The following is a 144,179-nucleotide window of genomic DNA, read 5'->3' on the forward strand; positions in this document are numbered from 1 at the left end:
CGATAGTGGTGTTTATCCAGGAAAAGAAAATAAATGATTGTCCAGGATGAGGCGCCACTTATGAAAATCACAACGTGCTCTTTCAAGGCGTCTACCTTCAGTTTCTGTGTCGTGAGGAAGTGTGGCTGAGTGGTCTAAGACGCTGGATTTAGGCTCCAGCCTGTGGAGGCATGAGTTCAAACCTCACTGCTGCCAGTCAGAGTTTTGAGAACACTCCAGATTGCGCCTAGCAAGGACTTTATTGACAGTGGCCTTCAAGAGCCTTGGCGTCCTCCTTGACGCGGAAAGACCAGCAGCCGTTACGTCATGCCTGACCTCTGTCCTTCCCAGTAGAACCAAAATTTAACCTAATCTGATTGTCAAAAGCGGGTTGCTGTCTGTTTTCAGGGCAGCAAGAAAATCAGCCATAGCAAAATACTGCCCCGGTCATAGTTTTTAGCTTTTGCATCTTTTTTTCCTCTTTTGCGAAGATCTAATTGGACGAAAACTCTTTTAAACACTAAAGCCCTTCATCTATTTGAAGATGTTGCCATACTAGTGAAAGCACGACAAAGAGGTTCAGCTGTAGGTTGTGTGTTTATATGTTAAAGTTTCCATGTAACATGACATTAATATTTAAAGCCAAGATGAGCGTGAGAAATTCACTAAGAACAGACAGAAACATTTTTGGGTCTGTAATATGGCATGGCTGGGGGAGGGCCCAAAGCACACTGACTGGAAGATCAAAAGAAAATCCCAGAGACACACACAGACAACTAGTGCGAATAAACCAACATGCTCTATTTAAACACATTTACATGAAAGCACACTTAAATCACACAAGGCCTCTCAGCCTTACTTTACAGTCCCACCTTTCTTGGTTTCTCTCAGGCTCATGGTATGAGTGAGGCCATGTGTCCAGTGTCCTTTCCTCCCCCTCAATGAAGAGAATGCCAGTGCTCCTCCTCTGATTCCACGCAGTGTTCCTGAATGGGCAGCAACTCCGCCTATCCACAGTAGATATATATTTTATAACATGAAGGAGTGAAATATGGAGTTCATTTTACACCAAAAGTTTCAAATAAAATGTAAAAATCCATGAGCAAAATATTGAGTATCAAAATGTCCAAAATATGTTGCTAATACCAATCATAAGAATAAAATCAATATTATTTTTTCAAAACAATTTCTACTCATTTTTACTTATTTTGACATTGTTGTACTGGCATATCTGACTTAAGCAATGTTTGTCATATTCCTTTTAAATGATTAATGTAACACATGTTTATGGGTCCTGTGTCGACCTGTGTAAAACAATATAACTTATTTTGGTCATTAACAATCATAAACTTAGTTGTTTATGAATGAACAAAGCTGTTCCACCTTTCAAGTTTGTAGTTGCTAGCACTGTTTAGACAGACTTATAGAGTAACCAAATTCTAAGACCTTTTTTGTTCATTAACAACTGAAATGCACTGCTCTGTAATAATAAAATATACCATCCATGCTTAAAATGTGAACACATCTTTACAAACTGTAACAATATCAATTTTTTCATTGTCAGTTCTGCCTCTGCTCGTCCCTCTGGTTCAACTCTTCGCTTCGTTTCGGCACGAAGACACGTCACAGTATGCAAATCAGTCAAACAGTGTTACCGCCCCTGATGACGCCCTACTCTTGCAGCACTCATAAACATGAAAGCGTAGGACCCTGGAGCAAGGAGATATCCACACTCTGAGCTAAATACCCCCAGCACCACCTCACAAGGCTGCAATATGCTAGCTGTCTGTGCCAACTGTAAATAACTCAATTAATCTAAGCTTAGTTTGTAATAAAGATGTTGGACCGATTAAGTAAGGATTCTTGTCTCCATAAAGCTGCCAGTGTTGCATCTGATTCACATTTCCCTTCACAACTCAAAGCCTAGGGCATGCACACCTACTGAACAGACGTCAATAGCAAGCAACACTGGAACAGGTTAACATTAAATGGCCATTGTTACCAACTGTGTCAACCTTTTGTCCGTACAGCCTTTCTCAAACTTTTTTCCCGCTTTCTGTAGTTCCAGTGTTGCTTGCCATTGATTTCTGTTCAGTGAGTGCGTGCGCCCGATGGTTAGATTTATGAAGGGGAGTGTGAATTTGAGAGGGAACTGAATCTGAATAACTACTGAGTAACTTTTTCATTGATGAGCTGAGTGTTTTAAAGAGTAACTACACTGTAAGACCTTCTTTTTTTATTAACAACTAAAATGCATTGCTCTGTAATAATAAACTATGCCAGCCTTACTTAAAATTTCTTTCCAAGCTGTAAAAATAACATTTTTATCATGGCCAGTTCTGCCTCTGCGGTGCCAACTCTGGTGTACCTCTATGCTAAAACTTTACAATACTGTTTCATAGTTAAATAGGAACTAATCAGGAACTAAGCAGGAACAAATGAGTAGTGCTGCATTAACACTTAAGCAGCTATTCTTAAATACCAAGGACTACTAGTTAACTACTCAGTAGGTACTAATGAACTAATGATTAGGGTAGTTCACTATTAACTAAACAATAACAATAGAGTCTCATAGAGAATTACTTAGAAACTATGGTTTCTTAGAATAACTATTCATAAATTACTGATCCATTCAACATTAATTGCTAAATAGCTGGGTCTGTGTTTGTTTTGATCAGAAACCTTAAAAGGCTAATGCACATCTTCAAATGGGACAACTGCTAAAATACTACAGTATTCAGTAAACCAGTCTGCTTACCTCTCATCTTCAAAAAAGAAAATATCATTCTTTTCTTCAGGAGCATGTGTGCCAGTGTTTCTTTGACTGTGACTGTGTATGTGTCCTGCGTTTAAATTCACTTGGTTCTACATATTACCAAGTGATTATGTAATTACTGTCTGTTAGATAATGAATTAGGTGTTGCTGTTCTTCATTAGGACTTAACGATGATCAGGAACAATATAAAATAAAAATAAAAAACAATAGTAATTAATTATTAATGAAGTAGGAGTTAATGATGATCAGGAGCAGTATTATGAAGTGAAACACATGGTAACTCACTATTCATGAATTAGGAGTTAAACATGATCAGGAACAGTATTATAAAGTGAAACACATGGTAACTCATTATTAATGAACTAGGAGTTCATTTTGATCAGGAACAGTATTATAAAGTGAAACACAGTAACTCATTATTAATGAACAATGTCTTATTGTGTTCTTCATTAGGAGTTAATGATGATCAGGAACAGTATTATAAAGTCAAACACATGATTTTAGATTTTTACGTCCGTCTTGTGATGCTGCAAGACTACGTAGAGCTACAGGTGTGTGTACCTGGTCAATCTTAACCATTGCAAATTCCTGTTAGCATGATTTCCAACCAGTGTCACAGTGGTGGCTAATTTTCAGATTCACCCATGATGCACTGGACTAGTTGGTCCTTTTATATTGTTGAGGATGCATCTGAATGTTTCACATTGTAAGAGTATCATTAAAATTACTTAAGATAAACTGCAGGTTTCTTATGTCTGGTTACCATGTAAAATTACTATTGTGTTTTTTCTTTTCTATGATGCTGTTTAAATTTCTTCATTAAGCTGTAATCACACAGGGCTGTCCCCTCACTATTTTCTTCACAGGGGTGGAGCAAAATTTAGGTGACCTGAGGTTTTGGGAGGAAAGATTAGTTCAGTGAAGTAGAAATGTAAGCTAGTTAAGTAGATTTAAAAAAAAAAAAATCCCAAGATGTAACAAGTTTCTCTATTTAGGGTTGTTTTTTTCCAGAAAGAAGACAGCACAGCTACTCTTCTCTATTCCTATTCAAGTGAATTAATGTTTTGAGTATGCAAATATTACACCTTCGGTGTGACCGCAGCTTTAGTCCACAGGTACCTGCTGCTTTTTTGACATGTTTCTTAGCTACAGCCAGGTTTAATCAGCAGTTCCACAAAAATCTACTGATAAATACTTGCCATAATAATAAAAATAATAATAATAAGTTTAATTTTTTACATTTTATAGTGTATTACACATGTGTAAATACCAGTTTATCCCAACATAACATTTTTTGTTTGTGATAATCCATCTGTCGGTATGTGCAAGTAGGTTTGACCCAGATTTAGGTTTCAGATGTAGCGGTACTTGTTGGGTCCAGTCAGGTCTCAAAGTCATGGGTAATTGTTGGGCTTTTGGCTTTAAATTTACAATTTCTTTCACACAAGCAAACCTATTTTCCATTGACACTCTTTCACATACACATTTGATTAAAACTATTTTCTAAATATAAAGAAATAATTATTTGAACTTTCTGTCTGTGGTTTCATTCAGGAAAACATTCATTATGGTCATAATTTATGGAATATTTTGGCAGAGTTCTGCTCCAGTAGTTTATTGGAAATCACAGACACCCAACTTCTGCTGAAATGCTACATTTGGTATTATTTATATTTACACCAGTTGAATATTAAGTTTTACGAAATTAGTAACAGTAAAATGTTTTGATAACATACAAATAAGTTCTCATAATGTTGCGGCAACATTGTAGGAATGTTCATAATCTTTGGAAATGTTCTCAGGACATCCAGAAAATGTTTTGGTAACCTATACATAAGGTGCTTGTGATGTTGCAGCAATGTTATAGGAACGTTTATAAAGTTATGTAAAAACAGTATCAGAACATCCAGAAAATGTTTTGGTAGCCTACAAATAAGGTTCTTATAATGTTGCAAAAATGTTGTAGGAACGTTTATAAACATTACATGAAAATGTTCTCAGAACATCCAGAAGACTTGACAAAGTAAATGTACTAGGAACCAAAGGTTTTAACGCTGAAAGAACATTCTGATAACCAAAAATTGTTATCTGGGTCCTCATTGTCAGCTGCGACTCAATTTGTAGATGCCATTGGCTGCTCCACTAAGATTGGCAGCTGCCATTGGCTGCTCCATCCTACTACCGCTAGCGAATGATGGCTGACACTGACTGCTACTTCCTGCTGCTAGCTGCCAATTAGCAACTGGATCCCTTCTCAGAAATCACTGATGTGGTAAATGTGTCACAGAGACTGCTCCATGTTAGCTAGCACAAGTTACCTAGCTAAATATAAACAAAGTCGATCAAATGCATACTACAAATAAAAGTTTTGCTTTCATGTTAACACATAAATATTATAGAAATTTCTGTCATGTTGTACAGACACAGAGACTGCTCGATGTAACTGCAGCAGCAGTAAACGGGGGCTACACCACACATACAGCATTTTAGCTCTGTTATAGTTAAATAAGTGGTTCCATCCACTTCTTATTTCCACTATTTGTCACGACAGTGCACAAGTAACTAAAATAAGGCTGTTATATAATAAGGCTGTGTTTGAGTGCTGTGGTAAATTAAAATAACAAAAAAAAATAAATTGTTTCTGCAGTAGTTATATGGAGCAGAAATGAGTTTTACTCAGCTAACGCTTAAACTGAAAGTAAGCGCAACTCTTTGTGAAAAGGGTCCCTGATGCTCTAACTGCATGTGTAACTGCCATGCCTGCTCTACTGCATATGTCACCTTTCAACATGGCCTTTACTCCATCCTGCAGAGACCTATACTTGTGTGCACAAGCAGTTGATACTCCGTCAGACACTCCTCCTGGCTCTGATCAGTTGTTTTGATTCTGTTGCGGTGTATTCTTGCAAATAGTATTAAGCGCACTAGGTGGAGCCAGAGGAGCCTGATTTTTTCATAGATTACCAGTCTCACGTACTACTGTCAAGACATAGTGACAGTCTTAGCAAATATGACAAAAAGTTATTTTTATACATGTTACCTACTGCAGCTTGAAGTGAATGCATTGTGCATTTGGCATGGTCATTAGCTTTGGAATTCACAGCCATCAGATATCACTGCATAAAATCAAACTTTTTTCTTTAATGTTTACAGTTTAATGTTCTGAGTTGTAAAACTGAGGTAGGACAAGTATGTATTGGCTTGATTTTAGCCATAGAGAATAAAAGTAAATGCTGCTTTTACTGCCTCCATGTAAAACCCAATACTGTAGTAATTTCCCAATAATGTAGTAACACCAAAAATGTAAATAAGAAAAAATAAAAAAGTTGCACTTGGCAAAAAATGTAATAAAGTATATAAGTATATAATACTTTATTACATTATTGGAAATGTATTACATTTGGAAGTTGATCATTTTTTCTCTGTTTAAAAAAAATAGATGATGGTAATATGATGATGATTAAGAGTAGTTATCAAGGTTTCCCATACTTTTTACTGTGGTGTACACAGGAACACTTTTAAGACTTCTTGTAACACTAGTTCTCGTTACAGCTCTAACTCACCTAGTCCGGACAAAAAAAAAACAATAAATCAGTCAAATTTGACTGGAACACAACCAGAGGGCCAACAGTGGTACCTTCCATTTTTCACAATAAAGTAAAGGTATTACACATGCTCAACCAGAAAATGTAATAAATTCCCAATAATGTAGTAAGGTGTTACATTATCAGTAAAAATCTTTTTACATTTTCAGTTTAGACATAGTAGTGGGCAAGTTATAACATTATTATGTTAATTACATTTTCCAAGTGCAACATTTAATTACATTTCTGTCCATTAATACATTATTGGGAAAGTATTACACTATTGGGTTCTACATATCAGGTCATGGTCTCATGAGCCCTTTCAACACATGCACTTTGGAGTGCCTTGCCCCCACAACCCCACGTAAACAAAGTCAAACTAATTACATGCAAAAAAAGTGACGCAAAAAGTAGCCCCGCACATGGTAAAGCCAACACCACAATCACACACTCTCCAAAATACCCTGTTGGAATGGTAAAATCAGTATCCCACAAATGGATATAGAACTTGAAATGAGAGTTTAGCTCAAACCATAATCTAACACACCTTATTCAAGGAATGAAGCTGAACTTTCCAGGGTGGGGGATTTCCAGCACTAGGATTGATCACCCCAACTTTTTTTTTGTTTGTTTTCTTGAGCCTTTGCAGAAAATGCAAATTGTTGCACTGTCTTAATCAATTGTGTTGTGTTATGAGGCCAAGTGATCTTCACTGATGTGGACCCTGAGAAATTTGAAGGTGCTCACTCTATCTACCTCCGTCTGATAAATGAACAGTGGTTTGTGCTGCTCTGCCCTCCTCCAATTTGCCAGAATCATCTTCTTTGCTTTGTCAATATTTAAAGAAAGATTGCTGACCTGGCATAATGCCACTAGGTTTGCCACCTCCGTCCTATAAGCTGCTTCAGTGATCAGTCCCATGACAGCGGTATCATCAGCAAATTTGATGAAGATGGGAAGGCAACACAGTCATGAGTGAATAGAGTGTATAGAATAGCACTCAACATGAAACCCCAGGGAGGTCTCTTTGTTCATAACCCATGAGCTGGAGGTGTATTTTCCAATCCTGACAGACTGGGGTCTGCCTGTCAGACAATCCATTACGTAGTGCACAAAGAGGGTGTTGTTGTGTATTGTGTTGTAGTTCACTAAGACTCTTATTTTGAAGTAAGTATCCTTCCTCCCCCCTCTTGTTGTGGAACATCCGCTAAAAAGAAAAGTGAATCAGTAAAGAGTCAGACGAGCTGAATAACGCTACCTCCTTTGCCGGTCTCCTTTATTTGCTAGTGTTGTGTGAAGACGTTACACTCAAGCATACAAACACTACAGGTGTCAGTCCAAAGGTGTGGAACTTTTCATTCAGCTTGGATTTGATAATAGCATTGAATGATGAGCTGCTGTCAATGAACAGCATTCTCACATAGCTGTCTTTGCTCTCAAGGTGTTCTAGAGTTGTGTGGATGGCAGTGCAGATGGTGTCTTCTCTGGATCTGTTTGGTCAATACGTGCACTGGAGGCGGTCCAGAGTTTCTGGTAAAATGTTCTGTCTATGGGCCAAAATGAGTCTTTCAAAGCACTTCATCACAATTGGAGTGCAACTGGCCTGTAGTCATTAAGACCAGCCACTGTGCTTTTCTTTGGGAGTGGCACACTGGTTGCTTTAAGCAGGTGAGAATTAGTGCATGTGCTAATAGAAAGTTTGAATACATTCGCAAAGACATCAGCCTGTTCTGCAGCACATGGTCTGAGTGCGCATCCATGTATGTTTCCTGGGCCCGCTAGTTTTCGTGAGTTTACTCTGCTCAGAGTCTTCCTCACTTCTGCAGATGAAACTGTAAGAGCTGGCTTCTGCATGTCCTCGTTCTCCGGACCCCACTTCTGTGGTTCTGTGTTGAAGTGTTCAAAGAGAGCATAGAAGTTATTCAGCTTCTCTGGCAGTGCAGCATGGCAGTTGATTTCCCCTCTATGTCTGTTTTGATAATCTTTGAGCTGTTTCAGTTCCTGCCAAACGTGCCTGTTGTCAGTGGTGTTGTAGCTCCAGTTTAAGTCTGTATTGTCTCTTAGCCTATTTAATGGCTCTCCGTAGGTCATATCGGGCCTTTTTCTGTAGTCATCAGAGATATCTGAGACAAATGCAGTGGAGCAGGCATGCAGCGTGGATCAAACCTCGTTTTTGTTTTTTGATTTAGGTGAATAGTACCATCCTTTTACATAGCAGCATTTGAACACCTCCCAGCTGGTGCTGGCAAAGCAGTCTTGAAGCACAGAATCTGCTTCTTCAGTCCATGCTATAACAGTCTTACTTACTGGTGGAGCTTGCTTGAAGGTCAGTATACCGGGTAGAGAAACAAGGAGATGTGGTCTGACTGTCCAATAGTGAGGACGGAGCACAGCCTCGTAAGTACCCTGAACACCGCAGCAAACATGGAATTTTATTCTCTTTTGTGGGAAATTTCACAAACTGGTAAAATTTGGGTAGAACTGTCCATAAATTGCAGTGATTAAAAAATGTTTTTGTGAGCTGATTGTGTCATAAAGTAGTCCAAGTGCTGCTTAGCTTGTGGTGGGATATAGGTGACCAGGAAGAAAACAGATGAAAATTCCCTTCGTAAATGGAATGGTCTCCACTTCACTAACAAAATTTCAACATCAGACATTTAAATCTTCATGCACCACATGTTGTTGAAGAAAAACACAAATACTACTTCCTCTTTCCCAGATGCTGCCAGGCAGTCCACTCAAGAGATGGAGTGTGTTTGTAGCTGGACCGCTGTGTTGGGAATGTTGCCCAATAACCAAATCTCTGTAAATATAAGAGCACAACAATCTTCTTCAGATCATCAATGGTCGTGAAAGGAGCATGCAGAGACGTCTGCCATGGGGAGCACCATCTTGCCAAATTTAATAATAATTAAAAATTACTTTTAATTACTATTATAACTATTACTACTACTGCTACTACTACTACTACTTATTATTATTATTATTATTATTATTATTATTGTTATTGTTATTTAACTTTTAATTAAACTAATTTTTCTTAACTATATTACTATGTACTATTATAGTTTTATTTTAGAGCTACAATGTTACAGTCCTAGTGTCTTACACACTTTGGTTTTTTGTTGTAGTACCATTTTGACACTCACCTTTTTCACTTTCTTGGTCACACTGATTAATAAAAACCCACCAGAATCTCTGAATTGTATTTGTATTCTATTTGTAAATCTATCCACCTGCGCAGTTTAAAGAAAGTACAACAGAAGACCAAACTACAATCCAAACCAATTTTGGAGGGGAGAATGAGGTCATTTATTGGAAAATTGGAACTATGTTGATTAATAATATTACTAAATAACATAGAATATAATTTGTGGGTTTGCTATTTTAACTTTAAAGCATGTTGTTGCACTTTGTATTATTTGAGCATTAAAATAATTCTCGTGAATTTCAATGAGCCCACCTCCTACTGTTTCTCCTAAGGCCACTGCACACCACACACACAGAGTACCGCTGTGAGGATTCCACTGCTGTAGAATGCTGGCAGGGAGATCCAATAAATGCCAGGTTCAAGTTCATTTTTGCACATTACTCATATAAATGTCAACGACAAATAGGGTTTTCAAATGTGACAATTTTTAAAAATCCTATTACAAAGGACATGATGTGCATTTTATGTTTACGTATATATTAGCATTTATCTCTATGTGCATTCTATCTTAAATATAGTTAGCGTTATCAAAGCTTTCAATTGTCTATTTCACTTATATTGTGTTAATATTTTCCTGGGGTCATACCACTTGACATGGCGAACTGAATCAATCTAACCCTGACTCAAAAATGACGTTTTTTCCAAAATTTGTGAAGGGGCTACTGACTTTGGCATTGTACCATAAAGGTTACTTTATGATGCCATACCCCGGCCCCTCTTTTGTAAAAGCATGTCAAAATAAAAGTCCTTCGTTTTTGGTTGTGCCACCTGACATTTGAGAAAGTAAGTTTTTCAGTGAGTTGAGTACTTTTAAAGTTGCCTTATTTTGCAACATAGTTTTTATTTTTAAAGTTTTTGAACATAAAATCATGTCAAACTATTTTATTTAGAATTTTATATGACTAAATTACCTTTTTTAGATGGTTGGAGAGGTTGCACCACCTAACATTTTCAGTATTTTGGAGGCAAAAAATGAATTTTATTTGGATGCACTGAGGTCTGTTTCACATAAAAGAGGTATTGTTAAATAATCTGATACATGTCATGTGTTTATTAAATTATTTTTAGGGGAAAATGATGGATTTTTACACAAAAATGCACAACATTTCAACGACCTGTAATTTGAATGAAATAAAGCTTTCAGCTCACTCAATACGCTTGGCATCAATTTACTACCTCTTCAAAAACTGGCTGTTTTTGAGCTGAAAGACATGAACTGAAAAAGGCTAGAATAGTAACGTTATCTGAAGTGAAATGCTAAGTGGCACGCTAAGAAATTTGAGAAATCAGCACTCAGTAGCAGTAATGCTAGCGTTCTGCTGCCAAAAACCCGTTCGCTGTAGAAAAAAGGAAAAATACAGGTAAGTTTTCTTTGCTTTTTTAGTGAAACACGTTCTTTTATTTTCTAAAACTAAAGGAAGATCCCATACAAATAGCTAGGAACCATTTTAACTTTTCGTTTTTAGCCGTTTAGCACCATCCACCCCCATTCATTTAGTACTCGCTCGCGGGCGCCCTCTGGTGTTTATGCGGTCATGTGTTTGTTATAACGGGAGAAATAGGAAGTGGCCAGGCTCCCCTTAAACCGGCTCTGGTACGACTACACACGGCTTACCCGGCGACCTGGCATTGCATTGCATTGCATTGCATTGCATTATGGGAAGAGACAAAAGCACACAGCTCCTCCCCACGTGTCTGGCTGTAGGAAGCGCTGGAATCAGCAACATGGTAGCAGTGCGCAGAGTCCATAGAGCCTGACAAACTGAGCCAGCTCACCTGGACTGGAAAAAGGTGAACCCACTTCGACAGAGGAGAGTGAAGTTCGTCCTGTAAAGTTCAGGTTAGACAGCAAACCCTGACTGATAGTCATGTTTTTAATTAGTACAGAATCTGAGGCCTGGAAACGTGATTTTGGGGTTACGCGTGCAAAGCTATAACGTTAGCTAGCTGGCTAAACCCACATAGATGACAGCGTTGGAGGCTTATAGCACCTCTTGCATTTCACTCGTTATTAGTGTGAATCGTATTGATGTGTAATAGAGAAACGGTGGTTCTCTGTGTTGTGTATTCAACCCCTCTTTTTGCGCTTGTTGTAGTCGAGGGAACTGATCCGAATGACAGATGTAACAGTGAAAAGTACGTGACTAACGTGGAGACGAAGAGGGAACCGTCCGCCTGATAAAGCTGGAGGATAAACGCTGCGAACACGCTGCCTTATCCTGACAGAATATTATCAGGATCACAGTATATCATTTACTATGTACCAGTGTTGTACAAGTGTCCTGAAACCCAACACGATCAGTTTAACTTCTCTGTAAAAGACGAGGCTACGTGTAGCAAACCTAGCGTTAGCTCTTGTGCTAGCCTCTGTAAAGCTATATTCATCTCTACATATAACGTTAAACACTTTTCAGAGAGCAGGGACGTTTTAAGAGCAGCTGCGAGTATGATGTGGCACGGTTGTGAATATGTTAAGTAGACTAACTGCCTCCATTGGCTTATTAAATAGACGGAATCTGGTAAAGAAATAGCATCAGCTTTACCGTGTTGCTAGTTTGCTAACTGACCTGCTTTTTGGCAGTGAAGCTGGTCCCTTATTGGTAAAAATAAATAAATAAATTACCTTAAATTATACAGTTACCTTTTCTCTTGTGGCTTGTTTTAGCTTATTTTTTGTTGGAGCTTATCTTTTTCTATTTGATATTTTAAATACGAGCAGTGACATTAAGTCGCTGCTTGTCATGTGTGAATCATGGGTTCTAAGAAATCAGGTGTAAAACTGGAATGGAGATCAGTTGACTTTTTTGAAGGGTGGGGGTATTTAGGGGTGGACGATATGGCAAAAATACAGTACCACAATACTTGAAAATGTTTGTTTCATGATGCATGGTATATTTTGCAGTATTAGGTTTTTGATAACTGAAACAGATACATATAAAATGTTAAAACACACAAAAAAGCCCCAGCAGTGCCACACTTACAGAATATGATTATATTCTGTATATAATTATACAATGATTCTTATTCAGTGTTTCACACCTGTGCTGCAATTCCAATCCACCCCTAGGTGTATTCCACAAGTATGTTATTCGCTAAGTGGAAATGCTCAGCAGAGCTTGTTACTAATTGTGTATGTTGGATAGCCAGCTAGGCTGTGTATTATTATTCATTTACGTTGTGGTCCTCTTGTATAGTTGCCGTTTTGGGCTTGTGGCCTGTAAGCATATTGTCAGTGTTTTGCTTTACAAGTGCAACTTATATGTAAGCATCTATTGCTTGACCGTAAGTTTTAGGACTTTTTTTCTGAAAGAGGAATTCCACCATTTTGTTATTTATTTTTTGCATAATTCATTATTAAGATGTAAACAAAGTCACTCAGAGTCTTTGGAGCAAAAATGCTGTGTTCTAGAGAACTTGCCAAGCCAGTATTGTTCACAACAGTGGAGAGAACGAGATGTCTATATTTCATACCTTTCAAAGCTGCCTCACAGAAAGTTACATGTTATGAATACACTGCCTGATGCCTGAAACATTGTTTTAGGATAGTTTTGAGACTTTAAAGTTTTTAGGTTTTTTTTTTTATAATGCACAGACATGGCGAAGGAGTATATGCAGAACTTCGTATGGCAAAATAGCCCCCACTGCTTTATCACTTATTTTACCTTTATCACTGTGCACGTAAAGCTCAGAAGGCACATGTAGGTTTGTGTTATGGTATGTACTTTATTGGTCATCAGCAGAGCAGTGCCACCTGTGGCTGTGGGGGGTAAAGTGCCTTGCCCAGGTACGCAACCAGGTATACATGGTCAGCCACAGCATTCGTCCAGTTGTTGGCTTTGTCTACATCTTAACTGTGGTTTATGCAAAAATTGGTTTCCCTCTTTAAATAATGGAGAGGATGCTGCTTTGGAAACTCTATTAAACTCTCTACTTTCTGAAAGTGTAAGGGCAGGTGCATATACACTCACTGAGCACTTTTATTAGGAACACCTCCTTGTATCTACACTCGTCCATTTTATCGGCTCCACTTACCATAAGGAGCACTTTGCAGTTCTACAGTTACAGACTGAGTGTAGATACAAGGAGGTGCTCGGTGAGTGTACAATAGGTAGTGATTGCTAACCATGCACTCCACAGCTTAGAATGTTAGTAATATTTATGCTTTTTTAAACTAAACCAGATTACCAAAAAGATGCAAGTTTTATCAAGCCTTTTTATAGTTGAACATAACTGTCAGTCAGAAGGAAAGTAATTTGTCTTTTATTATTGCATTTTGTTTATAGCATTCGCATGGTGTGCTGTGAACACCCCAGGAGTTCTTTATTCACGGTTTGGGAGTTCATAAGCTTGAGGCAAAGTTTTCTCCTTGTCCCTTCACTATGGCCAGTGGAGAGGAGGATGACCCGATTATACAAGAGGTATGTGTGTGAAGTTTGTTTTCTGTCTTTAACTAGTGAAAGCTGTGAAAATGCTTTGCAATGCTTTTCACAAATACATTAATCTTAATGTTTTTTGCTTGTTTATTTGTTTTTTTTTTTGTTTGTTTTTTTTTTGAAGATTGATGTGTATCTTGCCAAAAGCCTTGCAGACAAGCTGTATTTGTTCCAGGTAAGGATAGCAGCTAAAGCATGTTCCTTCTAATTTGCTTAAGGGGTTGTTTGTTTGGTTTTTGTGGTGACCGCTTTAAGTAAACACTGAAATGTCTCCTCTTACAGTATCCTGTGCGCCCAGCCACCATGAACTATGATGATGTAACTCATTTATCTGCCAAAATTAAACCCAAGCAGCAAAAGGTGAGGTTTTTTACAGTCGTAAAATCTTAACGTTTTTTTTAAATAAACATTTTGAGAACCCTTAAAATACTGCTTATCATTCAGATGACACTTTGTATTCCATATTTTTTTTCTGCTCAGGTTGAACTTGAGGTGGCCATTGACACCGTTAGTCCAAACTATTGTCGCAGTAAAGGGGAGCAAATTGCTCTCAATGTGGATGGCACATCAATAGAAGAGTCCAACACTTTTTCCACGTTCGTAGCTTATTTGTCTTTGAATTTCTAAGTTTTTCCTGTTGAAGATCATTTTTTTTTTTAAATAACTTCTTTTATTATGTAATTTATATGTCTAAGCATCTGAATGAGTTTTGGATCTAAATGTGCACATGCATGTGTATTTCCTTTCTCCTACAGAAAAATGATGGATAAGCAAACATTCTCATCCATTCAGGCAACTACAAATACAACTCGCTATGCTGCTGCAGTGTTTCGTAAAGGTAATTATCTGCGTTCACTTTGAATGCTTCTGTGAGTGATGGGTGCTACAATGTCCCTCTGACTGTGACTGACTAATTTTGCTGGCAGGGGAGCTTCACCTCACGCCATTACAGGGCATTCTTCAAATGAGGCCCAGCTTTTCATATCTGGATAAGGCTGACAGTAAACACAGAGAGAGAGAGGCAGCCAATGAAGGTAAGTGAGGATTGTGTTTTGTTTTTCAATTGAGTTTGTCTATTGAGACAGCTTCAAGTTTGACATACCAGGGTTAAGTATAGAGGAAAGTTTTTAGGCTCGGGAAGTCAGTAATGGCAATCTTGTTGTTTTGTTTTTCTTTGAATACCCTCCAATTATGTAAGTCAATATAAGCTGTTTTATTGTAAATACATGTAAATCTAGCTGATTTTGGAAAAGTATGAACCTGTTGGATATGTTCTTGCATGCTTATTTATAAATGTGTCTTATAACAGCTGGAGACTCATCTCAAGATGAGGCAGAGGACGATATCAAGCAGATCACTGTAAGAGTCTACAAAAACTGTAATCTGGCACAATCACATAGGTTAAACTTTTTAAATACATGAAGCATTTAGTCATTGTTATTTTACAAATGTTTAAATATTTAGTCATCACTTATTTTTCTTCACACACATTGATTGAAGCAAACCTTTGACCTCACTTGTTATTTACAGTTTTCTGTTGCTGCTTTTATAGATTATGTTGTATTTGTCCATTGATGAACACTGGCTTTTTTTTTGTTTCGTTGTTGTGTGTTTGTTTGTTTGTTTGTTTTCTTCTTTGCTAAGGTGAGATTCGCCAGACCAGAGTCTGAGCAGGCTCGTCAGCGGCGTATCCAGTCGTATGAGTTCCTGCAGAAGAAACAGGCAGAAGAACCCTGGGTCCATTTACACTATCATAGCTTAAAGGTAAGAATGAATGAATGATGCAAGGGTTGCATGCTTCCTTTATTTTATACTGGTGCTGCTAGGCTAACATAGCTAACAAGTAATTGATGGTTACAGTAACCAGTTTAACTTTGTGCCAATCAAACCATGTGGAGTTGTTAAGCAATTTCAAATAGACTTGCTTAAGATGGTTTCTTACACTGTATGACATACTGATCTCAATAAAAATGAACAAAAGTGTGTCAGTAGTAGCCATGAAACCTGAAATGTGTCTGTGTCTGTGTCTGTGTGTGTGTGTGTGTGTGTGTGTGTGTGTGTGTGTGTGTGTGTGGTGGTGGGGTGGTGGTGGTTGTGCTGGTGGTGCTGGGCAGGAATAGTTCTGTAATCATCAAAAAGCTACTGCTTTCTCTCATGATGGTTGTCTTGCCTCTAGGATGGACGTTCTGAGCACGAGCGCCAGTATCTTTACTGCCAGGCTATGGATACCTCAGAGAACACAGAGTTGGTGAAAACCCCGAGGTAAGTAAAGGAAGATTACATTGACTTCCTGTTTAATCTAAAAATCAGAGGTCATTGTCACCTGTTTCCACTGGTAGAGTTTTTGAAAAGATTGAAGAGTTCATTTTCTTCACACAAAGTTTACACCATGCTGTACTTCTTCAAACTAAATTATCAAAATTCGAAAGCATATACGTTTTCAGAAACTTTGTTCAGTAATGGATATAAGCTTGTATAATGGCGCAAATAAAATGCTTATCCCAGTGCATCCAGAATAGTTTATTTATAGAGCAAAACCTGTGCTGTGATCACTTGATTTCTCCCTTTGGAATCTGGACAAAGCAGCAGAGGAAGCCTATTGTGTTTATGTTTATTGCCATTTTTTCTAGTTTTCATATATAGTATGTTGTTTTTACAATTTTTGATATGACACTCTTGCCAGATGGGAAAATCCTTTTGAGTTAAGGGCAGTTTGTCGTTGTCATATGTTGTTGATTGCATACTTTAATTTCACCAGTGAATACCTTGCCATGCTCATGCCGCCCCTAGCAGAAGAAAAGATGTAAGTAGAATATCTTTTTTTCTTTCCACAGTTACCTTAATGCTGTTGATATTTAAAAATGCAAACTCTATCACTATTTTATCATCTGTGTCTTTTATTGCCATTTTTAGAGTGAAGCCAGTGGGTCCCAGCAATGTGCTGTCAATGGCCCAACTACGTACTCTGCCCCTTGGGGATCAGGTCAAGACCTTAATGAAGAATGGTAAATTCTCTTATTGATATTGGTTACATACTAAGAGAACTTCCCCATGGGTCAGGATATTTACAGTTTGTTTCCCCTTCCTCGTTTTCCCAATTTATTCAGTCAAGGTTATGCCATTTGCCAACCTCATGGGACTACTTGCATCGGGCACGGACTCCACTGCAGTACTGCGCTGCATACAGCAGGTGGCGCTGCTTGTCCAGGGAAACTGGGTTGTCAAGAGGTAAGAGCGGTCTCCCTTTCTTGGTTTCTCTCTCATGTCTTTACCTAATGACCCACTATGATCAATTTCACACTTTGTAATTGCAATTAGAGGTCGCATTTTTATTGTTTTGTATTGTCATTTTCACTATTGCAAAAATATGCACACATACAACACTGGTTTGAGGTGGGTTGCTTAAAATTCCCTGCAACTGTTGTTTTTTTCCAGTGACGTTCTGTATCCCAAGTCCACCTGCAGTCCACATAGTGGGGTGCCTGCAGAGGTGCTCTGTAGGGGCCGAGACTTTGTGGTGAGTTAACACCAATCGGAATCACTTTGTTGATAGAAACAAAAACGAACTATGTTACATATTGATGTTGTCCTGTGTCATAAGATGCTTTGCTTCCTTTTGAACATACCGAACATGGAAAATAGTACAGGACAGAAGTTCCACTTTAATGCTTAAAAAGATTAGTTCAGTGATTTGCTTTTGCGTGTTGTCTTTGTGTTTTTGTAGATGTGGAGGTTCACACATGAGCGCTCACTAATGAGAAAAGAAGTGGCTGCCATCATAAAGGTTGGTATGATTGACTGACTGATCCAAAATTAGATTCATTTGAGAGTTTTGGCTGGTATGAATGACTACATTGATAAACATGGGAGCAGTACAGCAGTAATGCAGTTACCACTTCTGGTCTAAAATGTATTTTTTTGTTTATGAAAATTTTAGGCTCTTGTTTAGTTTTTCTTGGCAGACAAATTGTTAAAACATTATACTGGTGTGCATTTTCATGTTAGTACACCTCACAATAATACAAAGATATATTATAACATTACTAAATTATTGTTATCTGTATTAAGGACCTTTACCTTAATTTTACAACAATGAGTAGTTGTTCTGATTAAATTCCTTTAAATATTCCACTTTACCGTCTACTCCAACATGACTCTTGGCTCTGTGTGTCCCCAGCTGCCTCCTGAGGATGTGAAGGAGTTCTTGGAGCAGATGGCTGTTCCCAGAGCTAACAGAGGCTGGGAGTTCCTGTTGCCCACCGACCATGACTTTGTCAAGAAGCACCCTGATGTGGCTCAGAGACAGCACATGCTCTGGATGGGCATCCAGAACAAGTAAAACTAAAAATTGTATTTGTTAATTTTTGTGTCAAACTTGTGTGTTTTCATGATGGTGATGCATGTTTTTTTGTGGTCAAAAAACAGGTATTTCTGTACTCTTAATCAAATGTTGTTGCAGGTTGGAAAAAGTTTTCAACTTCTCAAAGGAGGACTTTCTGCAGAAAAAGGATACTCAAACAGGTAATTATCAGACCTCAGTGCGATATCTTCATTCTCACTTCTTTTACAGCTTAATAATAATAACATGTTGACATACTAGTTAGTTTTTTCTTGCAACTGAGTTCATATATGTGTTTTAGAGCCACAGTGTATTAGTGGTGAGCAGCGTCTCAAGGCTGCTCGAGAGAGCGCTCGGGAGCACCATGCCTCTCTGCAGAAGGACTTGGATACCCGAAGACTGAAAACATCTGCTGTGTCTTCTGCCCCCAGTGGAACTGACGCAACCGTGCGAATAAAAGAAGAGCCTGTGAGTGATTCTGAAGAGACTGTGGACACATCCAGTGCTCTCCCAAATGGTTCACTCAATGGATATCCTTCTGCAGACTCGCCTAACATGGACCCCTACAATGATCATGGGGCTGGGCAGACCTCTACCCCAGAGCTCCAAGACTTTATACGGAACACTTTTAGAAAGCACTTTGTGCTGTGTCTCAGTGAGGTCAAACGGCTGTTCAACCTACATCTCGCCAGCCTGCCTACAGGCCACTGCGTGTTTGGCCATGTCACAGACCGTATGCTCCAGGACACGATCCTCCACAGCCACTGCAAGCAGATCCTTGTGCCTGTGAGTACATGAAGGCCCTGATGTAGTAAACTGGAAACGAGTGTTTTTTAGAAGTGCAACTAGGGGTGGGCAATATGGCAAAAAATATTAAGTCAGGATAATTCAAGACATTTTCATGATACATAATATGAATCACAATATTTAGTTTTTCTGAGATGTAATAAGTTGGATGAAACAAAATATAGCCTGTAGTCCCTGTAGTAAATTATTATTATTATTATCATTATTATTATTATTATTATTATAACAACAGTATCATAAGGGACGCATCGATACCGGTCACAGGTATCGGGCTGATACCGTGCTTATTTGCTCATACTCACACTTGTAAAAATTCACTCATGTTACGCAAGCTAAGTGTAACTACCACCCCAATGAACAAACACATAGAAGGAGAGTCTGCTCACACAGCTTAGAGTTACGGACTCCATGGAGGTCTGACACAAAGCTGTCGGTTATTTTAAACATTCTGCCTTGGCAGATTCCCACCCATCCTACACTGTGAGTTTTTAGACAGTTTTAAACACAGTCACAACCACTTCCCAAATACGGGTGTAGACAGGCAGGCCAGCTAAACAGAGAGGGGAAAAAGTCGACATTTCCTACCAACGTCCATCTATGCTGACTTTACTCTATTTTACTGAATAGAATAGTTAGATATAAATTTTAATACAGAATTAAAAAAAAATTGTTACTAATTTGTAAAATAGGCTATAGAGAGACCATATTGTCCTACCATGTAGATCACCGCCTGCTTTTAGCTTCAGTGCTCAGTGTTGGTAGCACAGACTCCTTCATATGCGGCCGTGAAATGCGTCCTCCTTTTCCATGGCAACGAAAAAAAACTTGACAGGAGTGACGTTTGGTGACGCACTGGTAAGGGCGGGAACAGCGGTGCTGTTACGCAAACAGAAAATGAGCTGTAGAGCAGACCGTCTCATTTCGGTGCAGCCTTCAAAGGACACTCCTTCGTAGACCACATCCTTTGAAGGATGCAGCCCCTTAATTGGGACACAATGAGTGTGTTATTTTGAATGAAACAGCTTTGTTTAAAATTGTTCATGGACAGAGCATTTTCACACAGTGTGAGTACGTAAATTGAAGTCTTTTTCTGTACACAATGGTCTGTTCTAACATACGGTGTGAGTCACCAAAGAGCAACATTTCTAAAATCTCACAGTGTATGTCTGGATTTAGAGACCATTGAACTACAGCTCAACCACCCAAACAAAAGACTTCAGATGCGTTAGCCCTGCATGTGATTCCTGCAAAGAGTTGTTGAAAGAGGCAGATTAGGAGCATCCAAAAATGCTTTGTAAAATGTACTTTACTTACAGCTATACAGAAGCGCTTTTCTGACAAGGAACAAAATTATTATTATTGTTAGTAGTAATAGTAGTTGTATATTTATTTATTTGTGTGTTAATAAATTATTTTTATTAATAAAATTTGTTTAAACATTGATAAACCATTACTCTCATAGTAAGTAGACATGCTAAATTGACCTTAGGTGTGAAAGTGTGAGTGAATGTATATGTCTGTCTGCCCTGCGATGGACTGGCGACCTGTCCAGGGTGTGTCCTGCCTTCTGCCCAATGACCGCTGAGAGAGGCCCCAGTCCCCCCCGCGACCCAGAATGATAAGCAGTTTCAGAAAATATGTGTGTGTGTGTGTGTGTGTGTCATAGCAAGTAGCACAAAATGCTGTTCCTACGGATCATGCCTAAACTGGTGGCTCTGAGCAGGTTGCTGAGACTGAAAATTTCAGTGTTGAATGGTGCAGGGGAGTGAAGGAAAGAGCATTTTAACCACATTGTCTTAAAAACTGAAAACAGCTTTTTGTCAGTGAGCGAGGGGGCGACCATGTTTTAGATTCTACATGAACAAGCCGCTTAAAAATCGCTTTATATTTTGAGTGTATGCCAAACTCGGCTCTGAAGGGCCACCTTGCTAGCCGAAACGATTTTCTCATTTCTCAGAAAAAAATTCAGTAGGGAAAAGTCCAGAGCAGTAGGAAAAGCATTTAGACCGCAGTGGGTAATGAAAACCGACGTTATCACACAAACCGAAGACAGCTTTTTATTTTCTGTTCCACCTTAAATGGTGCAGGTGCAAGTATTGGAACTGCTGCAACATTAAAATTGGGGAAAAAATAAAAAAAATGCTGGCAAATAGGAAATCAAGTTCAGCCTTGTCATTATCGCTTCAAATTAAAGCTTTAATACTGTTAGGAACAGAGTCCCCCCAGACCTGCCTCTGACTGTAAAACTGTGACTGCTCACTTTTTTCTTTTGCGGTTTTGGTTCCAGAAGTAAAAATAGATCTGTCTAAAAATCCTTTTATGAAAGAGTTTTAAGCACCCAACCAAACCAATCAGCTGTGAGATTAGCCTGGACATTATAAACATTTATTCTGAGGGGAAAAAAAACATGCATAGGTACCAGACTGTGTACTAAACGTTTTTTAATGTCTTAAGGTACCCATGATCCCAAAAAGCACTGCAAATGATGTCAAGTAATCAATTTCTCTCCAGTCCAAATAGTTTTCAGCCAACTTTTGCAGTCATGTTTTTTTTTTCCTCATCTGTATTGTCATTATATTGTTGATATTGTAGTTGTACATCTAGTGTTTGCCTTTTGTCTTTCTGGTTTTGTGGTTTGTTTTTTACACATTGATGTCTAGCAAGGTGCTTAGCAGTCATAGTACAGTAAAACTTACTTTACTATAAAAGAATGATTGATTTTAAGATTTATTTTACTCATCATATGGATCATCCTACTCATTCAAGTGGTCCCAGTAGACAAATGTAATTACTGAAAGGGAACTTGAGGGGTCTGTAAACTTGATATGTTAATATGATTATCCCAAGAAAAGGGGATTTCTTGCTCTCTTTAGACACATTACTATTGCACACTACTATGATTGCCGTTTGCTCTGGTGTTTTTACATGTGCAAAACTACGTAAATTATGTATGGCAAATTTTTTTTGTACAACAGCATAACATCATTATTTATCCACTTTCCCAACCCTTATGTGTGAATAAAGGAATGTGGAACTTTGTAAACCTAAACAGCAGGTCAACTTGGATCTGTTAGGGCTTGGCCAAGTTCCTATTCAGCGTAATCCAGTTTTGTTTGGGTTTAAGGCGTAATCCTTTATTCTGGATTTAGGGTGTACACGGTAGGGTAGGTTGACTGGTGTTATGTAATTGCTATTAATGGAGACAAAGCCCATTACTGTTAAGCAGAGCCTAATGCCAGGGAGTGGGGCAGTGTCTTTTGAATGCAAGCTGACTGGAAGTGTGTTTGTTTCTGCGCTTTACTAAAATCCTTGAGGGATCTTCCTACTCGGGCTTTCTTCAAGTGGTCGGACAGTCGTCATTGGAATTTTTTTATTTGCTTACATACAGGTGTCCTGTTAACATACAGAACTCACTTCCATGTATAGCAATTATAGAGCTTGTTTTGTACTTTTTACTGTTAAACTGAGACACCGAACGCTACCTCAGTACAATGTTGACCTTAGTGTAATAATACGCATTGTTTGTTTAAGTGCGCTTCGGGGGGGACCAGTGTGATCTTTTCTTCCACAACTGATTCAGAGATGCAAAATATTTTTCAACACTGCAGAAAAGTAAATATCCATGGCACTTGTCTTAGAATTGAAAAAGACTGTCATAACATTACTGTGGTAAAAATATAGTCTATCAGTGACTTCTTGGTGTGAGCCTTCATGAGGAAATTCCTTGTTTGTTTGTTTTTTTTTGTTTTTTTGTTCTGTCTTAAAGGTGCTTTAATTTAGTGCCATAAGCCATGAGTGTTCACTTTTGAGCAGGTTTTTGAATAGGATTGCACTAAAATACTGAAACTGTGGGCTGATGCTGTAATCCAGTATGTTTTTTTCAATGCATCTCTGTTGAGTGCTGATACATTGGATCTCATCAGAGAGATATCATTGTACATATTCTGGACTCCATTCACATTCAAATGCAAATTTGAAAATGCTTATTGCTATTGTGTATTACAATTGCATTTCCAATGTGAGTGTGCATTGCTAAAAACCCAATTCAAATCCAGTTAAAAATGTGTACTTGCATTTGCATTTCTGTGTATAATGACTGGAAAATTTGATGTGGAAAGCAAATTATTTTGACAATTCATTTTCGTTGTCCTAACGGTCTGACAAAAAAAGTCGCCCATTGTGCTGATTGTTGCACTTCAGCTCTGTCAAAATGAAAACTCAGTTGCACTGCTGTCAACAAAATGCTGTTAGTATGACTTCAGAATTTTTAAAAAAAAATTTTAGTGCGGGCATTGGCGGTACTGGCAGGGCTCGATGCTTGTTTTGTACAATATGGGGCCAGCAACAGCAACTCCTGCTAATGACATTTTAACACTCACCAACCAGGGCAAGGATATATCTGTCCAAAGTGATTTCTGTGTGAAATTCGGATTCCTGACCAACTAGGAGAGCTTGTGGCTGCGTAAGCACCAGTGTTAGTGACATGGTGACTGGCTTTGGACAGAGGCTCGTAGAACTGTCGGAGGAACAGTGGTCATGGATTAACACGTCCCTGCATGTTTCAGTGCTTTCCCTGCTTTAATACACCCTTTACAAATAGTCACGGGTTGTTAATAAGATACTGTTTGGTGTGGAAGTGATTTTTGACCTGCTAAGAGAGCTTGTGGCTGCACAAGCACCTCTGTTGGTGACGGTGTGACCGCAGCCTTGCAGGACCATTGGAGAAGCACTACCCTGCACATTTTAGTGCTTTTCCTGCTGTAACACATCCATTACATATAGAGCTAGGCGGCCCGGTTTTCCAAAGTCGTCTTATTGTGAAGTTCCTCCAGGACTGGGGTTGGGAAACTCTGCACTGACCCACAGTGGCCCTGTACCTCCTTAATAAGAATATCCATCATTGGCCGTCCAGGTCCTTCAACAGTCCTGAAATTACTGAAAGGGAACTTCAGGTGTCTGTAAACTTGATATGTTAATGTGATTATCCCAATTACACATAGAGCTGGTCCTTCAACAGTCCTGTGAGCCTCTGTCTGAAATCCTACCTGGAGTTTTATGTAGGGAGCTAACTATAAATATGCGCTACTGTAGCTGAATTCAGCTTCTTATTCGCCAGCTTCTTGTTTGAACAGGAAAATTCGAGTAAGAAGTTTAAAGCTTTCGGCTTTGGCTGTGGTAGAACATTTTGACAAAGTTGCGCAATTCATCAGAACACCGGTCGCCATGACGCTAACAGTGGGCCTCATTCGCCAATCGTTCTTAGAAAGAAATTTCTTATTAAAACCAACTTATGCAGTTTTCACGAAGATTCTGACGTTCACCAAAGTTTTCTTATTAAGGATTTGTTCTTAGGTAAGAACAGAACCTACACACACTCAAGAGCACAAAGGTGTGAACAGTTCTGCAGTTTAAGAGCTCGTCATGAATCTGATGTAGACTTTTTCTTAGGATCTTTCTCGAGAACAAATTTAAGAAAATAAACAGGAAGTTATTGGTGAATAAAGCCCACTGATGTTTGTGCAGCCCTTTGCTCCCCTTGTCAGGTTGCTATAACTAGCTTTGTATTGTGGTAAACAAGCATCTAGCTCTAGCTCTAGCAATTTACTACAGAAAAGCACTCTCTTTAACATTGCAACTCATTCTCAGTACTATGCACAGATATAATATACTGTGTATTTATCTTTGAGTTATTGACCTACTTCCAACGTAAAAAAAAAACTCTTTTTAGGAAGTAGATCTACTTTATATTAAATTAGGAAAATATAAGAAATGTTTCCTTGACATTTCTATCCTAACGCTTCAGCTGCTGGCCTGCTGGTTGTTTGAATCCAGCTCTGCAAAGTTGCACTCCCCTTGGCTGCCTTCCTCAGCTCTTTCTCTCTGTTGGAAAGCACTGCCTTTTATATAGCTGCCTAGCTTAGATTGCTTTGTGTGATAGCATAATACTAGGCACATTGCATGACGTGATGCAAATGTGACAAGCTGCACGTTGTTCGGAAGCATATGTGGAGATTTTTATTCACGGGAATTCCCACTAGTTATATGGTTTGTTGTTATTAGTTTCTGCAACTTGAAAAGACTCACCAGGAGCCAAACAAGTAACACGATAGTGTCACATGAAGTGATAAAAGTTAGGTTGATGTAATGATTTACTTTGGTTTAACTTAAGCAATTTGTGTGTGTGTGTGTGTGTGTGTGTGTGTGTGTGTGTGTGTGTGTGTGTGTGTTTGTGTTTTTCTTTTTTTTCTTTTCTTTTTTTTTCTTTTTTCTCTCCATAACTGTATGACATACTGAGGTACATGAGGTGTGCTCTTCAGTGCTGGTATCAGTGTGATACCAGTTCAGCTATCAGTAGTGGTACATATATATTTTTTTTTCTTTCTTTTTATTTATATAAAATCACAGAAGGAAACCCTGAAACTTCTGACTTGGTGTTTGTGTGTGCATTGTTTGTTGTGAATAATGACTTTTTGTCTCGTTTGTGCAGTTTCCCCCTCAGAGCAATGCTAGCGCAGACGAACAGAAAGTCTTTGGCTTGTGGGAGAGTGGTGAAACCTTTGACAAGGTAATGTCCTGCATTATATCTGATGCTTGGGAAATGTTTCTTTTTTTCCAAAGTATTCTAGAGTTTGGATTTGTTTCTTCTGGCCATTGTTAGAACATGATTCTTTCCTTGGCTCGCATGATAGATTGTGATGTTATTGCTGATCTAACTATGCTAAAATGTTTCTTACCGATCTGAAATTTCTTCCCCTTTTAGCATCGGCAGATTCTGTTTGAAATCTTCATGAAGAACTACCGAGTAAGAAGGAATGTTATCCAGACCCGACTCACGCAGGAGCTTGGTGATGCTGTCACCAAATCTGATGTAGACAGGCTACTCAAGGTATCAGTTGCACACTAGATATGGCATTCAAAAAGTGAATTTCATACTTGCACTTTAGAGCTTTAATTGGGCCTTACAATTTGATCCAAACCCAGTTACAGCCCGATAATTTTCTCTACAAGTCTAACCCAGCACACAGCGTCACATTTTGAGTCTAAGCCTGACAAAATTCAGTTCATTCCGAACCCTACTTGAACCACATCAAGAATCCGAAACTGAACAGAGTCCCACAGAATTCTTTCAGAAACTGACCCAAACTGGCCCATCATCACTCAGTGCTGAATAAAGCATGAAAGAACAGTGTTTAGCTGCACCACTCTGTGCTTTCCTAAATTGGTTCACTGTTTATTTCTCACACATCCATTTTCTGAATTTCTCAAATGTGGGCCTTAAGGCGCTGGAGCTACTGCTTTAAGGTAATGATAGTAAAAAGGAATAACATAAGTAGAAAAAACTAACACAGTAACAGTAGGGTAAAATTTAAGTGTGAGGCAGGCTGTGAGAAGCCGAATGTGAAATTTGAACCCGAGCCCAACACCTTTGGAAAATAACATTTGAATCCGACCAAATCCAACCTGAGCAGTACGGCTCCTGTTGGGTTTCGGACAGATATTTCAGGTCCTACTGAGCATGCCTCTGAAGCCATATTAGTGTTTGTTCTTGCCTAAGAGGTGGTTTCTTTACTCTCTGTTCTAGGAGTGCTGCATCAGCTTAGGGGGAATGTGGTACCTGAAAGGCACAGTGCAGTCCTGACAGCAGGAGGAGGAGTCCTAGGCATCCTGTCAATCCAAAAAAAAAAGAAAATCTCCCTCCGAGTTTAGTGAGAGTAAACTCTGCATGGGGAGATGGAGCAGACACACAAATCAATCACTGCCCTCAGCCGGCAAAGACCAAGTTTGGAGGACAGAGGTCCACCTGCTGCTCCAGGACATTTGTTTTTGTTTACCTTTCTGGATACCGCATAGCCAAAATCAGAGCTTGTGGAAGCTTGCAGAACACCTCACAATTCATAAAAAGGGCTGGATATCCACTTGATCATATAGAAGAATTTAGTGAAATCATAGAATGAGAAAGATGTATGTGCAGAAAGATAATATAGAATTTTTGTTTTCTCATGGTTTCTATTAGGCATTACTAATAAAGATGAGCAAATTTTATCTTGTTTGTGGCCTTTGAGAGAGGTTCATGTTATTAGTTTTGGCCTTTCCTAGGACTTAAATTGACAGCGAGATGATGGGTTTGTGGGCCCCACTGCTGGTTTTATAATTAATTGACATTTGTTTTTTGTTTTTGTTTTTTTTTTTGTTTTGTTTTTTTTGGGGGGAGGCGTGTCAAATGTTGTTGTTTGACTTTAATAGTCAAATTAACACTTACTGTGCCCTGTCTTTCCTTTGTAGTGTTTACATCCATCTTCAAAGGTTGAACCAAAGCTCTGACTTGCTGTGGAATGGCCCTAGTATGTAGTGGACTGGACATGAGTTGTGGGGGATGGCGGGATAGGAGGAGGAGAAAAAGAAAGCAGTACTAACTAACTGCTATGGTGCCATTATGGAATATTGTGTTGGTTTACTGCAGAGAATGTTGATTGAAAGCATAGGCAAACAAAGAAATCTGAAAAATGCACCATTCTTACGTGGCCTTTGAGACTATAGTCCCTAAATAAATGAGAGTTAGCCACTGGTTTATCTAGTGGAATTTTAAAGTGACTTGGGATGCACATTTGATTAACTCTTTCTCAACTAAGCAAATGTCAGGACAGCTATATGCATTTCAGTTTCACACCATTACTGTATTCTGACAGTGTGGGGTAAAATCAGTTTTTGAATTGCCATGATGGACTGTACCGCTGTTTATTTTGCAAAGCGTATGTTCTGTTCTAAATGAAAGGCCCTCTGACGGTCAGTCACATTTTTAGCCCGTTTAGTTTTTGCGATTTACTAGTTTTTGCGGTCGTTGTTGTATGAGGTGGAACTGAGGCTGTCCTGGCAATCAGAGGTGCTGGAGAATAATTGCTTTGAACAGGCAAGTGTGGGATTGTTTATTGGTGAAAAAATATACTGAGTGACTGAAATGCTTTTTAGGTCAAGAGAAAGTGCCTCTAAATTATTCAGGGGAAATATTACCATTATTAAATTCGCTTTGTTATGACTGGAACAACTTTGATTTCACATTTAGCCTCTTCCTTCCTAACAGAAGACTGCTTGTTATGTTCAAGACATGTTGGCTCTTAGATCCTGTTCAGCAGTTTGAAGCATTCCATATATTCAGAAATTTACCTTGTTTGTCTACACGGACACAGTCAAAAAGGGGTTTTGACCTAAACGTGAAAGTCACCTGTTTCAGTTGGACATCATTATGCTCAATAAACACTGCAACCAAAGTACTGCTATTGGTGTCTCGTTTCTTGACTTAGTTTGTTGACACTACTATTAAAAAGAAATTTAAAATCACTCGTCTTACTGATTTTTTTTAATACTAATGTAAACAGTGGAATTTTAAAGAAAATATACCGTATGCCAAATAGCATTTAAAGCATTATATAGTATTATGAATAATTAATTGATACTCAATTCATTATTTAACTAATTATTATAATAATTATGCAGAAAGTTTCAAAAAAGTAGAATACCTCTTTTTTTGTATATCTTCAGTGCAGTACAGCTTCCTTAGTCATTTTGGAATGATCTATACTTTTTTATTTACTTGCCCCATCTGAAGTCTAGGAAGTGGCATAAAGGCTAGGTTAAGTGTTTTTTATAATAGTGTTTGAAACAAAATTCAATTTTGAAAACATTTATTTCAAGCTTTTGAGTGCTAGAATGTATCATCAAATTTACATATATATTGACTATAACACACAGAAATTAAGCACCAAATGTAAACAGGTTTACCCCTTTGAGATACATGTGCATTTTAACAGGTAACCACAGTAGCAAACATCTACAGCAGAAGACAGAGCAGTTGTTGCACTGCGTTTTAGACAAGACAGAGACCTGGACGCACTGAGTCAAGACCAAGTCTTTGTAGTAGGTGTGTCTGAGTCAAGACTGAGACCAGATTCAACATTTTTTTTTTTGAATATACAAATAAAACGATAGGGAAAAATTTAATTTATTTGTGGATCACTGTTCATTCATTATACACGATATCAACAAATAATTAGATTTCATATTTTGTAAAATATTAAATAAAATATAGCCTAAATATATTATTAATTATGTATATTATTATTGTCATTATTATATTATAGTCAAGCAAATGGTGGTGTTTATTCACTGTCCCTTCTTCTCTAAAACGTCTTCAGAATCACCACCTAAAGTCAACTGAATATAAACCAAACAACATACATCCATGCTCTCAGGGGATGTTTGAATTTTAGAACCAATAAAAATCACCAAACAAGTTAAGCCTAGTTAAACCTAGTTAAGCCATCAATTAAGCATCAATTAGATCCCCAACCGGTCACAAACAGATTTTATTTAAACATGTCGACAAAGCACTGTTTTATTTTGTTTGAATGTTTTGTTGATAGAAAAACGTTCAGTTTCCAGGTACCGCTTGCTTGGCTGATCTTGAGAACAATGTCTGTGTCTTACCCTGAGAGAGAGACAAGCCCAAGACTGGACTTAATTACTACAACACTAGTTGTTGCCACTGCCATTGTGTTGTTACTTACTGAAGTAACTGATTTACATTCTTGATCTCTATTTAGTATTATTTGTATAGTTCCCTTGTTTGGCTCCACAGATGTCATAAAGATAAAAAAAAAGGGCCAAAGGGTTTTATATTCCATCAGAAGGCTGTTACTGACTGATCAGAAGCCCACCCTGTTTGATCAAGAGCTGTTTATGATCCAAAATCCTGAACTTAGGTTAGATGTGCAGCACAAGTTGCCATGGTGACATAGCCTATTAAATAAAGTGATCCCCTGTTGTGAGATCTTATGCTTAACTGAGCTTAAAGTTAGCAAGAAATCCTGCTTTGTGAAACAGGCTGCAGGTGTCATGCTGTACCATTTGAAGATGATCTGTGTGGCATCTGGATGTTGCTTTCTACATTAGGTTTATGATGACCAGTACCTACTACTGTTATCAAGGGCCTCACCAAGAGTTAATCAACTCAGATAGCAATACACATATTTTAAACGAGTAAGCATTTTTATGTAAACTTAAGTGTGTAGCTGCTAAAGGTAAACTGTGTAGTCAAAATAAATGGTAAGCACCAAAAATCCAAAACAGATGCTTTAAGATGATCATATTGTCATGTAATGCCTTATGAAATATAACTATTTAAAATAGGCACCCCAGAGAGTTCCAGGAGGTCGAAATGTGTAATTTTGTACAATGTGGCAATGACTAGACAATAAAAGATACGAAATAAGCTACAGTGTGCTTCACACATACATGCCTTTAAGATTCCTTCTGGTTCAGCCAGTCGTGAGACTGCTTGATTGAATCTGAACCTCATACTGGGACACTTGCCAAGTCCTTGTGGAGGACAAATCTAAGAGGCTTGTAGCGTACAGGCGTCATAGTGCATTGCTGTGTTTAAACTGGACTTGGCCCTGTTCTCCCTTAGGTTCTCTTTGCTCCTTTGGATACAAGCAAAAATCTCATGGAAAAGGACTTTGTATTCAGGTAGTGGGACATCATCCTGTGTACCGACCCCCTGGGAGCAGGGGTGCTTGGCTGGCGATGGGGTCAAGTGCTGAGTGACTGTAGCTGTTTGCACAGCTTTGTGGCTCCGTGGCTGGGGCCCATCTTCGCAGCGGCGCAGAAGAGCATTGTATTTCCTCTGCAGGGCGCTGTACTCAGCATCCACTTCATTCAGCAGGGAGATGCCCTGGTGGTACTTCGCTGTCTCCGAATGCCCCCTGCAGACATTAACACGCCCCATGTCCCTCAGGCCACTGTCCTCACCGCTGACCCCCCTCAGCTGCCTCTCACTGTTGCAGCGCTTTAGCATGTGGCTCCTCTGCCACGCCTCACTCATGTCTTCCTCAGAGGGGAAGAACACTGTGTCCGGCAGCAGCAGCCGGTGGGTGTGGCCAGCACCACCCGAGGCTGAATCAGAGCGCCACAGTTGCCTGAGTTCCTCAACTTCTGCCTCCAGCTCGGCCAGCCGTGCCTTATAGCCTTCGATCAGGGTCACACGTGGCTCCAACTCGCTTATCTCTCGTGCTAGAGCATCAGTGTCCTGTTCCGCAGCCTCCCTCAGAGCACGCTCTGCTTTCAGCTGGGCCTGCAGTGTCTCAACAGAGTGCAAAAGGGCTGAGTGCTCCTCCTCCCAGTCCTCCTGCTCTATAGAGGGAGTGCTCGCCGAAACAGAATGCTCGAAGGGTGGGCACCTGAAAGAAATGTACAATGGTGAGAATCAGTGACAGATTAACATGTAAGATTTATCTAACATATCAGGAGAGATACTCTTCAGTCAGTAAAGTCTGCCTCCAGAGTAGTTTGAACACATGCATGTCCATGTTGGGTAGAAAAATGTATCAGCATGTGGAATCTGAGCTTTCTGTTCATTACTATGTTTTCTATCACTGTATAAAGGAAGCACAATGCTGCCCTTATTGTTGGATGCACTGTGGTAGTTTCACAGCGAGTGTGCACACATTCAGAACAGAATACAGAATTCAGAGCACTAAGGGCTTATTATTGATTTGTAGTTTAGCTTCACCTTAAAGTTATAAGAAGTGCTTCCCTCTGGACTGCTGCATAACACAGGGCAGCCAATCAGAACAGAGGTTATTTACATAAATCAGTCCTAAACTCTCACTGTTTAATTCTAAAGGGTAAAGAGAAGTTGTATAATGTTCTTGTAAAAAAGAATCCTGATGTTGTTGTGTGTACATAGCTGCAAAAGACGACTGAACACTTTGGTTTGTTCCACAGTCAATTGTTTCAACATAATAAGACTTTTACTTGTGGGATTGGTACTGCTCCTTCAAACAGGGAGGAGTTGGGCTACTGGCTGGCCACTGTGGCTCCAGCAAGTCTGGTGTGGTCTGCTCAGAAGGAACAGTCTTCAGCTCCTTCACCTCCCTCTGCAGGTCCTCCACCTGACACTGCAGCCCGTTTATGGTCTCTGTGAGCCTGCACAGGAGACAGCACCTTCATCTCAAATCAAATTGATTCTCACATTTCACATCAGTTGTTATATATAGTATATCATCGCTGCCATAACCAAACCTTGTGTTTCCAAAATAGAAAGAGAAAAAAGCATTCGTAACTTATAGAAGATCATTCACTGTGAAATTTTTTATATGAGAGCAATCACATATTTATATATGTCTACAATTTATATAGCTATGTTTAGAGGGGAATCATAAAAATTGCAGTGCTGTCTTAATGATGTCTAAATCCTGAGACCTGTTTTACCCCTCAATCTTAAGCTGGGCTGAGCGGTTGTCCAGGACCAATCTTTGATTGCTCTGCTCCAGGTCTCGTGCAGTGGTGTCCAGCTGCTCATAGACCTTAGCATGCTGATCATTCACTGACCTGAGCAAGTCCACCTGCTTAGACAGATACTGAAGAAGAAAAAAAGGGATTAGAAACCTACCTACCTTAAAGCGAGCTCATGAAGGGATACAGTATCTTTAAAAAGTGCAACAGTACCAAACACCAGTGCTGCAGTGCTTTAGGTCCAGTCTCACAGATGTTTTTGTATTGTCTTGAACCGTTAACATCTGTACTCAGACTCCTCTTGGTCTTACTAAATTTATTCTTGTCTCAAGACCAGCTGAAGTTTTCTTTTATTTAACTGTCACCAACTTGTACTGGCCTAAACTATAGCAACTCAAAACCAGATCATTGCATCTGTTTGTTTTAGCCACATTTGTGTTTGTTGGTAGAAGGGGACATGTTAATTGAATTTGATGAAATTTTATTGTGTGTCCATCCTTTGTGTTTGTGCCATGCTTGTGACTTCAAAAACAAACAGAATAGAGTTAAAAGTGCTTGAATCGGTCAATAAAGAATCTAAATTGAACCCAACTGTAATACATTTCATTGCTAGGTAATTGTGTAATTATATCATTTCATTAAACAATATAGCAAAATGAAAGTAATGTTATGGAATTGTAAGCATTAATTCTGTTGTTCCAAGTGAATCTGAGGGGTACATCTCATTTTTAAATGGCAATAATAATCAACAGTTTGAAAACACCAAGATATTTGGCCCGGAAATTTGGCCAGTTAAAGTATAGTTAAGGCTTGAAGAAGACTCGAGTCTCAGTCTTGACTCTTGACTCTCATTTGGACTTGGACGTGACTTGGTCTTGGCCCCTTTTAGACTTGGTATTGACTCGATCTGGTCATAGTCTTGGACTATGGTGGTCTTGACTACAGCCTCACTGAATGCAGAAAGTGATGTCATCCGCATACATGTTTACAAATGAAATGTGACCTTTGGCCCTAAATAAAAGATCAAGCTGCTCTTGTTGGTACTGTGGTAAAACTAGCTGTAGTCTAAAGCATACACAGTGTCTTAAAGCTACACATTTTCTATCTCACTTCATCTTAGTTCATCTACCTCAGTCTCCATATCTTGGAAACAAAGGTCACTCTTATTAAGCACTTCCCTACACCAGGTTGTTCTTTTTTTTTTATCATGAAGAAGCTCACCGGAATAGATAAACACTGATATGGCACCATACATTTTATTATTAGGTTAATTATTAATCAATATTGAATCATCTTTGGTTCTCAGCCCTGGTTCTGGAGTACCCCTGCATTGCATATTCTGGTGTTTTCCCTGCTTCAACACATCTGATCCAACTAATCAGGGTTGGGTTTATTGAAAGCATCTTAGCACAAAGATGATTCTTAAACAGTAGAGCGAGCATCACACTCTCTCTACCGGTTAAGATGGTCTTAACACTAAGAGGCTTCTGGAAAACTGCGCCCCTCATTAACCACCAGAGTGACAGGTTAAAAATAAAACTGTAAAACATGATAAGGAAATTCCACTTGTACAGCTGTAGGTGTGTCAGGGCAGGGCGAGCTGTTAAAAGGTCCCCAAAATGGCATGTTGTCAAACTTTTTAGTCCTCAGCTTTGATAGTTGTAGTGTGCACGAATCACAAGACTGAAAGCCACGTTGAGCAAGAAATTATTAGTGTCATTTTAGTCCATTCTTAAGAAAATGTGCTGTGATTAATGTTTCTAATGCAGTCAAACAAAGTATTTTCACATGTACTTTACATTCTGTGGTAGCTTTTAATGGTTGTGATTATGTTTGTATTAGGTATAGATTCAAGCAGCATTCATAATACTAGAAAAAAAAGCTTTTTTCACTGCAAAACGTTACACTTGGGAAGTGAAAACATCTCAGATCCTGTCAATATCTCCAACATTTGTCATTTTGAGACTTTATAACAATATTATAGGAACCTTCAGCTTGTTTCTAGATGTTTTGACTTGTTTCAAGTAATTTTGTCCAGTAATATTGTTTTTAAGTGACATTTCATGAATGTTTGAAATAAGCAAAATTATCTGCCAATATAATTTTGTAATCACTGAAAACAAAAAAAAAGAAATAAGTTGAACTCTCATAATACCCTCATAACAATCTAACAGTAAGACATATTACATATATTGACTAGATTTAAGATGTTTTCATTTGCCATATATTTTTTACAGTGTTCATGCCTTTGCGGAGCCAATACTTTACTATAATACAAGTAATGTATACATAAAATATCAACACAAACACACTGAAATACAGGAGTTCCACAGATAATATAGATAGAAAAAGCATAGCTGGGTGGCAGGAATAGTTTATGCCAAGGACTGTGAGACAATCTGTTAATCCAAGCACCTCCTCACATTAGACATCAGACTCTTGCCCTGTGATGTGATCAAACTACATGGTAGAACATTAAAATTATTATGATGCAATGCTGCACTCAAAGGTCCTGAAAAGACCTATTGCTCCACCTCTACATAAGTACCTCTATTTCCTGTTGCTGCTCTTGGTTGGCGACATACATCTGCTGGAGAGCTTGCTCCAGTTCATGGTTTCTCTCTAGGAGGGTTTTGCCCAACTCAGCAGCCAAATGAAGATCTGTGCACAGATAAGGAGCGCCCACATAAACAATATGAAAGCTTACACAAACTGCTCGTACATCATGCTGTTGTAACAAACCTGGCATTCCTGAAATAGTAACTTTATAGGAGAAGAAAAAATCTTTAATGTATGATAGCATAACAGGACTGTATAATTGTTATATTATCATACATTATAATGTATGATCATATTTGACCTCTTCTATTAGTCCATTCATCATATAATGTTCACACAGAGTTAAAAGGGAATTCCACTGATTTTTCAAATTCATTAAGAGTGTTTTTTTGGAAAATGCTCTATTCTAAGAAACATTTAAAGTCTGCTTATGATAGAGGGCTACTTGCAGGTGAACAATAGCACTCAAAGAAATGTATTTCCCAGATTTATCACTGTTTCATCACTATCAACATTCCATATAAAATTCAGAGGGCTTGCATAGATTCACATGTAATTTTGGACGGTAAATAAAATGGCTATATTTGTATTGTAGACACTGTGACTCCTGGTTCCTATCACCACCAGTGTAAAGAAAGTGTAGACTGTTTCTCTACAATGAACCATTCCATGTCAAACCACTCTGAAGGACTTTGTTTACATCTGAACAATTGCATTTTGTCGAAGTTTTGAAAACGAGTTGGAATTCCCCTTTAAGGGGCGTTAAGGGGTGCAAAAAATTGGCATGAAAAAAAAATAGATAGAGTTACAGTTGTTTTCATTCACAGCGACAATAAGTGAATAATTTGTCTGTGGGGTTAATAACATTAGGACCTTAATAAACACTTCTTCAGATATTCATTAATACAACAAAACAGCATCTTTTAGCAGCTAAAAGGGGGTGCGTTAACTTCATAGTAAGCACAGTGTGTAGGGCAACAAGCCTTGGTCAGTGCTTATATATGAGTGCATGTTCAGCATGTTCATTTTAAAGCAAAACTGAGGTCACCTGTAGATTTAGTTTATCCTAAAGTCACTTTATCATTGTGAAGATTCAATCTCCACTTATCCCAGCAGCTGACATCAGTACACCTTTGTCTCCTTCAGTTCTCTTGAGGTGTGAAAGTGCTGACTTGTCACAGGATGTGGTGCAACATCAACTGTCATCTGAGTGAACAATCATGTCAAGAAAGCCACAGATTTTCTCAATCTTTTACACATGGAGTTCTTACAAAGTAATGTGTATTAATGGTAATCGCAGCTGAAGAATGGAGACCAAACATAAACATCACCTTCTCACTGGTTTAGTCATATTATTGAACTTCTGTACACAAACAGATGTGGTGTGCTGTATTTAAGGTTGTCCTCATTCTGAATGCCACAGCTTTCAATCTGTGTCACTGAAAACACTGCAGTGACTGTAAAAATGTAAGCTATCTTACCGTGTTCCAGATCCTGGGGGTCGTACCACGGTTCTTCCTCTTTAATCTCGAACTCTTCCTCAGCTATCATGTCTGTAAGCATCTTCAGTGAGAAACAGAAAAGCTCAGTATGCGCTGCACAGCAGGGCAGATTCATGAAGCTACTTCATTCAGGTTACAATGACAGATACAATAAACGAATCCTTACGAACGATCTCCGGTTGCTGTTGAGGCGGTCGAACCAGAGGACGCTGGACTGCAGGTGCACCGGTCTCTCAGGAGGAAGACAACGTGGCGCGCGCTCTCTGTACTCCAGATAACGGAGTGACGCACACTCCGGCTTAAAGCGCGCCGCTTTTATCACAGCTCGCCTCGAGCCACACAGGACAACTGCAAAAGTGTAAAAACGTGAGCAAAAAAGAGTCCGAAAAAGAGTCTAATGAAGTAAACATTCTATTGCACACTGTTGCCTCAAGGCAACAAATCTCACTTTTCTCGCTTTAAAGTCGAAACGTTTCATTTCTGAATGCTGTGTATCCATTTTATAGTTACTGAAAAGAAAAACAGCTGACGTGCAACGGAAAACGCTTTTGTGTTTGTGTAATAAAGGTGATATTAATCATGATTGCGCTGGTTCTTGTGCAAAGTTCACGCCAAACGTCTATCGTGAAAAAATCTTGAAATCTATAATGCGCCTAATTACATGATACATTTTTGATGAGAATAAAAGGGTTAATAATGAAGGGAGGGGTTTCTCTAAATAGCCTTTTGAGAGAACACTGAATATAAATTTTAGGTTTTTTTTTTATTATTTAGAATTAATTGTGTTTATGTTTACGTAAAAAATCTAACTTTAACTGTAGTATTTGTCAGTGTCTGCTGTCAGCATGGCTGTTGTCCAAATAATAGATTGTCTGTTGTCCAAAACATTATTTCACAATGTTACATCATGGTAACATAGATTTTATTAATATAAAATGAAATATATTTGTTTTTGTTTTTTGTTTTGTTTTGTTTTGTTTTGTTTTTTTTGTTTTGTTTTTTTTATTTTTTTTTGGCATTCTTCGTATTTAAAGATCAACAAGTTGCATGGTTACTTCATTTTGTTCCAAATATTTGGATTAAAAATCTTGTTTTTCATGTGTCACTCTGTATCATTTATTTATGCTGTCACATGTTGTTGCCTCAAGGCAACATACCCAAAAAGGACCCCAAATACATTATTTTGAAAAAGTATTTTTGATGTTAATAATCATATCAATTTTATGCAAAAAAGATAAATAATTTCTTTTAAACATTGCTTTCATAATGTGTACAGTAGAGGATTAAAAAGTCCGAAAACGTAGTGCATTCAGTGTCTTTCCGCAGTTTAAAGAGTAAACTAAGATGAGAATTAAAGCAAAATTCCTTCATCACAAAACAATGCCTCAGGGATCATGTGATGTATTTGTAAACATATTGTGTAAATATGATGTGAATGCTTTTAAAGGCATTAAAATATCCACCACTGTAAAGTCTGACTCAGTAAGCTTCTATAGAAATGCACATTTCACATCAAACCACTCTGAATGGCTCTGTTTACATCTCAATGATTGAATTATGCAGAAATTTTGAAAAAATACAACCCAGCATGCAGGCTCTTAAGATATATTGATGCTACATCAACTCACTTTAACCCAAACTAAAATATAATATGCTTTTTTCATTAGTGTATTGATCTATCTATTTGTCCTCCACCACATGCAAGTCTGTGGAAAGTACACAGACCCTACTCTACACACCTCACCCAGACCCCTTGATGTCCAGTGAAAACATTGTAAACACGCTCTGATTCAAGTTTTTCTACAGAACAAAGTCAAAGAAGTACAATTAAAAATGATGTATGGATCATTCTACCGAATCAAAGTTCAAACCGTGCTCCTATAATAAAAATCAATCAACCAAACTCAACCAAAACACAAGTGCCATGTCTGAAATGGTTCGCTAATCAATTGACCCTACCCATGAAAATCTGGATCACTATATAGAACACTATCATAGAGAACAGAAGCTGTGATGTAGTAAATGATTTCAGACACTGTCATGTGGGTTTGCTTATTACAGCAGGTTCTGATGCATAAACATTATAAATGACGTGCCCCTAGTCCACTAAAACCACTGAGTTTGGCTGCACACATAAAAAGAGCTTACTTACATCTGTATCAGGTCTGAAGAGAGGTCAGTGGAAATGCTGACATTATGGGCTTAGTGATCCCCCACAGAGAAGTTGCACATGAATCTTTAAACCAAACAACACACTGTATTATGGCTATCCTCCATCCACTATAGGGTATACCGGTTGTACACTACTTACTGCAGTGCATTGTGGAATTGTGTGCACTGGATCTTCTGCACTTCTGCATCTTCTGTTTTTGGACATCACTACAAAATGCCAAAACTCTAAAAACGTGCACTATAAAGTAAATAGGGCCACACCCCTGCATTTCAGCACAGGAAGTGAGGCTGCATCCCTGTCCCTCATGGCCACACAGTGAGCAGTTGTCCTGAAGTCTGAGAATCACTGTGTAATATTAAGAACTGTTACTACTGAAAGACATATTTTTATATTTTAAAGAAAAATATTATGATTTTATGTGTGTGAAGCTGTTTGAAGCTGTGGTTGTGAGTCACATACTGGCTAGAGTTTTTGAGTTCTGCTTAAAATTGGCTAAAACTGTCACTAAACAAACAGTCACTACCAAAATATTTGGTAAAGGTTCAGTAGTGTTATCATTGTTTTGGTAGTGACAAAATTGAATGTTCAATCATTTGTTTTAATAAAATAAACAGAATTAAAGTAATTAAGCTAACAGATTCTAAAGTCAAAGTCAGGTAAAAGTCCAAAATGTGCTTTCAGCTCTGACTTTGCACCAGTTCATAAGACTGATCCTTATAGGTTTTACCCCTCTAATGTATTACTGAATAAATTTATCATTGCTGTCCAATGAAAACAAGAATCTCCAAAATAGTAATTTTACAGGAGAAGGCAAAAACCCTCTTACCTTTCAATGTAAGTCAATGTAAAAAGATTTTGTTCCAAGTGATTTTAAAGCATTTCTATTCGTCCATGCAACTGGTGTGTTGAAATGACGTAGAAAACATGGAGATACATTTTTTTTTGCACAGCGAAGTTATAAATGTTCTCTTTAATTGCTCTTTCTGTTGAGATCAATGACAATATTTGACAAAATGACAAAATTTTATTGTTATAATGATAAATTGTGTCTCATTCCACTTTCCTGAGCACATGATGGATACTGTCAGTAGTCAAAGAACACAGACTAAACATATGTTTCATTACAAAGATGGTTGGAAATAACTGCTTGGTGGCGTGGCAAAGATGGCCGCCAAGTGAATAGACTTTCCTATAAAGACTTTGATTTAGTGCAGTTTGTGAGACATTGAATAAAAATCATTGTGGTTGTAGGTTTCTTCTTCTCGTTCTTCTTTTTCTTCTTCTTCTTCTTCTTCTTCTTCTTCTTCTTCTTATTCCCTGCTAAAAAAAACAGCATAGACCAGCATAACTGGTCACTAGCGAAACCAGCATATGTTGTGTTTTGGATGCTGGTATGCTGATCAACCAGCATGACCATGCTGGGGTGAGCAGTTAAACCGGAACCAGAGCAGCACAAGACCAGCGTAAAATAAACCAGCAGTGACCAGCATAGCCCATCTTAGACCAGCATGAAATGCTTGCTGGTGTGTGCTGTTTTATTTTTAGCAGGATTATTATTATTATTATTATTATTATTATTATTATTGTTATTATTTTTATTAAATGTAGCACTACATGTTCTATTTTGTCTGTTCCAACTCAAATCTCAGAAATTCCATGACGCATATTGTGTTTCTCTTGGTTTCTGATGGTTTTGTAATGTGTTTTGGCTTTTTTAATGGATATCCCAATGTAAAGGATCCTAAATGTTTAACAGGTGACCAATGGCTGAGTCTAAACGCATTTGATGGTTTCCTAATGGGATCTATAGGTGTTTCACAGGAAACACAATGGTATCTGTTGGAAATTATTAAGCCAATTTCAATTAGGAAGCAAAACCATTAAGTATTAATACTAATAGTTTCTAATGGTCCTTTTTCAGCAGGGGTGAAAAGTCTTGAAGTATCGTGATCTAATATTTTTGCCCTGCTCTGGACTACAAGTCCCACACTGAGGTGTCAAAGCCATGAGGAGATGTAGAGCTCCATCTGGTGGTGGCCGAGCGGATCACACGATGGCTGTGATGACCGTGCTCTCAGCTAACCCAGGAAGCAGTTCGTCTTCACCAGCATTTCTCCGGTAGACGAATGAGGAACTTCAGCTAACGCTACGCTTACACAGTCTTTATCATTGCAGTATTTATTTTACGGATTACTCAGGCATGATGTGGCCGTCTAAGCTCCACCACACCTGCAGGTTTGTTTGCTCTGTTTGGGGGTCCGAGGGTATTTCTGCCAGCACCTGGAGAGTCTCCCGTGGATGAGTCCGGGTGTTTTGGGAGAACAGAATAGTGGCGTTTTACCGTACGTGCCGTTGACTTATTCTTCTTGCTATGTGTTACCTACAGATGAGGACGCTGCTTTTTGGTGCTTGGGTGGTCTTCTATGTATCGGCTCTGCTAGCAGCGCGAAGGATGTGGTCTGGAAAGTATGTCCGCAGTCCGCTGGCTCGGGCTGCTTTGATGGTGACCAACACTGAGTTCACAGGACATGAAGTTCAAGAGGTAAACCTCTTTTAATTTGTAACTTCATACAACCTAAACCCTTGATTTTTCTTCTGGGTGTTTGTGGCAACACCGGAGTGTATTATATGTCCTGTTCTAGGCAACATTCTGTGCACTGAAAATGTGTGTGTGTATATATGTATGTGTGTGTGTATATATATATATATATATATATATATATATATATACACACACACACACACATACATACATATATACAGTTGTTTTTGTCCATTCTAACTTATGAAAGACTTGGGTAGCTTTACAGTGGTTGTGATGGAAATGACTGTTTGGTGTTCATTTAACCATTTAATTTTGATGAAATTTTGAAACATTGGTGGAATTCCCCTTTAAGTACTGACAATATGGTGTTGCATGGTAACATAATTGATCACAATAACGACGATTGCCCACCCTTAAGATGAGATGTGAATGGTGGATCTTCTATGTTTCAGTGGTACCGTTGCTGTCCTGACATGCTTGGAGAGACAGTTCGGCCGCTGTTCGTGCAGAGTCAGTTAGACACAGATACGCAAGCTTTTCTTCAGAGGAGTGTGGAGAAATCTGGCTGGCTTTTCACCCAGCTGTACCACTCACTGTTCTCTACCATCTTCAGCCCCATCGTCTCAAGAACATCTATCAATGGGTACTTCTTCGCAACATTTTCCTTATTTTCAGATGTTTCTTATTGCGCATTGTAGTTTTTTCACACAGTGATGCCAATCATTTAATCACAGATATGCTGGAGACTCACCGCTGCTACAGCAGTGAAAAAAAGTAATTCTTATCTCTCTGTGTATCTTTGGTCAATAGGTTTCTGGGCCGTGGTTCCATGTTCGTCTTCTCAAGGGATCAATTTCAGCTCCTCCTCCAAATTGATCCTGACTGGAAAGGAGAAAGACTTCTGGACCTCGGCGCTGGGGATGGAGGTGTCACAGATGTCATGGGCTCTCATTTCAGAGAGGTTTATGCCACTGAAGTGTCTCCTCCAATGAAGTGGCAGCTCCAGAGAAAGAACTACAGGTGCAGTTAGTTTATTCCCTGATATCGTAGGTTTGCCAATGTAAATATGACATGATCAAGGCGTGAGGACAATTAAAACACAATTTGATGGGTCATCTGTAACAAACACCATACTTCATCGTGAACCATGTTAAAGGGCCCAGATTGTACAAAATTTTTCTTACTTTTATTTTGCCTGATGTCCACCTATGACGTTTATTTTTTTTGTATCAAAAACATTCATAATTCAATTTGACATGATAATTTTCCTACCTCTCCTTGTCCCTCAGAATTAAACTGTTTGTTTTTTCAGTGTGCCTTTAAGATAGACGTATGTAAATAATGTTTGTTCCAATTAGCTACCCTGTATTGTGCTGCGTTCAAAAGCGGTTCTGTCTAAAACATTCCTTATGACAGCTTTATTGTGAATAGGTGAGGCTAAACTGCTGTAGGCTGAACAGCCAGATTTATGTAGATGCCTTGGTTTTTGTTACGTCACAGAAGCAATTAATTCAAAATTCATTTCTGTAGCTTAGTTTCCATGGGCTGCAGAACACTTTAACCCTTAGTTTGAGAAAATGAGGAGAATATATTTTTTCATGACCGTGGCAGTTTAAAGAAGCATACCATGCTGACTGTCCTATAACTGTCCTATTGTTCAGTTTTAAAGCTCAATGCATAACACAGGTACTATTAGGAGTAGACAGCACATATCTGACCTGTTTGATCTTTTCGATTGGAATCTGGTTGTAATCTAGTAGTGCATGCGACTCAAAATGACTCAAATCTGAATAGATCTTGTTAGTAATCAAACCAAATACGTCACCCAAATGCATGTGTCAGCTTAAACAGTGATATGAACAGTAACAGTTGACTTTGCTCTCTGTTTCTCATAGTAACCAGTGAGCATGTATTTTTATCTGAGTTTGGTGTGTTCAGTTCAGTGTGGTTCCCAATTTTCCCCAGTCACTAAAAATAATTACAGCAGTCAGTAGAAAAGTGTAAGATACCCAGTCTTCTAAACTCCCAACAGATTATTAAAAGTTGTGCAGTGTATTTAAAGCTTAAAGGAACTCTCTGGCCAAAAGGAATAATGTAAACATCACTACATCTGTTGGACACATGGCCATATCGCTGCTGTCGGGACAAAACCTTGTGTCTTTGTTTTTGTCATTTTTCATTTTTTGTCCTAGTTTGAAAAAGGTGGTTGCAATTTATGTTGTATCAAGATTTCATGATGAACAGACCAACAGAAATTGTCCAAATTACTTGGAAAAATATATTTCTCCTTTTTCTTCTATTAAAAGTTAAGAGCGTTTTTCTTTGTCCCATTACGTTACCTTTTTGGAGATAAGAGGTTTTGTTCTGACAGCAGCAATATGCACCGTACATCTGTGCCTCAGTAGTCTGAGATTTTTCGGTGTAAAGTCTTTTTATAAGTCTTATAACTATAGCTGTTCTAACTGTCTTCAAGTCATTATTACAATGAAAAGAGTAGATCAGTCGAACAAGAGAAATTACACTGATGCTATCCTGGCTATTATTTATTAGCCCAATATCTCAGTGGCTAGGCTAGCAGTCAGGATTGGTGGACTCCAGGGGTTCTCATTAGATGTATTTACGTACTGCATGCTGGGTATTGTAGTTAAAGGACATTGATGAAGGAAAACGTGAAAACAATATAAAATCTTGAATTCTGTCAAACCAGTGAGGCTAAGGGAGATAATCCTGCTCTAGACTAAAGTGCATAACACTACATATAACATATTAAATGCTAGTTTGAGATCAAAATGCCCCTTTTAAGAAGAAAAAACAAAATGATTGCTGCCTGACGGCCTCTGTAGGCCTTCTTCTGAGAAAATGCAAATGACACCACTTTGCATGAGATCTTGGATGCTGCATGAATGGCTCTTGTTATTAAGTTTTAACTGTGAACTGTTTTCTTTTTGTCAGGTTGTTGGAGATTGATGAGTGGCAAAGGACAGGGTTCCAGTATGACCTTATTAGCTGTCTGAACCTGTTGGACAGGTGTGATGAACCGCTGAAACTACTTCAGGACATTAAGGAAGCTTTGGTACCAGGCTCAGGGAGGCTCATCCTAGCAGTTGTACTACCTTTCCAGCCTTATGTGGAAACAGGTATGATGTTACATGCAGTAACAACCAGGCCTTATATTTCTTACATCACGCTGTGTGCACCTTTTTTCTCTGTTTTTATTTAAATATATGCCAGTAACCTGTAAAGCTAGTTCATAATAGCAGTTTTGCTCCTAGGTGGTAAATGGGTGCAGCCAAAAGAGCAGCTCCAAGTGAAAGGCAAGACTTGGGAGGAGCAAGTTACAAACCTGTCTGATGACGTTTTCCAGAAGATCGGATTTGAGGTGGAGGCTGTCACACGTTTGCCATACTTGTGTGAGGGTGATATGAACCAAGATTACTATGTGTTAGATGATGCAGTATTCGTACTCAGGCCTCAGGAATGAGAATGTATTTGTCTTTCTGTTATGAACAACTTGAATTTGCATGCACGTGCAGTAATATGTTAGTTTCTGGGAATTGCATTATTTTTGGGAGGGGGCGTGGGTTAAGGGTTTAACGTGAAATATCTTAAAGGGCTCAATTTAAAACCGATGTTAGTGACTGTATTATGTACTACATCTCAGGACAATTATAGTAGTGATTACATTTCTGATTACATTACTATCACATTTTGCTCCAATATACTGGATTTAAATAAATATATTTCTTTATTGCGGTGGGATATTAAAGATAGGCCTAAAAAATGTAAACTTTTTCCTATAGCAGTTTCTTGGCTAGCACATGCCTCCTCTAATGAATGTGAAGGCTGTGAACACATCTGTACAAACTACATTTTATTTGGTGCTGCTAGAGGACAAATCCTGTAGGCTAAGACGGGGGGACAAAGCCCCTGTTAAGAAAAAATGTGTACTGTAAAGTACTGTAAAGCATATGGTAATGATGCACAGGCAGTTAGTGGAAATAAACTGCAACAGCAGCAAATTTTGTTTTTGTAGCACAAAAATAAAAATCTAATAAAGGGGCATCCTAACCTGAGAAAGAAGCCCCCCAATGGAAATCTTGCATCAGTTGTCATCTTTTTTTACAGAATGTATCATTTATATGTCGAATAACTTCTAATCTTTGCATTTTTTAAAAATTAAACATATTATTTATATCCTAAAATACAACACACTAAATATACTATTTTAAATTACAATGACTGGCTTTGATCAATTTAGGTCTTAATGAATCCCTATCATTATAATAAGCTATAACAAAATATAGATCACAGTAAAATGCAAACATCTACTTTGTAAAATACAAAAAATGTCAATTTTTATTATTGGTTGAACCATTCTTAATTATATGTAAGTTGATTTAACAACAAATTATTATTATTATTATTATTATTATTATTATTATTAGAGCAACTGTATTAATGATAAGCAAAGCAATAACATTCAATTATATGATAAGAGCAACTAATTTAATGGTGCAGAAGATTAATGTACCAAATACAACTGATTAGGTGTGGATGTAACTGTGTGTAGCTGCGAAGCTTACATACAGACTCCTTTAAGATGACTCAGAAAATCTAGCCAAACTCGCTCTGGCTAGCACTAACCACTAATGCTAGCTTGCTCGTGAAACTCCAGGGAACAGCTTTAACAACTTTAAAATCTAAAGTCATATTTTGGGGAAGTATGCTAAAGTGGGGCTTATCTTTACATTTTTCTTTTCAAAAGAACAAATATCTTGCACCAAAGGCTTTTTCCTTCATATTACTCTACTGTACTGTACTCACCAGCTGTACTTACTTCCTGAGTGAGATATTTGAGAGTTATTGCTATTATGTGGTCTGTTTGACATGGAGTTAGTTTATTGTGGATGTTGAGAATAAACTGTTTATGCATCTAGACATAAAATGTAATCCAGTTGTTCAGTATAGATAACTGGTTTTTATTCATCATCATATAAAAACAGTATATTGCTTGGGAGAAGGCCTGCATTCCGACAGAAAGCTCATTTCACCCGCTGTGCCTACTGTGCATCCACTTGCCTAATTTTCTGAGAAACATTGTAAGCAATGTCCAAGCCTCATTTGAATAAATGCTGCACATTTTTTAGTACTGCCAACATAGCCTTTGATTTTGGCCATAGCCATATTTAGCATTAAAAGCTGATCCATTCAGAACTCCCTGTTTGAACATTGTTCACTACGGTGAAGCAACTTCTAACTCCAGTAACTTGACAAACCATGTGGTCGTTGGAGACCTGCATTTAAGTCCTGTGGGGGTCTTTTATTTTGTTCGGTTTCTGAACGACAGAAATATTACACTTTCATTTTTTATAGCAAACGGAAGTAGGGCCAAATATTTTTGCTGCTTTAATTTTGACATTTGTGAGTTCTGATTTTTGTCAATTATACAGGGTTTGTATTTTTATACTGACAGTCATTTGCAAATGTGATTAGAATAATGATGATATGTATGTCTCTGTAATATGCATGTCTGCAATATTTGTGTGAAAGTTTATCATGAGTTATGAGACTTGGGGCTAGTTTCATGGATAAGGATTAAACCTAGTCTTGGACTAACCTGCGGCGTCCATGCTGTTTCACTGTTGAAAGACCTGTTTGGTCTAGGTTTAGGCTTAATCTGTGTCTGGGAAATGAACCCATAAGATTTACTTCTGTAGCTTATCTAGTCAATGCCTGACTACAGTGAATTTCAGCAAGATGGATAATTGTGTTTTTGTGCAAAAATCACAAATTCACACACATAATTCACCAAAATAGCACATCTGGAGTCCCTGATGTCAAACCCTAATAATGGGATTACTTCTTTTGTTTTCTGTTGCTTCTTGTCTGTGTGTATATTTGTCTCCTATCAATTACACTGTATAACATTATAATATAATATCTCACATCACTCTTTAGCTGAACTTTGTCTCCTCTTTCCTTATATTACCATCCTGAATTAAGTAAACAAATACAAGCATATGCAAAAGTTTGAACTCTTGGTCAAATAACATGTTTTGCTGATTTTTGGAAAAAAGATAACACGTCTTCTACAGAGAACACACTTCAATATGCTGTTTTTTTTTCTTTTTTTTGGCTAATTTCTGTTTATTTGCTTAGTTTAACACATTGAAAAAATAAAACACATATAAAATGTGCTATAATTTATATACATTTAAATAAAAGCTAAATTTACCAGCTTTTAAATGTTAAATGATAATATTTAATATGGAACATTAATGACTGTCTGACATTTATTTGAGGTCCTAGATTACGCAGATATAACGAGATCCACCTGTGTGGTAACTTTTTCTTGTGTTTTACTATTTATAACCATTTCCTTTCGTGAACGAATCGCTCTTTTGAACGACTCTTTTAAATGATCCAGGCGAATGATCCCCGCGCAACTCAGAAGGATAAGCGGCTTAGATAATGTATATGTGTGTGTGTGTGTGTGTGTGTGTTTTCGTGCAGAGTGGGTTACGGTAGGTCTAAACGCCCACTCTTGTGTGCTGAATCAAACTCACATAGTTCGATTCATTTAAACGGCTAGTTGAGGGGAATCGACTCCCTAAATCGAGTCGTAATGCTCGTCACTAATTTCCTTAACAAATGTTAAAACAGGAGTCGGAGCTCGCGGCATGTCCCGCCCTTTCCGGGGGTGGTTGCGCTCCCCGGGCTCTAGCCCGCCTCGCCCCGCTTCATTGGCCGCTCAACACGCTGGACACGTCCCCGGGCCACGTCGCTCTCCTCGCCATCTTTCAGTTGGGAGTGGGGCAGACGCCGTAGATTCGGTGTCCTTATCTCACTTTTGGGGACCCACTCGCTGCTGAAGTTCGGTCCGACCTGTCCGCCATTTAACTGTTTCTCATTCTAACGTTACTCTACCGCTGAAGGCGTCTCTCTCTCCTTCTCTCTCTCTTTCCGCGCCGACAGAAACATGAACATATTCAGGCTCACCGGGGATCTCTCTCATTTAGCGGCTATCATCATCCTGCTGCTCAAAATATGGAAAAGCAGGTCTTGTGCCGGTAAGGTTACGCTTTTTAAAGTTACCTGTACCCGACTGCAAAGACAAATAGCTCTGCACAGACTGTTTCTGGGGTGTGTTTCATATTTGAGTGTCATTTCTTTGCATTTGTGAGGTTTTCAGCTAGCTGGCTAACCTAGCTAACCTACAGAGCTAAACCCACTTAGCTAGGTTAGCTGGCTCAGAGTTTGTCGCAGCACTCGGCCAGGCCGCGACTCCGCACAGCTAACTCCGCTAACTGACCCCCAGTTCAGCTAGCTCCGATATTTAGACTTTGGTCGTGTTTTCTTATCAGTTGAGACTGCCTTGAGCAGTTTTACTGCGAGCAACAGACATTTCATCACCTCCTTTAGACCCTTTAAGATGAGCTAAGTTAACCTGAATCATGACCCAGCCGAGATCCGTAGTATCACTTTTCCTCACGTTATTAGTATAACTTAGATAAGAGCACCAGCCAGTGGCCACTTTATCAACGCAAATGTTCTATTATTCTATTTTCTATTATGCTCTGGTTTCTTTGTGAGTTAACGTCAAATGCTGAATATATAGAACACATCTTGCAGGGAAACTTCCAGCCACATTGGTTACCATAAGCCCGTGGTTGGAGATCATGTTATTGTTTACTAGCATGTTTTTTCAGATCCTCGTATTAATCCGTTTTGTATTACGTACTGTATGCAGTAATGTTAATGCAGAGCTCAACTTCATTCATTCTCTGCATTTCTCTCTCCGGAGGTTGGACGTGACCTCTGACGTGGCAGGATGTACTACTGAGTACTGTAGTCATCATTAAAAGAAGCCAGAGTTAGTTTTAAACTTTTACTCAAGGTTGTTTATTAATGTAAAAGACGTGTTTTGTTCCTCAAATCCCATCGTTGCAACTGAGCAGACTAGAACTCTGATGTAACTGATGTTTGATAAATATGAGAATCTGTGTTCTGCCTCCTTTGGACTCTACGAGTCAAAACAAATATGTATGAAGCTTTTATGTGGTTTTAATTAATATCTTTCAGAAACTGAAAAGAAGATATACTTACACAGCCTGTCACTTATTTTATGATTTAATGTTCTAATTCGGTTTGTATTTTAGGGAGTGGTTGATCGTGCTTGATGAGTAAATGCTATACTATTGACATTGTTACTGTTGACATATATGTAGTAGGTATTAGAAAAGGTTGCCGTGTTTGAGTCTGTTTGTACAAACGAGACAAGGGGTTTAATTCATTGCATCATGCAGTATTCACAGAGTCGTGAACATTCAACTTACCGATCGTCTTTTTCTGCCTTTTAGGTATATCTGGCAAAAGCCAGATTCTCTTCGCCCTGGTTTTCACTACTCGCTACTTGGACCTCCTCACCTCCTTTATCTCTCTGTACAACACCATTATGAAGGTGAGTTGGCGTGGACTGCTGAACTTTTTCGCACTGAAGTGTACACATATTTTGATCTCTTCTTCCAGTATGTCATAGCAGCATTACAAGCAAAATACTTGGAGAAATAATACTACTACTAAAAATACTGCTACTACTACTAATAATAATAATAATAACAGAAAAGTGTCAATGTAATTGCTAAACCTGATTTAAATTGCTTGTCTCATGTTATATTGTCTGTATGATTCTGTGTTGCTTTATTTTGTACAGGTTATCTACATTGGATGTGCATATGCCACAGTGTACCTGATCTATGTTAAGTTCAAAGCCACCTATGATGGCAACCATGACACTTTCAGAGTGGAGTTCCTAGTCGTCCCGGTGGGTGGCCTTGCTTTCCTCGTCAACCACGACTTCTCTCCTCTTGAGGTAAGATGTGCCTGGACAGAGCCCACGTTTGTGGTTTTCTCTACATATTTGTGCATTCACGTGTGTCCAGTAAGTGTCCAAGTGTGTCCCTATTTTTGAAAGTGCAAAAGCACAGCGTTTAAGAAAACACTAAATGCACCCTTTCCCGAGTACTGCACTGAAGTGGTATGAGACTAAGCAAATATCCCACAGTTTAACACATTGGTCAATTTCTGACTTGTTTTGGAAATATAAGAGAAGAACAGTAAAATGACATGAACTTCTGTGATTAGCTGTCCAAAGGTACACAACTGCACCCTTATGGCCTTAACGTGTACTTCTGCTCTAAGCCGGAATTTGTCACAGAAGTGTGACAAGTGTGAATTTTAGGACATACCGCAGTTTCACTGTTTTTAACTTTAGTGCATTCTGAAGTTTCTTTAGAGTTTAGCGGAGAGCTTCTTTACTGATGTTTTTGTCTCGTTTGTTGGTGTAGATATTCTGGACCTTCTCTATCTACTTGGAGTCAGTGGCCATTCTTCCCCAGCTTTTTATGATCAGTAAAACTGGTGAAGCTGAGACTATAACCACCCACTATCTGTTCTTCTTGGGGCTCTATCGTGCCCTGTATCTCATCAACTGGATCTGGCGCTACTACTTTGAAGGATTCTTCGATATGATTGCCATCGTGGCAGGCATTGTTCAGACAATCCTGTATTGTGATTTCTTCTATCTTTATGTAACAAAAGGTAAGTACAGTAAGTTACCTATTATTATTAAACGTTTTACATTCTGTGCTGCACTAAATCCAATTAAACAGGACTAATTATGCCCTCTTTGTATTGAAACAGGCAGTTGGTCAGTGTTCTTTAAACCCTGATGCTATGCTCAGAAAAGCATATTGTGAGAGAAAGTGACATAATTTATCGGAGTGGAACAATACCCTCAGCTCACGATTCATATTTTCAACAAGATTTGAATGAAGGAAAATTATGATTATCCATGTTGTTGACAAATTCACAAATGAGACTAGAGCTGTGTCGCAGTCCCTAGCATCGTTACACCTCCAGTAACTTATCATGATCACGATAAAGATTGCCATATTGCCCACACCTAATGTCACATAATTAGTTAAATGTGGTGGTTGTTTGCAGCGTTTGCTTAGGAGAAAGTAAAGGATTTTGTTCTTCTAAATTTTGACATGAACTACATGACATAAATGGAGAGGTTGCATATTTACTTTTGTGTAATGTTTCTCAAACAGTGATTATCAATAGTGAAAGAACAGTAAATGTGATCATCAGAATATCAGAAGCAATGGTCAAGTACACTGTATGCATCTAGATAGACAATAGACACTTAGATACATAGATAGAGGACGTAAAACCACTTGTGATTTTCTGGATCCTTAATGTGTCTGTTTCTGTTTATAGTGTTGAAAGGAAAGAAGCTGAGTTTGCCAGCTTAAGTGCCAAAGCCAGAGCCTTGGCAGTTGTGCGTGGGGGCACAGGACACCGCTGACACCAAGTTTGAGTAAGATGCCTGAGATGGAATACAAAAGGGATCCACTTCTCTTTTTCCTGAAACCTTGACCAGCTCTGGGACAGTTTTGGATTCAAACTGTGGCAAACCCTCGGCTTCCCCATTATTTGGATTCCTGATTTTTGTTTTTTGTTGGTTGCCTTACTATTTTTTCATTATTAGGCACTAAGGAAAAAAGTAAGAAGTGTTTTCTACATGAAATGTGTATTCCCTTCAGTTTGGCTCCTGGCATCATAAAAGAGCTGAAATTGCCTAAAATTTGGCGGTGTGTAATGGTCAAGGGGACTTATTCTTGCTGAATATTGACTATATTTGTAAGAGTATTTGCAATCTTAATAAATGTACATTGTTTACTGAAACTCTAGATGAGTGTTGGTTGGACAAATTACTCTCTGTGACAGATTTGTTTGAGGAATGGTTGTTTTTACATTATCACCCTATGTAGATTCCTTTGCAAAGGAAGGCTAATCTCAAAACAGCGGTTTTGCCCCATGCTCTGGTCAGCTCTCATATTTTGTTTTTTATTAGAATGAAAGAGCACCTTTTCAGTGTTTTCCTAAGTTTGTGAGATGGAAAATTTCAAAATAATCAAGTCTGTAGCAATGTGGAAGCTGATGTGTTTTCTTTCTTTTTTTTCCCTCTTTTTTTTGCACCAGAGTCATGTTTGCATCAGTTTGCACACTGCTTTATTTTCACTGCTAATTGGGTATTTCATTTACCCAAATGATGCATTTTGCTTCAAAAATGTTTTTTTCCACTCTTGACATACACATATTGCGTATATATATATTTACCAGATTTTAATCATGTTGGCCAATGTGCTTTTTTAACATTTTATCTGACGTTTCTAAAATTGAAAAAAACGTGAAATTCGTTGAGGTAGCATATAACTTAATAATTGAGGGACTGACGTTCCAGACATTTATCTTACATATTGAACGTTTGACTTTGATTTTTTTTTTTGTCAGAACCATTGCCAGCAGCATTGCCCATATAGTTGTAAAGCATGATTTGTATATTGAGCTATACTTTACTGTTATATTTTGTTTCTAATCACTGATGGATGGGCATTGTTGCAAATTGGAATTGATATTTTTTTTTTTTTATTATGATTATTTCTGGATTATAATTTTCCTTTTTTTTTGCTCAGCAAAAAGCAGTTTTTTTAGTTATTCAGGTTTGCATGATGTCCACCTCAAATAAAGATTTTATGGGAAACACTATTTGTTTTGCTGTGTCTTGTTCTATAATTACATTATTATTAAATTATTCTGGGCAGGAATTAAACTTAATCATGGACTGTATTTTCTTTTCAATGAATCTTGAATCAAAATTTCTGCCTAATTAAATTAGAAGATGTAAACAAAATCATATAGATGGGTTTGATGTGAAATGCTCTGTTCTACAGAAAAATGCAGAGTCAGAATTGTTCACAGTGGTGGTGATAGGAACCAGACTGAAGATATCTGAAGAGTTCAGTCCTAAAAGCTCTCTCAGAGGAAATGATTACATGAAAATGTCATGAATACGCTGCCTGATGACTTTTACATTGTTCAATGAAAGTTTTGAGATAATGTTTTGGCATAGGGCGTTAATGGTGGAGAGGTACATGCAGATTGTTGCAAGGTGACTTAAAAGATGTGTGTAGGTTCACTGGTGATTTTGGATACTAAATAAAATGGTCATATTTGTGTGGCAGACATTGTGCCCCCTGATACCTAGCAGCACCACTGTAAAGAAATCGGAGTTGGTAAGTTTCTCCAGAACAGAGCATTTTACATTAAACCAGTCTTGACAGTTCACATCTCAGCAGATGCAGAAATTTTGGAAAAGTAGTGAATTTTTTCCTTTTAAAAAGGGGAAATTATCAGAGTATTGTATAAAAAACACTATGTATAGTGTAAGTATGTAAGTGTTCTGAATGTCATTTTTTTAAAACAATGTTGTTGGTTGTATATTTTGGGGCTTTGTTTCTTTGAAAAAACGTCCCTAATGACTCCCTGCATAATTGGACAGCAGTCTTAATTAACTGCTGGAATCCTGTATTGTGGCAGCCTTAATGGGCATCATGTCCTTGGTTTCCTCTAGATTTTTGTCGGGCTGTGTGGTGACAGCGTAGTGGGACATGATGAAGCCAGTGCTGCTCCGCTTGTGTAAGAAATCTCAGATGAAACAGCAGTTTGTTTGACTGAAGTGTAGTGATGGTAACTTTCTAAAATATCGGCACATGTCTAGTATGTACACTACTGTTCAAAAGTTGGGAATCACTTACCATATTAATAACGGCTGTTAGTTTATTCAGTAATAACGCATACAGTGTAGACTGGCATCCTATAGAAAGGCATACCCTGCTGAAAAAAGCAGCACAGACCAGCATGTGTTCCATAAGCAGGTTTATGCTGGTCATGCTGGTTGACCAACACACCAGCATCCAAACACAACACATGCTGCTTTAATTGGTGACAAGCTGTGCTGCTCTATGTTATTTTTTAGCAGAGTTTTTAATAAAGATATTAAATATATTTAATATTTCAAGTTTGTGATTCAAGTTGTAGAGTAGTAGCATTTCAATAGAATGATTTGATACATTTTGTGCACCATTTTTTGTTTAATTTTATTGAAAACAGTGATCTCAAACGGTTAAACTGTGATTACTTTTAACCGCTCGTATATTCAAGCTTTGGACTAAGTAATAACAGACGTACAACTGACCCTTGTTAACGATTCTATCTCTTCGTGTATCAATATTTGCATTTATATGTATTGTATGTACAGATTCACACATTGGATTAAATGATAAGTGTAGTATGATTGCTGCGGTATAAATTACTAATATAACTATGTCGCAAAAATATTTTCTTCTTCAAGGGAAAACGTCACGGAACGGAACGGATCTCGCAGAGTGCAGAAAGCCGGCGGAGGATTTAAGTGTTACACCTCAGAAACAGAAAATAACAGAGTGCTCGCTAAATGTCGCGCACAGCTAACGAGCTGTGTAAATAATCGTTTATAACAAATATGAATCTTCGCTTTCTTTCCTTAGGGTGTTAAGTATATTTAAACAAGGGGCCGGGTGATTTCAGCCGCGGATAATTTGACTGTATTCTTTCTGCAGTGAAGTTTGATAGCTGACTGTTTAGGGTAGCTAATAATATTTCGGCTTCGGTCTCTTCCAGCTGGAGAGGCTCCGTCATGTTGTTTTTGTCGTGCCACTACTGCTAATCCGGACTGAAAATGTTAAGGAGAGGTTATCGTTTGCGAGTCAGCTAGCGCAAAGAGTGTGAGTTAAGCCTGGGAAGACCGCGCTGACTGCGTAAGTTCCCTTCCCTTGGGCGTTGGCGAGGTTTTACAAAACGGCGTTTCGGTTTCCTGAGCCCAGGCTGGATCAGCTGTCACTCCGCTCCCTCTGAGCTGTCACCATGCCTGGCATGGTCGTGTTTGGTCGGCGGTGGGGAATCGCCAGTGATGATCTTGTACTGCCGGGCGCCTTTGAGCTGTTCATTCGAGTCCTGTGGTAAGAGGCCGGGTAGCTTTTTTGGCCAATGTGTGTCTTACAGCTGAATCTCAGTCTTAAACGGCTCTCTGTACCCTATGTAGTGCATGCATCGTGTAACGTTCATGACGTAAAGTCGTGAAATAACGGCTTGTACACCCAAATCGTACGTTAAATGTTGAATGTAAAGCCATTTATGTTCTTTTAAAAACTGAACGAACCCCTTTAGTGCCCTGTGTGAGTGGAGGAACCACAGTTTCATGAGTAACATGTATAGGAAGGAGGGAGCCTTGTGAGTGAAATTCAGTCTTGGTTCGTATCGCAGTTTTAGTTAAAGTGTGTAACGATTTGGATTTGATTTGATTTTCAGTATTTTGTGTATTTTGTCAAATTACTGTGTCTTAACTCTACAGAGCTTATTTTTTTACAAAAATAAATGCTTCACGATTGTTTTCCTGAGAAAAATACAAATTTTTTTTAAAGAACAGATTTTTAGAGATCTTGTGAAGCAATACAAAAATAGGTTGAACCCCATGGACACTAGTTTGAATCACTGACAGTGTTTTCTACAAAAGGCAGAAACTGAGAGACCCTCAGAAAAAAGAGAGGTGCATTAGCGATACATTTTTAAATTTCAGAACACTGTTTTAAATATTTATTTTTCTGATTTTTGATACAACCTGTCCAGGGTGCATCCTGCCTTTCACCCAATGACTGCTGGGTTAGGCTCCAGCCCCCCCACCCCCGCAACCCCCCGCAACCCAAAAGGATAAGCAGTGTCAGGGAATGTGTGCGTGTGTGTGTGATTTTTGATACTTGATTGACATAATTACACCTGTAGTTTTCACATATTAGGATTTCAGATATTGCACAGTGTGTTCCCCCCGAGCTTTGATTGCATCATAATTTGGCAAATCTGACAATTTGGGCAACTCTGGATTGTTATGAAAATCATTATACAGTTGTATGCAATATCCCCAGTCAGTTCGTGTTTTGTAGGCTTTCTAAGTGAAAATAAGGATCAACACATCCTCCATGGGGAACAAAGGACATTTTCTACAAATTTTAGCGCACAGTTTCTATTTATTTTCAGAGTTTAACATATTGGGGAAAAAAACAAAATGTGACAAATTTGGCACAGGCCACATTTTTGCAGAAGTGTGTTCTCTGTAAAGGATGCCTTAACATATTTTCACAAAATCAACAAAACATAATTTAACCAAGAGTGCCCAAACGTTTGCATATGAATGTATATGCTCAGAGATATAAAGTCTTTGTAGCTACCACAAGTATGAACCATTATGCCAGAGACAGTGCTTGTAGTCAAGTGTAGGAGAAAATATTACCTGCCAGACACACTGTGAACTGTCCTCACATTTAAAGCTCTTTGTTTTCTCTCAGGTGGATTGCTACTGTAGTCCTCTATGCCACACACAAAGGAAAGTTTGATTGTCGTGGTGGAGTTGTTTTGCATAGCTACCTTGTTGTCCTCCTCGTCCTGCTTGCTGTCATTATCTTAACCTTATGTGCAGTTGTTTACGTCAGTGCTCAAGGTAAGCCTTATCCATTGGAGAACAGTCGTCTGAGACCAATCTGTGTACTTAATGAACATTTCATATGTTCATTAGAAACTAAAATGTACTTCTCTCATGTCTTTATCTAAGGAACCATAATGAATCCAGGTCCACGACGCTCAATGCCAGTCCTGGTATATCTTCGTGCAGTCCTTTACATCCCTGAGTTTGTTTGGGCCTGTCTTGGAGCCGTCTGGGTATCTGATAACAGTGGAGAATGTGAACCAGCTGAGATTGGTCTTGTAATTGGCGCTGTGGTTGCTAGGTGGGTGAAACAATAATTTCGGACTAGCAGACAAGCAGCATTTGAGCAGCTGTAGCAAAGTCAGATAGCTGACATACAGTTAGAATTTAATTTTATTGATTTATTGAATGGGTGATAAACAACACAAGATTGTAGATTAGGAGTTGATAGCTAGAGCCCAACCTGTACATTCCTGCTAAGTGAGCTAATCAGCTTGGTGTATTTAGACCTAATACTATTAAGGGAACCACAGAAAAGCACTCTTATTAATTCCAGCATTCAAAAATGTAGTTATCTGTATGTTTTGGCCATGCAGTCAATGCAGTAAAACTGGCTTAGGGTTGACATGCTGTCTTGTCCTCCTCCCTAGCTGGATCATCTTGTTCGCCATGGTTTTGGGCGTGTTGATAGTCTTCGACCCGTTGGGCAGCCTACGACGGCCAACCCTGATCGGCGAGTCCTCGGGCCTGAGAGATCTGCAGAGTAGCGAGTCCTCGCAGCTCTTTTACACTGCACGATCACTAGCTGTGCGTGTATGGGAGAGCCGGCTGCGCCTGCTGTGCTGCTGCCTGCCTCAGGATGATAACCACAGAGCGGCCTTCTCCAGCATCGCCCAGCTTGTCAGCGGCTTCTTCTCGGTGAGCTGTGAAACCATAGCTAGATGATGGTCACTGGTCACAACTCTGTTGTGCTTATTTTACTGTATGGTCATTTTTCCACTGGGTGGTGCATGAACACAAACCCAGAACTGTCCATACCCTGGTCGAATACCTGTGTTGTTTCCTGTCACATAACAGAACTGTGAAAGTAGGCAGAGTTCTCTTAAGCTTGTGTGATTTCTCAAACAAATCAAGTTTCAACAGTAAACACTAACAAGAATAAGTATTAATGAGAGCTTCAAGATCTAATTTTTTTTTCAATTTATGTAAGAGTCACAAAGAATGATTCTGACTTGGTAGCACGATGATTCTATGATGATCAAAGAAAGCTGTTACACAAAATGGTTATACACTGCCTGAGACATTGTTTATTGATATATTTAATTTTATTGCTTTCTTTCTATTTATGGCTGTTTATTTATGGCCAGTTCCACAAGCTAAGTCTCCTAATGCCAGCATGTGCCTCCTCCGAGATGTGAAGCGCCACCGCATATTTTCAAACTGCTGCAATTGCGACATCATAGGACAGTTTAACATACTTGGAGGAGATCACTAACTGTCAATTCTGTCATGTCAGCTAAAAAACACCTGCACTGACTAGAAGAGCTATTGATAGGGCAAGAACGAGGCCTATTATGTTTTCTCGTACTTCTGGCCACGGTTGACAGTCTCCTGGCGATAAGGTGAATCGTTAGATGGTAGCGCCACTTGAGATCCTGAGACATAGTTTTGCAACAGTTTTGTGATAGTTTTGTGCCTACAACATTTTTAAAATACCTTCAGAGTTAAGAGTTACATAGAATCCAAAAGAAAACTGATTTTTGCTGTTAATTACATTCTACTAAGGCTTAATCTTATTTGGGAAACCTTGTGTTAACCTTTTTTCTTTCCTCTACCTTTTTTTTTATTTCTACATTTTCACAGAAGTAAACATAGTGATAGTGTGAGTTGAACTTAATGCTTGTCAAATAAAATAATATAAAAACAGTGCAGTTCAGTAAAAGCTGTAGTTAAAACTGTAATTAATCTAGTTATAAGGAAAAGGAATGTGCAAATGTCATCCAAACTTTTGTCTGAGGCCACCGTCTCTGTGGCAGCTAAGCTCGATACCTTTTTGTCTGAGATCATTGCATCTGATGTACAATTGTGCTAGAGCTAAGACATGACAGTGCTTTGCCCGAGACCTGAAGCTGTGTCTGAAACCTGATGCTGTGGCCTTAGGATGTCCTAAAACGTGCACAGTGTAATAGAACGCGTTTTGTACAGCCCCACCCCCCGACTGTGTTCAACCCATGCAGCACAAAAGCCAAGTTTTTAGAATAGTCTCGTCTGTTAGGTAGAATAAATATGGTATAATTGTTTAGGTCCGTATTCATTTCATTTTGAATGGTAAACAAAACGGCTATATTTGTGTTGTAGATATGGCAACCCCTGGGTTCTATTACCATCACTGTAAAGAAATCTGAGGCGGTAAATTTCTCCACAATGAATCGTTTCACATCAAACAGCTCTGAATGACTTTGTTTACATCTCAACCATTGAATTGAAAAACTGGAGGAATTCCACTTAATGATGTATGACTTCCAACCCAAAGCCTCAGTGGTTGAGTTAAACATTCACACAATTTTGGTTGTAGAACTTAATGTTGGGATTACATAGATTGCTGCTTAAATAAGTAAATAGCAATACATCTTTTTTGGTTCAGCCAGCTGATTGCCTAACAGAGACATAAGCTTGATATATGTGTGCAGTGAATTCACAGTATTTATCTGTGTAGGACACAGACCTGGTGCCCAGTGACATCGCTGCAGGCCTGGCCCTTCTGCATCAAGAGCAGGATAAAATGGAGCACTGCAGAGACCCTGATGATGTCATACCCCACAGCCCATCATCCCCCATAGTGAGTCTATTTCTCTGTCATTGGACTAAGAGACTAAATTGAACACTTACAACAGTTTGTGAGAGTATTAAGATTTTACCTTTGTTGTCTACTTTTGTGAAATTGCCAGTGAGGCATACAGAAATATGAACACATTGGCAATCTGAAACTTTCCAAGGCTAAAATAAGATATAATAACGACAGCAGAACTGATTTTTGTAGTGTCATCATGAGTCATGGGTCACTGGTGTCATGGCAACTCTGAATATTTTTGCAGATCACTGTGTATGCTGTGGGATCTGAGATGTTTCTAGATTTTTTTAAATATACAGAAATGTTTTCTGTGTACAGAGAGAAGATTTGGAGATAGAGCTTGAGAAAGCTGCACATTTTATGCAGTTTGCTGTTGCTGCATATGGGTGGCCCTTGTATGTGTACTCAAACCCTTTTACTGGATTGTGCAAACTCAGTGGTGACTGGTGAGTTTTCCATTAGCAAAGATTATATTATTGTTTCATTATTATTATTATAAAGACCATATTATTGCTGCTTTAATCCACATAATCGTTTACATGTTGAAGTGCAGTTGAAAGGAACAGCAATTGATCTTTTTGCAGCTGTCGTAACCGTAATGCAGAGTCCGACCTGGTTGGAGGAGACAACTTCGGCTGTAATTTTAGCTCTATCTTGCACGTCACTGGACTACAGTACCGAGACTTTATTCACATTAGCTTCCATAATCAGGTAACATATCGAGTAACTCCATATGACTTGTGTAGCTTGACTTTGATAGTTATGATTGAATAAGTTATGATTGAATGAAGGGTTTCCTGAGCACTGTTAGTTGCTCTGCAGATATACGAGATTCCGTTCTTTGTTGCACTGGATCACAAAAGGGAGGCTGTGCTGGTTGCTGTGAGGGGAACACTGTCACTAAAGGTATGTGGTGACTGTATAATCGTTTCGATGTTCAGGAGAACATAGCGGCACACCAGTCGTAAAAAAAACATTGAAACATCGAAATGGACACTAAATACTTTAAAGCAATACTTCATTATTTCATCTTACTTAGTATTCTTTTCTTTGTGAGTAGAAATGCTTTACAGCCATTTATGGTATCTGCCCTTTTGGTTTATTGTATTGTATATGTATGTACAGGACGCGTTGACGGACCTCTCTGCAGAATGTGAAAATCTGCCAGTTGAAGGCGTGTCAGGAGCCTCTTATGCACACAAGGTGAGGTTTAGTGTTGCTTTTATGTCAGTGCAGTTTTCTGTCAGAGCAGTGCAGGGCTGTAGGTCTTTTGGAGTCTTCCCATTCCAACAAAATTATTACATTTGTACTTTATTGATTGCTTATTTTATGATCTACTGCAGTAAGGTAAATGCTTTAACATTACGCACACATTTTTGATTTACATTATATAATTATTTGTATTTAATAACATAATGATCTACTTTATCACATTGATTATTAAAATACAAAACAGGCAGACAGCTGTGTGGATTTTCTCTCAGATAATTTCTTAAAAAAAAAATACAGTTAATACCAGTTTAAGTACTCTTTTTGATTGACTCCACTTTAGTTCTAAAGGTAGTTCCTCTTCCATTGCAATGTGTCTCAAACTACTGGGAAATAATTTATTAAAGCCCCAGGAAATGTAAATCATATGCTTATGTTGGCACACAATATATATGCACAAAGTATGTGCTGTGACAAATTTTCCAATGTCTGATGTATTTTGCCAACGTTCTTCTCTCTTGATGTAAACTGGGTGATCCTAATCTTGGGTAATTCATGCATAAGCCTCTAAATATATATGTGGATCAAGGTTTCATCAGACATAAACAAAGTCATTGAGAGCGTTTTGAAGTAAAATGGTGCATTGTAGAGAAAGCAGATTTCGAATGTCTGTAATGGTGGTGACAGGAACCAGGGGTCTTGATGTCTGCAACACAGATATATCCATGTTATTTACTATCCAAAATGACTTCTGAACCTACACGTGTCTTCCGAGTTTTTATAGGTAATGTTGGAAATAATAGAATAGTACTAACTGGATTTTTTACATTTAAAAAAAAAAAAATATACATTTTAGGCCAAAACCTTATTTCAAAACTATTGTAAAATAATGCCTCAGGCGTCAAGCAGCATACTCATAACCATTTTATGTAATAACTTTCTGTGATGCAACTTTTGGAGGCATTAAACACTTCAGCTTGGGTCCTATCACAACCACTGTGAACAATTCTGGACAAACTCTTTTCAAACATTTCATTTCAAACCAGATTTTCAAATTCAAATTGAAATAATAAATCTTTGAAATCTCCTCTCTTACTTATGAACACAAATGTGGTATTGATTGAAAGTTCAGAATCTGTGCTTTTGTTCGAATATTTCTGCTTGTTCCAGTGAGCTACGTGCAAGAAATAATGAAACAAAATTCAAAGTTCAACATGTATAAGAATGGAAAGTATGTTCTGCTTGCTCTGCATTTGATTTGTACAGAAAATATAACGTATTTCTGTTTTACAGGGCATATCTCAAGCAGCCAATTACATCTATAAGAAGCTTGTCAATGATGGCATCTTGAGCCAGGCTTTCAGCGTTGCACCTGTAAGTCTCATCTACAGGAGTGCTAAGCACTCTTAAGTAAAAAGTTCAGCACTGCCATTAAATACAGTCATTGTCCTGTGTCATTTTCATATGAGTACTCTTCTCTTGGAACGAATCTACATGTCATGTAAATGTATGTTTGTGCAGGAGTACAGGCTGGTCATCACAGGTCACAGTCTTGGTGCAGGCACAGCGTCCCTCCTGGCAGCACTGCTGCATAGTACTTACCCCACTTTGAAGTGCTACGCTTTTTCACCACCAGGGGGCCTCATGAGGTACGCATCCAGCATGTCAAGGCTCTATGAAAAGTTTTGTTGCCAGTCAAGTCTAAAATTTCATAACACATTCGTTATCATAGTTATCTAGCCATAAATTTGATTGGTAACACACTGGGATGTATGATAGGACAGTATTGAACATATTAGTGCTTGAAATCTTATAAGATGCATTTTAATTTCCTCCTAATGTCTCCCCTTAGTAAAGCGCTTGCTGAGTACTCCAAGCAGTTTGTGATCTCTGTGGTTCTGGGAAAAGATCTGGTCCCCAGGTGAGGATTATATGCAAATGATATAGACTTACACCACACAGCTCAGAGGTGTAAATGAAAGTTTGCTCATTAGCATATATTCATAGAGCACTTTAGAGTATTGTTCCAAAGTTTTGAATTGCTGTTCAAAGGTTTGCAACCAATGCTTTCAATAATACAAAACTAATTTGGTTGCAGACAAGTGTAAAAAATGATTCAAATGTGCTGGTGTTAGCTTTTAAATAACTAGTAGGACAGAAGGAAACTATAAATAAAAAGTAAGAAATTTTAGATGTGTCCAGAATGATGATTAAGAAGGTTGTACTTTTTATTTTTTTTATTTTAAAATTTTAAAATTTCTAATTTTCACATATTTTTAATTGTAAAGAGTAGCTTTACTGAGTCAGGAGGGGAAAAAAAGCATGCAAAAACATGGTGTGCATGCGCTGCTGTGAATCAGCCTGTAAAGCCTGAAATAGCAACTTAAATATGAGAGGTGCTCAGTCGGATTTCATGGGTTTTTTCAGACTTTTCATATTAATGTCACAAGTACAGGTCTGGTTCAATATTTAGGTCTCAAATACAAAATCAGCATTATGCTAATATGATGACAATAATAGATAATTCACTTGCAACCTCGGAAAACATGTCCTTCACCAGGTTTCGACTGAGTTCTCTTTGAATACTCTTTCAACCCCATTCGCAATCAAGGGGGTGGGAAGGGGTCTGAAGCACAGCTGACATTACAAAATTACAATTATGCATGATTCCAAATCTTACAAAGTTTAACTTTAAGTTCTAAATACATTACAAAATAAAATGTATATCCAGTCATCATATTTCAGAAGTGGATGTCAAATCTCCAGGCAGTTAACTTGACAAAAAATAAGTCAATAAATAATTACAGTATAGTATTTACCATGTAATAATTTCTTGTTCACAGAAGACTTTAAATACTAAATAAAATACCTTTTGATGAATAGTTTATTTTCACTATGAGTTATTATTGTATATAAATTAACAAATATTTTATATACCAGTTGATTCCAAATGTTTGAACAGTTGTTTACATTGACATTTCAGTGTGTTTCTGGTGATACTTTCAAATGTTAATGTCTTTGGCTTTGTTTGTGGGACTACTTTTGCTTCACTTCCCTAAAATAATGCAGTCAACCAAGGTTTCCCTTTCATTTTTTTTTATTTTTTTTGTAGATTGAGTATCCCAAACATGGAAGACTTGAAGAAGAGAATACTGAAGATGGTGTCTAATTGTAATAAACCCAAGGTAAGATTATTTGTTTATTTATATGATAGAAATGATTATGTGAGTCATTTCATTTGTCTTGTTCTCTTCTACGTACCTTATAACTTCTCTCTTGTTCCGTCTGCTCACCAGTACAAGATTCTCTTGCATGGCTGCTGGTATGAGGTGTTTGGGGGAACCCCAGATGACTTCCCCACAGAAATGGAGAACCGGAGGGAGGAGGCATTAAGCCGACCGTTACTTGGAGAGGAGAGCTTATTGGTGCCGGGCTCCACTTCCTATCATAGCATTTCTTCAGATGACTCCCCCACCCTCCCCACCCACCTGCCTCTCTTTCTGCCTGGACGCATCATATACATCACAGAAGATGGGCCCTCACGCAGGTCAGAGCCCAGCTAACTTTCAGCCATTGAACACAGATAAAGTCACCCTGTGTTTCACACGTAAACACTGAGAGCCATAAGATGTTTACAGTGGTGTACAGCCACATATAAAGCCCTTCCTTTTTTAATTAATGAGGTCATAAAAGTACAGTTCACACACACCTACTCATAACTCTGATGAATTCAATGCATTCATGCTCCATTGCATCATGGTAATCCCCTGTGCAATGCCCGCTTTTTAAAACCGCCCTCCTAAACTTTCTAAAACTCATCTAGCGTGTGATAAAAATGCAGAGCTGATAGAAATATACCTTCAAAGTGTGTCTGTCACCTAAAGGTATCTCTTTGTCTTTCTTTCTCTCTGGGCCCTCTCTTAAACCCGAAACCCAGACACTGCTTCTCCCAGGTGCGGTACCGTGCAGAGTGGTCCAACGAGACCGCGTTCTGCAGCGTGCTAATCAGTCCACGGATGGTCGCTGACCATATGCCTGACGTGGTCCACCGGGCCCTGCGCAGCCTCATCAGCGACCGGCCGTTCTCCCTCTGCCCCTCCTCCCACAGCAACAGTCACCTGAATGTCATCTGAGCTCCAACTGCCTGGAGCTTGGATCCTGAAGTGACTGTGGCACTGAACACACAAGGAGGTTACAGGAAGCTTCTCCGTTAAAGACTCCTCTCCCCCAGCCCTGACATTCTCGAGCAGTTCAGCTCGTTCTGATTTTATTTATTTTTTTAATTTGCTGTGTTTGCAGCGCTGTACGCTTCGAATGATACTGTAACATATACTGCATTCTCCCATCAATCGAAGCCTAGTGTGTGTTGTTTAACAGCGTTATGCTGTGATAATTGTGAGAATTCTCCTTAATGTATTTCTGAAGGTTGGACTTTTAATCCATGTAAGGGAAAGAAACATCAGTAACTGTGTAGCAGTGGTGTCTTGTTTGTGCTGTATGTTTTGAAAATCAGGGTGAGTAGTGCCTATGCATAGCTGGATGTGCTCCTGGAAGTGTGAAGCCTAGCTACAGATTAGAGCAACATACAACTCCAGTGCACCTGGAACAGATGCACTTTTGATGCATGGCACTAATACGTTCGATTTGCATGGAAACAATTGACTAAGTCAGCTCATTTACTCAGCCTTTTTGCCATCAAACATTCTCATCACAACATATTCATTTTTCATAATGTCTCAATAAAAATACGTTCATGAGAAACATGTCACTTTGGTTTCTGTCATAATTAAGTAATGAGATCATAATGACACCAAATTATGGAAAACGTTAAAAGTAACATTAAGAGGGACAAAAGACACTGGAATTTACCACGTGCGTTTCTCTGTCAATACAAGACGCTACACAGGGTGCAGAAACATGGCATAAAGTTATTATTTTTATTATTATTATTATTATTATTGTATGTATTCGTATTATGTATATGTATTCGTATTACACTGCATTTATTGTTACTGAAACCTGTTGACAGGTCTTGATGTCAAACTTTAACTTGTTGACCGGATCAGGTAAATCCACAAAAGCTGACTTACCCGTCTGACCTCGGGTGTCTTATTTACTCTCGTAGAAGAAGAAGGTCACTAAACTGCCCAAGAACACAAGAAATGTGGGTTTGTATCCCCGCTGAACTGAAGTGAATGAGGGATTTTTCTGTTCTCCTCTTCGTTCCCGCCCATCCCGCTTTTAGAACGTGACGTCACGTCGTGACGGTCTAGTCAACAACTCTTATGTTGGGACTCTACTTGGATCAACTAGGGAGGGAATATTTGTGTCAAACAAAAGTCTCCGGCGGTCAAAACCGCCTGCCAACTCATTTAGCTCAGTCACTTTTACTTTCTGGACGTGCCCGCGGACGTGACTGAGTCTCCGGAGTCCGTTTTTGGCCGCGAAGTGAAGTCCAAAGCTGGAGAGTTGCCCGGCTAGCTGCGCTAGCTGGCTATCTTAAGTAGTTACGCTAGCAGGCTGCGTTTTCGTAGCCAGGCGGCCAAAGTAAGGAGAAGGAAAAAATGGAGCTGGAGGACGGAGTCCTTTATCAGGAAGACCCGGGCAGTTCGGCGATGATGTCCGAACGGGTGTCCGGCTTGGCGAGCTCTATCTACCGAGAATTCGAGCGGATGATTGGGAAGTACGACGAGGACGTGGTGAAGGAACTTATGCCGCTGGTGGTGGCCGTGCTGGAGAACTTGGACTCCGTGTTCGCGGAGAACCAGGAGCACGAAGTGGAGCTGGAGCTGCTGAAGGAGGACAACGAGCAACTTATCACGCAGTACGAGAGAGAGAAAGCGCTGAGGAAAGGCGCAGAGGAGGTGGGTTTTACACAACTTTGTTTCTCGGAGCACTTTTAGGGTGAACTAGGCCAGCTTCGCCGGTGGCTTAAACATTAGTCCTGAAACTACTTCAGAAACAACACAAACTTTAAAGACAGAATTGGTCCCTTTTAGATATTTGTCCATTTAACTAATGAACTAACGCGGCGACTAACTTACTGTACAACCGCTAGTCTACAGTGAACACTCAGAGGTGTTGACTGAGATTGAAATGCGGTTTACAGACTGTTGCTGAACTTCCTATCACCCATTCATGTTGACTGTAGGATCATATATTAGCATATTTACTTTGATAGCTAATTATTCATTTGCTTTGTTTTCAAGATGATCAAAAAGTCTTGTAATCTGTTAGAGGACATTTTAGTGAAGTCATGTAAAGCCCCTTGTCATTTCCCTCAGGATGTGTCAAGTCAGCTTTTGAACAAAAAGGGAACTATATCTGCTCAGCTTGCAGGTGCCTGCATGATTCGTCTAACTGTCATGCGCGTATAGCATACACACAACTAAAATAGAACTAAAGTCACACCCAAGATAATATGGCAAGATAATGTGCAAGCCCTGTCATGTCTAATCTGTTGTTTCAGCATTACAGTTGAATATGAGCATGGTGTGTCTAAAAGAGTGCTTCTGGGGTGCACTGCCTTTTTGTTGCACTTTAGAGTACAGAATCATGCTACTTAAACATGATGGAAAAAGACATACTAGTTTGAATTGGTTAAGGTGTTTTGAACACCCCTCTTACGGGTCTTGCCCAATGACGGTAAGTTAATTTAAACCCTTCACTTACACTGTTTTTATTCATAGTTTGTTAAAGTTTACGAAAGTCTGTAAGTCGTATAAGCAGCATTTCTTCTCAGTTTACATCATTATTCTGTCCAAGGGCTATGTGTCAAGTCCTACATCATGGCCCACACTGGTAAAATGAATGAAATGAAGTATAGTATCATTCAGTTCATCCTCTTTTGGTTCTGCAAATAAAGCAGTAATACAGACACAAGAGCCAGACTTTCAGCTGTGTAATTATGCACACTTTTTCTGTAACTAAATGACTATTAGAGCAAGTTCTTGATGTCTGCTCGACTTGTCCTATGCCTAAAGGATGTCTTTGGTGTCAGCGTCAAGGAAGTCGTAGTTTTACATGCTGTTATGTGTAGTATCAAAGAATAAAACCGCTTTCAGTAGGTTTTAGTGTTGAAACAGTCATTAAAGTCATTATGACGTGGTATCAGTCTGTGTTTATGAATAATTAATGAATGAAACTGCATTCCGTTCCACAGGGTCCCTAAGCAGTACCGTTATATTCCTTACACACTTGAGTACGAGATGTCGGTGAAGGGATCTGCAGTTTCATTCGCAATGTCCTGCAGCATCGTAATCAAACAAGTTTCTTCAAGAGACCTGCAATTACTCATGGGTAAACTTTCCTGCAGCTTCCTGTGAAGTGATATACTGTTGTTCACTATTCCCTGTGCCGTCAACAGTTCCCTTACAACCAAACCTTTTTCGCTTCCTATGGTTTGGAATCACTCTTAAAATGTCTGAACGTCTTGTGCAGTACACTTTGCAGGGAGCTGCAAGGGCAATTGGGAGGCACTTTGAGGCTTTTGCATTTAAATGAAAATGGCAGCAACTACTGTGCAAGTTACACTGTCATTTTTTCATTGAAAAGCTGTCAAAGTCAAAAATAATAATCGTCTAGCAATTATCTAGCATGTTTTATTTAAATTACAGAATCTCAAAGTGCTTTAAACAGGAAAGTAAGCAAAATATTGGAGAGATGAAACATCGTAACTTAACAGTAACATCACAATTATAAACTATAGAACAACAAGAGACTCAATACACTAGCCGAATGCTGCCCTAAACAAATATGTCTTTAATCTAGAACTGTGCTTAATCCGTGTAAAGAAATGTTTTATATTGTCTCTCCAGATAATTTTTTGCTGGATTGTAAAACGGAGCTGTGAGAATCACACAGTCATTCAGGTCAGTCTCCACTGAGCTCAGCCTCCACACTGAACTGACTGCCAGTCGCTCCTGCTCAACAGTCACCCGCTTGTTCCGAAATCCACAGAGACACCATGATCCACAGAGGCACACCATCGATACACTGCCTTCCTTCTGTATCTCACTCCCTGGCCGATCCTCCTTTATATGCCTGGCCCTCTGTGCGATGGCAACCGCCAAGTGAAAGTGCTCTCCTTTTTTCAGAAGCTGGGGTAACTTTCACGTCACGTGATCCTTTGTTTGGATCAACTGAAGTGAAAAGATGGCATGCGACCCAGTCTTTTGGTTTACCTCTAGGCTTTGTTTTGCTTGTCTTTGCCGGCTGGTGCGCAGCGCTTCCCATGTGTCATGTAGGTTGTTGCCAGTAATAATGGTACGCGGCATTTCTTGTCTAATGTGTTTAACAGCTTCCGTTATTTTCAGGAGACTTACTTTTAGTTGGTAAATCTGCAGGGATATTTTTCCACACCTCCAAAGTGTAGTCTTAGAAGTTGGTTGCGTTTTCTGCTTCCTTTTAGACTCATAATGTTGAGTTGTCTTCTTACAGTAAAAGGATGGACAGAAACATCTGTGGATGTTTCATGTCTGAATCAAGAGTGGAGTTTAATTTTCTCCTCTCTCTCAAAGATGAAAACTTTAAGTACTGTTTATCTGATGGTGGCAGTTTTGGTGGTCTGTCAATGCCTTGTTGTTGGGAGCACGTTGAAAGAGTATTCAAAGAAAACTCAGTCAAAGCTTGGTGAAGGAGGATGAAAGTGGATTATCTACTGTTGTCATCGGGTCTTCCATAAGACCTAAACGTCGAGTCGGACCTTCTTTTTGAGCCTGTGCGTGTAATGTTAAAACGTAAGTTTGTATGAAATCTGACCCAGCACCTTTGACTTTCATTCATCATTTAGCTTGTTTTTTTTTCCTGACTCAATAAAACTATTTAAATTTTAACTAAAAAATTGCATAGTATTGCTTAAATCATTTTTCTGAAACCTAATTTCCACTTATTCTCCTTTGATTTACCATTCCTCATGCAAGTGGATTATTTTATATCTAATCTCAGAAATATCTCCTGAAAGTTTGAATAACTTGTACTTCATGGCTGTTTTGACTGGTAATTAAGTCTTCATATTTTTGCACAGTACTGTATGTTGACTATAATCCCACTTGACATGTAGTAAAAGGTGTTAATGTGACACCGTGGTTACAACTCAGTGAGTTTGCACTTAACTGTAGGACAAGCACACTTTTGTGTGAAATCCTAAAGGGTGCCCCATGACCCCAGGGTGTCATTATACATTTAACCCATTATGTTCTGTGCGCTTCCTGGAGTAGGATAACATAGAAGCTGTAATTCTAATATGTGTCTATGCATCTATGTATTTAGTATACGGTTCATAGTTTGGCTATTACATTTTTTACGAATGTTCCCAGTGTCAATCTGATGCACTGTCTGTGTAAAATTTGTTGATCAGAAAGAACTAGATAACAATTAAAAGTTTGTCATGTCATTCTAAAAGGGCCTGTACCCTGACTCTGATACCCCTTGGCAAGATGTTAAATATTTGATCACTTAGTGCTTAAAAGATTAGTGTTGTAATCCTGGCTCTTGTGTGCATAATTTCATGCCATTCTTTGGTGTTCTAGGTAATTTATAATACCATACATCTATGCCAACTGTTAAAAGTCTTCACTTGACTCTTTAGACACTGAGAGGAAATGTCAGGGAAGGGCCTGGAATGCACCGGGAAAAAGAACTTCCTGAGCCCCTTTTTTTCAGTCAGGATATTTCTTAGACTGCTTTTTTTTCTTCTGTCTTCCTGAAGCTACGTTACAAGATCTCTGGGGGTCATTCTTTGGAATGATCGATGGGATCCTCAGCATGTTTTGCTGAACTCAAGAATTCATGCCTTTCATATGTTTGTTACACAATCCGGTAACACTGTGTCAGTGTTATATTACACTTTTGTTTGTGTGGTGGCAGTTTTTCTGATGTCAGTATAGTTTGATGTTGATGCTAACAGGAAGCTTTTAGCTTCCAGTGTGAGCTCTTAATCTATTGATCCTCTTTTTGAATATCTAGGCCTAGCTCCAACAGTTAAAATTCATTTCTAACCCTGATGTAACCTTTTATGTCACTGTGCAAGAAATACAGGGGTTATTGCTTTACTGTATTGTTACTAGGCCTGGACGATATCCGAAAATAATTAACATGATATTTTCTGGTTAAAAAAATTATAATTATCAATTATATGCCCACCCATTCTCTCTCACCTCTTGTCCCAAAACGTTGATTATCGCTTTTACACATTGCCATTGAGTTACTTGTCCATCAATGATCAATGATATCCAGTTACATCACTCAATCACCCATATATTGCTCCAGTCAAATTGTTGCGAGGTCAGAGATTTGCACTCCTACTAGGAAGTTGCAAACCGTACATTTGTTGAACAGGAGAAGTATCATTAACGTACTGGGGAAACACAGCTGTAGACACTAATCTGCAACAGGAAATTATTGCCTAGTTGACAATCAGAGCAAAACACCAAAAATCCAGTAGACAGAATGACTAATTTTCACTGTAACAATGATGACAATTACTTGATTTTCCAAAGGTTAGATACAGAGTGGCAAAAGTGTAATATCATGATATTTAAAGAGGTTTTCACAATACACAGTATTTGATGTCTGATGAGTTGGAACAGACTGCCACATTTAAACAATACAACCAAAAACCATGAAAATAATTTGTATTTAACTTTTCACATAGTGTTCTACACTAAACCCAGTTAAACAGGACTAATGATGCTCTCTTTGTAATCAAGCGTGCAGTTTGCAAGTGTTTTTAAGTACTGACTTTATCCACGATATGCTCAGAAAACATATCGTCACATGATGTGATAAACTAGATCATGTAAACACCACATATTGTCCAGCACTAGTTTGATAAGTGCACCACAATAAAATATATTGATAAACAGTATCAACCACTTTAACTTGACAGACAAATCATGTGTCTTGGATTGCCCATCACCAGTCTTAACTTGAAAGAAAAGTCAGTTTTATTCTCTGATATTAAATGCTAATATTGATTGCTGTTGCTGATATTGGGATATCTATGGATCTCCAAATGGTGTTAAAGACTTTAAATTTATTGAATAAAATTAATGCCTTACGTGTTATTTTCTTTTCCATGATTTTAAATATGTAACTGTAATGACACTGGATGTCAAGTATGAGCCCTTTTCCATGCAGAAAGGCTGAAACAGTCCAGTTTGTCATTTTTCATCTTCACTAAAATGACTCAAAAACATTGAGTTGATTTCACATAGACATCCAGCTATGTGATTAGATTTCTAAAGAAGCAAGCTGTAGTTTGAATTTGAGTCTACTTGTATCCTTCTGCTATGGTGGTTATGAGCTGTGGCTCTGAGCCCCTAAACCAAGCCAAGTGAAGATGCAGTTCACTTGAAGTGAGCTCTATCAATGGAGTAGCGGTACAGTGCAGCCTCTGTATGTGTGGGGGCACAATGAGGGCATTATGTTTGAGAGGGAGCCAGAAGCCAGCCGCTCTTCCTCTGCAGCGCTGTCATATGAGCGCTGTCCTCCAGATCATATGATGAGCAGCAGAGAGATAATGAAGAAGAAGCACACACACATTCACAAGAGACTCACAGACACTGACAGAGGTGAAAAATCCAGTGAGAGGCTGAGGAAGATTCATTGTCACAGTTGCCTAATTATAGCAGAAGCTGTTAATCATGTAGCCTTTACTCAGAAGATGGTTTGTGGTTTGAGATGACACCATGATTTTTAGACTTTCTGCACTGTGATTGCAGTGCTCAGGTCTGCAAACTGTTTTAAGTAAACAAGCAGTTGAAATAGTATGTGTATTATGTCCGATATCCAGTCATCCAGTCATTTCTATAACCTGTAGGCCAGTTAGTACTATTTTAGTGCTATAACAACAGCAAAGATTTTAATCAATACCATTTGTAACTTGCAGGCCACTTTTATTTTACTGTAGCAACAGCAAGGCTTTTGATTAATACCATTTCAAGAGTAAACGTAGCCTACTGTTCGGCACTCATGGCCACAACATTTCATATTTTGGCCACTAAAAATGCAGAGCCAGTGGCCCGACTGACCATTTTCCTTGTGCTTTGCTTCCCCTTAATGAACATTTTTGGCTGGGGACAGAACTAATTGCATCAAATTAAATTTTGTCTCAATTTTCTTTTTAATTGTAACCACTGCGATAGCTAATGTAATGGTATGGTGACCATGATGGTCCCCCCTGCTGAGCTCGTCCGCCTGGCATCACAGATGCTGATCCGTTGGATAAATACGATGGCAACTCTATGAAAAATGGTCTTAGATAAAATAAAGTATAAAATAAGCTGATGTTAACCTGAATGGCAGCCTAGATTGGAGAACGTCAGGGTGTGTCAGCTCAGTATGGGGGACCACCACGGGCACCACAGCAGTTTTATTAATGTAAAATTTTTAATGAATAGTTATATTTTCTAATTAACACCTGACTTGTTTTTTGTACTGAAGCATGCCTGTTCATTTTAAATACAATATACATATGTTATAAACTATGTTTAACTATGTATAAACTATGTATATGTTTTTACTATTCTGGCTACAAATTCTTAATATCTTAAGATTCACTGGCTTGGTGGCCAATGTAGATTTGTCTACCCGTGTCATTTGTAACTTGCAGGCCAATTTTTTTATGCTAGAACAGTGGCAAGGCTTTTCATTAATACCATTTATAACTTGTAGGCCAGTTTTTAACAGAAAAAGCTTTTGATTAATAGCATTGGCTCTACTAAAAAGTACAGTACTTTTACGATGTGGTCCGTCTGTAAACTCTGTGACCTTGTGTGACCTAATCCTTTGGTAACTGAGGCACTGTTTTAGCTGTACTGATTGGTACTTAAATCTCGGCACATGTCTTTAAGAATAAGACCCCCACCACATGGCCTCACACAGTGGTAATGCTCTTATTAGATTTTTGTACGGTCAGTTGCTACAGTACTAAGTCAGTGCCTTTCATGACCAGTCTTGCTCATTACACGCCTTAATCTTCTACACTGAGGAAAAAAATTCAGACACACTGTGCTGCTGCGCCATGACACACGTGAAAATACACAGCACTGGAAGCTGAAGGCTCTAATTTCAGCATATGATCTGTGGTTTAAAACTTATGAAATCAGTTTCTACCCACTCACTTATGACACATGGAGGTCACTCAGAGAATTTGGCAGCTGCTGTGCAGTGAAATACTCCAAGGGTTGCTCACGTGCCAGTTCTGCCATGACTGATTCTGTTTTTGAATTGATTTGTGAAAGGTTTTAGTGGTTTTGATCGCTTTTTTGTGTGATTTCTTTTCCCCTGCTGTGAACTCCATATGGCACAGGATCAGCACTGTGCCCTAGTAGCCAAAGGCATAAGAGCCACAGAGCCTGTGCTTGTGGATATGAGTGACTGTGAGTTTCATGATCATAAGACGCCTCACACAAACGCTTAATGTGCGTCACACTGCTTTGAAGTTACATTGCTTATGGCAAGAAAAGCCTTCTACCATTAACTAAACCGAATAAACTGAAGAATGCGCTTATTATTACTCTGTTGATATTGTCATGGCCCTGATTTTCAGGTGATAACAATGCCTGAATCAGCTGCCCTACTGCGATGGTATCAGGATGTACCTTGTTTAAAAGTACAGTTGTTCAAGTGCTTTCAGATTGCTTATTATGCATATAATTTGTCTTGGGAATAGGTAATGAGTATTTTGCAAGAACGTAAGTGCACAGATTCACTAATGCAAATATATTTTAGTAGTTCACTTAATTATAGAGAAATATCTGAGGAATCTGCGTTCTGTATTTGTGCACCAGTCATTAATTTCTAAGTCTAATTCTGATTTTTTAAAGCCAAATTGGCCAGTAACCACTGTTTTGCCAATTTTTATTTGCCAAAAGCTAATTTTTTATTTTTTAAAGCAATAGACAACAAGTCAGCAACATTATACTTGCACTTTGTGGGCTGAATGAATACATGGAGGTGCACACACAGCATTCGTATGTTTGGTCCTGTGTGCACAGATTCTGGTTTGAATCATCTTTGTGCACAGCCTGCAATAAATACTAGGGGTGTAACAGTGCTTTGTGACATTATGATGCAAAATAGTGACAGTGTGCATTGTGGAAATGTGTAGATGTGACAGCACGGTGCATCATGGATAACAGTCATTCTGTTAATTCTGGCATTTAATGCAGCTGCATTGTTTGAGCACCAAAGCTCGCAAATAACCAGCAACAGTCAACAACTCACACCAGCACTTTCATTAGTCGTGAGTGCAAGAGCATGGACACAGTCATCAATTTTGTTCATTCGAATATTGTTCAAAATATTGCGGGAATATTGATCTCATGAACCCAGTATCCAGAATCGAATCATGGGCCAAATATGTGTTACACCCCTAATAAAAACTAGGGCACCTGCAGGGATTTATGTAAAATAGTTGTGAGAACGTGAGAAGGGCAGGTAAGTGTTGTCAATTTTAGCGTTTTAATGCAGGGTTTGGTTAGACTGACATCAGTGTACAGTTGTTTTAGGCAGCATTTCATGTAAGGGTTATTTGATGATTCATGATTGCCACTTACTCAGATCAGAGCGTCTGTCCTTTTTAAAGTAAGTTTTTGCCAGCTCTGGTAAAACATACAGCATTCTCCTCAAACCGTTGTGATTTACAGAGTTTAATTAGCCCATTTGTAGTCAGAACCATCTGCTAATGGTTATTATTTATCAGTGCTTAGTTGCTCTTAGTAAAATTGTTCCTTCATTGCTTACAAATGTGTCTAGGTTTGCACAAGATTGAGTATGAAGTAGCTGCCGACGTTGGCACACTGTACCTGCAAAGCAGGTGGGTTTGGCTGATATCTAACAATAGAGGTGAGGACATGGTGTATTAGCCGTTGGCTACAAGCGAAAATCTTGACTACAGCTTCTCTCTGTGGCTTCTGCTTTACCTTTGACTGCTCACGCCCAAGTGTTTGGTTTGGTCAGAAAGCTTCAGCAGGCCTGAATATGTTAGGCTAACGCCTGCGCTGACTCACTCTGAAACCTGACGCGGCCGTGGTGAAGTCCACAGGCAGCTGTTAGCATTCAGCTAAACCCACGCCACCAAAGATGTCATTCTGACTGAGAGAGACTGTTACTTCATGATTAGTCACCATCTATGTGCTATGTTGTTTTCTTTCCTCATTCACACATTTTGTGTGGTCCTAAACAAGAGGCATTTTTAGTTGTTTTAACAAATCTTCTCAGCAGTTCTACTGTTTAGAGGTGTTGGACCAAAACTGGATTACAAGGTCTCAAAATTATTGGTTGGTAGCCAATTCCCCTAGTTTGAGAATGGAATACAAGCTGCAAACCCCTATTGTTTTCACTGCAAATAAGTGCTTCACTGAGAGTACATAACATCAGAGTCACCAACAGAGTCACCAACAGAGTCACCAACTAACCACACCAACAAAATCAGTGATATGGGCCTGAGAACACATAGCATTTCTTGCTTTATTTTATTTATTTAGTCCTTTAACCTTTTCATCTCCTTGAGACCACCCGTGGTTCCAAAACGCACTTCATCATATTCTTCATAACTTTCGTATTTCATAAGCTACATTCAAAAGGTGGGTGTCATGTGAGAGCTGTAACTGTCTTCTTTCCAGTCAAATCAATGGGTAATGTAATTTTAAACCCTTATAATAAAAGAAGCTGAACTCATAATTTTTTTGGTCTACTGAAATTTGACCCATTTTTCCACAAATCTGGGCTATAAACTATAAACAGATGCTGTCTCTTCAGTGAACTACTCTGTAAAAATGATTTTTTATAAAATAATACAAAGAGCATCTACGATTTTTGGCTTTGAGCAGTGAATTGTAAGCATATAGTAGTATGTGTATGATCATAAAACACATGTTCTGTTAATTTGAGGGGAATAAATAAATAAAATAAAAATGTACATTTATTTCATGAAGTTACTGAATAATTTGCCTTTCAATTTGGTCATGTAAATTGAGATGGGAAAAACCAAAATATACCCTGGTGAATAAGAGGTTAAACATATTGAATAGCTATTTGTTCATCTGATTAAGCAGGTCATACCTTCAAAACACCTTCAGCATTAATAAGCAGGTATGACACATAAATAAATAAAGGGCAGTAGTGAGCTGTATATTGAACATGAATATCTTATGAAGCTGGCAGGTATACCTAATGCTGTCTGAAGGAGAAGACAAAGTAAGATAAGTAACCAGCAAAATCTGAGGTTCAACAGTGTAGATGAATGTGGGCTCAGTATTTGGCAAGCAACAGGTCACTGTTGCCCTTTTTCTTTATATGTTATAACTGCTTATTAATGATTTTTAAGGTGTTTATAACCCAATTATTAATTATTAATAAACTAATTTTAAACCGTTCATAAACACTTTTTCAAGGTAGTTTTAAGTGATACCCAATAATATCCTCTGTTCTTGGGCTATTTTTAAACATTAAAATGCAGTTATTGTCTATATTCTGCTTAATGGTTCTTCTAGTGACTTTGTGTGTTCACTGTATTTTTAATCATAGTCCTGAATCATACGAAACTAATCAAATCAAGTTGGTGTGAAAAATATTTCCTGAATATTTGTTATCTATTTGGATCTTTGTGAGGTTGTTCAGATGCATTTTGCATGCCTAGTATTGAGTGTTGAAACTGAGATGCGCTTTGTTGTTTTGTTTGTATAGAGATATATTGAATATGAAGACTCACAGGAGCAGGAGAGGAAAGAGCTGCAAAGCAGGGTGGTTCTGCTGGAGGCCCAGACCAGACAGCTGGAGCTCAAGACCAAGAACTATGCAGACCAGAGTGAGTATTTCACTTCACAGCCAGGTTTCCCCGGTCACCTAAGACACTGACTTTGAACCTTTGACCTGTAGACACTCATCTTGAATACTGAATGCTGAAGGTAACATTAAGATATCTGTTTGATGTCTGATGCGCTCTTTATTGTTCTTTTTTTATGTTGCCCTTGGTTTTATTTATTCCCTTGGTTTGACACTTTAGTTAATTCACATTGCTGAACGATCTCTGTCCGGTGTTGTGTGCTGACTGAGTGCTGCTGAACTGGATAATACCTGCAGGACTGCTGAACTCCCCCACATGATGGGCGGGTGACTGTGTTTACTGCTAAGCTGCACTCTAGGTGGGCGGCGCATTACGTAACTGCTCTGAGCAAATGACACATCTATCCATTTAGTCAATTCTTTAAATGTTCTCTACAGATGAAAACATTTCTCATGAGTGAAATGAATATGTTTAATGTGTTTGATAAAGAACAGCTGTTTTGCTGTTCCAGTGACCCAGTGCAAACCTCTTGTAGTTCTTTGTCTCAAAGCCTTTTAGTCACCTTTGTGTCTCATTACTAGACCATTTTTGGAAGACTGTTTAATTTTACTGTTTCTGTGTACTGTGCAACCTGTTGATGTAACAGCCGCTCTAATCATGATACTCAGAGTATAGATGAGGGCATTACAGTAATTGTTGATCATTATGGCAGTATTGGTCTTATACTGATATTGCAGAAGACTGCAGTATCTAAGCAGGCATCCTTAACTAATCACCGAATGTTGTGTGTTGTGAGCACACCGTTCACGGATGCTTGGATGAATCACATAACCCAACAAATGTAAATCATGTAATGCAGACCGACCAGTCTTTAACCACAACACATTAGCAGTTCTCCAAAGTATACTGGAATCATAAAATGTAGCATGGGCTCTTCTGTCTCAGTTTTCTCTTTTGACATCTACTCTCATGACTTCTAATAGATTCCAGCTACGGATACAAATTGTGGTAAATTCTTTTGACCGATAATCAGTCATCATTAGTCGATGATTATTTGTTAACTGGCAAGCCTAAAAGTACGCGACCCATCAAAATATCAACTGGGAAACCGATTCTTTTATCAGATTGGATGAGGCACATTTTAAAATATTTGGTATTCATACACTGCGCACACATTAAAAATCTCCATTAATGCACTGAGATGCAGTCGTAATATGTATATGAAGTAAACAGCCATGCATCACACTTTCACTTGGAGAACATGGAAGAAACAGTTGTCTGTCTTATTGCAGATTCAATATGGTACATCATTGTAGGTGTTCTATGATCTTCCCAAGAACACCACTGTTTTTAGCTGTGTAATACATTTTTAGTAAGTCTGTCTTTTGGAGCTAACTGCCTACAGCCCCCTTTTGTGTACAGTTCAAAAATATTCCTCAGCTTGAAAGACCTACCTGTTCAAATAGTAACTGTGTCGCTAAATTATGTCACAGTACAGTATGCTTTTCTAAAAATATTGTGCATATGGTCAATACTTGTAGAACACTGACCGACTGTGATTTGTTATAGAGAGAGCAAAATTAGCCCTGTTTAATTGGATTTAGTGCAACACAGTATGCTAAATATTGAATAAAAATCAGTGTTCACATTTTCTTATTTTTTATTGTATTTTTTATTTTTGTGTTTTATTGTTATTGTAGCACTGTTGTTTATTTTTTTTCTCTGTTCCACCTAAACAGATGTCTGAAAAAAGAAATATCATGACACTTTGTACGTAGTGAAAATTCCTTGAATTTATGTATATGAATATTATATTTTTGCCATATTGCCCACCTCTAACTCCCGTCTCCCCTTTCCCTTTGTTTTAAAAGTTTAACATAAACTGAGAGAAGTGTGATCAAATGTAACAACACAATTAAAGACTCTACTGTTGTTTCTTTACCTCTCTTTCTCCTAGTCCCCTGTTTTGCTCCTCTTGTCAGATGTAATTAAAAGCAGTTCACTGGATTTCTTTGGACTGATTTGATACTGAACGGTTCTCAGTGTGAAATGCTCATTATTTGACCTCAGTGTGCTTGAAGTGAGAGAGAATAGTTGAGAAATGCTCCCATATAAGCCTTGTCTGCTATGTTTTTAAGGAGAAAACATGAGTGGACTGCAAACTGAACTCTTGTCAGTTGTTTCCTTTAATAAGATTCCAAAAATGCTTGGAGTTTTCTGTGTGTGTGGACATAGTGTCTGGTGTACGCAGCAACAGTCTATTGACATAACGTGTCCTCATATATTGCTAGGATTGCAAATGCCCTGTTATTAGCTCCCACAATGTAGGCTTGTGTATACAATCTGTACACGAAGCATATAACAGTGTAGTGTCCAGTATCAGTTTGTGGGCAGTGCAATGGTAGAACTGTCCTAAGCTTATTTTGAATCTGCCAGTTCATGAATGGGTTAATAATGGGATAATATCCCTCTCCTGTCTTATTACCCATTTCGAGGCATTCTTAGTAGTTAGAGAGTTAATTGACTGTTGATAAAGGACTGCACTGTGATTTGCGTTGCTGCAGAGACCCCTAGTGGACTGTTAACGTAATTGTAGTTGACAGCATATGTCTTGGTCTTTTGATCACCAATAAATCCCTTTGAAAGGAGTCACATCTCTAAAATAAATAAAATCTAAAAGAAAAAAAAAGAAAGAAAAAGGTCTGTGTTGGCCTGTATAAGCAGCATTTGGGATTATCAGAATGTGTTTACTGGTAGACAAGTAATGAGAAATTGTTTCTGTTTATTATTCAGTTGGAAGATTAGAGGAGCGAGAAGCAGAATTGAAGAAAGAGTACAACGCCCTCCATCAAAGACATACTGAGGTGAAGTGTGTGTGTGTGTGTGTGTGAGTGTGTGTGTGCGCATGCATCTGTGTGGGGGTGGGGGTGTTTATGAAGGAAAAACGGGTATAATAATAATTCTGTAATGACTTAATTTTAATTTCATTTGCATTATTTTAAAATAAACAGTGTGTTTTTGTTGTAGTTAATTGCTATTACCATTACATCTCAGTACATTGTCTTTATAGGTTGCTCAGCAGCAACAATGAGCAATAATGAATAATGAGAACGGTCAGTGAGAATATCTGATAGTAAGATTTAGAGCATGCATGCTGAAAATTCATTGAATGAAATGCATTAACTGAAGCCTTTCATTTAATGCATTGTGAAAAAAGGAAAATTGCAGTTCTAGTTTTTAAAGGAATTCTGCTGATTGTTGAACATTTCTACATTTTTCCATCTTTGAGAAGTAAGTCAGAGTGTATTGTTGTGAAATGGTGCAAACTTACCAACTTTGATTTTCTTTACAATAGTAGTGTAGGAACCAGGGGACCCAGGTGATGTCTACAGCACAAATATTGACATTTTATTTGATTTCCAGAACAATCTGTGAACCTGCACATGCGTTCTGAGTTTTTAGAAGTAGCGTTAATGTAATAAAGTTAAAATAGCAGAAAATATAAAGACATGTTTTCTTTGGGGACTATTTTGCCTACAATGCCTTGCATATACTTCTCCTCCTTGAATAGCTTTTTAAAAAGCATTTTAGCCCAAAATCTTGTCATAAAGCATAAATGTGTGTAATGTGTGGTAGCTTTTGGAGGTGTTAAAGGTCTTAAATGCCTCTAAGGTATTAAATATTTAGTTCCTATCACAACTGCTGTGGACAGTTTAGGGAGTTTTAATAGAATGGCACAGTTCTTATCAAACCTCTCTGATTGACTTTGTTTACATCTTGAACATAATTGAATTTCACATTGATCTCCCCTTAAACCGTTTAATTAGTTACAATGTTTTGTCTTCTGATGCTCTATCTAAATAAGGACGGCTCAGGATGGACACACCACGGCTTATCTGACTGTTCACTGACAAAAATTTTGACTTTCACAGATGATTCACAGTTACATGGAACATTTGGAGCGTGCCAAAACGCAGCAACATGCAGGCGGGGAAGCCACAGACACTGGCACTTTGAGCAAACAAAGGTGAGTCTCACCTCAAAAAGGCTTGTTTACAGTCAGATATATACTGCTGCATGAGTATATTGCAGCTGATTAGTTATTTGCCAATAAATACAAAAAACTTTTGCATATTGTCAATCCAATATTGGGTTTACAGGTGATCATTTCAACCATGATGCCACTTTTTTGTTTGCATGCGCTCTGACGCACGTCCAGTTATTTTCTGAAATTTCACAATCATGACATTTTAGCTGGCAAATAATTGTCATATAAATAATTGCAATTATCAATTTCATCTTTTTATCCTTTACAAGCAGCTATCAGAGGATAAGCCTGAAGTGGGCAAATTAGCTGTCTTGCTTCCTAGGTGATGACAAACGCAGCTCAAGCTCAGGTTATGTGTCATTAATAACCTTCAAGTAAACAAGCATTTCTCACCTCTACATTCTAAACATGTTTATAGCACCATTGCTTTGTTTTTGCAAGACCTTTGATGTGTTGCATTTGAAGTGTTTTCTGCTTTCTTTCATTCATATGAATTTGTTTTAACCCAACTGGTGAAAATACACACCAATCCTCTTTCTGTTTATTGTGACGTAAACATAGGCTTATGAAAGATAACGACTGTGGAAAAAAATTGTGATCAGCTTAAAGAGGAATTCAACCAATTTTTTTTTAATTTCTGCATTATTAAATCAGGAAAATGTAAACAAATTCATTCAGAGTGGTTTGGTGTGAAATACTCCATTCTGGAGAAACATATCAAGTCAGAATTGTTTACAGTGGTGGTGATTGGAATCAGACGTCTGAAGAGTTTAATACCTCTAAAAGCTCCCTTACAAAAAGTTACCACGTGAAATGGTTATGAATACGCTGCCTGACACATTGTATTACAGTAGTTTTAAGATGAGATTCTGGCTAAAATGTACTATTTAAAAGCGATTAGGTACACAAGGTGTACATGCAGGGTGCTGTAAGGCAAAATAGCCCCCCCCAACAAAAAAATATCTGTCAGATTTATCACTGTTTGACCACCATGCACATTACATATAAAAACTCAGAAAGCGTGTGTAGGTTCACTGGTGGTTTGGGATGGTGAATAAAATGGCTATATTTGTGTTGTAGAAATGGCAACTCCTTGTTCCTATCACCACCACTGTAAAATCTCGAAGTTTCTCTAGAACGAAGCATTTCACATCAAACTAATCTGATTTTTTTTTACATCGCAATAATGGAATTATATAAACATTTTGAAAAATTGATGGAGTTCCCCTTTATATAATCACGATCAGCTCGAATATATGTATTTAGGCGATTATGCAATAGTTGTGACAGGCCTAGATATTGTACACTGAAAATGTAAAGCATGTTTCAGCAGAGAAAGACAGAACAGCAGCTTGCAACAAAGTTCAGCTGAGATACAGCAAAGGAGCGACACATTAAAACTTTACATTTAATTTAATTAAGTTGAAAATTCTATACTATAGTTACTATAGTGCTCTGTAGAGCCCAAAGATATGAGGCAGCAGCCAGCTTGTTTACAGTTTTGGCCTGCTTTACTTCAGCTGTACAATTCCTTATTGGTGCTTCCCCACTGAAAAAGTCTCTCTCCTCTGTCACCTGCGGCTCTCTTAAAGAAACCAGACTCCTCTTTTTTTCAGTAGCTTATTTGTGGGGCAGACAGTGTACTAAAATAGCCTCCAATAGGCTTAAATCAAACTGTGACAAACATGTTTTGGCTGAATATTTGTACTTTCTCATGCTTATAGTGTCATGCTCTGTATAAAACGTACTGTAATTTCATCACAGTTTAATTGCATCAGTGAGCTGTAACTTAGTACATTGATGTGAAGTGCTCTTCAGGCTTGGTCTGTGCCGAAATGACTCATAGAGCACACACATAGGCAAAGACACCCACTGCTGCTGCGCACTTCCCCAAATGTAGGTCAGCAGCATCTCTCCCCAGTCAAGTGTGTGCTAGCTGGAGAGAGAGCGAGAGTGAGAGCAGAGGCAGTGGCAGATTTAGAAAATCCGCTGGATGATGGTAACGAAGTGAAGGGCAGTGGAGCAGCTCACATAGCAGCTCTATAATAGAGTGGCAGTGCTAAACCAGGAGACAACTGACACAGCAGTGAAATCATCACAACAGAGCCATGTTTGTCTTTCATTCCAGTGTAATTTGTGGGAGCTGTTCTTTTTGGTGTTTGTACTTGCTGGGCTCATGCATGTTGTATTTGCAGGTGTATATCGTCACTGTCTGAAAAAAAAACAAGTATCTCCAAAATGGCAACTTTACAGGAGAAAGCAAAATGTTCTTTATTTTAATGTAAGATATTCCAAGTGATTCTGGAGCATTTCTGTTGGTCTGTTCATCATGAATTTTTCACACAACATACAGGGCAGCTGTGAAAAGAAAAATACCTTTTATTTTACTCTTCCTGCTAACACAATTTCTAAATCTTATCTTTGTGCCTATTTTTAGCTGGAAAGCTGGGAAATTGTAGATTTTTGTCATTAACTATCATGTTGAGCATGCAAATGAAAGCATGAGAATACACAGTTATATGCAAAAGTTGAGGCACCAACGGTCAAATTACCTATGAAAAGAAGAATGCGTCCTCTTCAGAGAACACACCTCTGTACAATGTAGTGCACAATTACTGTTTAATTGGTGCTTTTAACATATTGTGGGGGAACAAGTCTAATGTGGTCTGTTCAAAAGTAATGGCACATTTTTATATTTTAAGTTTTTTGTAACAAAAAATGTAAATTTGCACTAAATTTTGCAGAAAAATGTCATATTTAGATTTGTTTCCTTTAGATGTTATTGAACAAACATAAGCTGACAACCCTTAAAAGACAGTGCAAAAAGTGTCTAGTTCTGCTGTTTTATCTGTTCTTATCTGTTGTTAACATGATGTCCCAAAGTTATTGTTGCATTTATTTGATATGTAAAGAACATGATGAAGAACAAAGCCAAAAATTTGTGGATTCTTATTTTGTTTGTATCACAAATGACCTTTTTGCATAGTGCTTGTTTTATACACTGATAGAAAACAGGATGACACACAGAACTCTCCTATGACACAGATTGATCCATTTTACTGCCCAGTGTGTTTGTGTACAGGCCATAACTGTAGATTTTAATAAGCTATAGAGAACAAAGGCAAAGTTTGAAATTTGATTTGAATTCCTGTCTGAACGTATATCCACGCTTGTTTGTAAACTGCCATGGTGTGTCTACTACCAGCAACAGAGGTTGAGACAATATTGTGGGTCTGCAACTGTGACTGCCTGTATTATCTCTGTTTCTCTTTGATACATTTGTTTAACCAGTGTGAGGCCCTTTGCATCGTGACTGCTAGAGCATGTGATTTTTAAGTTAAGGGCTACTTCTTAAAGTGTAGACGCCAATGTCTACACCACTAGGGGGCCTGTGTGGTGAGGCTATGGTTGTAAATCCCTTTTTGGTATTTGGGGAGAGACGCGACCGTTGGGAGGGTCCATCTGTTAAATGAGAGGATTAAGGGATTATTTTCACTGAAAATGTTTAATGAAAGGGCTTCAAATTACACTTTTAAGTTTTATGAAAAGAGTTTGTGCCCTTTCTCAATTTCAGCTTTTTTACAAAACAGATGCTGAGATATTTTTGCTGTATTCAGTGCTTACTGTACATTGTTAGTACGCTGTGCTTTTTTGTGAGTCAAGGTACAAACAAGGTTAATTTTCCCCTCAAAAGTACAACAGTGGTTTCAAGATCCACTTTGTCCTCTAGGTTATTTTAGATAAAGGTACATATTTGTTTTTTTAGTGTTTTAAAACAGAACAGTAAAATAAAAACAGAGATAAGACAGGGTACGTGGAATCAATACAATTTAAAAATATAATTGAAATGGATTATGGCACCTTTAACGTACTGAAGATGTGCCCTTTAGGGTACCACCCCAGTGACAGTTTAGTATCTTTTTTTTCTAAAAGTGTAAGGAGTTAATTCCAGTGTGGAATTACACAGCTTTTTTTAAGACCACACATTATTCACAAGAATTAAGCATCTGTTCTGAGTTTTGTTTTGTCTGTGCTCAAACTGAAGTATGCGTTTAAATATATATTTAAATATATATATATATATATATATATATATATATATATATATATATATATATAAATATAAATAAATGATCGGGCATGTCTCTGTGATCATTTTTGTAATAGTAGTTACTCCTTTGAGTTCGCTGAGCACTAGAGCACTGCAGACTTGCATTCAGTTCCCACAGCCCCCCCCCCTTCTTCTCTTGTGCCACAGCCAATAGGTTTTGAGGGAGCTGTGGGTAGAGCAGAGATGAAGCATATGGAATAAGCTGTCAGCCTGATGCTACTGCAGAGAGAGAGAGAGAATAGCTGAACGGTGAAAGGCAGTGCTCGAAAGAAAAAGGGAGGGGGTAAAGTGAAAACAGCGAGCTGTGGGAGACAGCTGCTGCAAAGCCGGTTTGCTGCGCGTGTTTGTGTATGTGTGTCAGAGCGGATGATGTCACAGTGCTGAGAGGCTGCAGAGCCACACACACATACACGGCAGCGCGCACGCGGATGTGTATTCTAAGGGCTGCCGATGCTGATGGGATTGTTTTGGCGTTTTGGGGGGCGCTGGGCAGCCCGTAACCCACGGTAACAACGACCATGAGTCCGGGCTGCATGCTGCTGTTTGTGTTTGGCTTCGTTGGGGGAGCAGTGGTCATCAACTCGGCCGTGCTGGTCTCTCTGTCCGTTCTGCTGCTGGTGCATTACTCTGTTTCCAACGGCCTGCCCGCCATCACACACTCGCTGCCCAGGATCAGCAGGTACGCAGAGAGGGAGAGAGAGTGTGTCAGAGGAGCCATGTTTCTATCTGGGGATTTTCTTGTTTAGGCTGATTTTTAGCAATTTATTATTTGATGTTTCTGTTTCTTTAAGGCCTTTTCTCATTAAAGTATCATCAGCCATTCTAGTATTTTCCATGCTTAATTGATGTTTTCTTTTTTGGCTTTCAATGTCAGTTTTGTTGGCAAACATTAAATTAATGATTAATGAGTTTTAAAAAAGGCAGAATGTAAAAATGGATTTAACTGAACAATAACAAACCATGCATAGTCTTTTAAAACTCCACAGTATTTTACTGGGGGAAGATAAAGTAGGAAGCAAGCTAGTAATGCATGTAAGTACATGTGTCCATCAGATGTGTCCATCACGAAGAGAGAACAGTAGGACAGTTTAAAATATGCATTATCATGATGCAGATTTCCAACCAGTAATTGCGGTTCATAGAGAAAATTTAAAAAATTTATTGGTTGATTTTGTTGTTGAAGTAACCATCCCAGTCCTAGTTTTTATCTTCCCTTTCTCCTTTTCATCAGATGGCCTGTTTATCCTCTCTCTTTCCCTCAACTTCACTGTAATTTCTCTTTATCTGCTTGTTTTTTTCTCTGCATTTCCCCCATTTCTTTGATCACCTGTGTTATATTTTGGTTTCTGATTTCTAATGCCTTTCTGTCTGTGGTAAACAGCAACATTGCTTTTAATGGGGCTGAGTGTGTTTGACCAGAGTGTTGTTTTCTGTAAGTTCTGTAAATAAACCTCAACAAACTCAGCCACTTTTCACTCCATACGTTCCAGCGCAGGGCTAGAGGTGTTTTTTTGTGACCCTGCAGTGCCCTGACTCTCCGCTCGCTGTTTTTGTAGGGTTATTGTTCCCTGCCGGCAGCTTTTGAATTTGCCCATTCTTTTCCAAACAGACTGCTTTGTTGTGCACTTAGGCCTATATCTCTTTGCGTGCCTGTATCTCTTTGATACTGTACCTGCATACTGATTGGTTGTGCTAAGCTGGCCATGGTGTGATCATGCAGTTGGTTGAGGAAAACAAGACTGATGCTGAGGTTTTTGCAAAAGACCTCACTAATTACTCCAAGCACCTATGAAGGAAACAAATACTGAGTTCAGTATTTCAGCCGTTATTAGTTTAAATAATTGAGTCTTGAAAGCTTTAGGAAGCCAACAACTTTTGAAACTGTTGAAACTATGTAAATGTGTGCATATTCGTACAAGAAAAGTTAACCGTATAACAGTTGAACTATTCCTGAAAGTTTAACTTTAGTGAACAGTAGTTTACATGGGAATTATCCTTCAGCATTGTTTATATAAGCCACGCCATGTGTCATCAAGAAAGACATGCTCACCGCATCACACTTTGTAATCATACTTTTATTTCTGTCTATTCACTGGTGTTCTTTATTATAAGTAGTCTTTAGTATGAGTTTGTGATTTATGGTTTATTGTTTTTTCTGCTCTTATTTGTACGCAGAGCTCTGGGCTTGTATAGAGCTTAGTCAACTAAAGAAGCTTAGAGTGGCTGAGAGTCGTCATTTTAATCTTTCATCTGCCTCACATTTCAGTCGTACTGCATCAGTCTTTTTTATTGTGAGCTTAGGCTGATGGGGCTCATGTGGGTTGACCTGGCTAGGATGTAGCCTAGCCCTGCAGAATGTGCAGTCAGCATGTTGGGGTCCAGGCAGCAATGAATAGAGCTACCACTTCACCACGGCAACCAGTATTGAGCACAGAATAAAAGCAGCAGTGGAAATACAGTTTGGAAGATACAAGTTGAGTGCAAAAGCCAGCTCTGCGCAACAATATTAAGTTGAAAGTGAAGAAACCTTTAAATTAAGCTTAAAGTTTAAGAGACAGATCAGTTGATGACTTTGGTCACTGATGATGTCAAAGTTCTTTACTTTAAAGTAATAAAATAAAAATACTAATATAAATAAAAAGAAAAATTAGTATAGTAAATAAAAAGGATACAGTTACATAACTAAAATAAAAAGATAAATACAAAAGAAAAGGTAGTAATTTAATGAAAAGCAATATTAAAAAAGATGGGGAAAATATTTATAATAAAAAAATGAATATATACATTTATTTTCTTCTGTTGTGCCAGGAAAGAGCGGCCTGTGTCTCTGGGAATCTTCCAGCTGCCGGGTGGTGATGTTATGACCCCTGACCTGCAGAGGGAGCGTGTGGAGACTCCAGGGACAGACACATGGAGATACAATGACCTGAGCCACCCTCGCTCTAACACCAGCCTCAAGGTGGGCAAAACACGTTCTCTCTTCTGTTTCTGTGTAGTTATTTATCTCTGTGTATATCTCAGCAGTGACCACTTGTCAACTGCACCATGAGCCAAGATTATACTGAGACAACTTGTCTGAAAAGTGTGTTCTTAAAAGCTTCATAGCTTTCCAGGTGGTATTTCTTTCACTTAATGTAGGCTAATTAATGGTGTTCTATTAGTGATGGACCACACTAAGCATGCTGTCCTCCACTTTTGGGAAATTAGAAGGGCTCCCAGGAAAGAAAGCAATGACGACATGGCTCATTTGTATTGACAGAGCTTCCTTTTCTGAAAGGATCCGGGCAGAACGTGTGTTAAAGTACTGGGAAACAGCAGTGTGCCAGCAGGGAGGAAACTTATTCTGAGGCAGAGGCTCCACTTGTTCTGTCCTGCATGCTTAAACAGAGAGCGAATGAGGCGGAGAGTAACTGAGAGGCTGTATAAGAATGTTGCTTTTTCACTCCTCCCTCTCTAGAATTTTCTGCCTCTCACAAAGACTGTGCCGTGAGCCCCTCATGAATATTCACTTCAATTAAGTATTTATATATTGTCATCATCTTCTTGCACAAGCAAACCCCTTTCTCTCAAGAGAGGAAATAAGCCAGAGAACCACCAAGCCAACACTCTTATTCCATGATTACATGCTTGAGCTTCTGGCTCCCTGTAATTCAGGGGCTGATCTCAACCATAGAGATAATCCATATATATGTTCAGTAACTGTTGAAGAGGTGTATACCATTCATACAGTGTGGCCTGCTTTACTGCTGTAAGTATAACAACCTGATTTCTACACTGTGATTAAAGAGTACAACCCTGTTTCCAAAAAAAAAAAGTGAAAATAGTACAAAGGCAACTTATCAAATGTTAAAACTGAGAAATGTATTTGTTTTTAGAAACACATATGTTGATTTTTGAATTTGATGCCAGCAACACATTTCAAAAAAGTTGAGACGGGGCAACAAAAGTCTTTCAGAAGTAAAGATGGGGAGGGGTTCTGTGAAAGACTGCATGAGCAAATAGTTCAAAAATTCAAGAATAACATTTTTCAACTTAAAATATCAAAGAACTTGGGGTTTTCATCACTTACAGTACATAGTATAATTAAGAGATTCAGAGAATCCACAGAAATCTCTGTATGCAAGGGACAAAAAAACAGTATTGGCTGGCTGTGATCTTCGTGCTTTCAGGTGGCACTACATTAAAAACAAACACGATCCAGTAGTTGAAATCACTGCATGGGCTCAGGAACACTTCTGAAAACCATTGTCTGTGAGCACAGTTCATCGCTGCATCCACAAATGCAAGTTAAAGCTTTACCATGCAAAGAAGAAACCATATATAAACAGGATCCTGAAACACCCCTACCTTCTCTGGGCCCAAGCTCATTTAAGATAGACTAAGGTGAAGTGGAAAGTCTCCTGTGGTCCAACTACTCAACATTTGAAATTCTTTTTGGAAATCATGGACACTGCATCCTCTGGGATAAAGACCACCCAGGTTGTTATCAGCGCACAGTTCAAAAGCCAGCATCCTTGATGGTATGAGGGTGCATAATTGCACATGGCATGGGTGACTTGGACATCTATGAAGACACCATTAATGCTAAACGGAATAAACAGGTTTTGGCAACATATCCTGCTATGACATCTTTTTCAGGGAAGGCCTTGTTTATTTCAGCAAGACAATAACAAACCACATTCTGCTGTATTACAGCAACATGGCTCTGTACTGTAAGAGTCCAGGTCCTAAACTGGCCTGCCTGCAGTCCAGACTCTGCACCTATTTAAAAATGTTGGGTGCATTATGAAACAAAAAACACAACAAAGGAGACCCTGAACTGTTGAGCAGCTGAAATCCTATATCAAGCAAGAATGGGAAAAATTTCACTTTTAAAGCTACAGCAAACGGTCCCCTCAGTTTCTGAACACTTACAGAGTATTGTTTAAAGAAGAGGTGATGCAACACAGTAGTGAATGATAAACATTCCCCTGTCCAAACTTCTTTGGAATATGTTGCTGGCATCAGATTCAGAATGGGTTTATATATTTTTTTAAATATTGTTGTCTTTGTACTATATTTGATTAAATATAGGGTTGAAATGATTTGCACATCATTGCATTTTGTTTTTATTTTCATTTTGCACAGTGTCCTGACGTTTTGGAAATGGAGTTGTAGTAGGGTGTCCTCATTCAAAAAGCAAATGTTTTCAGAAACTGTGAGGCTGAGGTATCAGACAGTTGTAATATTTAACTATAGGCCTCTGATAGGTGCAAAAAAATGCCAAAACATATGTGGCAGTAGAGCTCAGTATTTGAGAGCATTTCAAAAGTGTATCGTATTTGAGAAAGATAATCTAGTAGTTTAGGAAAGTAGTTTCTTTAGCTAGAAATGTTCAACTTTTATCTTTGACGGGCTATATATGCTTTGTTTTTGTTTACTTAACCCTTTACTGCATGAATTATGAAAAACACATGGAAAAATATAATTTTGGGGGAGACTGTGATTTGTTGCCGTATGGCAACAGCATGTGCCTCTGGAACTGCAATCTGCAATGCATACAATTGGAGTAAATTAATACATGCTGTAGAACATGGCCACTTTCATCATCCAGGATTGAATAAAAGATGTGCATAACAGCCAGAAGTGCACATGCTCATTTAAAAGTATACTATGTTAAAAGTATACTATGTTTCCCAAAGAAAAAATGTTCTTTCATATTGTATTGTAGAAAAAAAAATTGTTGCCATATTTTATATTGCCTTATTTTATATTGCCATATTTTAATCTTGTAGTAAAATATTAAGTTCATTGTTTTCATTGTTTGGCTTAAAAACTCTTCTTTGCACAATTCATTGTCAACATTATTGTTAGATTACTTGATTATTAATACAAGCAATAGTGACCGCTATTAATGTAAGCAATATTGACAGCCCTACTGTAGATTTTTATTTTACTATTTTTGGTTCTCTTCAAGTGCCTGGATTCCCATAACATTGAATAGGAGAGGTCCAGATTGATTTAGAGGCATTATCAATAGCTTAGAGCCTTGAATAGCCTGACCTTGAGGACCCTAAGGATTCACTCATGAGAGAAGCTGATGTAGAGAAGAGATCATTTTTCAGCTCCTAGAAGCAAAACTATAACAATAATGCTTACAGTAGCAGACTGAGGGCTGCTGGGTATTGATGGCTAAGGTGACAAAGGAGGAGGCTTAAATGGTATGATGCACCTCTATCTGAAAGTTCTTACACATTTGCTGCTATATAATCTAAACTGGATTACTGTTACACAAGGTTCTTTTAGCTAACAGTGCTTTGTTCTCAAATCATTACTTTGAGCTTGGAAGATATTTGTCCTTTTGTGTTTGAAAACATACTTGTTTTTTTCTTTGCTTTAATTTGACTTGAGTGTTTTTTTTAGGTGTGGCTATTTATGTCTCTTTTGAAAGATTATGTCATTCTATTAAGATTGTGTATTTCTATGTGATGGCAATACCTGCACTTATACACTGTGGTATTCCAATCTATTGACAATGAATGCCTTGACTATACAAAGCACTTATTTGTCTTAGAGTTTGAAAATACTTTTTTGGCAAATGTCCGTGCAGTGGGCAGGCATGGCTCGTCTGACGGAGGGGTGCCATGGTCTTTCCCAGCCAGCAGCTAAGTCAAGTTGCATAGCATGAGGTTGTCAGAGATTCTGGGCTCTGATGTTCCTTGACAATAAGGCATTATCAGTCACTCCCTAAAAACCATCCAGCTCATATAGTTTATCTGATGCTTTTTATTAGTCATGAGGTTTCATCTGTAATTCGTAGTGTAATTTGAATTAGCAAAGTGCATCCATAATTTATAGTCTGTTTAAATTACTGTCGTTTTCAATGATGGTTTGAGTTTGGTTGCTTTAATCCATGTAGTGAAGCATCCCAGATTTACTAACACAAAGAAGTGTTCATGTTGCTCAGGCCTCCGGCAGACTCCCACTGAGGAGACACAGGGTGTGCTTTGTGCCCCCTGTGACTCGACATTTCTCGCAGATTTACTGTCTCCAATACCGTCTGTTTATCTCTCCCTGGAACGCTGGCTATGAAATTGAGAAAAGTAGGCCACGTTGTAATAATGTCAGTTTTCCTCAGGTTGGTTGACAAAAAAAAAAATGCCAGGCTGAGAGTGGTGGGTAGGCGCTGCCATGGCAACAAGAAAGGGATTGATAGCATGTTGCAAACAAGCGACGGCCTCCCATCAGACATCTCTCTGGTGAAAACTGGGTTAGTGTGCTTGAGACTTGGAGAAAGAGAAAGGAAGGTGGTGGAAGACACTCAAACGGAGATACAGAAACTGTACCATATGGCACATTCTAGAGCGGCATAATATATATTGTTCATTAAATGTTATAACAACGTCACCTTTGCATAATATACTCAAAATAAGGCAGTCTTTTGCAGGTCACATCAAGGATTCACTAATGTATCAGTATTATGGAAATCAAAATATGTAGCAATGTAAGGGCTGCAGCTATGCAACAGGGCTGCAATTTACTATTATATTATCTTATTGTTTGAATCTTCTCTAAAAATAAGAAAAACATGAGAAATGTTTGTATTTTTATTATTATTACTATTATTATTATTACTATTATTATTACTATTATTATTATTACTTTTGAACAAATTCTGTTTTTTAATTTAGATTTTTCTTATGAAACATCACTGATAAATGATTACTTTCATAGCAAGTTGCATTAAGATGCTAACCAGGGATGCTTACTGAGTCTGATGTATAAATGTAGTAAGCGTGTCTGTTAATGAAATGACTTTACTGTTTTCAAGTATTTTAATGATCAAATGTATGACGTTTGTTGCAGCCCTTAACAATATAATTGCAAAATAGTTTTTATTACAGCCATAACTAGAATATTGATGTCTCAATTGTCCCTCAAAACACTCTACTAGAGTGATAATAAGCTTTATTTGGGGATTGTTCATGTGGGTATCACAATATTCATGAAATATTGCAATGTGAATTTCCCTATTGTTCAGCCCTAATACGTACAGGCAGCTGTGTAGTACAGTCCTCCTTCCACTTTGTTTAGTGCAAGGTGACTCCATAATCCCTTTCGGGATTAACTGTTGTTCCATAACAAATTGATTTTAATGAGAGCTCATGGTCTTTTTATAGAGGCACCTGTGGAATATTGTTTGAAAAGCGATATTAATAAAACATCTCTTCTTTGGCTGACTGAAGGACAAAATGCTCTTCTGCTACACCTTATAAAACACTTTCCAATAATTTATGAACCAAAGCTAAAAATATAGTGCAATCTACTTGGCATTGGAAGCCCAGTATAGCCCAGGGCTTTTAATCTTTCACATGCACAGGTTACACTTAGCCCAAGTGGAGGCTGTTACTTACTTCATTGGTTCTACACACACAAGCTGACTTTGGCATGATAATCCAGAAAAGCTAGATGCTGATAAGCTATTTTGAAATGATGGGTTGTTGATATGGGTGACTGAAAGCATAGAACCAAACCTTGACAGATGCAGTTTTGTAAATCTTATTTTACTTATTTTTATTTATTTATTTATTAGGGACAGGGACAATAAACAGCATAAAACAGTATGTAAATGAGCCGGCAATACACTCTAATAAAACATACAATATAACATAGAACACAATAGCACAAATGCACATCCAGTACATAAGCAAACATACTCAAAATAAAATATCATAACCGTTACAATCAAGGTTTAAAGAAATGCCTATATAGGAGGGTTTGCTGTGTTCATAATGCTTGCGAATCTGTTAGATACTTGTAGAAAGGATACAGCGTGACATTGAGTTTTTAGTCTGTTGCTGCAGACTAAGTAGTGCGGTTAGATGTTCAGTGCTGCTCATTGTTTCTCTCCATCCGGGCAGCTAGAAGCAGATGATTCCATCAGGAGAGGGGAGGGTAAGAGTGCCCAGGACACTTTGGATTTCCTCTGGACTGATATCAGTGAGGTAGCCCAGCCCATCAGTCCCACCATGATCGTCATGGTAGCAGCAGTAAAGTGTAGTGTGCTGTATGGCCTGTCACTACTGACTGACTGTGGTCTTAAAACGTACATAGATTGCTGCATGCAACCATCATTTTGTGAAATACGATATATAACCTTATGTGGCTTCAAGATGGAAATTAGGGAATGAAATGTAAATGAAGCAGGACTAATTTTAGCAATTATCTTGTTCATCTTTCCCATAGTTTGGCCTTACATAATATGGAAAGTGCCAACTTTAGCATTTTGGTTGCATTCAACATCTATGTTCTTGATGACTTTGCATGTTACTGTATTGTAAAGTTGATTCATTTCTGACTACAGCACGAAATCAAGATCATCACAACCTGAATTTGTAATGTAAAGACAGAGTGAGAATCACCATCAATTTTTTTTTAAATTAAGAAATGTGACATTTTTTATTATTCTCTCTGAGTGTTGGGGATTTTGTGCTGTTTTTCTTATATACCCAGTGACAGCAGTGTACTTATTTCTAACTATCTTTGTCTGCTCATGTGTTCTGTGCAGTAGATTTGCTCTGTGTGAGACTGATATTAGATTCTTATTTTTGTTTGTGCTGTTTGCTCACAGGTAGGCTAATGGTTAGAGCATAGCGAGCTTTTATATAGAGGACCTGCGCAAATGTACAAAGAGCCAGACATTAACAGCATGGCTGCATCAACTATGGGTGAAGGTTTTCTGGATTTAATCCATGTTGGCTTTTTAGTAATAAATACCGTAGGACGTGTTTGGTGCCTAGACTCAATTAGCACTTGTGTGCTTGTGGAAAACGCTCTGTTAGGACACTTATGTCAGTGTAAATAACTGTCTCTCAGACTATGTGGGCTCCTGTTTCAGGATGAACTCTCTGACGTTAACCGGGGAGGCTCCAAATCAGCTACGCCCATGTCCACGGCAACCTCAGATGTTGCTATGGCATCAGTAGACACGCCCCAAACTGAAGAGGCAGAGGGACTTAACAGGAACCTGAATTCCAGTAGCAAGAAGCCAGACAGCAGCAAAAACATTAAAGTACAGGACGGCATAGCAACAGAGACAGCCTCTAAAGGTGAGTCTTACAGTTCTGGCCAGCATTTTGGCACCCTGAATTTTAAGTACATAATGTGCAATATCTCCTAAAATAAAAATGTTTTGTGAAACATCTTTGGTCAGTATACACTCATGTTCAATACACAACAGCTTAGAGTAAAAAATAGTGAGGGGTGGGGGGGGGGCATAAAAACAGAAATATGGATGTGACACAAATGGCACACTTTTGATAAATCCCATTCAGATTAGACTAGATTAGACTTACCTGTGATAAATGAGGGCTCACATAACTTGAATGAACCAACGAATTATGGCTTTTATGCTACAAAAGGCCACTTTCCCTGATCATTTTCCACAAAGTTGAAGACAAGTGAGCTGTCTGAGAGCATCAGAAGTGCTATTATCTCCAAATACAATAATGGTAAAGGGTACAAGGCCATCTCTTAAGAACCTCCTAAAACGCGGGTCAAAGAGGAAACTCGGTGAGAAAAGTCTTGGACGGTTGGTATGAACTGTGGAAAAAACACTATGAGTTACATCCAAAGAGCTAAAAAGGTAGACCTGAAGCAATCTGGAGTTATGCTTTCACCTGCACCATATGGCACACACTAAACAAAAAAGGGTTTCAGGGGTGAAGGCCAAGGAGGACTCTATTGCTGGAAACAGAAGAAGGCATGATGTATTTTTGCCAAAATATGCCTGGACAAACCACAATCCTTTTGGGCAAATGTTTTCGGGGACATACGAAACAAAAATGGAGCTCTTCTCAAAGCAGACCAGCAGTTTGTTTATAGGAGACAAAATATAGCTTATATGCAAAAGAACATCCTACCTACAGTCAAACATAGTGGTGGATCCATAATTTTGTGGGGCTGCTTTGCTGCCCCAGGTACTGCAGGCCTCAACTGAATTGAAGGAATAATGAGAGCGAAAGATTACCGAGGCATTTCTTTAAAATCACTTCCTACAAGTTGAAAAGACATATCTTTGTTTAATAACTTTAGACATCCATTAAAATAATCTAATGATAAAGTATGTGTATTTCCATTTAATTATGAATATATTGTAAATTTTATATAAAAAGAAAAGGGTGCCAGTACATAACCTTTAGTGACATTATCATGGAAAAGAGATTTAGTGCTGCACTGGCTGAGTACTGAGAACAGATCAAAGTTATGGTGACATAACTTTTTATAAGTTTTATTTATTTATATTTTATTGTATCTTGTTTCTGCTAGCACTACACTTGCTAGTTAATAGTAGATCGCCTTCTGAAAGAGCAAGCACTTTCTACCTATACATATGGAAATGATGGGTAGCTAGCACAGCTAATTCATAATTAAGATCAGACACACACACACACACACACACACACACACACAGCCAGAAGCAGCATTGAAAAAGTACATTGTAAACCCACCTAAGATGTATTTTGTATGTCCGAACAGATGTAACTGAGAACACTGAGAAGTCAGAGGTGCAGGCGATTATTGAGTCAACCCCTGAACTTGACATGGACCTGAGTGGCTGCAAAGGCTCCAGGTACGCCCTCACTGATCCAATCATTTAACACACAGTGCTGTTATGGTCCATTCACCCTCTTATCAGCACCATGATGTCATTACTCAACTATAGATGAGGAGCCAGAACCTTTCACCAAACCCACATAGTGTGTGTGTACTGATAAGTCTTCTGCCAGAAGGTTTTTTTTTCTGAGCACTGTCCTCTCTACCCCTCAGTCTCTGTGTGTCTTGCCTTTTCTTCTTCAGCACTCCCACTAAGGGAATTGAGAACATGGCTTTTGACCGCAACACTGATTCCCTGTTTGAGGAGCTTTCCTCAGCAGGCACTGACCTAATAGGAGATGTGGATGAGGGGGCTGACCTACTGGGTAAGTAATAGTTTGTGTTATGTACTTGTCAGTGTACTGTTTTAGGAGAACTGGTCTTAAGAAAAAATGTTCCTCAGTGGTTCCTGGCTAGGATGTACTGTTCCGAGGAAATCTTAATTCATAAATAACCCTTACATCAATTGGGAATTCTTTAAACTTTAAATAGATTGTTCAAACTCATACTTGAATGTATCATTTACTAAAATATATATTTTTTGAGAAAACATACATTTAGTTATTAAGGAAATCAAAAGTGGTTCATTCTCTCCAAAGAACCTTTTTTTGACCTGTTTATTTTTAAGATTGAGAAAATCTGAGCTTCAGGTTAGGAGAAATGTTTCTACTTTCAAACTATCCACTTTTTAGTGTCACAGCTCTTCAACTGTGGAGCACTGTATTCCTAGTACGCTCACCTGCCTTCCCACTCCTGGTATAATTTATTTCATCCTTTCATGTATTGACTAGTCCTCCTGTTTCTGTTGTGATTGTGTATACTAGATTTGGTCACTGTGTTCCTGTACATTTACATATTGTACATTTTATTACCATGTTGGGTCCTTTTGCTGATTTATGTCTTTGGCCGCTGTGGGTGTGTTCTGTAATCTAGCCACGTGTTTCTAAACATGCTAAAACATGCTGAAAACAAAAATACATAATTAGGGAATGGTTTTCATGTCTCAGAGTAGGTTTTGTCTTGGAATGAATTACTCTACAGGCCTGTTTACTTCTTGCATCAACATGCGTTGTCCACAGCAAGCTTATTGACTTATAAGGGGGGAAAAAAGTAAACAAAAGGAAGATGGAAACAACGCATGTATTGATGTGCTTTTTTCGCGGCAAACGTACTGTACTGTCCCTTTAGGGACGCATTTTTAGTGAAAAGTGTAAATTCGGCCATACCCAGATAAGATCTGGACATGAAACACGTGTTAACACTAGGTGTAAACAGGCTCTATGAGTGCTTATCTAAGCTAAATCTGTAACTAGAAAACCAACCCTATATTGGTGTCTAAATAGAGTACTGTTTACCCCTCAGTCCTTTATACATCTATCACTAACATTGATTAACCAGTGCATCTAACCATTTTCTCTCTATATATGTTCTCCTCATTTTTTGGCCTTTTCTGTTCCCCAGATGAGTATTCTGGTGTGTATGTTTTACTGACTACTTTTGCCCCCCTAATAATTTCCCATGCCTTCATGCTTTTAAAAGTCTGCCTCTGAAGAACTATTTTTAAACTCTCTTTTTATTTGCTCTTTTTGTCTGCTTACATTGCTTTGCTTGCCAATTTTAGACCTTAATTTTTTTGGTAAGGCCAATTTCATGGTTATTCATTATTATTATTATTATTATTATTATTTTTTGTTTTTTTTTACAGTTTGCCTCATAATACGTATTCATGAGGAACAGTCTTATCAGTTTCCTGTCTACTCTTACTCCTCTTTTTTCTAATGCCATCTCTTAAATATTCTGTATGTATATGCTACTTAATGTCATCTATTGAATACTGAATATGTAGATTTGGGTAAACACTTTATTTAAAGGATGCCAACATAGAGACATCATAAAACACGCATATTTCATAATGTATTTACAAAGTAGTACTTAAGTGTTTATGAACAGGTTATGCCAGTAATCACAATGTGACCTAAGATATTTTATGAAATAAATTACATTGTATTGGCAAGGCTTAGACTAAAGCTACAGACATTTGTTCCATCTACAGTACTCTTTATTAGCATCATTCACAAGTAATGGAAACTAAAAGACAGAAGCCTACTTAAGAGCAGCATGTATCAGTTTTGCATATTTCTGCTTGAGTTAGGAGCTGCTGTGGTACAAAAACATAGTAAAGGAGTCTTCTTTGGCTGCAGACATTAACAACTAAATGCAAAATAGAAAGTGTTCATCAAAACACTATAACATTTCTGTAATAACTCTTGGTATGTTTACTTTTGATTTTTAAATACATTTAAAGCAAGTACTTTTATGCTTTTGAAATATAGGCAGGGGTATTTATGCTTTCATTCAAGTACAGGATGTAGGGGGTAGGTATATTCATATCGGAAAATAAAGTGAAAATCTTATCACTTTTGTGTATCGAAAATCCTCCATCAAAACTGGCCTTTGGAGCTATTCGCTAGGCTGCCATTACATAGGAACCAGATTTCGTTACATAAAATTAATGCTTTCTAACAGTGTTTCATGCTTCATTTAAAAAAAATCAACAAATATCAGTCACTTTTTATGTCAATTACTTCATAAAATATATTATGTCAAAAGTATTGCTTTATGAATACATTATTCAGTGCTTATGCATGTGATATGAAATCCCTATGTACATAGTCTTCAAATAAAGTGTTTGCAAATTTTGTTTGGTTATAAGTTTTTAGAAGCACAGGTATGTTTTGTGGAAAGGAACAATGATAAAAGGTATGTTGCTTTAACGCAGGTATGGGTCGTGAGGTGGAACACCTCATCCAGGAGAACACCCAGCTCCTAGAAACAAAGTAAGATATACAGTAGCCTCCGTTAGAAGCTGATTATCTGCTCTGTGATTATAAAAGCCAGTCTCTGCTTTGGTGTTTAGTTATGAGCTAAACACCTTCAGCCTCTTATTGTGTACTGCCCTCTGCTGTGTATTTGTGGAATTACAGCAATTTTACACAGAAGGAAAGGAAGCAATGGCTAAAACCTCATGTTGGGGTGTTGTGTGTGTGTGTGTGTGTGTGTGTGTGTGTGTGTGTGTGTGTGTGTGTGTGCACTGCAGGAATGCTCTAAATGTAGTGAAGAATGACCTCATTGGTCGTGTGGATGAGCTGACCTGTGAGAAGGAGGTTCTACAGGGTGAGATGGAAGTCCTCAGACAGGCCAAAGACAAACTGCAGGAGAGGAATAAGGAGCTAGAAGAAGAGATTAAGAGGTCAGAACGTGTTCTAAAGGAACATGCTTATCACAAACTTTCATTTGTACTGGCTGTTTTTGGTATTCCCCTCAAAAGCACTGGTGTCCATTCCAAAGGGATAGGCCATGGCTATGCAACTATTTCCTTTTGGCCAGTGACCAACTCTGTGATTGTTGTGTTGTTTGCTGATTTTGACTAGCAGATACGGGACATTTGAGTGAATACACGAGTGAATACTCTGCACAACTCCATTATTAAGTCTTTTTATTTGTAAGAGTTACAAAACTGTGAACATTATCAGCCAGTTTCCTAGACCCAGATTAAGCTTAAGCCTAGATTCAAAAGAATTTCCAATGGTGATTTATCATTGGACCTGCAATTTAGTCCTTAGTCTCCAAGATGTATGCTCATTGTTTAGGATTTGTAGCATAGCACTAATGCTGTTTCTATTTTAACAGGATTCGGGCTGAGTTAGAGGTGGCCAGACAAAAGGCAAAAGAGGAAGATGATGTGAGTGAATCATTTTCCATGAACCATCATAAACATAGAGTCATATGGTTAACATGTTGATGATATAAATTATGACCTGATGAAGACCAAGTTTAAGTTCTGCGCAGTGAAACATTGCTGTCTGCCTGCAGAGTGATGTGCCCACAGCCCAGCGGAAGCGATTCACGCGAGTAGAGATGGCCCGGGTCCTGATGGAGAGAAACCAGTACAAGGAGAGACTGATGGAGCTGCAGGAGGCAGTTAGGTGGACCGAAATGATCCGGTGAGTGGTGAGCCACAGCCTGTGTATCACTCCAGTTTAGCATATGGGTGTTATAATGGCTCCTCCTGCTCCTTGTTAGTTTTTGATAGCTTTATTTTAAGGGTGACCCTACTGTTTTATTGGTGTGTTTTCTCCACTGCAACTTGTTAACCTCAAAAACTAAACATTGTGATAAATGTTGTATATTGTGAAAATATCTACCAGTATCATGATGTTATATTTTTGTCATATCGCCACGTTTACTGAACATTATAGCAATCACCTATTGAACCAAACAGTGTGGTTCTGTGCACTATTTACCAGTCCATAATTTTACATTTCTTCCCTACACAGAGCCTCAAGGGAGAACCCAGCCCTGACAGAGAAGAAAAAATCCAGTATCTGGCAGTTGTAAGCTCTCTCTCTCTTTCTTGCGTCGCACAATAGTAATTGAAGTATGTTATTATTACCTTGTGTGGTTTGGCGTTCATTCGGTGTTTCTCGCTCTCCTTTTCATGTCCTTTTATTTGTTTTTTGCTTTTTTTCCATCCAGGATGTAGGTAAATCTTTGAAATGCTAGTTAATCTTGCACTTGGTCTGGCCCTTAAATCCAAAACATGCTCTTGGATTTGGGAATGGTTTTGCTTTAAACTCTTTACAACAAGAATTTACAGCCAAACTAATGCATTACATAAAAGTTAATTAGAACAAAATTTGAAGTCTAGTGCAGTGCTCGCACCTTCATTACTCAAGACTGTTTTTCCCTTTACCCCCTTCATTTTTAAACCCAGCCAGGATAGCGCAATGCTTAGCCATTCCCAGGTCTTGGGATTTATGTGAATTTTCTGCCTCTGGTGTTATTGGATTGGGATGAATATTTGGCATTTTGCATACTTAAAATTCCTTTACTCTCCTGTTGTGTGCCCCTTTCATGTGTTCTTTATCCTGCCTCCTGTTGTCCTCTGTGTTTGCAGAAGGTGTGTGGGTGGGAAGAGAGGCTGCGTTGAGTGTAGACTTAAGCAGATGTTTTACGCTTTAATGACAAAAGACTTACTTTGTTTGGTTTGGAACATTTGTTGAGTGCTTTGCATGTACAGTGTGTAACGTAGGGGCTGAAGCAGGTTGCAAATGCAAAGTGGTTTTACTAGGGGCTGTCCAATACTCTGCCTCCATATAACAGGCAGAGGTCAACACACGAGCAGGCAAAAGCAAAGGCAGATCCATGTTAGAAAAACAAACAGATAGACAAAGCAAGGTTGGAAAATGGGGAAACAATACAAAGGAAAAAGGCTCAGTAACTTCGCAACCACTAAAACCAACAAAAGGGTATATATGTGTCCTAGAAATGAGCTGCGTGTGTTTGAGAGGAGGAGAGTTGGCAGAGCCACGGAGAGTCCGAGTCAGGTCTCCCCAGGGGGGACACATGACACAATATCTGGGTGGAGAATCCTTTTAATGTTTACCATAACATCATCAGCACAGTACATGAATGTAATTTATTTACTAGACTGCACAGCGTATGTGCTAAGTAAGCAGTAATTATTAATTGATTATTTGAACAGATGGAGATCAAATCCACTGTGCAGAAAAACTGTATGCATCTCTAAATGTGGAATTACACTGATATATCAAAATTTCATTCAGTCCTTGCGATGTAAACAAAGTAATTCAGAGTGGTTTGATGTGAAATGGTTCATTGTAGAGAAACCAGCTCAGTTCTTTACAGTGGCGGTGATAAGAACTCAGGGGTTGCAATGTCTACAATGCAAATATAGCCATTTTATTTAGTATCCAACATGACCAGCAAACCTTCATGTGCTGCCTAACCATTAATGTTGGTAAACATTGATAGTTCTAAAAAAAATAAATAAATAAAATTAGGTTTTCTTAATGCATTATTTTGCCTTACAATATCCTGTATGTACCTCTTCTTCATAAATATATTCAAAAGTAGATATATTTTAGACCAAAACCTTACCACAGAACTATTGTCAAACAATGTCTCAGGCATCACGCAGCATATCATAACCTTGTTTTATTTGATGTAGCTTGTAGAGGAATTCAACACTTTGAATATCTGGTCCTATCACCACCATTGTGAGTAACAATGACTCTGTGTGTTTCTCTACAATGGTCCATTTCACACCAAACTACTCTGAATGACTGTTACATCTTGATGATTTAATTACACAAAAAAATGACCAAGCTCCAGGTTCCATGCATAGGCTGAGTTATAAAACAGCTAAGTATATTAAGAGTACTGGCTTGTTCCACAGGTTCTCTGCAATGTTAATTTGGTGGTGTGCATGGGCAGCATTTTTGTTATTTTGACCTACTGAGAATCAGGTTGATGGGGAATTGTTGCTAAGCAGGGTGGGGGCATGGCCTTTGTTTGGGAAGTGACCCACTGACCCCTAACTGTTGACCTAAGACCTCTAACACTGCTCCTGCTACTGCCTGTGTCTGCATATCAGTCTTTCTGTGTCGTCTCTTTCTTTCCCCCACCTCCCCCTACCCCTCTTCTCTCTATCTCTCCCCCCCACTTTCTTTCTCCCTTGCCCAGTTTCAGTAGGCTGTTCAGCTCGTCCTCCAGCGGCACAGGCAAAAAGCCAGAGGCTCCCGTTAACGTTAAGTACAACGCCCCCACCTCAAACGTCGTGCCCTCAGTTAAGAAGAGGAGCAGCACTCTCGCCCAGTTGCCCAGCGACAAGTCCAAGGCTTTTGACTTCCTCAATGAGGAGTAAGTAACCCCTATATGACTAGGATGATTAGACTCAATATTTCCTGGGGCGGTTTTCTGTTTCAGCTTCGTTTGAGGTGTCCCAACTTTTTGTTCTTTAAGATTGTTTATCTGTCCTGTATTAATGGCAATAAAATAATGCTCTTTTTTCATTACTGGGACATTGTGCAGAATATATGTGCAGAATATCAAGAAAGTGTAAAACCTAAAAGGTCAAAAGCACGTCAAATGGTGAATTGCCGTTCTTTAAAAAGAGAAGGGTTAGAATTTTCAAATAGTCATGAAAGTCTAAAAAATTCTAAATCATAAATTAAGATTTTTGATCAGCAAATCAGCTTCCCTCTAGCGTTATACATTCTAATATTTAAGAACCTTGAGATGTCTGAACTCTAGACTCCACCTGAGGGTAATGAAAAGCCTGCATTTGGTCTTACGTTTTGGTCGGAGTTTCTTATCTGCTTAGTCCAATAAAGGGAACACAGGAAGACTGCTTAAGCCATCTAAATGTTACTGCATACTGTACAAGAAGTGCCATACTATGCAGCAGATAGCACAGTGCTTAACACTGATAAACATCAAGCTCAAGCTCTGTCCAAAGTATATGAGGTGAAATAACGCCTTGTATGTTTTTGGCAGTTACAAGAGGTGACAGTGTGACTAAGCTAAGGGAACAGATGAGTATTGTTTGTCTGTTTATCTAAAATACTTTAGATTTACTGCCTTTCTTAGTGTAAATTTCAAGCCACATGCTTTGATTTAATGCAGTAATAGACAGATGTTGAACTCAGAGACAGTGAGCAGTGTTGGAAGTTGCTATCTGGTGGTGCACAACGACACTGAATGTTGCCAGCGGTGTGTGCACCTCCAAGTACAAACAGTGCTTAAGCATTTTTGGCTCCTGCATGTATTTAGCCTACATTAGCCTTAAGAGTCCCTTGTAGGACTTCTTCTAAAAGATGCATGAGAGTAAGGAACGTTACATGCTAAGCAATGAATGCTAATTAAAACAAAGTAGGAGGGAGTTGCCCATGTCTATAAGGTATTTTGTTTCATTTAATGATGACTTTAAAAGATTCAAAGAGTTCACGTTTTTAGCTTTCTGTTTCTATTGATCTGTCTGAGCAGCAGCTGGCTGCCACAATAGTCTATAGCCTATGTGGCCATGTTTAAAAGAAATGGGGGCATAATAAACTGTCTTCCCTATTTAAAATAAAGGTGTCAGATGAAAAAATATGTAGTCTCATAAGTGTAGTTATGGTTGTCTGATCCCTACCATCCTCTTGAAATGCCTCTCCTATATTGATCACCCTATCTTACTTTTGTCCCTAACAAGCCGTTAGGATATACTTTTATGTGTTTTTGCATGTATTTCTGCAGGCCAGAGGTGGACAACATTGTGTCACGTAGAGAACAGAAGAGAGCTCAGTACAGGCAGGTGAAGGCTCACGTCCAGAAGGAAGATGGCAGAGTACAGGCTTATGGGTGGAGTCTGCCTCAGAAATACAAGGTATGGCTCTTACACCCTGTTTGTTGATGATAATGTGCAAGGATGTTAGTAAAGCATCACAGACATTTTTTGTGAATTGTTATTATCTCTCTTAAAAGGCTTCAAATGGTGGGCAGGCAGACAGTAAGGTGAAGAACTTACCAGTGCCTGTTTACCTCAGACCTTTAGATGAGAAAGATGCTTCTATGAAGGTGAGAAGAAATTCTATTTGCTGCATTAGATCTAATAGCTTTATGTAGAATGATTGACTTCAGATGTTCTTGTGTGTGTGTGTTTGTAGCTGTGGTGTGCAGCAGGGGTGAATCTCTCAGGAGGGAAGACTCGTGACGGAGGTTCTATTGTAGGAGCGAGCGTGTTTTATAGAGATGTCTCAGGAGTGGAGAGCAGCATCCTCAGCCCACGACAGACAAAAGGCTCTCAGAGCAGCCTGGACAGACTGGAGCAGGAGCTGAAGGTGCGAACACATTTGAACACAAGAATAACAGAACATAATATACGGTGCAGTACTTTCGGGTTTGTAACACAGAATTGTCCTGATACCTAAATTTTGACTTCAGTAACGATACCAAGTGTAGTATCACAATGCTTTGTAAACATGAATGTAGGTAATAAATCCAGGAGGATAAGGCTTTTAGTCAGAGGTAGAAGCAACTCGTTTTAAGTAGCTCTAAATACAAACATAACAGACTGAACCAAGATATGGTCAATAAACAGTGAAATGTTGTGTTTGAGGATGTAATGTCCGTATGCCTTTAAGAAGTGTAAAGGTGCCCCATTTTTTTATCTGCATTACCATAGCAGGTAAAATAGTGTGTTATAGTATTGTATGGTATAATACTATAGTTTTTAAAATGCACTGTACATTCTATACATCATTCAGCCCTACAGAAAAATGCTGCATGAGTTCCATGCTGAGTCATTTATGTAATATTGTGCAAACAGGAGCAGGAGAAAGAGCTGAGACAGCAGGATGAGCTCTCCAGTCTGGTGTGGATCTGCACCAGCACTCACGCCACCTCCAAGGTCATAGTGATCGATGCCAACCAGCCTGGAAACATCTTGGAAAACTTCTTCGTCTGCAACTCTCATGTGCTCTGCATCGCCAGTGTGCCAGGTCAGAGGAGAGAGAGCGGGCTTTTGTAGAAAGTCATGAGACTATGAGATACTGACTGCTTTCTTAATGTGGTGTTGGTTATGATTTTGCTCCAGGGGCACGGGAGACTGACTACCCAGCTGGTGAAGAGGTGCCTGCAAACAGTGAGCTTGGTGGTGCTGAGGGGGCATCACAGGCTGGTAGTGCAGCAAACAGCAACTTGACTGGCTCTGAGGGTGTACTAGATGGAATCACTGTGGTAGGCTGCTCTGTGGAAGGAACTGTCGCTATCCCCCAAACTGCCAGTGCAAACTCTGTAGAGGAATCTGAAGACTCTGGTACTTAACCGTCCCTTTGTAACTGACTAATTTGTAGACAGCAATAGAACATATTGGTGAAATGTCCCCTGCTGCAAATACATTATGTGCGTTTCACAAACCAAATCATTAGGAAATATAGCTTCAACAAAGTCCCCTGACTTTGTCTAGTTTTTCTGTTGAGTTCTGTGTCTCATCACCTCTCCCACTCCTTTCTCCTGCGATTCAGGCAGTGTGCTGGGGCAGCGTAGGCACGACAGAGTGGCTGCGGCTGAGGAGGCCCTGGAGGCCACAGAGAGCAGCAGCACCACTCCTGCAGAGGAAGGCCACCAAGGGATCTACACAGAGCACGTGTTCACAGATCCTCTAGGAGTCCAGAACACTGGAGATACACCGTCCACTTATACTCAGAGGTGGGGACATTCACTCACAATGCTTTTGGTGGTTTTTTGTTTATGATGAAAGACTCTGAGAAGCATTTTCACTACAGAACTTAGACTTGCTTTGATCAGCATGAGCAGTATTTCAGTCTCTGCACTTCAGAACATTTTACATTAGCTTTTCATATAGTCCCATCATTGTGAGCGAATTCTCATGTTTCCCTACCATATAATGCTTTAGAGAATCTGACCTGGTGAAAGACGGGGTGAGCTTGGTGCCTGAAGAGCAAGACCTGATGAGGGAAGAGGCCAACAAGATGAGCAGCGTCCTGCCCACTATGTGGCTTGGGGCACAGAATGGCTGGTGGGCATCTTTCTTGTCTGTCAGTCATTTACTCGACAGATGTCTGTTTATTGCTATGGGTTGCACATTTTTTGCCTTAATGATTGTCATGTGTGCTCTTTTGCAGTGTGTATGTACACTCCTCTGTCGCACAGTGGAGGAAGTGCCTTCACTCAATAAAGTTGAAGGATTCAATTTTGGGGATTGTGTAAGTGCAGCATTTTTATGTATTTTTAATGTAATATATAATTTCATTTATCTCCCACTACACAAATACCACTACGCAATGGTGGAAGGTCCTTGTTTTCATGATCTTCTCTCTGTTTCTCTCACTGTGTTCTCTGAAGGCATGTGAAAGGCAGAGTTTTAGTGGCCTTGGCTGATGGTACTTTGGCAATCTTCCACAGAGGAATAGGTAGGGATTTCACAGACTCTTATATCGTCTTACATTTTCTACAGATCAGTTCTTTGATACAATAATAATAATCACACTGTTTTATCTAAGTAAGATTTCTGAAATTCTTAAAATGTTCTTATAAAACACAGACTAGTTGTTTATGGATCATCTCCTGAACAGCTCTGAATGTGAGTGTCTTTGTTCTTGTGTGCAGATGGTCAGTGGGATCTGACCAACTACCACCTGCTGGATCTGGGCCGGCCGCACCACTCAATCCGCTGCATGACAGTGGTGCATGATAAAGTGTGGTGTGGCTACAGGAACAAGATCTATGTCATCCAACCTAAAGCCATGAAGATAGAGGTGAGACACACTTGTGCCATTATTGATATGGTAAACTCTTTCTGGCCTTTCATGGTCTAGCATTGTTGATAGTTTTTGATGTTAAACGTGAACGTTTAGGCTGATGGTTCTTATTTCTGTCATTCTCTTCCTAATAATGCAGAAGTCCTTTGATGCCCACCCTCGTAAGGAGAGCCAAGTGAGGCAACTTGCTTGGGATGGTGATGGCATCTGGGTGTCCATCCGTCTAGATTCCACACTCAGACTCTTCCATGCCCACACCTACCAGCATTTGCAGGATGTTGATATAGAGCCCTATGTCAGCAAAATGCTCGGTGAGCAAGTTTTCCATTCATTTGACTTGAAAACTCTTTCAGTGATGGCTGGCATTTTTTCCCCCATTGCATTGAATGTGCTGAATTTCTTGGTTAAAAAAAAGACTCAGAAATGTCTTGGATGATTTGACTCATAAATGTCTTGTGATTTGACTAATATGCATGAATATGTATTTTTTTCTCAGGAACTGGTAAGCTAGGCTTCTCCTTTGTCAGGATCACAGCACTGATGGTGTCGTGTAACCGCCTGTGGATTGGAACTGGGAACGGCGTTATCATCTCCATACCACTAACAGAGAGTATGCACTTTAAAAATCTCTTCACTTTATTTAACATCTATACAACCTGGCTACGATACTTACATGCCAGTGGATGCATCTGTGTGCATCTGCTCTCAGTAGATCTGTTTTGATGAAATTCTAATTGAAGTCAAGACTCATCCTCAAAATATGTAGGAGAAAATTTTGGACTTGACTGATCAAAAGAAATTTGTCCGACAAAGCAAAGAAAGTCACCCAGGGAACGTCCAACCGGCCAGGCAGCGTGATCCGTGTCTATGGTGATGAGAACAGTGATAAAGTAACCGCAGGCACGTTTGTGCCTTTTTGCTCCATGGCCCATGCTCAGCTCTGTTTCCACGGTCACCGGGATGCAGTCAAGTTCTTCGCAGCTGTTCCAGGTTTGACCCTTTAATAAATTAGAAGTACATTTTGCAGTTTGCCAGGCCACCGTTGTAAATTATAATGTTTGTAAACTTGCCTGATTTAAAGTTATTAAGTTTGTGGCGCCCCCAAAAATGCACTTCTGTATAGAGGGTCCTTTGAGGCTCCTGGATATCTGAAATTTTAGCACATCTTTCAGCACATTTTCATTTTCTTAGCTCTTTAGACAATAAAATAGGAACTGCATGACAGTGATTCTGCTCATGTACATGGATTTCTCACTGTTGCACAGCTGTTTGTTTAAAAAAAAATTTATCTTTGCCTTGTGCTTTCTGTTTCCCCATGACAGGCCAAGTCATCCCGTCCACAGGCCCAGGAGGCGAGGCAGGCACTGACAAGCCAGCAGCAGACTCGCCTGCACCTACAGAGTTCTCCAAGTCAGTCCTAGTCATGAGCGGTGGAGAGGGCTATATTGACTTCAGAATGGGTTAGTTTATGCACACATTATCCACATCTGCCTCAGTCTTGTTAGACAGATAGACAGACACACTGAGAGACAGACAGAAACTAATGATCTTGAGAGAAACTGCAGAGTTACCAGCAACAACAAGTACTGTGTAAACATGTTAATTAGGAAAACTATAGCAAATTACAGAATTTACGAGATACAGAAGACTTAAAGCTGCAATATAGAAGACTAAAGAAGAACTGCTGTTAAATGCAGATTACTATTAACCAATACAGCAAAGAAAGATTATTGTATGTTTCAGACCCATTGTGGTATTTTTGATTTACAAATGACAAATATCTTACCCGTCCAGGCGATGAGGGAGGGGAAGGAGAGGACCTTGAAGAAGCCACTCTGAAGCTGCAGCCCTTCCTGGCCAAAGCCGAGCGCAGCCACCTTATTGTATGGCAGGTCATGGTCAATGAAGACTGACCTCTTTTCTGACACTTTTCCACTCACACAGCCTTTGCCAGGCGAGGACATTTCAAGGAGTTCTTGCGCATAACTGCGTGTTTGTGTTCAGCCTTGTGTTAAGTATTTCATTTTGGTTTTAATGTTTGTTCTTGCTCTTTGTTGAAGGGTCACTATTGTTGCGTCCAGCTATCAGGAAGTTACATTCGGTGAAAGTCTTTGCACATTCACTTCAGTGGCAGTACAAGTCTGTTCTGACCAATAAATGGACCTTTCACAACAACACATCCGCAGCAGCAATACTGATAAAATCGGCTGTGATGAATCAGGACAATCTAGTGTTCTTTTTTTTTTTTAATTATTACTTCCAGATTTCCTTTCTTTCATGGCTTTTTTTTTCAAAAGAAAATAGCACTGTGCATCACAGTAAAGTCAGATATCGGTGAATGGTTAAAATGCTAAATTCTGTTCTGTGCAAATGAAGTTGCTGGAGGGCGAAATGTTTGCAGAAACAAAGCACCTTCTTAAGTAATAGCTGCTCTTAGGCTGCATCATGGCTTGCAAAAAACTTGCATGCCCAGTGCCTGCTGTTTTCTGTAGGCTGCTGTGCTGTACAGTCAGTTTTGTCACGTTTCCGGTCTTCCCAGCTAAGCCTGGAGACACAAAGCATCAAAGCGTTTTCAAGTCCTTGTAGTTTCAGAAGTAAACAGTTCTCCTCTTAAATAAGAAAAGGTTTAATGGATGGCAGAATACCCGTTTCTATATGAATGTTAAATTTACCAAAGGAATTGTAGTATCTTTATATAATGACCTTGTATATGATCAGCTCTTATGAAAAGACAACAGCCTGATTAGATCAATCATGGCAGAAGAAAACAATGTTATGCAATACTGTTAGGATCATTTTCTTTCTCTCCACTGCTTTTTTTTCCCAAAAGAAAGCCTCTCCTCTGTGTAGATTCATGCGTTCAGAGACTAAATGCCTATTTTTATGACACTTTTGTACATTTGTCTTTTAGACTCTAACCGCAGGCCTCTGTAATGCGACGAGCGAGTGGGCTAAAGTTTTGCTGATGTTATGCTGCTGTTGTGCTAGCGTTTGGACATAATAGAGGGGGCAGTGCTTTGTCTGCAGTTGTTCTTTCTCTCCAGGAGAGGAGAAACAGCTTTACATTGCAAATTTAGCCATCTCAGTATTTATTTCTATCAATGAGCCTTTGCAGTACAGAATGTAACTTTGTATAGTGAATATAAATATATATGAAATATAAATATGTACATGAAACATAGATGGCTTGGATTTGATGTTTTGACAATGGTTGTTACAATTCGGATGACTTATTTTCATCAATATTACATGAGTGGATCACTAAATGATTGACCACTGAAATGTACCTTTATTGAGCTATGCACTATTTTATAAAGGAGACCCGGAGTGTGGAGGTGTGTGTGTGTTTGTCTTTGGGTGTGTCTATATGTGTGTGAGTGTGTTTGCTGTCAGTTTGTGGGGAGTTAGAGCAGGGTGTGTTGTATGCTGTCCCTAATACTCCATGTTTGGGCACTTTTTTTCAGCTGGGAGTGGTTAAGTGTTCCATCCAAAACCCCACTGTCAGGTTGCCATGAAAGCATCTGTCCCTCAGACATGTACAATGTCATATTTCCATCACAGCATCCTAGCCTTACACTTTTTTAACATCTATTAAACTGACATTTTGGGAACCGTGTGTCCTTGTATTTTTCACATTGTAGCAGTCAAAAAACCGCCTCCCCGTAACCAAGATAAAAACCAAAAGTTGTTGAGTGGTTCTTTTTATAGACACTATTTTAAAAAGGAGTAATGTAAACAAACGTGCTAATGTGACTAAGGCTACATTCACACAGCAGGTAAAAGTGGCCCAAATCTGATTTTCTCACCAAATCCTATTTTTTTGTTTGATCACATTATCTTTTAAATGTGACCTGTATGCAACATTAGTCTGAACAGATCAGCTCCTAAACTGACCCGTACGTGCAAAAGAACAATGCTTCACGTTAGTTCACCTGGCTCGTCCAGAAGTAAACAATCCTGACTGTGTACGAACGTCAGTCGCTCCCAAAGGTTTCAGTTTCATCTTTGCCAGCTTCACAGGAGCGATTATGAAGTTCTGATGGCTGACACCTGGGCTCATCACCCGGAATGTGTTCGAGCTCGCAGTAAAAAAGCCATGTTATTCTAATTTTTTAGTACAGAAACAACTAAATCTGGCTGTTCAGACTGAGTCGCATTGCTGCAGATTGGATACGTATCGGGTTTCAGTACCACATATGAAACGTCTCAAATCAGAATTGAAAATGTCGGATTTGGGCCACTTTAACCCGCTGTGTAAACGTGGCCTAACAGTGATTGGAAGCTACTAGCTACCACCAACTGGCTTTTATAAGACTTTTATTGTCATATGCACAGTAAAACAGGTGGTTACACTGTACAGTGTAATTCTTACTTTGCTAATCCTCCACTCACAAAAAAGAGGTAGACATAAATAAGTAAACTTAGAAGTTAAAATTACTAGTGCAGTATTGTGCAAAGTTGGTAATTGGTTGTATTCATTGTCAGCAACACTAGGTTTTTCTAACTGAACCGTTTCTTTAAATTTGTTCCATTGCGAAATTGGGGCTCGTTTTGAAAACTGGAAAAATAATACTGAAAGAGTAAAATAGGTGTGGACAATAAGCCAGAAATTTTATTGTGATAAATTACTGTGTAAAAGTCAGAGAGCAGTCAGAACAGCTGTTAAGTACAAGTTATTCATTTTTCAGGAGATATTCCTAAGGAGATTAGATGCGAGATAATCTGCTTGCATTATGACAGGGAAAGTACATGGACAAATAATTGCAAAAACTAAAGTTTCCAAAACTGGAGTTCAAATCATTATTATAAGTTAGAGAAAACTGCACTCCTAACAACACTCCTAAGACATGGCGGATCACCAAAACTGTCACCATCAGCTTTTATTTTTGAGAGAGAGGAGAAAATCAAGCTCCACTCTTGCTTCAGATCTGACAAAATCCACAGGTGTTTCTGTGAGAATGCTATGGAACACTATGGGTCTGATGTGTAGGATATGTAGCTGTCAGTAAGCTGTTACTGAGCAAAGGAAATAGACAAAAATGTGTGTTTGTAATTACTTGGATTGTGAGATGCAAAAAATTCAACCCACTTATAAAACTGAACTGTGGAGATTTTGCAGATTTCTTTGAAAAAACAGACCGCAGGTCTCCTGAATAGAATGGAAACTCTAATTTAGTGGACATATTGAAATATTTGATTTTATATTTAACTGTTTGGCTTTTTGGTAGTTTTCTTTTGAAAGTGTGTCTTGTGAAAGCTTTTTTTCTGTTGTAAAAAATGAAGAGCTTGTACTTAGTGGCCAATTTGACTGGAAATTAAAAAAGGGAGGGGTCTCTGATATTTGGACAGTGCTGTACATTAGTAAATGCTTTTCTGAGTGAATTGTCTATAGCATTTGTACTTTAGGCACACTTAAGCACAATTTCATTACAAAGAGAGCATAATTAGTCCTGGTTTATTGGATTTAGTGCAGTATGTGAAGTATTGAATTAAAATCTATGCTCTCAATTTTTGTTTGCAGTTTTATTAAGGTTATGCTTCTGGTGCAGAATAAAGTCACTTCAGAACATTCGGTCTCCTCACTTTGACAGGTACAAAGACATATAGAACGTTTAAACATCTAAAAAAAAACATCTTTAGTTCTGCAAAAAGCCAGGCCTCTTAATTGTTAAGCCTACCAACCAGCCTGATGTTGATCTTAATGGAGCGCTACATGCCTCCTCCTACAGGGGGCAGCATTGTATCACAGCCTTATTCCACCTTTGAAATGACATTCATAGAAAGAACAGGACTTTGATTGGCTCAGCAGTGGGAACACACTGTACATGTTCTACTGTCTCAGGCCAGTACACTTCCCTATCAGCACTAAAGCGTTTAGGAAAAAAACGGAGCTTCTGAGTTTTGTTTAAATGGAAAAAGCCATTTTTCTGCAGTTGACTTTCCACTGAGGAATGATAAAAGAACGTGAAATTGCCATAATGTTTTATCCTCAATTATCTTTCCAGTCTTTTCAAAGTCCCTTCAAACTCTTTGCTGGCCCGTCTCCCTCTGGTAGAAACCATTCTATCAGTCACAACACGGGAGATTTACTGCTTTACAAGGGAAACGAACACCTGTGAGGATTAGAAGGTGAAATGTGAGGAGTGTTCTTAATAAATTTAAAAGCAGTCCATGCTCAGCCACCTTTCTCCTTCATCCTCCTCTTCACCCCCCCCCCTTCCCCCTCCTCTGAACAGACTTAGGGGTTATGTAAGCCAGTCAGCTGGTGGAGCCAGGGAGGGATTCCAGGCTGAGGGACTGAGAGTGACTGTCCTGGTCCAGACACAGCCAGAGGGTCAGCAGGAGCTCCACAACAAGACATCATGTGAAGGGTTTATGTTTGGATGTATAAGAGGAACGAGCTGTTTCTCCTTTATGTTTCTTCATGTTTCTATCATATGGATCATCATTTTTGTTATTTATTAGTTCTGGGCAATTCTGATAAGATTTAATAATATTTTCTGAAAATATTGTGGTATCATGGTATCATGTGATATATATCTGTTGAGGTTTGTATATATAAAGTTAATGAATCCATGTTTTCTCAGTGCAGATATTGTAGTAAAAATGCCTTACAAGCCTCATACAGCTTGTTTTGTTCTGCTTCTCTTAAAATTACACCAAAGTGCTGTAAAGATTAACCAGACTGAAACCACACTTCCAGACAGGAAATGTACTGTTTATTTACTTTGTATGTATTTTGAACTGTTCAAAAGTCTGAAGCACCCAGAATATGACATTTATTGTTTTAGTTAGTAGCTGTTTATGTGAACTCTGCTGCATAACACTGACATAACCATGCCATAAACATGTCATAGTGGATGTCATGTGCTTTCATTGCTATGGCTGATTTTGTTCAGTAGTATAATAGTGTCATGTTACTGTTACCATCATGACACATGCAATAATGTTTAATGCTATGATAAGCTTATGTCACATGCCAATATTGGCTGAAGGAAAACATATTGATGTCAAACTTTATGGTATATGTCATGAAAGCAGATGATATCCGCATGACATGTTTATAGCATGTTTATGTCACTGTTATGTACCCTAGTTATCTATTAACAACCACTAAAACTAAAAAAACACGAGTTGGTGTATGTCACCAGTACTGGTAGACTGTAAAGACAGCTCCAAACCAATAGAAAAGTAGAACCAAACCAGTAGAAAAGGCTGGCTTAGATATCGGAGAAAATAAAAAGATCCAATCCTGTAACAAATCTAGCTTGACATAGCTTGATGTCATGTTGTTGTTATATCAAACAATGTGATGTCAAACTAGTCTTAAAGTAGTTTTCAAAGGAAAAATATCAAATCAATATCGGCCAGTGTTAGTATACTGGCTAATAATCTATAGATGATAGATTATCCAGCACTGTTATTCAGTAAATTTTTCTGCTCCTCCATTTGAATCCAAATTTCAACAAATATTTATCATACCTGCGAAGGCTTTTGTGGATCACTGTTTATCTATTAATACCTCAATGGATGCAGTGATCTCAGAAGAAAATAGGCATACTACCGCCCCATTACCTTTCACCGAGTTCTGTGCACATGACTCATTCATTCAGTCATCGCAATTATCCCTTCATCTGCTGGACTGTTTAACAGTAGTGTTTTCTTAAATATCCTCATCTGCTATCTTGCACTGAACCTGAATATATTCCAGCTGTCCTCACATGATGCATTTGGTTTTTATCTTAAGGCCTCTTCACTGCTAAAGTAATCAGCTGAGATGTGGCTGATGCCTCACCTCTCACTCAGATACACAAACATTGCATCCTCATACATCTTTGATAAAGATACAGTTAGAAATGCCACTTTTTAGTCATATTTGAATTTCTTACAGTTGAATTCAAATTGCTTTCAGTATGGATAATTAGGGACATGATGTATTTCACTTTTTATGTACTGCTTATGCTTTTTGGAGGTTATCATAATATTGTAGAATTACTCATTCTATTGTTGACTGACCAGTAACTGATTTGGTCTGAGATGCTGTCTTTTTCTGTGTGTTAGGGATGGACAGTATGATATGCTGTTATCATTATAGTGAAGAGTTACACTGCAATATGCTTTTCTGAGTATATCATAGGTATTGTCAGTTACATCAAGAACATCGAACAACTGCATGCATCACACAAAAGATGGGGTGACAGGTCTGGACTGCAGGCAAGCCAGTTTAGCACCCGGACTCTTTTAACATGAAGCAATGCTGTTGTGATACATGCAGAATGTGGTTTGGCATTGTCTTGCTGAAATAAGCAAGGCCTTCCCTGAAAAAGATGTCGTCTGGATGGCAGCATATGTTGCCAAAACAGGTATATATATTATTCAGCATTAATGGTGCCTTCACAGATGTGCACATCACCCATGCCATGTGCACTAATGCATCCCTATACAATTATGAATACTGGCTTTTGAACTGTGCACTGATAACGAGCTGAGTCGTCTATAGCCCGGAGGACACAGTGTCCATGATTTCCAAAAAGAATTTCAAATGTTGATTTGTCAGACCACAGGACACTTTTCTACTTCACCTCAGTCCATTTTAAATGAGCTTGGGCCCAGAGAAGGTGGCAGTGTTTCTGCATCCTGTTTATATATGGTTTCTTCTTTGTCTTTTAGAGTTTTAACTTGCATTTGTGGATCCATTCATAGAGAGTCTGTAAAGAACAAGCACCTGTGTACAGTAACTGCATAAAATACACAGTAACAAGTAGCTGATAGGAAGGCAGCCCATTATGATGTCAGCTTTTTAGTTTTTTTTTTTTCCTCCTGCATTGGGTTGCACCAGTTTTGTTTAGGTTTATACTTAAGTTTGTGCATAATGTCTTTACTGAGTCCTTAGTTAATACTTGTTAGCTTCAAACTGTCCTTTTACTAAAATTAGTTGTACCACCAAGTAATGCCTTAACTGGTAACAGCTAACTAATGTATACTTTGCTTTAACATGATGAAAGCATTTTCTGTAGTTATGCACAGTGTCCATGCAATTTGTTCACAAACCTCAGAAAAACAAAATATCATTAATGGTACATATTGTGAAAATGCCTTTAAGTATCATGATGTTATAATTTTTGCTATATCGCCCACCCCAACTGGACATGATCAGGCTAACCAAAGCAGCGACTGTTCAGTTCCTGCTCGGTCAGTGTGGCGAATGAGAGTCGCCAATCATTCTGAGTTTGCTGTGCCTACACTTTGATGTGTCACAATTCACTGTGACTTTTACTTGAGCTGCATATGAGGCACTCTGATGGCCTTTATGCAACATGCCAGTCCGCTTCTCTCTGCTTCTAATGAGATGTGAGCTCTGTGCTGTGCTGCGCTCTGATGTGTGGTGGCTAGCTCCACTGCTGATTTTTTTTTTCTACCGAGGCAAGCTCATCTGCCATGCTGGATAAAAGAGAGAAGCCGGTGAGGCCGTCTTAAGTTGCTCAAAAGTGCAAAGTGCAGGATGCTATAGCTGCAGGCTTGGACTGAGCAGAGCACTTTTTTCTTTCCCCTCACACTCTCCTGCCCCAGACAGTGTTTATTCACTTCATTCATATTTAGGGACAGCTGAAATTAGCCTGGCTCCAGCAAGAGAATATCAGAGATGCATGATATCACATGATGCATTCTCAAAACAGATATATTAAAACAACACAGTGTGCTATTTATTGGACATGTGCATGTCCAGTAAAGGACAACACATTTTGTGTTACTGTATTCAGACTTTTAATCCAATGGTGTCTTCTAATCATACAATCTCTAAGAAAATGTGAAAGAAAATGGCTCTTCAAACAAGTTCCAAAAACAGAATCAGTAAATCCAAGAAGTCAAGTCATTAACATATTGATAATACAAAATGTGTGTTTATTTAAGCCACAGCTGCCATTAGTAATATTAATCCTCGTGTGAGAAAGTGAATGTACACCACCGTTTGCTTAGTTTTAACATAGCATTGCAAATCCCACACCACATTAACACCATCATAACAGCAAAGATTGGATAAATAAAGGCTACTTACAAAGTAAAAGTTTAGGTTTGGGTTGTGGACCACAAGGAAAATATCATCTGGAGTGCTATGTAAGAGTGGTTTTGATGTAATCTTGTTAGTAATCATCCTATTTTTATAATGTATCTGCAATCTGATCACTAATTTTTATATAAGAAGCACCTCATGGATCAGGCATGTAACTCACTTACTGAAAATCTTCCACAAGTAGGAGCTCAAATAGCTTTTATTGCATCATAAAAGTGGTTCTTTGCGTCAGTGACACGGTGTATCCTTGTTTCTGTTGCTTCTGTAACTTCAGTGGAACATAGTTACATTTATTTGCATACTGATTACCAGACAGGAGCCCTTAGGGCCTTCTAGGTCATCAAAGAAGGCCTAATAATTTCCAGGAACTAAAAAATACATGTCTGTAGTTTTTAGTTCACTTTGATTCAACTGAAGCATGTTTGTATTTAACCCTAAGAACCCTAAGTTCTGGATAAGAACAAAAAGTTAAATTCTTCAAATGCCAAGTGGAAAAATCAGGAATTGTTTTTCTCTGTGGTATCTCAGTAGATATAGCTAAGCGAGCTTGCCTATTGGATAGGTCTTCAAGAGCAGAAGAGAAAGCCAACTGCATTAGATTAACCATCAGAATAATTACAAAATGACAGTGGAATCATGTTTTGATGTACCAATTTTGTGAAAAAATGTCAGTCTAGGCCTTCTGGACGTCCCAGATATGTCACTTAACTGTGAATGCCAGCGGCAGCTTAATCAGTGGGTTGTTAGAAATTGGAAACAAATGCAGCTCTATACCAGACCTCACTACTGAAAGAGTCACTGTAAACCTGCTAAAAGGTAAAGCATGCTAATGTCTGTCACAAGCTTCAAGTGAAACATGGAATGTCTTTTAGAAGCTTTAAATATGTGTTTAATCTAAAATGGTCAAAAGATCTTCATTAGCTTAGTGCTAACAATCGATTAGAATCTTGTAGAGACACTAGCAGAAATGAGCATCATACAGATGGGTTTTCCCCAAGGTTTGACCTAGTTTTGGTGTATATGGCTCAAATTGAGGCCTAACTCTAATAGTCATAGTTCTTCACTGCTGATTACATAACGCCATCACATATATTTGGTTACTACCCAAGTCTCATTACTACATTCTTAACACACTTTTTGAATGTGCTTCTGAGTATGTTTTTGAGACTGATCTCCTCTGATTGATATGTAGTTTAGAACATGCAGAATTCTGCAATATTAGGTTACTTTACAACACAAAAGTGAAGTATCACATCCCTAATTAAGAGCAGTGAACACATTTTGAATTCAGCCCAGATAAGTTAGTATAGTATAAAGTACTGACAGATACTGCATGTATCCAGCAGAGCTCTCATTTCCCATTTCCCATTTCTGGTTGTTTATGACAAAAGTTCAAAGAAAATAACCCAAATTTGTTCTGATGTCTCAAGCTGAAGTGTTTATTTTCCCTAGCAGGGTGCTGTTCCTTTTATTTTGCTCCCAACAAGTCCTGAGTTGGAAAAGGATTCATAGCTGTAACTCATAAGACAGGAGTTCTTCGCACCTTTAGTCTAAACGACATAACACAAGCTCTACCTCTGCTCTACCTCTCAGATTCTCCAAAAAAACTGTGTTGCCTGAAGTGCTGTCAAAAGGCATAACACTCACAAACATATTTCTCCCCTCTTTCTCCTCCTCTTTACTTTAGTCTAACAGATCTTGTCATCCCCTCTGAGGTGTTAATAGACAGAATGGATATGGATGAGAAATTTGCGGCATTTTTATAGGCAGCCGATGGTCAGTGCCACCTGTCCTGTGGAGCAAGCAAGTTTGTGGAAGTCACCACCTTGGTTCTGTGCCATTGACATCACTCCTGCATAGAGGCATGTCAGGGGGCCTGGTGAGGTAGGGTTATATTTGGAAAGTGGATATAACGCACTTGGTCATGCCTATACCCCTCCATCCCCCTGTGGCTGTCCGTCATTCTCTGACCAATGGACAAGACCGCTCAGCTATGCCTCCCTCTTTACTGGAAGTGTTTGAAATGGTGCGTCACATGCGAGGAACCGTCTCACGTTCACCTCATCGGCCAGAAATATCAATGGCTGTCCCAACCTGAGCGTCTGAGGATCCATCCATCTGTCTAAAGCCAAGTGACAGCTCAAATTTTTTCCATGATCCCCTGCATCCACTTTCTGATGGAATAAAATGTGCTCCGCACTGCCCTTTCATAAAACAGCAGCTGGAACTGGAGATGGATTCTGGGTCAGATGAATGTGTCTCCAGGGCCCTGCTCGATTTTAGGTCTCTATAGACCTGAATATTTGCTTGCTCTTTGTGACCACTCTCTCAGGTAAACAGAGAATCATCTCTGTAACAGATAGTGTTGCATGATACAGACAAATTAGTAATACTGTGATTATATTGCTGCATATTGCATTTGCGATATGCCTTGCAATGTATTAAAATGGACTGGTGAAGCACTAATGGGGCATGGTTTAAGACTGACCTGCATTATTTTGACCAAAATAAATTACTTCCTTTGGACTGCATGAATACCTTGATTCAAATATAGCAACTTACCTGGAACTGTGATTAAACATAGCATCCAGTAAAAACACTGTGACTGGTTAGATGCCTCATTTGCAAATGAGGTCTAAGATAACTGTAAACAGATTAGGTAACACTTTACTATAGGCCATGTTCATAGGGCTACATGACAACCTGCATAAACCTACATAAACATTTATAAAGGCTTATCCAACAGGTGTTGGCAGTTTTTTTCAGCTTTGAGGTCAAGTTGATATAACACTTGTCAGGTTACATCTATTTTTGTCATTTGGGTGAAAGGACTTAGCATGCTAGAACGACTGAGTTTCAAGCTTAGTATAAATTACAGTAACATAATGCTTAAGATGAAAGTCACTTTATCTAAGACAGAGGGGTGGCTGAGGGTGGCCAGTGCCACCCTAGCAAGAAGCATGGCTTCTTCTAGACACCCCAATTATGGGAAGTGAGACAGTCAACCATCATCAGTCAGTCATTATCATTAACGCATCAAGTATGCTTTATGGTGAAAATCTGCCGGGACCATGGTTACCAAACAGTTATAAGAGTCTGATGACAATCAAAATGACTGTCTGTGGTAATCAACTATATGCTACATATGTGCAGTTTTTAGTTTAATAACTGGATAATAAGTTTAAGGTTTAACAACTTAACAGAAAATGGCCAGAGAAAAGCTCTGTTAAATGGGAATTCCATCAATTTTTCAAAATTCAGAGTGGTATACTGTCTGCGACAATATCTGAGAACTTGTCTTACAAAACCTTTAAGATAAGATTGTGGTGAAAAGGTATATGCAGGGGTGTTTTAAGGCAAAATTGTACCCTATATAAACTTTTACCATTTTCAACAAAGCAGTTTAAACTCAGAAGATGTGTAGGTTCATTGGTTGTTTTGAATAGTAAATAAGATGGATATACTGTGTTGTAGATATTGTGAGTCCTGGTTCCTTTCACCACCACTGGAAAATTCTGTGTGTGTTTATCTACAGTGAATTTTACATCAAACCACTCTGAATTATTTTGTTAATTTAATTTAATTGTGCAGAAATTAAAAAAAATCAGTGGAATTTTCCTTTAAGTGAGAGGTAGATTTAGATAGTTGGTGCTGTCGGGGCCTCTGGTGCATGATGACTTCAGTGAGGCTGACTGAGTGGACAGAGCCTGCAGGCAACCTCACTGCAGTCAAAACACATACTCACTCTCTTATTCACAAACATGCACCCACACATACACATTTGGGTGAATTTCTAGCACAGAGTACAAATCCATGGATGTACACTGTATGGCCAAAAGTATGTGGACACCCCTCCTAATTAGTTCAGGTGTTTCAGCCACACCCATTACTACCGGGTGGGTATATAATCAAGCACATAGCCATGCAATTTCCATAGACAAACAGTACAATAGTAGTAGAATGGGTCATGCTGAGAAGCTCATGGTGGCACTCTCACTGTCAGTTTGTGAAATTTCTGCCCTGCTAGGTCTGCCCTGATGAACTGTAAGTGCTATTATCATGAAGCGGAGCACCAAACTGCCTCTGAAAGCAACATCAGCACAAGAACTGTGCATTAGGAGCTTCATGAAATGGGTTTCCATGCTGAAGCAGCTGCATATATTCCTAAGATTACTATGCACAATGGCAAGCATTGGTTGGAGTGTGGAAAACACTGAACACTATTGACCTTTAGGATGAACTGGAACAATTGCAAGCCAGGCCTTCTCATCCATCTCAGTGTCTGACCTCACAAATGCTCTCTTAACTGAATGGGCACAAATTCAAGACACACTCCACACGAGCTCATATAGATGTGATGGTCAAGTGTCCACATACTTTTGTTTATACTGTACACCTGCATTATTCAAAATAAAGGTGCCAAATGGATCCAAAAATGATTCTTTGGAGAGATGCCATAGAAAAATGACTTTTGACCTTTCAAAAGATGGTTGTTTAAAGAAACGTTTTTCTAAATAAGCAATGTGCAAATGTAAAGAATCTTCGTAAAGAAAGAAATTCCATATGATGTAAAGGTTTTTCCTTCAATTGAATGCTCTTGCTATTTAGTCACATTTATTTTTAAGAGTTAACACAATAGCCGTGCCAATGAGGACATAAAATCACACAAGAATAACCTTGGAGAGTTTACTATAACCCCACACAATCTGACATCTGTGTTAGAGAAATGTTTAAAGACAGGGATGCCATAGGCCTTAGAGCAGATGCAACATTAAAGGGTGGACAGTTGCTCTCTTCTTGGCAATGTTTGATCTGAAACAGGCTCCTATCTCATTAAACAGACTGGAGCAGTCCACAGACCCAGGGTTTGGATTTCTAGTGCACAGATCATGGTGAAAAGGTTTTATGCAACAGTACTCCTTTGGTGGCCGTTTAAAATGATTTAGGTAGATTAAGTTGAAGGAAACATGTCCCGATATTAGTTTATGACCATAGTAGTCCTGCCCTTCTGGCCATACCCAGAGCTATCATGCACTGCGGCTGCTTTAGCCATTACCTTGCCATGTGTCCCCACTGATAGGTTTATGACCTCCCCTGCTTTTATTAATGGTGACATCACAGCAGAGGAAATTCCATCAGCCCCTAGCCAGCCATCTGCTACAGTATTCAGAGATGGCCTGATGGCCTGAGTGCTCTGGCTGGATGTCAGTTTAATAGATTTGACTCTACAGTCAAAAAGCATCTAAGGACTTCAAAACATAAAGTAGCTGATGCTTTCCATGGCTACAGTCATGGCTAAAGCAAAAAGCCACTCGAGGTCATGCGTAACAGTGATTAAACCAGGGTAAGGGGTCTTAGGCACAGCCTGGAATATGGGACAAGTACAATATATTAAAATACACTAATGTTCAAGAAATAATTTAACATACTATTAGTAACTACCACAATAAACAATACTTCCACCAACCAATCTAGTTGAGTAGGCTATGGTTGCTAAGCAACATAAGACTGAAGGAGCATGATGGTTTTTCATACTTTAATTAGAGTTTAATTGATGTGTACAGTCACACAGTGGGGTCCAAACAGCTACACAGTGAGGAAACCACATTGAAAATCTGAGATTCCTTTTTTTTCATTTAAGCTAATAAAATGTAGAAGATATTTTTAAGATTCTGCACTATTTCCAGGTCACCATTCAAATTCAAGCAAACTACTAAATTGACCATGTACAGAAAGGTCAGATTTTTTTCAATCTCATTCTTTCCAGTGAAGCACGAGTTCAGATGACTCTCAGGTGGATTTGAGCTACTCATCAGCTAAAGAGCACATTGTCATAAAGGCAAAAGGGCGACGTGCTAAATTAATGTAAATATTTCATTGATTCTGCTTCTTATTCAGCATTTTTTGCTAGCAATAAAATTTATAACAAAACACTTTGGATTATATTAGAAAATAGTGCAAAACTGAAACATTTTTATTAGTGATCTCAGACATTTGGACCCCGCTGCACAATCGTACCATTACATATTACATTTTTGTTAATTTTCTAAGTAGAAATAAGCACAAACTCTTGCCATTTTTAATTTTATTTTTCTATTGGAAAAAATATGCCATAGCTTTCACACAGACGACGTTTCATGTTTTAGTTTTTTCACAATATGTTATATTCAGAAAATAAACATTAAAATGTGCAGAAGTGTGTTCTCAGTAGAGGATGTGTAATTTATTTTTTACTGAGAAAATCAACAACAACATAATGTAAGCAGGGGTGTCCAAATTACTGTATATGTGCAGTGCATACAGCAGTTTAGAGCGTGGCTAAGCCAATCAGGTTTTAGAACCGGAACTATCCTTCTAAATGTCAACAACTTTGTGTGCTTAAACAAACCATTCCCTAAAAAATGCCCTGCATGACTTTGGCCTACAGTCAACATGGAAATAACAGGGTAGTCGTTAGTCATAAATAATAGTCTGTATTTTACCCAGCATGCCCTCTTTCATACAGGTAGTCTAATGATAGTGGACACTTCTTTCTCAGGGCTTCTTAGAGATGGAGAGTCATTCTGTTAGTAAGCCATGATGAGCAGGCATGTTTTGAATGTTGCCTGTAGGGAGCACTGATGTGTTATGAGAGTAAACACACACACATACACGCACACACGATGCCATGTTGGGCCTGCAGCTCCTGCTCAATTAACGCCTTGATGGTAAGGCTGGACACACTTCTTTTCTCCTACAGTGTGACCAGCTGGGGGACGGAGGCATGGCATGTGTGAAGGAAAACTGAGAGCCGTTGAGACATACTGTTCAGCAGGATATTTTACTCTTTCACATTCACTGAACTGTAATGTGTGTGTTTGTGTTGCCAGGCACTAACTGTCAGAAAAGACTGAAAATCGATGCATGACTTGATTCAAGTCGTGCAGTTGCTCAAACTGCCATGGTGCTTGTACTGCCAAGTAATTCTATCTAAACAACTAGGGATGCATCAATATCTGATCAAGTATCTGTTGATATGGGGAATCGATAATGATACTAACTCTAACCTACCTATAAATCTTGATTTTTTACTATTCCACTTTATTTTGGTAAAAACAGTATTTTGTGTCACAAATAAAACTGGCTAAGTCTGAATAAATGGCATTTATTGGTTTGAATAACTTCACATTTGAATGGTTTCAGAGCTATTATCTTTAGCCTCTTTCTGTAGGCCCCCTAGTGGTTATTCCGATGGCGAATTGGAAATCAACTCAAACGTTAGAAATCGGATGTTAGCAGATTATCTAGGATACTGCTGGATCTCTGTGTATGAAATGTTATGACGATGTTGAGCTGCTAGTGAGCAATGAGGGGTTAAAAGGCAGGTGAGAACCCCCCTGCTGTGAAAACAATTCACACTTTGGCACAAAGTGGAATAGAAAGCTGTAGCTTTCTTGAAATCAAAAAATCATGTACTGCCACAATAAATAAATAGTATTTAAGTAGCCTTACTAAATCAGGTGAAAGAAAACACTAAAATATGGTGTGCATACACTGCTGTAATTCCCCCCGTCAAGCCTGAAATAATCATTTAAAAGTCAGAGGTGAGTTTTATGGACAAAAGAAGGTCCGGCTCAGAGCAAGTCTCAAATGCAAAGTCAAAGTTATACCCAAGAAGATGACATTAGCAGTAATTCACTCACATCCTCAGAAGACACATCCATCGCCAGGTTTTGACTGAAGTCTTTTTGAATACTCTTTCAATCTGCTTTCCATCAGTTTCATCCACCTGAGGAAGGGACCTGAAGCTCAGCCCATGTTACAAAACGTGTGGTGTGCAATTGCACATTTCCACCAGAGAGGTCTCCAAATCCCCAACACTTACATAGTACAGCTTTAATTGTTTAATCTGTGAGTCTTATAAATATAATGTGAATTATATGAATGCTTCCTGAACTTTTTCTACTTCTTATTAGTAACGATGCACTGTCCCAAAATCACCAGCTGTGTACTTTTCACAATATCCATAAGCACAGAAAGCCACTCATTAAAACACACTAACTTAAAAGCTGACAATCTGGAAAATGTAATGAGCTTACTCAACTGTTTAATGGCTTGTGTGTGGGGGAAAGAGAGATACAGAGAGAGAGGGAGAGAGAGAGAGAGAGAGAGAAAAAGACAATGAATGAGTGCAGTCAGTGCACCATCACTGACCTTTACTGCTGTCAGGATCTTCTCCATTTCACTGAAAATAGACGCTGTACAATTTGGTTTTTAGTTTGCCAGCAATTTGCTCATGCTTGGTGGGTGAAAAATAATAGCACCGCGATAAACACGGATATTTGTGACAACGGACTCCTTTCACTCAAAGTGGTGCATGTGCACAGGCTAAATTTGAGCTTTTACTAACAGCTAACATCAATATCTGATTCCTTTGGCAGAACCCCCACCATTTCATGGTCTTTAATTGTTTATGAGGCTACACAATACTCACAACTAAATGAGCATTCGAGATCAGGTGCAATAACAGATGCACTGGACATAGCTTTTCATATTAATGTGTACAAGAAGGTTCGACAGAACACAAACACTGAATATCAAAGTTAGACGGACTGTTGTCAGAAACCACAGTCACTGACTCTTCATTCCATCTTCCATCTGTGTTCTTAATGATGGAAAGAAACGTCTGCTATAGTTATTCAGATAGTTATGTCTTTGGTATATTTCATTTAGCTGAGCAAAGGTAAATTAAAGTAAAGCATTATTTGGCATTTGGCCACATATCCTATGCAAGCTCCAATAACAGGCTTGTCCCTAAAGTCCATCCAGCTGAATATCTTAGCAGTAATCAATGACCAGGGTTATTGAACAGTTTCTTCAGAGCTAATGTTCTTTGGTATGGTGTGGTAGTGAGGTAGTAGTCACAACAACATATGATGATAAGCACTGTGTTACAATGCATTTATGAACTACAGCACTGGTCAGCAGAGAAAGACAAAAAAGACCAGAGCACTATTTAAAAGTCTGACAGCACATTCTTTGCCAGAATTTGACAGCTGAATTACAGAGGCTACATAGCAAAATGCAGACCACTCATCAGCCTGAAAAATATGTCAAAAGTTAAAAAAGAGTTCTTATGCTTTAAGAACGGATAAGCAATAAAATCATTAAACAATGGACAAAGCGAACAAAGAAATTACCACATCTGTGAGACTTGGTGGCGGTAGTTCCGTAGGAAGAAGAAGCGTTCTTTGGAGCAATGCCATAGAAGAACCACTTCTGGTTTCTTAAAGAACCTTTTAGTAGATTGGAGTGTGAAGAACCTTTTTAAAAAATTAAAGAACATAATGCAAAGGTTCTACACCAATTAAAAATTCTCCTTAGAACAGTATATCCAAGCCAAGAATCATTTAGAGACCTTTGTTTGTAAGAGTGTAGAGCATGATGGCTCCTTGGACTGGTCCAGTTTATTGATGCTATTTTGATGACATAATGATTTATGAATCGCAGCTGTGTAGAGAAAATGCCTACGTCCTCAATAGGTAGCAATGATGTTCCAAAACAAAGTCCCAAAACTCACTGAAAGAATATAAATGATCCAGCTGCAGTTTGAAAAACATGTCAAAGGGAATTGGTGACCTAAAGCCAGCATTTTATACTTTTGCTTTATTTTTGGTCATTCTTTGCAATGGTATTGTATTTCCTGTTACATATTCATACATTCTTTTCCCTTTAAAAAGTCAGTCAACACTAACCACTAAATGTTCTGAGGTGTAAACATATTCATATGCTTGCTGGCATATGTTGTGAATACAAGTACATTTTTCAACAATAGGCATCTTATGTCCAGAAAACAGAGTTTCGCTGGTGAATCTGTGGCTTCCCTCAAGAAAATTTTGTTTTGCTGTATCTGCAGCCCCATTTCAATCCATGATAACAGGGCATTTAGTCCTCTATTCCATAAGACCAGGGCCATTTCAGAAATTTTGAGGCTTCTATGCAACATTGAAACTGGGGGCCCCAATCTTCCTATCCCATCACGTGATTTTGTATTATATATGCAAAACTAATACTTAATTAATAAAAATGTAACATAATGAAAACAATAACAATAAAAAGTGAAATAGAATTATGGGAAATGGAAAATATAAGGGAAATATAATTGTCTGAATTAAACTATATAAACAAATTAAATAAAATGAAATAAATAAATATATTGTTCTGCCAATATTGTGATTTACACAAATTCTAAACAACAATAATAAAACAGCATACTTGTGGAGTTCCTTGTGGTTAGGGGTCCCTAAGCAAGCGCTTACAATGCTAATAGCAAGGAGCAGCCCCGCATATAAGTAGGAAGTGACCCCAGTGTTGATTTCTCCAACTGTGGCAGCAGATGCTCTCTGTGTCAAGTATAAAAACTCTTTGGAGTGAGGTTTACATTGTTTAAGGGTTCATTTGAGGGCTATGTTGTTTTACTAATTTTGTGGGGCTAATTTGCAGACATTGCTAAATATGTGCACCTATTCTCTACAATCACCCAGTCCACCCTGCCTTTGCACACATTCTTGCACTAATGTGCATTTTTCAGATACATTGAGAGAACGGAGACCAGCAGAACCCAAAGGTTGATGTACCTTTGACTCCTCATGTACTCATCGTTAAACTCGTCTCAATGGGCAAAGTGCCTTCCAAAAAAGTCTGTTCGTCTTCCCTGGAGAAGCTCGCTAACTATGTGACTTCCAGTGACATCAGATTGACGGACACAGAACCTGTGCTGTTTGTGTTGTCCAACTATGCTTGACGTTTGGTTCTGCTAAGAGCAATGGTGATGACCAGGGTGTTGTAGTTAGCCATGTGGTAACCAGATCTTTCCTCCTAGAGTTCACGTTGACCCAGTTCTGTCCACTCCAGAGGAAAATTTCCCTCATCTGGCCTTAGTGTCACTTTTTTAGACTGTTAATAGCTGATTAATAAAAGTTCTAATCTCGCTTGAAGTTGTGAAATTATCAGTTGTTAGTTTCTGCACTTTAGATGCACATCTGTCCAGTCCCATTGTTTTCTTGTAGCTTTCAAATGAAAGGTTCTGGTTGCCAGGTGAGCAGCAGCAGAAATGTGAAGCTGTTAGAAAACGATAGCCTCCTTTGAAATATGATGAAACAGTCACATGTGCCAAGACGAGTTAAACAGATGGCATCTGCTTATTGTGCTGCACCAGGTTGGTTCATTAAGTGCTTTTATTCATTTTTTTTGATGTGTTGGCTATTGTTATGCCTTGCACGCATGCCCCGGAGATGACCTCTCACTTAACCCTTATAACCTCGACTCCTGCCATCTTGGTCATTTGAATGACAATAGTCAACTGATTGACGAGATTGAGATGAAATCTTCTTGAGGACGCTGTCGAGCATATGGTGGGATAAATGGACAGGTGGAGGTTTTGTTGTAAGTTGCTCTGCATAATGAGCTCTCCTCTGTTCATTAATGTGATGATGCAATCTGGCACAATGCAGTAGATTGACGATACCTTTTGCTTTGATTCTCCTGCACTCAAATTTAGACTAATCTCCCTGAACTGAAGGGCAATAAAATGAATCAATAAAGTGTTTGTGATTGGGGATTGGGGTCATGTCTATTTCAAGACATAAATACAGTTCCCGTGGTGAATTAAACTAATTGCTTGGAAAATCTGCTTAAAACTTCTTGAGGGCATGTTAACTGTGTAGTGAATTTTTGTTCATTGACTGGATTTGCAAACTGAATTGAATACAGAGAAAAGGAGTTGACCTCAAGCCTGGCGGACAATTTTTTGGAATCTTCAAGTCATATTAAAATTGCAAAGACTGCATTGGCAGCACGTCTGAGACTTGCTCATGTGTGTAAGAGAAAAACAAGGCAGGAAGGGGTCATCGGAGGCTGCTCTTCAATGGCTCTGGCCTCACACCGTGCAACAATGGCCACCCTGTGGACACGACACCCTTCCAAGGACACGTGCCACCTCAGGCATGCAGAGTGCAGCTGGCAGCCTGATTAAAGTTTCATAAGAGTGAGGAACAATGCGAAATCTAGCCTCTGATTAATGAATGACTGAAATGATACACACTCACACACTGGTTCTGCACCAGTGAGCTTCACAGGAAGGTTCAGAGAAGAAACTGGTGTGAAACAGTGCTGCTGTGAATGTGACTGAAGAGTCATATGCTGTAAACTAACCTCTAATCACGTATTCTAACTGTTTTTAGAGATAATATGTAGTATATTTACAAGTGCCAAAGTTCAGTTTACTCAAAAAATTGGAAATGCATATTTAGAATCAGTTGATGTTTGTGTACAGTGTAAATGGACACTGTTGTCCCACAAGGCAATGTGATGGCTGGAAAAATGATACAAACAGCAGATGCTGGTATGAAAAAATAAACAGTAACAATTCAGTATAGGACATTATAATGCCTTTGTATTGCCATCATTAAGCCTTATCAAAGCAGTAATTGGTAATTGACTGGCTGCTTATTATTACATTACAGTAGCAACTAGTCTGAATTTTACAGAGCACCTTTATTTGTGTACATCGTTTGCACAACATTATGTGTGGGTGGGAGTGGGGATGGGCATGAACCGGTGCAATAAAGACTCATAGTATAAAACCGAAATTTTGTGTGTGTGCCTGTTGTTGCAGTGCGTGCCAGCATTAATATTGGATTAATATAGTGCTGTCTCTGATTTAAAATATGCTTCACTTTACATAGTTGGGCTCTTATGGACAATAAACTAGCACAACAGCACTATATATTGTTGGATTGATAAAATGGTTATCAGCGAAGGACATGATAATGAATATTTAAAATATTATGCAAAAAATGATGTTGTATAATGCAGAAATAAAAGTGCTGTGGAAATGCTAAATTCACTGTAGTCACTGCTTAATAAATAATTACCAACTGGCTGAAAAGGCTTAATATGGGCTTTACAAGGGCATTATAATGCTCCTTTTTACTCCAATGTTAACCAATAAAGTCTATGCATTTATTTATTTATTTTCAGTGGAATGTTGGCATAGCAACTTCATCACTCCTTGTTAAGACAAAACTGTGCAGTATGTTAACATTTTGCATAATAATCTGTCAAAGTCTTACACAGTTAAGATCAATTCAATATATTATACTATAGATCTAGTGTGAGTGTACAATTGACCTATTTACGATCCATCCACAAATATGTTCTTTCATAATTACTGTTGGACAAGCATTATAAATAAAAACAGAAATACAGAAATGTACAATGTGCTATTAATTACAAATGGCCAAATTAATTCAGAACACATTTTCAAATTTTAACTGACTTGAACTTTAGACTAAAATCCTTTTGCTTTGTGTCTGTGCCTTAATGTTGTTTATTTTATTAAAATACATGACTCAACATTCCATTTCATCCATAAGAAAACATAACACTACTTAAACTTAATCAAATGTTTCAGTAGTGAAAATTTTAGCTAATTTTGAGCAGAACCCAAAAACATTAGTCAGTACATGTCTAGCAAACAGTTTTGAACAGTTATACACACATAAAAGCATATTTTCTAACACAAAAAAGTTTACATATTATATTAGAAATATAACAATTCTTAAGGTTACACACTGATTTTCAGACTTTTTTTCTTCAAAACAATAACAACTGCTCCCCATGTGGCCATGAGGGACAGGGATGCAGCCTCACTTTCTACTTTAAAATGCAGGGGTGTGTTTCGGTAGTGACATGAAAATTTGTGACCGCATTTTTCATTTAAAAAATAAACATATGATAATTCTATATATTTCAACTTAAAAAATGTTCAAGTATTATTTTCGCAAGTTAAAATGTAGGGGTTATCATTTAAGATAGACACTTCCCAATACAAAGCATCCAATGAATGATAATTTTGTATATATTTAGCCTATTACTATCTCAGTTGATGCCTTGTGTTTAAATACATAGATCAAACAATAATCCTTGTAAATATCTGAGATCTGAATACTGAATTTTTTTTAAATAGTTTATATATTCCATATAGAGTCCAAACAAAGGTCCCTAGTTGGGACTTTTGCTAACGTTCTGTGAATCTTCTCCAACCTCACAACAGTTTCCATGAAAGGACACAAGGAGAGCATGGATTGATAAATTAGGACGCAGCCTTTGTTACTCATTGTGAGACTTGTCAGTGTGTATGCAAATCATGTAAATGTACAACTCAGCCACAAATTCATAAAACAGACGAAGAAGAGAGAAAAGAGAGAAATGCCACTATTGGCTTTAAACAATGTACAAAAGTCAATGTGAGACTGGTCATGTTATAAAATCTTCAGTACTATGATATTTTATAAATGATCAGGCCCTGACATTGAGTTTAATAACAGGTAAATATCGCTAGTAGAAGATGTGTTATGTTTGCAGTGAGGTGGGTCCCAAGAGAAGAAGTGCTGCAGTTTGTCTGTGTGTGCTAATGCTAAGAATAGATCGCCCCTTGCATGGGGATTGAGGCCAGATGTACATGACGCCCATAGCAAGGGACATCTTAGAAAGTTACATGATTAGCACTGGGCTAAGATTGGCCTACATCTCTCATTGATCCTCAGCACACCTACTGGGTTCCAGGAAAGAAAACTCAGTTCTAATAGATGCTTTTAAACAAAATTTAATGAGATAAAATTGTCTCTGAAGTTCAAAAGATCTCTAAACACAAGCCATCCATGAACAGCAACAGACGTGTTCTGTCATTTGTATGTGAACCAGCTATAAACAAACTGTTAGTAAATAAGTAAGTAAACTTTATTTATACAGTGATTTCCTAAATCAAAGTTTACAAAGTTAAAAAATCTAATTAAAATATCAAACTAAATAATACTACACACTGAAACTACCTAAAACTATAAAATACAGCTAAGACACACATTTAAACACATTAAAACATATCAGAACTCATAAAAGCTAAATGGTAAACACAGTTTTTATGTCTTAAAAGCAGCTATTGAGCCAGAGTACAAATGCACAGTCCCCACTTTCCTTCTGTTTTGTCCTCGGAACAGCCAAAAGCCCCTCATTAGAGGAACTCGAAGACCTGACACTTATAGTCAAATAGTTTCTATCTATGAAATTATAGGCAAGTTTCATAGACATGGATTAAGCCTAGCATTGAACAAAACTGCAACGCTAATGGTGTTTTACTATAAAAAATCCAATTTAATGTAGACTCAATTTATAATTAATGATTTGTTACATTGAGACAGACAAAGCTTGTGGGTCACTGAATGTACTTTGATAATGGAACCTCAAATGTAGCTGATACTTAGTGTAAAAAGTGCAAGAAGGCTCTAGCAGCATGCTCCTTCAACTGCCTGAGTGGAGTTTAAAAATCTGCTTGTAGCATTGATACATAGTCAATAGTAAAAAGTCTAAGTCTTCCATCTCCAAAGCTCCAGGAACTAGAACTTTGAAGCACACATATTGCATCCAAAATAGCTGAGTTTACAGCCCCCCTGCAGTTATACTATCCTTGGTCAACATCTTTATCCAGATGGAGCTCATCAAGGTGTTATTGAGGCCTGTCAGTTGAGCCCCATAGTGAAGCTTCACTGTGCTATAGGCTATTGATGTTCAATACCCCCCATCTGTTGTGAAACGTGGTAAGTCTAAGTCTGGCAATGCCCCCTGATCTCAGACCAGTGGGATAGCTTTATGCACAGCATGGTATTGAGACTCACGCTGGACTCTATCTGTCTCAAATGATTAAATGCATCAACAAGTTTTTGCTCATAAGAAGTTTATATAAGCTTCAATATCAATGATCTCAAACACTGGTGCTGGAGAGCTACCTTCAGAGTTTAGTTCCAACCTGTATCCAATAAGCCACCCAGCCCCTTTTTTAACTCTGATACATCTGATTCAGCCAATCAGGGACTTGGGAAGAGGTTGATTAGCTGGAGCAGGTATGATAAATTTGCACTGGAAGGCTTTGATAGGAAGGTAAGGTAGCTCTCCAAGACTAGGGTTGGAGACCACTGCTCTATGTTAGAATTACACTGATCTCTCTACGTTTCTGCAAAATTAGAAGGTTAAGATATAAACAAAGTCATTCAGAGTGGTTTGATGTGAAATGCACATTGGTGGTGCTAAAAACAGACTTCTGAACAGTGTAATGGCTCTAAAAGCTATAAAGCTATTACATAAAATGGCTCTGAACAAGTTGCTACACTTAGTATGCAAAATACGCCCTGGTATTCGGGGGTCCCATGTCAGCTGGCTTCTACGGCATTGGTGGGGTACTAACTTACTCACCATACTAGCACTGATTGGTTTAAGAATTCTTCTTCTGAAAATGCTCTTTTCGAGTTTGGTAATGTGGTCTTTCACACATTAATTGAGATCATAAACATCTCTTTTGACTTCAGTTTGAGGGAAAGTGGGCAAGTTTTCAAATTTACAAATATGCTACAGCAGGTTGTAAAGTTTTTCTTTATCCTGTCGTATCCTGGGGTATCCTGTGCATAGTTACAGTTGCTAGGCTGTGAACTACCAACTTGGTGAACCAATCTGCTAGAGCGCCACCGTGAGGCAGACTAATGCCGCACCTCTAGTTAGTGAACAATACCATATATATGTATATGTATATTTATTTGTCAGCTCCACTTACCACATAGGTGCACTTGCTGAGAATGATCCACCACAAAATAATACCTGCTCTGTGGTGGTCTTTTTGGGGATCCTGACAATAGAAGAAAAAGATGAAAGAGGGCTAACAAAGTATGCAGAGAAACAGATGGACTACAGTCTGTAAGTGTAGAACTACAAAGTGCACCTATATGGTAAGTGGAGCTGATAAAATGCATGATAAGTGTAGATACAAGGAGGTGTTCCTAATAAAGTGCTCAGTGGGTGTATACGGAAGCTCATTTTTGGTATTTGTGGAATGTGCATATTAGCTGTCCTTAGTAACGAGTAACAGCTTTTAAGATGAGAATATTTTTCAAGAGGCGACTGGCATCTTTTGCAATTGTGGATTTGTGTGATGCATGCAGATTGCATTGTTGTTATTTTGCTGTTCAGCAGTTGCAATGTGTAAGTGCTGATTCAGTGTCTATTATAACACACTGGAATCAAGTCAGTTGATCAGGCTCCAAAACAAGACTGGAGAAAAGTCAGTTAAAAACTCTTTATTTATGAACGGCGTCACTCAGCAACTTTTACTCCAGACCGCCAGAAAAAGGCGAGCGCCTGCACCGGTTGTGTGCTGCACAAGCATAACAAGTCAGTCCTTTGGCATTCACTCAATGCCTTAACATCACCATAATTTTCATTTAAACGCTGCACACTTAGCCAAATGGTGCAGAAATATTTTGAAGAGTGCTTCACTCTGGTGCTAAGGTGCACTGCGCTTATCACACTGGACCTGCTGCTTACACTGGACTGGACTAATAATCCAGATCTAATGTGTTGAGCGCCCAGTTCCTAATGACACTCCCTTATGTATCTGGGTTATAAGCCGGACAACTGCCCTAGATTCAAAAGACTCATCGAGAAAAGTTTTGCCACCACGAATCCATGTCCCAGTCTGTAACACGAGCGCATTTTCTTCATGCAGCTGTTTCCCTGATATGCTATCAGACACAGAAATGGAAAATTATATTTTTATCCTTGTGACGCATGGTGTTACTTCTCAGGTTACTATGATATAACCCTCTTTATGTCCACACCTTATTATACAACAAACAAATTAGCTCACATTGCTTGAACTGTTCCTTATCAACGCAGCTTTTCTTTAGCATTTCTCAGAACTGGCAACCAAAGATATCAGCTTGAAACCATTGAAACAATTAAAGGATTACACTGTGTTCTCTATTAGGTTGCATAAGAAACCATATGTCACTTTTTCTCTCTTAGTCTGGAACATGATGCTGAAATGGAAAAGATTAGTGCTCATAACAAGTCACTGTGTTGCTGCAAAGAATAGACATAGCGGTGGAAGTGCGGCCTATTTACAGTCAATATACTGAGAGCAGGTGAGTGTATTCTATATCATCACTGTCAGAACAAAACCTTTAACTTTCTTTACTTTAAACCTGGAAACTTTCAAAGAAAGAAGGAGAAAGAATGTTATTAACTTGTATTTAATGTACATTAATGTAATTAATGTCCATTTCAATGGTCCATTCATCATGAAATGATCACAATGTGAAGGGCATCTGAGAAAATTATATGTAAAGCTATTTAGCTGGTCAGTAAGCATTTGTTTGTTCAAAAACATTAACATTAGACCAAACACCAATGAACAAATAAACAATACATTGTGATTTTATGTTTGTTGGTATGTTAGCCTGACCCCTTAATGGCCAGGAAACTTTGGAAGGCCCAATGTTTTATTACACACTTCTATAATCTAAACATAGCTCAACCAGGTTGCACTGAAGTCCCTGTAGTTGCTGAATAATAAGCTATAGTGTGTAATAAGTCTGGGATTTTAAGTGGATAACAATGTTAACAAAGCTCTCCTTGAGAAAGCCCTGTAAGTACAGTTACCAGCCATTACCCATTTCAAGTGATCTAGCTGCAGCCCAGCAGTGGAGGAAGCCCCAGCTTGGGCAACTGTTAGCCAATTAGCTCGCAAGCTACCTAAATTAGTGTTGTATTTTTATGTATTGGAAATATATTTCAAATATAACACAATCCATGCCAACATACAATCCAAACACTAAAATTTATTACAGAATATGTCGCCATAAAATATAAGGGGTTTTAAAATATAAGGGGAAAATTACACATAAATGTACCATACAAAAATAAATCGCTGCTGTTGGAAGAAAACCTTGTATCTCCAGTATTGTCATTTTTCAGTTTTTGGCATAATTTGATGCCTGTTGTCCTTTACATTGTGTGTAAATTTCATGAAGAACGGACCAAACGAAACGGCCCAAAATACAAATGAATGCTCTGCCCTGTGATGGACTGGTGACCTGTCCAGGGTGTTTCCTGCCTTCCACCCGAAGACCACTGGGATAGGCTCCAGCACCCAGGAGGATAAGCGCCTTAGATAATGTGTGTGTGTGTGTGTGTGTGTGTGTGTGTGTGTGTGTGTGTGTCTATGTGTGTGTGTATACAAATGAATGCATTTTAGAAATATATTTAACAAATACATTTTTGGCTATTGCAACAATATATTTGATAAAGACATTTGGAATCTATTTTTTCCATATGGTTTGGTGAGGTAACTCACATTGCCTTTAGGTAAAAGTTTGTTAGCACAAATAAATTGTTTCAGAGAAGGCATGCTGTACTTACATAATTACATTAATTTGGAAAACTAAATGTGTGTTAGCTAGCTAACTAGCTAACAGGGTTTGGGGTGTAGCTAACCTTATCTCAAAGCCTTTCATTTTGAAGGAATCATTTACAGTAGCTAACATGGTTAGGGAAGACTTCAAAGACCTGACCCTTATACTCTCTCTATGAGGTCACAGTTATGTTTTGTAGATGTGGATTAAGCCTTGTCTTGGACTAAGCTGCAGTGTTAATGGTGTTTAACCATTGAAAATCCAGTTTAGTCTAAGGAGTTTGGTTATATTATGTAACTAACCATAACCATAAAGAGATACCTCACCAACACTTTAGGTAGATAGCTAGTCTGCTAACAATCGCCCAAGCTGGCTCCTTCCACCCAAGATGAGGCTTTGCCCAGCCCTTCTGCAGTCTGACACTTATTTGACTGACTTCCATAGTTGGTCACTGACTTATCAATGTGCTAATATTCCAGATAGATTTGGACTATATCTGTTGGTCCATTCATCATGAGATGTTTACACAGTGTAAACAGTGGCTGACATTATCAAAAGGTATAAAAAATACAAACTGAAAAAAAATGTTGGTTTTGATATGAAATTATCAATATATTATCAAAAAGTTTGGAAGGCTACATCAAGTTCCATACTGTAAGCATTCTTTGCCTGTTTGTGATTACCTGTTGTACGTGATGGAACATTTGTAAGAGCTGGTTATATTTTAACTGGTGTTTCATATGCCCATGTTGACATTCACACTAGGCAGTGCAGTTCGGATGGAGGCAGGGGGGCCCTGTTGACTTCGGAGCTGCCCTTGTTTATTACACACAGCTGCCACCGTGAACAGTTGGGGCTTTCTTTCCACAACGCCGTCACCTCTGACCTTCTGAGAGTGCCCACCTGACTCGGTCAGCCTTGCCAATCTGGGATACTTTAGGAAACCCTGTCTGCATTCCCTCTGCACCCCCCCTCTCCTGACCCCAAGCTCATGCGTGCCTCCAGCGCCTCCTGTGACGACACCCAATCTGTCAGGCCGGCACTTGTGTAAGAGGCTCAGAGTGCCAGCCATAGAGCGGTGGGGGGGGGGTTCTTTTAGAGGCAATATAACTCACAGAGACAGAGTGGAACTCCTGATTGAGTGCAATGGCTGTTCTTTGTAGTTCTGCTGAGGTGTTAGAGTGCGGGGCGGGGGGGTTGGTGGTGCGGGTGCTGAAGGGGCACCACGTGCAAGATCCTGATTGGCTGGGTACCTCAAGGTTGCCAGCAATGGAAACTCACTGCAGAGAAGCAGTGCAGAGTGAGAAATGAGGGTCTTGTAAACAGGACAAACCAATGAATTGTATTGAATTGCCAAAAGTAATACACATAGCTCAATAAAATTATTTATTACAGTGTTCAAGTCATGAGTTATTACTTTCATTTTGCAATTCAAATATAATAATTCTGTGGTTTAGTACAAAGTTGTGCAACAAACTACATTTTGCATTCAATTTACATTGAGCGCTGACAGTTTGTTTCATTGTCAATTACAAAAACATGGCAAATATGTAAAGGATGTTTTTTTCTTTTTCAGCAAAACAAGACAGTAAACAACAATAGCTTTTCATCTAATTCAAACCATAATAATAATCTGGCACCTTAGAGACAAATGGGAAGCCAACTTCAGCTTTGTCTGAGATGCGCTGTCAATTGTAATAGTAACAGTAACAGTAGCCAGTTAAATGTGAGGTAAGAAATTGTATGTCGTGTTCAACATTCGACAAATTTCCCTCTGATTATGGTAATGTGTAGGTAATTTTCTAAGGGCTTTGCTACAATGAAGTTGGCTAGTTGGTGGTTGTCATCCTCAGCATAGTGATGTCTCAGGGACATTATACCTGCTAGCTGCCCCATCTAAAAAGAAATTCTGGCTACGCTACTGGTCAACTGCATTTCATATATGGATTATAATGTCAACTTTGCCAGACAAAGACGTTAATTATCAATTCAGTATCATAACATTATCAATTATTGTTATCAGAATAAAAAATCCATACCAGAGCGTATACACAGCTAACCAACTTGTATTATCGATTAAATCTCCACACATAGACACAGCACCTACTGCAACTCAGGCCTACTGTCTCTGCTATCTTTAGATATGCTTTTTTACATTAGAAATGCACCTAATAAATAGGGTTAAATAATGATGAACAGTGCAACTGCTTTGGGTAATGGACCATTTTGCTTTGCTGTTATGAATAAAAACACTGATAAACATTTCTGTATTTTTACAATAATGCACACTATTCAAGCCAGTATAATAATTTAAATGTCTCACAGTTTATATAGCACCCTTTGTTGAATTATGGGTGAGCATATATTCATTCATATATGCTGAATTATGGGTAATGGGTAAACTGTTTAGAACTGTAATGCACAGGCATCATAAGAATACTGTAATATTAATGGACCATATTTTCACTGCAATCTAATTTTGTTTATCAGTTTTCCATTTTTTAAATATTGAAGAGCGAGCTGAGCTGCATTCATATCTGTGAACCAGGGTAAATGCAACATGTTTATACTTAACCAATGCTAAAGTTAGTGACCATTAACTTAGCTAGCTATCTGATAGCATGCTAGCTTGCTTAGTACAACCTGTACCAACATACTATAAAGCACAAGATATTCAAGTTAGTTCAACGACATTTTTTTTGCCATGCATGCCGTTGCATAGAAGATGTTAATGTAGAACTTTTCACTTTTCTCTGTAAGTAACTGACTACCACTGCTATGATTATGCTAATTTCGGCTGCTGTGTTATGTTAGTGCCAAGATAACGGTGGTGTAATTTTGCTTTCCCTGACTATTAGAGCTTGTAAATCATGCATGTGACATATTTTTACTTATTGCAGTGTTTAAGTACTCAGTTAATAATTAAAAAATTACTACAGGAGGCTGTTAGCATTTAAGCTTTAAAAGAATAGCTGCTTGTATTTTTTAAAAAAGCAAATGAATCAACTGATATTTGTTAAAATTTTAACTCTTTAAAATGCACTTTAACTGCTGTTAAAAGTGCTGTTTTAACTATTTAATTTCTTAATATGAGTCTTCATATATAAGGTTTAGAAAAGAGAATATTGTTGATTATGATAATATACTGCTGCCAATATGCAGTCTAGTAAACAGACAATTTTGTACTGTATTTACATTTGCAAATACAGTATATGTCTTAACTATAAACAGACATTGCAGTATGAGTGCTGTAAATATTCATCACAGTAACTACCTGGCAACTCTGTCACTGTAAAATTTACAGAGTATTTTTTTACAGTGTATGTGTATTTGTGAGATTCTGTTCATGCAGGGTTCCTTCCTTTCTTTTCCTTTCACTAAAGCTCCCCTTGTGGAGAAACTTCAGCCTGCTAAACATGAGTACGTCACAAAGACAGGTCTTGCAACAATAGTGGCATCATTGTGGCAGAAGCACAGAAATAAGCAGGAATGTGCAGCTGTGGAAAACCATGAAGTACTACACTTTCACAGTTTTACTTTTCAATTCAATTAATGCTGCATGGTAAATGCTTCAGATTTTTCTCAGACAGTGTTTGTTATCTATGAAATGCGCAGCAGAGATAGCACAAAATTTGGATTGTGGGGGTCAATGCAGGGGGTTAGAAGTAAAATTTCACTTAGGGTGCCAAATAGTTTTAGTCACTGAACATTGGTCATTATAATTGCAAGCATATTGCATTATGCAGTCTTTAAAAATGACCCCTTAAAAATGTTTTTCCTCAATTCAGTTTTTAAACATGTATATACACAAAGAGCAGTTCAAAAGCAAGTAGTAGTTAAGAGCAGATGTCCGACTGTTAATGGATCAGTTTAAAGACAAGTCCCTTCAGACACTTTGGATCTGGCTGACCTTTCTGTGCCAGTTTGTTTAATTTGAGCCATGTGCAGGTGTTGTCGATTAGAGAGCCGGAGTATTTGTTTCTTATGTAATACATAGTTTGAATATTTGAACAATAACTGGTGGAGTCGGTATTCTCAAGAAATTGTGCTTGGTTACAATCTTGAGCCTACATCGTATTATGCAATGATTTTGTTGGGTAAATAATGACAGCAGAATATTTAACACCCACTTGCAGTGAACAAACCATGCTAGGTCATTAACCTACTTCACAAGAAACTGTGGACAGAAACTGCAGAAGTCTAAAATTACAGTTTAAAACAGCAGCCTATTTCTGATAGATTAGAATATGCATGGTGTTATAAAGTTAACTGTGAGTCAGCTAGAGAGCTACTGGACATGGATCTAAACCCACCAATAGTCTAAACATTTGTTGTTTTTCACTCGTGGTCACCATTATATAAGTAGCTTAGAGACAGTCCTGTGGTTCACTTCACCAAGTGGCTTGAGAAAATGCTACCAATGATGCCTTTGTGAAAGTGTATGGCAGCAGGCCAGTCCCCCAGCCTATATCATCTCCTGAGAGAGAGGCAGATGTCTAGAGCTCACACATGTTCAGTTTCTCATCCGGACAGGTTTGTGTGTGTGTGTTTGTGTTTTGTTGTTGAATTGACTTGGTGTCCATAAACAGGCTCCCAGCAATCTGTTATTCAGCAAATTAACTGGGGGATTGAAAATGTGTGATTTGGCTCAGCACTGAGAGATGCCTGGAGGAACAAATTAGATTGGGGCTGCTCACTTAGTGCTCTGTTTAAAGATGTCTTTGGAGGAAATATTGTGAAAATAATCAAGATCTATGATGTAAAATGATGTTAGATGATCCATCTAACTGGAAATGTACTAACTCTTTGTAAAATTTAATATGTTTTCAAAATATGTGTTGAAGGAGCTACGTAAATAATCACCATTAATTTTAGAAAATCACCATAATTCACGCAGGGGTGCAGCCATGCGTGATCCAGGGCGGGCCTGGGCCTGCCCAGATTAATCGCAGGCCTACACACTCAAATGGGGAAAAAATATTTATTAAGCTGATTCTTTTAAGATAATGAAATTTGTTTTCTGTGAGTACTGTGATTGTATTATGGCCAGGCAAATCATTACACTCTCTGCCAAGCTCCGCCTCATTTTCTCAGCCCTCTAATCACTAATTAGCAACTGTTGCTATCTGACATTACCTCAAGCTTATAGTTCATTATCAGTGCACCAGTGTTTGAATTTGAAAATCCAGTTATGGGTAACTGGAGGATTAGTTGGGGCTGATTAAAAGTGAAATTCCATCCCACAGAGTGTGCTAGAGTGTGTTTTCTACCCATCCCAAAAACAAATGTCCATTGTCTGCTAATTTGGTACTTACAACACTCTTTTACTACAATGTCAATGCAAGTGTTTAACATTACCTCAGTGCATCAAGTCATTAAAAGCAAGACATAAATGGATCATAAACATTTTTCATGTCTGCTGTTGCTATACTTTCACATACGATGATTCAGATTTAGGTTGTTAAGTTTGTTGTGTTCTTTTTTCTCATATTTGCACATGCCAGCTGTCTAATTTGATCTCATTATGTTGTCTTCTTTGGGTTTGCCTGCTGTACCAGTATGCTTTAGCCTAGGGTAAGTAGGTTTTGGCTTTTACATTTACTGTGTTTTTTCTTCCTTGTCTTTGTACATCTCAGCTGTCTGATTTTAGCTTAGTTCTGCTGTTTTCATTGGGCAAACGTGCATGTGGGGAGCGGATGCATGCAGATCCATAGCAAAGGATGTTGCAGCGTCCAGCCTTCTGGTTGCTATTGTTTTGTATCACCATAGAGTGGAAGTGTTGGAATAAGTAGGGTAATGACTGCATGACAGTCTGGTATAGGCAACAGCCTGATGTGATGACATTGTATTATATTAGCATATTTTGAAATTGTATCTACCAAGTTGGCCCACCCACTTTTTCACAGGCCTACCCAATAATTTATTTCTGCCTATGCCGCTGCAATTATCCACTTGTGGGCAGTAACTGATCTATCCATGCTCTGGTTGCAAATGTGTTTAACAGAATGTTGGGGAAAAAAACAACAAACTTTGCAAAATTATGGGTTTTACACTGCTACATAATGTTGAATTTCCAGTTTACAATGCTATGCTTCTGAGCTTCTGGAACTAGCTAATCTAAACTACATCATAAAATCTTCCTGTAAAATTACAATAATTAACTGGCAGCAGCTGATTATTTACTATACTGATACTTCAATTTACAATCATAGAACATTGCTGTAATCCAAATATACAGGTTATTAATGTATTTTTAAAAATATATACAGAGGTGAACTGAACTGTTTTTACAATAAGGTATTGACATACAGCACCACTGCACTATGCTGTAATTCAGAGTTTTCAGAGTAATACTATAATTACATTATACTGTAGTCTACTATAAACACCTTATTGTTGACAAAAGTTTGGGGAAATATAACACTCTTTTGAATTTC

The 144,179-nt window shown here is 38.5% G+C and overlaps 6 protein-coding genes across 18 annotated transcripts; 5 read left to right on the top strand and 1 right to left on the bottom strand.

The window, feature by feature from the left end:
- The first annotated feature begins 11,224 nt into the window (after nt 1–11,224).
- Nucleotides 11,225–27,132, top strand: polr3e (polymerase (RNA) III (DNA directed) polypeptide E). 2 transcript variants are annotated; one of them, XM_036572885.1, is made up of 21 exons: nt 11,225–11,390; nt 13,834–13,968; nt 14,108–14,158; nt 14,266–14,343; nt 14,464–14,579; nt 14,739–14,821; nt 14,910–15,017; nt 15,293–15,342; nt 15,628–15,747; nt 16,160–16,245; nt 16,742–16,786; nt 16,897–16,988; nt 17,091–17,211; nt 17,419–17,500; nt 17,708–17,767; nt 18,161–18,318; nt 18,443–18,504; nt 18,624–19,108; nt 25,617–25,694; nt 25,890–26,015; nt 26,712–27,132. In XM_036572885.1, exons 2-21 carry the CDS (start codon nt 13,930–13,932, stop codon nt 26,766–26,768), a joined length of 2,097 nt encoding a protein of 698 aa, XP_036428778.1. In that variant the 5' UTR covers nt 11,225–11,390; nt 13,834–13,929; the 3' UTR covers nt 26,769–27,132. The 2 variants fall into 2 exon arrangements, with proteins under 2 accessions (XP_036428778.1, XP_036428779.1); XM_036572886.1 differs by having other exon boundaries at nt 11,226–11,341.
- A 2,573-nt stretch (nt 27,133–29,705) lies between these two features.
- Nucleotides 29,706–36,994, bottom strand: si:ch1073-272o11.3 (cerebellar degeneration-related protein 2). 2 transcript variants are annotated; one of them, XM_036572888.1, is made up of 7 exons: nt 36,929–36,994; nt 36,647–36,828; nt 36,460–36,541; nt 34,968–35,080; nt 32,396–32,544; nt 31,940–32,110; nt 29,706–31,362 (listed from the first exon to the last, which is right to left on the bottom strand). In XM_036572888.1, the coding sequence occupies exons 3-7, from the start codon at nt 36,539–36,541 to the stop codon at nt 30,519–30,521; spliced, it is 1,359 nt and encodes a 452-aa protein (XP_036428781.1). In that variant the 5' UTR covers nt 36,647–36,828; nt 36,929–36,994; the 3' UTR covers nt 29,706–30,518. The 2 variants fall into 2 exon arrangements, with proteins under 2 accessions (XP_036428781.1, XP_036428780.1); XM_036572887.1 differs by having other exon boundaries at nt 36,647–36,988.
- A 3,730-nt stretch (nt 36,995–40,724) lies between these two features.
- On the top strand, nt 40,725–46,815 carry mettl9 (methyltransferase like 9). 2 transcript variants are annotated; one of them, XM_036572890.1, is made up of 6 exons: nt 40,725–40,888; nt 41,040–41,195; nt 41,651–41,841; nt 42,009–42,218; nt 44,151–44,335; nt 44,471–46,815. In XM_036572890.1, exons 2-6 carry the CDS (start codon nt 41,040–41,042, stop codon nt 44,677–44,679), a joined length of 951 nt encoding a protein of 316 aa, XP_036428783.1. In that variant the 5' UTR covers nt 40,725–40,888; the 3' UTR covers nt 44,680–46,815. The 2 variants fall into 2 exon arrangements, with proteins under 2 accessions (XP_036428783.1, XP_036428782.1); XM_036572889.1 differs by lacking the exon at nt 40,725–40,888 and having other exon boundaries at nt 41,010–41,195.
- Nucleotides 46,816–47,948: 1,133 nt separating this feature from the next.
- Nucleotides 47,949–52,812, top strand: kdelr2b (KDEL endoplasmic reticulum protein retention receptor 2b). The gene is made up of 5 exons (XM_036572891.1): nt 47,949–48,268; nt 49,559–49,659; nt 49,912–50,070; nt 50,546–50,798; nt 51,483–52,812. The coding sequence occupies exons 1-5, from the start codon at nt 48,178–48,180 to the stop codon at nt 51,515–51,517; spliced, it is 639 nt and encodes a 212-aa protein (XP_036428784.1). The 5' UTR covers nt 47,949–48,177; the 3' UTR covers nt 51,518–52,812.
- Nucleotides 52,813–54,517: 1,705 nt separating this feature from the next.
- daglb (diacylglycerol lipase, beta) lies at nt 54,518–65,450 on the top strand. The gene is made up of 15 exons (XM_036572893.1): nt 54,518–55,105; nt 56,486–56,637; nt 56,749–56,923; nt 57,273–57,540; nt 59,339–59,461; nt 59,792–59,919; nt 60,058–60,184; nt 60,296–60,379; nt 60,599–60,676; nt 61,976–62,056; nt 62,204–62,331; nt 62,535–62,603; nt 63,795–63,867; nt 63,979–64,229; nt 64,620–65,450. Exons 1-15 carry the CDS (start codon nt 55,011–55,013, stop codon nt 64,813–64,815), a joined length of 2,028 nt encoding a protein of 675 aa, XP_036428786.1. The 5' UTR covers nt 54,518–55,010; the 3' UTR covers nt 64,816–65,450.
- Nucleotides 65,451–65,938: 488 nt separating this feature from the next.
- On the top strand, nt 65,939–112,009 carry spag9b (sperm associated antigen 9b). 10 transcript variants are annotated; one of them, XM_036572894.1, is made up of 31 exons: nt 65,939–66,546; nt 77,375–77,495; nt 80,268–80,338; nt 81,407–81,501; nt 88,442–88,592; nt 94,534–94,653; nt 95,511–95,721; nt 97,151–97,244; nt 97,472–97,593; nt 100,047–100,104; nt 100,365–100,517; nt 100,958–101,009; nt 101,141–101,271; nt 101,605–101,661; nt 101,804–101,806; nt 103,814–103,990; nt 105,368–105,497; nt 105,596–105,688; nt 105,778–105,951; nt 106,440–106,611; nt 106,707–106,928; nt 107,137–107,320; nt 107,529–107,651; nt 107,758–107,838; nt 107,978–108,045; nt 108,242–108,390; nt 108,533–108,704; nt 108,890–109,003; nt 109,207–109,383; nt 109,716–109,853; nt 110,188–112,009. In XM_036572894.1, the coding sequence occupies exons 1-31, from the start codon at nt 66,247–66,249 to the stop codon at nt 110,304–110,306; spliced, it is 4,032 nt and encodes a 1,343-aa protein (XP_036428787.1). In that variant the 5' UTR covers nt 65,939–66,246; the 3' UTR covers nt 110,307–112,009. The 10 variants fall into 10 exon arrangements, with proteins under 10 accessions (XP_036428787.1, XP_036428788.1, XP_036428790.1 ...); XM_036572895.1 differs by lacking the exon at nt 101,804–101,806 and adding an exon at nt 102,225–102,227; XM_036572897.1 differs by having other exon boundaries at nt 94,534–94,617.
- The last annotated feature ends 32,170 nt before the right edge of the window (nt 112,010–144,179 follow it).

This window comes from Colossoma macropomum, unplaced genomic scaffold (assembly GCF_904425465.1).
Source record: "Colossoma macropomum unplaced genomic scaffold, Colossoma_macropomum, whole genome shotgun sequence".
NCBI lineage: Eukaryota > Metazoa > Chordata > Actinopteri > Characiformes > Serrasalmidae > Colossoma > Colossoma macropomum.

Excerpts from the sequence above, each read along its gene's own strand:
- polr3e (XM_036572885.1), top strand. The coding sequence starts at position 13,930 with ATGGCCAGTGGAGAGGAGGATGACCCGATTATACAAGAG. Across the intron at positions 13,969-14,107 it reads ATGACCCGATTATACAAGAG|ATTGATGTGTATCTTGCCAA; the intron begins GTATGTGTGTGA and ends TTTTTTTTGAAG. Across the intron at positions 17,501-17,707 it reads GTAGGGGCCGAGACTTTGTG|ATGTGGAGGTTCACACATGA; the intron begins GTGAGTTAACAC and ends GTGTTTTTGTAG.
- kdelr2b (XM_036572891.1), top strand. The coding sequence starts at position 48,178 with ATGAACATATTCAGGCTCACCGGGGATCTCTCTCATTTAGCGGCTATC. Across the intron at positions 49,660-49,911 it reads TGTACAACACCATTATGAAG|GTTATCTACATTGGATGTGC; the intron begins GTGAGTTGGCGT and ends TATTTTGTACAG. Across the intron at positions 50,799-51,482 it reads CTATCTTTATGTAACAAAAG|TGTTGAAAGGAAAGAAGCTG; the intron begins GTAAGTACAGTA and ends TTCTGTTTATAG.
- daglb (XM_036572893.1), top strand. The coding sequence starts at position 55,011 with ATGCCTGGCATGGTCGTGTTTGGTCGGCGGTGGGGAATCGCCAGTGAT. Across the intron at positions 60,380-60,598 it reads GGGGAACACTGTCACTAAAG|GACGCGTTGACGGACCTCTC; the intron begins GTATGTGGTGAC and ends ATGTATGTACAG. Across the intron at positions 63,868-63,978 it reads CTAATTGTAATAAACCCAAG|TACAAGATTCTCTTGCATGG; the intron begins GTAAGATTATTT and ends TCTGCTCACCAG.
- si:ch1073-272o11.3 (XM_036572888.1), bottom strand. The coding sequence starts at position 36,541 with ATGCTTACAGACATGATAGCTGAGGAAGAGTTCGAGATTAAAGAGGAA. Across the intron at positions 32,545-34,967 it reads AGCAGCAACAGGAAATAGAG|TATCTGTCTAAGCAGGTGGA; the intron begins GTACTTATGTAG and ends TTTCTTCTTCAG. Across the intron at positions 31,363-31,939 it reads GAGCAGTACCAATCCCACAA|GTGCCCACCCTTCGAGCATT; the intron begins GTAAAAGTCTTA and ends CATTTCTTTCAG.
- mettl9 (XM_036572889.1), top strand. The coding sequence starts at position 41,025 with ATGTGTTACCTACAGATGAGGACGCTGCTTTTTGGTGCTTGGGTGGTC. Across the intron at positions 41,196-41,650 it reads CAGGACATGAAGTTCAAGAG|TGGTACCGTTGCTGTCCTGA; the intron begins GTAAACCTCTTT and ends TCTATGTTTCAG. Across the intron at positions 42,219-44,150 it reads CTCCAGAGAAAGAACTACAG|GTTGTTGGAGATTGATGAGT; the intron begins GTGCAGTTAGTT and ends TCTTTTTGTCAG.
- spag9b (XM_036572894.1), top strand. The coding sequence starts at position 66,247 with ATGGAGCTGGAGGACGGAGTCCTTTATCAGGAAGACCCGGGCAGTTCG. Across the intron at positions 95,722-97,150 it reads AACAGAGACAGCCTCTAAAG|ATGTAACTGAGAACACTGAG; the intron begins GTGAGTCTTACA and ends ATGTCCGAACAG. Across the intron at positions 101,010-101,140 it reads AGGCAAAAGAGGAAGATGAT|AGTGATGTGCCCACAGCCCA; the intron begins GTGAGTGAATCA and ends GTCTGCCTGCAG.